The sequence below is a fragment of the Hypanus sabinus genome, chromosome 7, assembly GCF_030144855.1.
Source record: "Hypanus sabinus isolate sHypSab1 chromosome 7, sHypSab1.hap1, whole genome shotgun sequence".
Lineage (NCBI taxonomy): Eukaryota > Metazoa > Chordata > Chondrichthyes > Myliobatiformes > Dasyatidae > Hypanus > Hypanus sabinus.
The window spans coordinates 164,883,413-164,993,475 of NC_082712.1; the positions used below are offsets into that span (position 1 = coordinate 164,883,413).

Sequence of the window (110,063 nt, forward strand, 5' to 3'; positions counted from 1 at the left end):
GTGGAGTAAAGGAAATTACAGTGGTATGAGAGAGGAGTTGGCCAAAGTAAACTGGAAGGAGATACTGGTAGAGATGACAGCAGAGTTTCTGGGAAAAATGAGGAAGGTGCAGGACAGATGTATTCCAGAGACAAAGAAATACTCAAATGGCAGAAAGAGTACAAGGGCAGTCAAAGCTATTGTAAAAGGAATAGAAGGGCATATAACAAAGCAAAAATTAGTGGGAAGGTGGAGGATTGGGAAACTTTTAAAAACCTACAGAAATCAACTAATAGAATCATTAGGAGAGAAAAAATGAAATATGAAAGCAAGCTAGCAAACAATATAAAGGTTGATAGAAGAATCTTTTTCAAGTAAATAAGGGAGATGAGAGTGAATATAGGACTACTAGAAAATGAGGCTGGAGAAATAATAATGGGGGTGGGGCGAGGAGATGGCAGAGGAATTAAATGAGCATTTTGCATCAGTCTTCATTGTGGAAAACACTAGCAGTGTGGCAGGTATAAAGAGTTGGAGGGAAGAGAAGTGAGTACAGTTACTAGTACAAAGGAGAAAATGTTCAAAAAGCTGAAAGACCAGATGAACTGCCCCCTAGGGTTCTGAAAGAGGTAGCAGTAGAGATTGTGGAAGCTTTAGTAATAATCTTTCAAGAATCATTGGACTCTGGCATGGTTCTGGAGGACTGGAAAATTGCAAATGTCTCTCCAGTCTTTTAGGAAGGAGGGTGGCAGCAGAAAGGAAATGGCAATTCCGGACTAATCTTGAATCAATGAAGGATGTTCTACAGTTGTGGCAGGGCTTAAATACTATCACCTCTTATAGAGTTAAGTCGAGCGACATAGGTGACAACAAGGCTTCGCTTCCAGATGAATTTAATGACTTCTATGCTCACTTTGACTGTCAAAACATGGAGGAACTATCATATACTCCCACAGCTCCCAATGATCCTGGGATTTCAATCTCTGAGGCTGATGTGCAAGCAGCCTTCATGAGCATGAAGCCATGAAAAGCATCTGGTCCAGACGGGGTGCTTGTCCACGAACTAAAGTACTGAAGACCTGTTCTTATCAACTGGCTGGAGACATTGAGATCTTTAACATTATGCTTCGGAAATCTGAGGTACCCACCTACTTCAAGCAGGTTTCAGTTACACTGGTACCTAAGAAGAGTGTGGTGTCCTGTCTCAATGACTATTGTCCAGTTGCACTTACATCCACAGTGAAGAAGAGTTTTGAGAGGTTGGTGATGAAACACATCAACTTCTGCCTGAGAAGCGACACACATCTGCTCTAATTTGCCTCGCGGAACAAAAGGTCCACAGTAGATGCCATTTCATTGGTTTTTCACTCAACTCTGGATCATCTGGACAGCAAAGGTGCATACATCAGGACGCTCTTTATTGATTACAGTTACCGCGGTATTCAATACTATCATCCCCTCAAAACCAACCAGTAATTTGTAAGACCTTGGCCTCAATACCTTCTTGTACAATTGGTTCCTCGATTTCCTTACTTGCAGACCCCAGTCAGTTCAGATTGGGCAATAACATCTCTTCCATGATCTCCACCAGCACAGGTGCATCCACAAGGCTGAGTGCTAAGCCCCTGCTTAATGCTTACGACTGTGCGGCTAAGCCCAGCTCCAATGCCATATTCAAATTTGCTGATGGCACTACTGTTGTCGGCTGAATCAAAAGTGGTGATGAATCAGCATATAGGAGAAGATTGAAAATCTGGTGTCATAACAACAATCTCTTACCGAATGTCGGCAGGACCAAGGAGCTGATTAGTGACTCCAGGAGGAGGAAACCAAAAGTCCATGAGCCAGTCCTCATCAGAGGATCTGAGGCAGAGAGGGTCAGCAACTTTAAATTCCTTTGTGCTATTATTTCCGAGGACCTGTACTGGGCTGAGCAGGGTTGTATATGGTGACATATATGTACTAATATAATAAATTCATTTTAAACTTTGAAGTAAGATTGTACATGGCTTGGAAGAAAACACAGGTGGTTTCATTACCACATATGGGATTGCTTGTAAACAGATTGAATAATGATGGGCAATAGCACTTATGCTTTGTTTGAAAGTTTGAAATATATACCCAAGATATTAGAGTGTATGATAAAGGGTTGTTTTATTTGACATCAGAATCATGTTTATTATCACTGATACATGTCACTTTGCAGCAGCAGTACAGTGTAATACATTAAAAATTACTAAATTACAATAAGAAATATAAAAAATAAATAATGCAGAAAGAGAGCATGATAGCAAGGTACTGTACATGGATTCATGGACCATCTGGAAACCTGATGATAGAGAGGAAGAAATTGTTCCTAAAACATTGAGCATGGGTCTTCAGTCTTCTATATCCCTCCCTGATGGTAGTGATAGGAGGGCATGTCCTGGATGGTGAGGGTATTTAATGAGTGATGTCCCCTTCTTGAGGCATCATCCTTTGAAGATGTCCTTGATGGTGAGGAGGCTAGTGCCCATGATGGATTTGGCTTTTTCACAGCCTGCGTATTGGAGGCTCCAAACTAGGTGGCAATGCAACTGGTAATGAGATTCTCTATGGCATATCTGCAGAAACATGCAAGTCTTTAATGAGATAGATTCTGGCAAATTTCTACAGATATACTTTTATGAGCTAAATTAACTTCGTTTCATTCCTCATAAAATGAGAAGTCAGTTGTCCTGAGAGAGATCATAAATGAATCACGTACCACTGTAATTTTTCATTCAAAAGTCGATATAATCAGCATTATTACTGAGTGCAATAAGAAAGGTAAATTTTGCTTTTTCACTGGAACCTTGCACTTTAATTAAGTTTTATTCACTGTGAATTTCACTTAGTCTGTAAATTAAATTGCTATGCAACTCCAGCAAGATAAACTGTAAATTGAATTTCCAGTTGCCGTGGAGATAGTATTGTTCTGGTGTGCCTGCCAGTGACAAGGCCAACAGGACACATCACTTCAGTTAGACTTTGTCTTTGTATCTACAATAGCAGGAGCTGATATGTCTGGTTGATCAAGAGATTCTGTGGATGCTCAAAATCCAGAGCAATTCCCACAAAATGCTGGAGAATCTCAGCAGGTCAGGCAGCACCTATGGAGAGGAGTAAACAGTCAACGTTTCCAGCTGAAACCCTTCATCGGGACAGGAAAGGCAGAGGGCAGAATCCAGAATAGGAAGGTGGGGGGGGGGGAGGGAATGAATATGAGTTGGCAGATGATAGATGAGACCAGGTGAGGGGGAAGGTGGGGGAAGGGAGTTGAGTCAGAAGCTGGGAGGTGATAGGTGGAAGAGGTAAAGGGCTGAAGAAGAAGGAATCTGATAGGAGAGGACAGTGGACCATGGAAGAAAGAGGAGGAAGAGGGTCACCTGAGGGAGATGATGGGCAGGTGAGGAGAAGAGAAGGGGTGGCAGAGGAACCAGAATGGGGAATGGAAGAAAGAGAGAAAGAGGAAGGGGCAGAAATTACTGGAAGTAAGAGAAATCAATGTCCATGCTGCCTACTCTCTAACCTGAACCATATTGCATTCAATCATTGGCTCTGTGCTTGTTTCTCTACCCTGACCAACGTTGCTTTTAAAATTCTCAACCTTCTTTTCACATTCTTCAAAGCTTCATCGATCACTACCTCTAAGCCCGTACTGCATAATTTGCCATCCTTGTAGCCCTGTTCCTGTCCCTTATGTCTGCTCCCCACAAGGTACTGGTCCTTGCTGGAGAGTTGCCTACAGTCCCAGGAGATCCCCAGCCCAGTTCCCTGAAAGGAGTGGCCGCTGACATCATCACACAGGAGCTGCCCTCTTCTCATTGCTACCATCAGGGAGGAGGTAGAGGAGCCTCAGGACACACACTCAGTGATTCAGGATCAGCTTCTTTCCCTCTGCCATCCGATTTCTGAAAGGATATTGAACCCATGAGCACTACCTCATTACTTGTTCAATTTTTATTTTTGCACTACTTACTTAATTTAACTAAGACGACACAGTTCACAAGGTGGCCGATGATATTAAATCTGAGTGGGGGCTGCATGCGGGGACCAGGAGGACGGATGAAGAGGCTGCAGCTGAGGACTCAAGATAGGACAATTTGGTGCTGTCACCCGGCTGTGGGACTGTACAGAACCTGACTGGATCTTCGGGGTCCAGTTTCATGTCATATCAATCAGTGATAATAAATATGATGCTGATTGAAGCACAGATCCAGCTTTAGACTAGATGTAGTGCATTGATTTGGATGGGTCTGTCACCATAAGACAGGCACTATACTCGTGGGTACGCTGAGGTGTTATACTGAAGGGTACATGCCAGTCATTGTGGCGTACAGCACAGGTGGGCACAGGTCTATTACTATTACACCGGGCTGCAGTACTGAACGGAGTACGTCATTTACTATCGCCGGAGTGAGTGAAGGACCTGGGAGTAGACAGGAGCTTTTAACTGTAGGTTCCAATGAAGCAAACAAGAAATATGACTAATGTTGACGATCTGAAAGTATAACAGAAATCAGTAACTTTAAGTATATTTGCAGCAATTACTTGGGGACCTTCTAGCTACTTTGAAAGATTTGCACCATAAGTTTATATCAGAATCAGGTTTAATATCACCAGCGTATGTCATGAAATTTGTTGTTATGCCGATTTAATTTAACTATTTTATATATATTCAGAATGGACATTGGACTCATGACGTCATGGCTTCTTTTTACTGCTTATTTAAGTTAACTACAGTTAAATGAAGTAAGTAGTGCAAAAAAGGTAGTGAGGTAGTGTTCATGGGTTCATGAACCGTTCAGGATCGGATGTCAGAGGGGAAGAAGCTGTTCCTGAATCATTGAGTGTGTGCCTTCAGGCTCCAGTACTTCCTCCCTGATGGTAGCAATGAGACGAGGACATGTCCTGGGTGCCAGGGGTCCTTAATGGCGTCTGCCGCGTTTCTGAGGCACCGCTCCCTGGCGATGGATTGGACGCTGCGGGAGCTCGTGCCCAGAATGGGGCTGACTGAGTTCACAACTTTCTGCAGCTTCTTTCGATCCTGTGCAGTGCCCCCTACCCCACAGGTGAAACACTGACTACTGTTTACTCAATCCATGGTCCATCATTTTGGTTAAATTTTGGAACTTTCAATCCACCACAGGCCTGGCATAAGACTTGCTTCCGCTGTGCGCTCTGCGGCAAAAGCCTGGAATCCACCAATGTCACAGACAAAGATGGAGAAATCTATTGTAAAGGTAAGGCCAAGCAAGTATCGGTTGCTGCTTGTAATGGAGGGGAACTGTTGTGCTGGGACTGCTGTACATGGCAGTGTCAATTGTATACAGAGCTGCTCGTTGCATGTTCACTTTCCTGAGCACTGCATATGTGGTGAACTATGTGCCTGTCGGGACACGCCCCTGCTGACTGCTCCTGTGGCTCCTCCCACAGGCCCCTGTATAAAGGAGACCTGCGGCCTGAAGATCGGCCTCAGTCTCCAGGACCTTGTATGATAGACACTCACTCCTGGTTCCTTCTTCCAGTCAATAAAAGCCGATATCTCGCCTACGTCTCAGTGTGAGTTATTGATGGTGCATCAGCATGGCTGAGCCGGTAATCAAAATTCAAGATTGTTTAATGTCATTTCTAATACACAAATGTAAAGGAGAACAAAATAATTGTTACTCAATCTGATGCAGCACCAAAAAAAAACACAAAATGTAAAGAACACGATAATAATTTTTTTAAAAATGTAATAAATAAATAAATACGTAAGGTAGTTTATACACATTGATTGTATATGTGTGATGCTAGCTACAGGAGTGTCTGTACATAAGATGGCTCTGAAGGGAAGTGATCAGGTAGTGGTGGTTGGGGGCTGCAGTGAGGTGAGTTACTAGTTGGAGGTGTTGATCAGCCTTGCTGTTTGGGAAAGTAACTGTTTTTGAGTCTGGGGGTTCTGGTGTGGATGCTACGTAGCCTCCTCCCTGATGGGGGTAGGGCCACAGTCCATGAGTTGGGTGGACGGGATCCTTCATGATGTTACTAGCCCTTATCTGGCACATTTCTGTATATATGTCCTTGGCGGTGGGTAGGTTGGTGGCAGTGATGGATTGGGCAGCTTGGACTACCAGCTGTAGAGCTCTACTGTCCTGATAATCAAGGTGGCAGTCAGTAAGAGTCAGATAATCTACTGTCCGACCATTGTATAATATACTGCCCCAATGGTTCAGTATTCGGTTCACCAGGCAATGTTTGGAGTTCCTCTTGTCCACATTCAATGGACCTGGCACTTGTATGCTCTGTCCACTTCCCACTCCCCACCTCCTCTTTACACTGGCCATCTCCCCCACTCTACCTTCAGTCCTGATGCAGGGTTTGAACCCAAAATGTTGACAATTGCTTCCCCTGTCCCTCCTCCAACACGGACAATGTGCGGTTCCTCCAGCTTCTAATTTCAGCGTCTGCATTCCCTTGTGTAAAATCCACACTAACTTCCCTAGTTCCAAGGAAAATTTATTATAATACTGCTGAACATCTTAAGAAAAGTGTATTACCAATTAACCCACAAATCACCTAGCCACAGGTGCAGTATATGTATACAATCAGTCTATGTATACAAAAGTTACTTGTACATTGTGTTCTATACGTTTTGAAAGATTGCTTTTATATTTACATTTATTGTGTACTTTTGTGTTTTTATTGTGTTCTTTATGCATATGCACTACTTTATGCATAGTAGTTTAATGCTGCGTCAGATCCAGAGTAATAACCATTTTGCCCTCCTTTACACTTGCTTACTGAAGATTGACAATAAACAGTCTTGAATCTTGAAGAGAAATTACAAACCAGAAAATCTGTTGGTCTGGCACTACCAAAGTCCCAATATAACGAGATCTTGGAATTCTATTGTAGTTGAATGACTCAGAATTAGAGCTATTGGTCCTGGAATGTACTGATGGAGAGCCCCATTGTTAGTAATGTTTTTCAGATAAATGCTTTTGGACTGATAAAGCTTCCATTCAATTCAGGTGACTGTGAGAAGTCTTCTTGCTTTCATTTGCAGCCAGAACAGGGAAGTCATCGCCACATTTCTCCCTCTTAATAACCCTTCCAGAAATAGCTCAACTAATCAATCACCTTGCTGTTGTTGGAGAGATTATGCTGAGAGTAAAATGGCAAATGCATTTATCCCTATCTATCCAGTGTCTGCAGTTCAAAGCAAATCATGTGCTGGTGATGTGAGTCAGACCTTTCTTGGAAATGTGGTTAAAGCACGTTACCTGCATGTGCGAGTAATTTCTACATTTCAACACAAGATATCTGCAGAGTAACAGTTATGTCACATGCATTGAAGATGTTAACCCACAACCCGGGCTAAAGTGGATATCTGTGGCATGGCACAGGAGGAGCCCGCTGGCGCAGTGACAAGTGGAGCAGTCGACCGTCAGATCTGTACCAGCTCTTACTAAAGCCAATTCAATTACTTCTGTCTGTTCTTCTTCAGGTTCAGCTTCCTGCTTAAAGACAGAATTTGAACACTTCCCTTATCTAATTTCCTTAGAAGGCCGTAGCTAATTTTGGGTCCATCCTCTTATCAGACACCAAGTTTTAGATCCTAACTTCCCACAGCATCTTTTTCTTAGTTTTGCATTGTCTAGGTCTCTCACCAACAACTTCTGAATGGGGTTTGACTCTTCAGTAACTGGGAACTGGCATTTTGTCTAAACCCTTCATAACTTGAATGACTTCTCAAATATCGAACATACTAGAACATCACACAGCTCACAATGTTGTGCCGACCTTTGAACCTACTCTAAGATCAATGCAACCCTTCCCTCCCACATAGCCCTCCATTTCTTCTCACAGACTGTCGCACAGATAAGAGTCTCTTAAATGTCCCTAACGTATCTACCCCTCAGCCTGCTTTTCACTGAGGAGGACGATCCTGTATTCTCCAATCTATCCTTATGCTGGCTATCCCTCAGCTCTGGCAAGACTCCAGTAAACCTCAAGTCATCAGCCGACCATTAAAATTCCTGGTAAATCAGTAAAGATTCCTGATAAAGTCAGCATTACATCCCACCAGTCTGGCTTCAGACCGTTTTCCGAGATCCAAGAGAAATGATGACAGCAGAATGCAGAACCTTAAAGCCTTCCCTTTTCCCAATAATCCAGCCATATCAGCCGTACAATTATTCCGCCAACTTATTATGATTATACAATACACTAAAACGTTGTCGAATGTTTGAATCATTCAGTGATGAGTCTGGGGGGGGGGGAGCACCTCTGGTGAAGTGGCTTGTCATGTCCGTTCCGGGACAGCTCACTCACACTTGGACACTTATCAGTGGCTCCAAGTCGCTGTTTGCATGCGGCAGTGGCCACAACCCGGTATGTCACTTCGACCAGCGTGTTAAACCAGATGAGGGGAGCCAGATGTCTTCATACTCCGGTGAGGTAGGGACACGCCTGTCCTCGCCTGTGAAATCAGCTCCAGCGGGCTGAGTAGATAAGGTCCACGGTGAGATCCGATGGTGTGGAAGGCAGCTCTGCAACGCTCCATGGAGAGAGGGGGGGCATGACAAGGCGCAGGAGACATCATGGTCATCCATGGCAAGCAAGGAAGACCCCAGTTTGTGACGTTTGTTTGTACTACTGGACCCGGTCAACAGAGTGGAGCTGCTCTAGTGCAATGGTCTTTCCACTCTCCTGCACAGACTTCCCGTCATCGTTAGACACGACAGATGATCACCAGCACCTCCAGCCACAAGAAGCACACTGACTGGGTCTAACTTGTGTTGTATTACAGACTGTAGCCAATAACCTGATGGTAAATGTGTTTTTTTTTTCCATTTTAGTGGAAGAGAATACAGACAACCATACAATATCCATTGTAGAAAGCTATCACATTCCATCTAATCCAGAAGCAAAGAGTTATTGAGAGGGACGGCACAGAAATAAGCTCTTCAGTCTATCGAGTCCATGCTAACCGTCAAACACCTATTCAGAACAATCCCACATTTATCCCATTTTTAGAAATTCTCTTTAACTCCCTCCAGGTTCTTCCAGTCATCAGCATAGTTAACATCATGCACAGCATTCAGTTAAACTACCAGGATGTACATCCTTGTGCAATGGAAAGAAACTGGAGCACACGGAGGGAAGCTGTTCTGTTTTGTAACTTCAAAACATTAAACTAATTCAACGGGAGACACGGGAGTCTGAAAAGCCGGTCTAACTTCGAGTTTACTCCAAGCGAGGCATGCCCATATCACATGGTAGTGTGATGATGTATGCAATTCACATAATTATACATACAACCTGTCATTAAGTATTTAAGCGAACTAGAGTGCTTAATCAACCAATATATATGCAAGATTACTCAAATCTTTCTTCAACAGAACCCACACAGTTACAGAGAGGACATATGAATTCCACACAGATAGATTATGGCTGAACCTGGGTACCTGGTGCTGTGAGACCGCAGTGCTAGCAGCTGTGCCGATGTGCCACTCAAATCATTATTATTTCTTTTTCCAATTGCAGCTTGTTACGCAAGGAACTTTGGACCAAAAGGAGTTGGCCATGGACAATGTGCTGGGGCATTACCCACTGCAGATTAAGAAGCATCTTTTCATGGTGGATGTGCTTTCACCCTTTAGTATGTACCCAATTCCCTCACAACCACTGAGCTATCAGTTACAGCCACTCCCTCAGATCATTGTAATGCTGGATAAACATATGTAATGTGCCTATATTTCCTTAATATTTTAATTTTCCAAACATCAGCTATGTTTGCCATTATTTCAACACAGATTGTCCTGGATGGAAAGAAAGCTACAAACAATATGTACCAGGCAAGCAGTAGCCAGATCTATTTTTAGAAGCGCTGTTGTAACCCAGTGATAAATTATTTAGAGGGTTATTTTGACACCAAATGGAATTGAGTGTTGTATGATAAAATGCCTCACCAAGCTTATTCTGTTACCGTTGCAAGCTTGTTGAAGTACCTATTAATCAATGCTCTGTAGCCTTAAATAAAGAGTTATTGGCATCTAAAAGAATTGGTGATCAGGACACTGATTATTTGACACAGCAACTCATCCACTTTTCCTGAGGATTCATTCTCTCTGCAGGGTTTTTGGACAAATAAGCATTTGATGGCTTTGGGATCAGAGGAAGGGTGTGCCGGCATTGGAGTGTGTCCAGTGGAGGTTCACAAAAATGACTCAGGGTATGAAAGGGTTAACAAATGAGGAGCGTTTAATGGCTCTGAGCCTGTACTCGCTGGAGTTTAGAAGAATCGGGGGAAATCTCATTGAAATCTGTCTAATATTGAAAGGCCTAGATCAGGGGTTCCCAACCTGGGGTCCATGGCATAAAAAAGGTTGGGAACCCCAAGTCTAGATATAGTAGATGAGGAGAGGATGTTTCCAATAGTGGGGAATTCTAGAACCAGAGGGCATAGCCTCGGAATACAAGGACATTCCTTTAAAACAGAGATGAGGAGGAACCTCTGTAGCCAGTTTATCTGTGGAAATCATTGCCACAGGTGGCGGTGGAGGCCAGGTCATTACGTATATTTAAAATGGAAGTTGATAGGTTCTTGGTTAGTAAAGGAAGGCAGGGTAATGGGTTGAGATGGAAAATAAATTAGCCATTATTAAATGGCTTGATAGGCCAAATAGCCTAATTCTACTTTTATGTGTCATGATCTTCTGGATTAGCAATCCAAGTTGGGAAAGGAATCTTTGGGATGTAAGTGAATGCATATTTTTGGGGAAGATTTGGGAAGGTGGGGCAGCATTTGTGATTGGGGACAGGGGAGGAACTTGTCTGGGCCTGGGTGGGAGAGGCTGTGGTTGGTGATGCAAAGCTGGGCATCCAGTAAGTAGGTTGATACTGAGCCAAGATTGGGAAGATCAGAGAGGATATGTTTTGGCAGCAGGTGGGTGGTGAGTTTAAAGAAGTAAATAAACATCAGAAGCAGGGATAGCACATCTGGTTTCTCGTGCCTACTGCTCAGTAAGGTCAAGGATGACCTTTCACCTCAGCATCACTTTCCTGAACAGACTCTTGTTTCTCTTAACATCCAACATCTGTTTAGAGTATACTCAGTGACTGAATCATCTCAGCTCTCCTAAATAAGGAATTCCATCAATTCATCATAGGTGAAGACATTTCATCTTAACTCATTCTTAATTGCCTGACCCTTTATTCTGAGATTGAGTTTAGAGATCGAAGTGAGGTGCTATAACTGGCAAGTCCTGGGTCAATTCCCAAAGGTCAGCAAAGTCCAGAGGTCAAAGTCTGAAAGTCTAGACTTCTAGGTCATCATGTCTGGGGGCCACAGATTTATGATTCAGTGCCAGGGATTGGAGTTGGAGGCCCAATGTCTGTGAGGCTGAGAGAATGGGGCCAAGGCCCGGACGCTGCTTGGCCTAGGGTTGGAGGGCTGTCTGTGTCTGTGGGTGGGTGAGAATGGGCTTGCTTTATCATTTTGACATGTTGTTGTTGATTGAAAATTTGGCTGAGTAATGCCATAACAACAACCTCTCACTGAGTGTCAGCAAGCCCAAGGAGATGATTATCAAGAAGAGGAAACTGGAGGTCCATGGCCCAGTCCTCACTGGGAGAATCAGAGGTGGAGAGGGACAGCAACTTAAAATTCCTTGGTGTTATCATTTTAGAGGATTTGTCCTGGGCCCAGCTCATGAGTGCAATTTCAAAGAAAGCATGCCTGCACCTCTAACTTCTTAGAAGTTTGCAAAGATTCTGCATGTCATCTAAAACTTTGACCAACTTCTATAGATGTATTGTGGAGAGTATATTGACTAGCTGCATCATGGCCTGGTATGAAAACTCCAATGCCCTTCAATGGAAAAACCTATAAAAGTAGAGGATATGGCTCAGTCTATCACGACTAAAGCCCCCCCGCCCACCAGTGAGCACACCTACACGGAGTGCAGTCACAGGAAAGGAGCATCAAGGACCCCACATGATCCAGGTCATGGTCTCTTCTCATTGCTACTATCAGGAAGAAGATACAAGAGCCTTAAGACCCACACCACCAGGTTCAGGAACAGCTATTACCCCTCAACGAGGTTTATAAACTGGGGGGTATATCTTCACTCAACTTCACTTGTCTCATCACTGAACTGTTCCCACTGAACAGTTTCATTAACTCTTCATCTCACCTTCTCACTATTCATCACTTATTTATTATTATTATTTCCCCTTTTCTCTTTCTTTTTTCATTTGCATAATTTGTTGCTTTTTTTGCAAATTGGTTGTCGTCTATCCTGCTGGGTGCGGACTGTCAATAATTCTACTGTGTTTCTTGTGCTTACTGTGATTGCCTGCAAGAAAATGAATCTCACAGTTCTGTATGGTGACATGTATGTACTTTGATAATAAATTTACTTTGATCTTTGTTCTGCTGAACATTGTGGACGTGTTACGTTGTCACTGGAACGTGTGACGGCCTCGTGGCTGCCCCAAGCTCATCCTCAGACTGTTTTGGTTGTTTTATACAAATGACACATTTCACTTTGTTTTGGTATATCTGTGACAAATAAATGAATGTGAATCTGAATCTGGTTCTTGGTTCCAGGCATCCCAGCCAGTCGATACTGTTATGTCCGCAGCCCCCTCCTTTGTGAGAATCGCAAGAGCACTAGTTGAGGGGGGGCCAGTAGACACAGGAAGTGGGAGAGAGAGAGAGACATGCCGAATACCGCGTTGCAAAATAAGGCGACAGTGACTGTTGTCTCATGGAGACCATGTGTAAAGCCCTTGGGCAAAGTGGGCTGGTTGAGAGAGGGATTGCATCATCCCAACCTGATTGACATCGGAGACCCCATGAGGAAGTATAAAGGAGGGTCTGGGGGGGACAACCCCTTCAGACGCACCAAGAAGACACGATAGCGATCCCGTCGTAGCAGGAAGCCATTTTGAAGGAAGCCACGTGCGTTAGATTCTGGGCCTGGAATCTGTGGCTGGAATCACGGAAAACCGCTTTTAGCTAACAACGGGGAAGCCCGCTCCCCTGATTCAATGGATTTGCTTCATAAAGACCCGGGCAAGTTTTTCTTTTCTCACCAATCTCTCTCTCTCTCCAACAAGTGGAAGCCCAGCGCCCCCCCCCCTCCCCGAAAGCCAGAGGCCTGCAGGAATTTGAGTGACTTTTATATTTCCATCGGACACTATATTATCCCCTAGACAAACGATCGAGCTGTTTCTTATTGATGGTTATTATTAGACCCGTGCTTTTAGATTAAGTAGTGACTACGTATATTATCTGAATGTTTGTATTAATCTTACGTTTGTGCCCCTTTCATAAATAAAGACGTTTAAAAATAGTACCATCAGATTTCAACGGACCTCTCTATCTTTGCTGGTAAGTGATCCAGTTACGGGATTTCATAACAATACACTATCCCTGCATGTACCCTGTCGAGCTCAACAACAAACTTGCCTGTTTGTGTAAGATCATCCCATTACTCTTCCTGGCCCAACTTACTTAATCTCTTCTCATAGACTTGACCTCCATGGCTGGAATCGAACTAGTGATCCCTCTGTCATGAGTAGATGCTTCCTAGGTAAGGAGGGGTGACCTGTGCTCTATATTCCAGGCCTGTGCTTCTCTCAACCACTCGCTCCCAGAAGACGAAGAGCCGATTACTGAATCTCCGGTCGTATGGATGTGCTGGCTGCTGTGAGGCTGTAGGAGTCACCTGTTGTGTAGGAATTCGGTTCACAGCAATTTCTGAATGGTTGAGTCAAACCCCCTGTTACTATTGGTTGCCGTATGTTTTTTATTTAAATATATTGCTGATGGTCGCTATGGCTGCGTAGTGATTCGCACGTCATCACAGCTCAGGGCTTTATAGTTCAATTCTGACACCATCAGTAAGGCATTTGTGCGTTTTCCCCGTGAATGCGTGGGTTTCTTCTGACTGCTGATATGACCATCTGCCACCTGCCTCTGTGGCTTCATGTGACCCTGATCAGGGGGCTAAGCAGATGCTACAACTTGCCGCCCAAGGCAGACCTGCAGGTTAGTGGAGGGAAGTAGCACCTTATACCTCCTTTGGTAGAGATGTACCTCCAATCCGCCACCCACTAAATAAGGGGCTGAATTTAATAACTGCACATGTTCCTGTGATGATTACAAAGTCATTGCTCTGTGGCATAGATTGTTGTGAAATATACTGTTCTCTGAGCAACTTCAATCTTTACCACTAACTAATTTTTCCGAAGGCAGTGCCAACACGATTGCAGTTGTCCAAACTGAGAAAGCAACCTCTCAACACAACCCTCATTGATTTGAATTGACACAAAAGACACATTTCACTGTATGTTCTGATATAGATGTGACAAATTAAGATGACTGCTGGACAATGCTGTATACAGACAGGATTTATAAGGAAATTGGATGTTGCTTACAAGGTACTCCTTTTCCCATGTAGTTCAGTCACCTTATGGCACATACTAATGTGGAGACCTTAGAGCAATCTGTCCTGTAGTCACTCAGGTGTGAGGTTTTGTGACCTTGTCCCTGAATTCAGTTTCAGCAATCCTGTCAGCAGAAACTTCGAGGATTTGCCGGGAGAAACACTTCCAGAGTGGCAGATCACGTGACTGCTGTCATTACCATCATCACCACGAATTACAATCAGGTGTATTATCCTGACTAATGCCGTGAATTTTGTTGTTTAGTGGCAGCAGTACGGCGCAAGATGTAAAACTACTATAAGTTCCAAAACATAAATAAATTACCATGCAAAGGAGGAATAGTGGGGTGGTGTTCACGAGTTCATGGTCCATTCAGAAATCTGATGGTGGTGTGGAAGAAGCTGTTCTTAAAAAAAATGTTTGTCTTCAGGCTCCAGTACCTCCTCCCCAGTGGTAATAATGAGAAGCAGACATGCCCCAGGTGGTTAGGGTCCTTAATGATGAATCCCACCTTCTTGAGGAACCTTGTTTCAAAGATGTCCTTGATGGTGGGGAGTGGGGACGGTTGTGCCCATGATGGAGTTGTCTCTTTTAATCCTGGGCATTGGAGCCTCCAAATCAGAAGGTGACTCAACCAGTCAGTATATCGGTAGAATTTTGTTGGACTTTGGAGATCTTTGAGATATTGTTAAATCTCCTCATACCCCTCTGGTGTGCCTTCTTTGTGATTGTATCAATATGTTAGACCCAAGATAGATCCTCTGAAAAGGTGATGGCCAGGAGCTTAAAGCTGTTCACCCTTTCCACCACTAAACCCCGAATATGGACTAGTGTGTGTTCCCTCGACTTCCCCTTCCTGAAGTCCAGTCATTTCCTTGGTTTTACTGATGTTGAGTGCAAGATCATTGTTGAGACACCACTCAACCAGCTTATCTATCTTGCTCTTGTAAACCTCCAGAAGGAAATCCTTAGGATAGGTACAAAACACGGGTAAATGGACATCTCCTTAAGAAGGGTCTCAGCCTGAAACATCGACTGTTTACTCATTTCCATAGATGCTGCCTGACCTGCTGAGTTCCTCCAGTGTTTTGTGTGTGTTGCTCTAGATTTCCAGCATCTGTAGTGTTTCTCCTGTTTATCAAAATAGACATCTTGGTTGGCATGGATAAGATGGGCCAAAGGACCTGTCTCCATGCTGTAAGACTTTGGCTAGCTGCCCCTTATTTCTTTTGCATAATGTTGGAAGGTTAAGTTCCTTTACCCAGGGAGTGGTGAATCTGTGGAATTTTTTGCCACAGGCAGCTGTGAAGGCCAAGTCTTTATGCATATTTAAGCCAGAGGTTGATAGAGCCTTGATTGGTCAGGGCATGAAGGGATATGGGGGGAAGCCAGGAGATTGGGTCTAAGAGGAAAAATGGATCAGCCATGATGAAATGGCGGAGTGGACTTATTGGGCCAAATGGCCTAATTCTGCTTCTATATCTTATGGTCTCATGGTCTTTTGTATAGTCCCTGAGGTCTACTACTGTTCTAAAGTATCATGTTCATAAAAGTGTGTGAAGAGTGATGCAAATTGCAACTACATGACATCTCAAGCTGATGTGGAACGCACAACATTAGGACTGAAAAAATATAATGTTACTTTCAGGCTACTGCAAGAGGCAGATTCAGGTATCTGGCATCTTTAACAAACAAGGCATGTTGGCTTTCTGTGCTATTAGCTAGCGGTATGGCTTTCTACAATCTCTGCACATAAAATATTTACAGTAACTGTCCTCAGGACATTGAGCTAAAGGATACCTAAAGACCTTTGTGGTCAGGATCATCACTTTAAGTTAAAAGTTGTTTGTATTCTGCATAGTTTCACATCTTTTAAAATTAACCATAGAAAAATATTTTGGGCCACAATGATTCTTTTGATAGTATTCAGTAATTGATTTTGAGTGGATTATTGACAAAGCATTCACTATATTAACATCAGATTCTCAACAAAACCACGACTGATAGCATTCAGACCAGTGAGCAAAACAAACAACACATTGTTTCCATTTGCACTAGAGATGCCACTGACCTCAACAAAATAATCATCTATTACTTTGTGCCTTTCAGTCTAGACCTCTTCTCTTGTATTTTTGTTTAGATATCCTCATATGAGCTGCTCTTAGATATTTTTACACCATGGTGTACTGTACTAAATACACTTCTTCATACAGTCCATCCCTTAAATTTCTCTCCAGCTGCTTGTTGGAGTAGCAACACCTCGTATTCATCTGGGTAGCCTCCAACCCAAAGGCATGAACATCGATTTAGAGTCATAGTCATAGAGTCATCAAACACTACGAACAGCCTATCTAGTCTGTGCTGAACTCGTAATCTCCCTAGTCCCATTGACCTTAGCCTTCCATATCACGCCCATCCATACATCTATCCAAATTTCCCTTAAGTGTTGAAATCGAATTTAGCATTTTGTGTTTGTTGCTTCAGGTTTTGGTTCAGTTCTCTACAAGTCGTCTGCTAGGCAAGGCGTGTTATTTTATATTAAATAGTAAAACTCTGATAGCCCGATACCCTTGGTGAATGCAGAGCAGCAGATTTTCCACATTATTGTATATGAACCCCATCACCCCAACACACTTCAAGTTTACATTTTCTTTTAAACGTTACACAGTAGTAGTTGTGTTGGTTGTTAAAGCAAATGGCACTTTTCATTCTGTGATTCAATGCACATAAACAATCTTAATCTAGTACAGTATAATAAATCTCCCACTGAACCCATCGTTTAAAAGTAATGTTGAAAACCTGTCCCCACAGGAAATTGGTGGATTTCTGGACTGGCTGCAGTGATGCTTGGCGTTGTGAACTTCGGCTCAAAATGATGTTCGCTTGCTTTTATCACTTGCACGTAATGATTTTTTTTTCTCTTTCTGCACACTGGGTCCTTGGACGGCTTCTGCTTTTAATGGGTTCTATTGGGGCACTCTGTTTCGTAGCTGCCTGTAACGAGACAAATCTCAAGGGTTGGATAAAAGTATACACACATTGCCCTTTGAGCCCAGTGTGTATACTGGGTTCAATGGTGAACTTAAAGGGTTTGTCCCACTGGGTTTACTGGGAACACAACAAGTTGAATTGGGTGAGCCTGCTACCAAACCATAGAGATTTCTGAAAAATTTAATACCAGATTAGTGATATTGGATGGAATACACTTCAACATAGGCCCAGCAACATAACATTTGAATTGAGATCAAAGTTCAAAGTAAATTTATTACGAAAGTACGTATATGTCACCATGCACTACCCTGAAATTCATTTTCTTGTGGGCATTTGCAGTAGAACTAAGTAACACAGTACAATAGAACAAGATTGATTTTTTTTATTATCCCTAATTCCTTGCTGGCCTTGCTTCTCATCTCTTCACCAGCACCGAGCCTCCCTCTCCTTTGTTAACTACAGGCACCTGACACTTGGAAGTGATGATAACGCATGCTTTAGTATGACTATCACACACACATGCTTCAAGTTGACCGGGTCAGCGCAGTACCATGGCAACAATCTCCAATGAGTGAACTCCTGGGACTCTTTCTTATAATCTGTGTTCCAGAGATAGAAACTGTGTCGGTGTTGACTGGCTGCAGGAACAGCAGCGTTATGAATCTGAACTCTTCCTGCACTTGTTCTTCAATTATTGTACTGCAGGCAGAAAGCACAATCCAATGAGTCTAATTACAGTATACAAAACTGTAACTTCATCTCTCATTGTGTATTACCATCAGCTCCATTGATAAAAATGTTACTTTGCACTTGATGGTAATTATCAACAAAACAAGCACTATTTTTGAAAAAATAAACCAACCTGCAATACTAGTCTTAATTTTAAAAAAAACACATTTATCATTTCATTTTCCTCCTTGTTAATGACCATCTTTGTGGAACTTGAAATAAGTGAGCGGGGGAGGCAGCCTAAAAATTGGATCAAGAAGCCTCCTTTTTGTTTGGCATCAATCAAGGAAATGATCGATTTTACTTGGGCCAGATTGGACTATTATTTTCAGTCAATCAAAAAACAGGATTGAACTCTTCTGTGGGTGACCCATGCCAACATGCCTGACCTGTGTCCAGCAACTAAAATCAGTGTTCGTTAAAACTCATGTCCACTCTTACCAACAAAAATTGCAACTTGAAGGTGCAATCTAAACTTGTCAAGGAACAAGTTTTAATAAAATTATGAGAACGGTGCTATTTAAAAGGAGAATCTGCAGGTACTGGGAATTCTAACTGGGCATCCCTTAAGATCACTCATGCTCCTACAATTCACAAAATGTGCTTAAATTACCAGGGAGTTCTTCCTCCTGAGGCCAGGCCTAGGGATCCACCAATTCCCAAATGGCTACACCTCTCGGTCAGCAGGTTGGTAGACACAAAACTGGAAATTAGAGCAGGTTTTGCCCACTTGGCAGATAGGATCATTAGCCATGGTTGGCAGCTCATTTAAGGGAAGGAAAACTCAGATCACAAACCTCCGCTGCCCTGTGGCTGTAACAACTCACGGGGAGGGCTTCAGGGGTAAACCCCCTGGATAAAGCTGGAGCTGGAGTCTCCAAGGCAGTCCTACATTGAGTTCAACACTGACTGGCAACTCCTGCAATGCTATTGGTGCCAAACTATCTCGGTCCCTGCCATTTCTATTGATTCATCAGCTGCATGGGGAGGGGGAGCCCATTGCAGGGGCAACAGTTTGCTCTCCATGTTGTAATGGCCTGGTTGGCATTGAGACTGCACCTTGCAACATTGACAATGTAATGTCTTGCAACTTCAAAACATTAAAATAATTCAAAGGAAAACACAGGAGTGCAGGAATGTGGATCTAACTTAGTGTTTACTTTAGGCAAGGTGTGCATGTATCACTTCATAGCGTGATGATGTATGCAATTAATGTATTTATACATATAACCCATAATGAATTATTTAAACAAACAATGCTTAATCAAACAATATATATTCAAGATTACTCAAATATTATTGTAATATTCAATATACAGCAGACACAATTCAGGAGAAGACACTCCTTCATCTCATGGCATTGACATGACATGGGAAGCAGGGGTTACCGATTATAAGCCATTATGTATGATTAACATAGACGGGTTAAGCAGTTGGGACTGATAGCTGTGGTAGTCAGCTCACCTAGGAGATGCTTCTGGCTGCAGAAGAGATTCTTGGATCTCACTAGACAACTACTGCTAGCAATAAGGTGGACAGCCCCAAGTCAAAAGGTGCTGTTCACCGCAGTCTGTTTTCCTCATTGGGTGCTTGAGGATGGGGCATTATCTGAACTGCAGACCAAAGACACTGCATCAAGCAAGACAACACAATGAAAGAGACCAACTCTAATACCAGCACGTTGCAACATTTGGACAATGATGACTGGCCTCGCTGTTAACCTTCAAGACATCAGTGATGTCAGGAAGACAGCTGTAATAAATGAGAAGCTCAAGAGACTTCATGGAAACATGGCTGTCCTCATCTGGCTGACTTGGACACACTAGGGGAGAAAGACTACACCTTTTTCATTGAAGGGTAGGACACTGATGAGCCCAGAGAGCCTGGAGCAGGCTTTGCATTGAGGAACACAGTGTTGAAACCAGGCAACGATGGATCTGAGCGACTTCATACTCTCAGCTTCAACACCACTGAAGGTTCATTTACTCTTGCAGTGTGTACACATCTGAGGGAAAGGATGAGTTTTATGGGAACCTTGCAGCCACCATCAAGAAAGCCATCAGCAAGGAACATCTTGTTTTCCCGAGTGACTTCAGTGCCAGAGTGGGTGCAGATCGTGACTCATGGCCCTATTGCCTTGCTCACTTTAGTGTGGGCAAGATGAATGAGAGCAGTGATTGCTGGAGGTCTGCCTCGGTCATAATCTATGTATCAGAAACTCATACTTCCAGACCACATTTCAACACAAGGCTTCCTGGAGACACCTTTATTGCAGACACTGGCTCCAGCTGGACTTGACCCTGGTCAGGCGCTCTATCCTCAGCAGTGTGCTTTACACACATTCCTACTATCGTGCGGACTGTGGCACAGACCACCCGCTGGTGTGCTGCAAGATCAGAGTGCAGTCAAAGAAATTCCACCGCGCTAAACAAAAAGGGAACCCTTGCATTAATGTCAGCAAGATGTCTCACCCAGACCTTCTGAAGCATTCTGCGGAGTCCTTCGAGAAAGAACTGAACACCCAGCAGCTTGAAAACTCTGTCACAGAGAAATGGGAACTTTGTCGCAATACCATCTACAGCACAGCCTTAGACACCTTTGGGAAGAAGATCTTGAAAACAAATGACTGGTTTGAAGTCAAACCCAATGAGTTGACCCCCGTTAATGAAACCAAGTGTGCTGCCCTACCTGAGTATAAGTGCTTGCCAATTGAGAGGACCTGACAGGCAGTATTAGGGGTAGATATTCTCAGATCAAATTGGCTCCTTTCAGATCCATCAATGGGGAAGTGTTCACAGACGGGGGCAAACAAATGGAGGGATGGGTAGTACATTACTCTGACCTCTACTCCAGAGTCAACACTGTCACCACCTGTGGTGAACTACATATACCTGTCTGGACACGCCCCCTGCTGACTGCTCCTGTGGCTCCTCTCACAGACCCCTGTATAAAGGCGATTGAGGCCGGAGCCTGGCCTCTCAGTCTCCAGGATGTAGTATGATGGTCACTCAATGCTTGTTCCTTCTTCCAGTCAATAAAAGCCAATATCTCGCCTTTACGTCTCAGAGTGAGTTATTGATGGTGCATCACCACCTTGGCCTTGGACTCCATTGAGTGCCTGCTGACAATGGAAGAACTGGATGCAGAGCAGACCCTAGAGGAGCTCAGCTAAGCCATTGGCAGCTTTGCCTTAGAAAAGGCACTGGGTAACGATGGGATTCCCCCATTTCTGATTGTGACTACCCTTCTGCACCCGCTGCATGAAGTGCACTGTCAGTGCCGGCAGGAAGGATCTGTACCGTGGGGTATGAGGGACACCAAGATCATTACCTTCTACAAAAACAAAGGTGAGAGAAGTGACTGTAACAACAACAGGGGTGTCTCCCTTGTGAACATTGTTGGCAAAGTCTTTACCTGAGTCTTCTTGGGTCTGCCTACAGGAGTCATCTACCCAGAGTCATAGGATGGTTTCCGTGCTGAAAGGTCAACTGTGGCCATGACTTTCTCTCTCTGTTGACTCCAGGAGAAGGGCAGAGAACATAAGAAGCCTCTCTATGGTGTATTTATTAATCTCACCAAGGCTTTTGACTCAGTCAGCAGAGATGGGCTCTTGTAGATTCTCTCTAAGGGACGCTGCCCACCAACACTACAGAGCATGATCAACTCCTTCCACAACAGCATGAAAGGCACTGAGCACTAAAATGGCAGCTCTTTGGAGCCCGTTGACATTTGCAGCAGCATCAAGCAAGGCTGAGTTCTCACCCCAAATCTCCTTGGGGCCTTTTAATTTGCCCTTCTCCTGAGGTACACATTCAGCACTGCAACACACTAGATCAGATGGCAGGCTTTTTAACCTCACCCGCCTAAGAGCCAAAATCAAACTGTGCAAGGCTATGATCACAGACATGCTGTTTGCTGTGATGCAACAGTCACAACCCACACTCCGAAGCTCCTCCAGAACTTAATGGACGCTCTTCCCAGGCCTGCAAGGAATTTGGTCTGACTATCAGCCTGAAAAAGACAAATGCCTTGGGACAAGACATGGAGTTGCCACCAGTCATTACCATTGATAGCTATAAAGTAGATGTTGTTCATCAGTTTCTTCAATGACAACCTCCCCTTGGATGCAGAAATCGACAAGTGCATCGGGAAGGCCTCAACAACTCTTGCCTGCTTCACCACACGAGTTTGGGAGAACTCCAGACTTTCAGTCAAAACAAAAAGGCATTTCACAGCACTTGTGTCAGCGAGACATAGACATGTACACTAAGCTGGAGAAAAGGCTCAGCATTTTCCATCTTGGGCATCTCCTGGAGAGACAGAGTACTGAATGCTACAGTTCTCTCTCGTGCTGGCCTCCCAAGCATGTACAGGTGTCCCCACTTTACAAAGGTAGAGCGTTCCTATGAAATATTTCTGAAGCCGAAATGGCGTAAAGCGAAGAACCATTCATTCATGTGGGAAAAATTTTTGTAAAAGCAAAAATCCTCCTTGTAATGCGAAAACAGGTTGCTAATGTAGGTCTTTTGTAAAAGCGAAGTGGCGTAAAGCAAACATTCGTAAAGTGGGGGACATCTGTATACCCTGCTCAGGTAGCTGTCTGGGCCATGTCTGCCATGGACAGGATGGCCTCATCCCAAAAGATATCGTCCATGGTGAACACACACAAAATGCTGGAGGAAATCGGCAGGACAGGCAGCAACTATAGAAAAGAACAACCAACCTGGCCTGCTGAGCTCTTCCAGCATTTTGTGTGTGCTGCTTGGATTTCCAGCATCTGCAGATTTTCCCTTGCCTGTGGTCCCCTATGGAGAGCTGGCTTTGGGCGAGAGAACTGCTGGCTGCCCACAACTGCGCTACAGGAGATGTCTGCAAGAGGGACATGAAGGCATTGGATATCACCATTGAGTCCTGGGAGTAACTTACAGCCAAATGCCCCAGATGGAGAAGCACCCTGAAACAACACCTTACCCTAGGTGAAGCCAAATTCCTGAGAGCAACAGAAGACAAACTGGCCCTTAGCAAGGAATGCGCATCTCCAGTAGAGCTGAGACCACTTATAGAAGTGACCTTTTCAACAGAGACTGCTACTCACATTGGTCTCTTTGACCACAGACAATACTGCACCGAGTAGACAGATAGGATGCAACATCTATGGCTCACCTTGACCAACAGAGGGCCAAGGAGCTTCCTCCTGAATTTAACTACTCATATACTCATTCAGTGATTACTGCAGTGGCATCCATTCTGCTAGCAATGAGATATGAGGCCATGACGGGCCACATTGGGTGACTCAGTGCCCTCAATACAGAAGACCCACCCTTCTGTAAAAGGTCTTCAGAGATGTTGCATCTTCCCTGTTATCCCTCTGACAATACGGTTTGGAGCTTCAGCTATGATCTAATTAACTGCTCCTTCTATCAATGTGAAGGTCACATTAACTTTCAACACCTTTACCAGATCTTCTGATTCCCTGCTCTTTGTTGTATTAAAAGGTTCATCCAGGCACAGCATGCATGGGGATTAAGTTGAGAAAATCTTCAGATGCTTGAATTCCAAGCAACACACAAAAAATGCTGGAAGAACTCAGGACATCAGGCAGCATCTATGGAAAAGAGTAAACAGTCGACGCTTCAGGCCAAGACCCTTTATCAAGTCTAGAAAAACTTTTGAAGGGTCTTGGTCTGAAATGTCGACTGTTTACTCTTTTCCATAGGTGCTGCCTGATCTTCTGAGTTCCTCCAGCATTTTATGCATGGAGATTATTTCAGTTAGTTTGACTTCATTGATAACTAATTTGCAGTATTTTTGGGCAGTAGAATTTGTTAGAATATCCACTCAGAGGCCATTTTATTTGGTACACCTGTTCACCTGCTCGATAATGGAAATATCTAATCAGCCAATCAAGTGCAGCAACTCAATGCATAAAAGCATGCAGAATTGGACATGGTCTGATGTTTTCAGACCAAACATCAGAATGGGGAAGAAATGTAAGCTAAGAGACTTTAGCATGATAATTATTTTGTTCTCCTTCCAGGAAATGACATTAAGTGAGCTTGAAATCTTGAAATGATTGTTGGTGCCAGATGGAGTGGTTTGAGTATTGCAGAAACTGCTGATCACCTGGGATTTTCACGCACTGAAGTCTCTAGAGTTTACGGAGAATGACAAGAGAAACAAAAAGCGTCCAGTGAATGGCAATTCAGTGGTGTTGTTAATGAGAGGGGTCGGAGGAGAGTGGCCAGACTGGTTCAAGCTGACAGGAAGGCAACAGTAACTCAAATAACCACACATTACAACAGAGCTGTGCAGAATTGCATCTCTGAACAGACACAAGACTTTGAAATAAATGGCTACAGCAGCAGAACAGCACATAGAGAAATACTCAGTGGCCTTTTTATTATGTACCTCCTGACCCTAATAAAGTGGCCACTGAGTGTAGAATACTACAGAAAAGTTCCAGCTCTTCAGCCCACAATGCTGTACTGATCTTTTTCCTTATTCCAAAATTAATTGAAAGCTTCCTTACCTCATAGCCCTCTATTTTTCTCCAATTTATGTGCCTAGCTAAGTCTCTTAAATCTCCCTAAAGTATCTGTCTCTACCATTGTCCTTGGCAGTGTGTTCCATACACCCACTAATCTCTGTGTTTAAAAAAAAGCTTACCATTGACACTGCCCCCCATGTACTTTCTTTCAATCATCTTAAAATTATTAAATTAGCTATTTTGCGCTGGAATTGCTGGATTCCATGAAAGCTGGTATTAATTGTACTCTCATGCTCATAAGGGATCTGAGCAAAGTCCTAGCCCTTCTCACAGGAAACATTTCCAGTTCTGCAGAGTGCAGGTGGTGCACAATTTCAAGTTCAATGCCGTATTAACTGGCAACACATATAACATCATCAATCATATGGTTACCAGACTGTTGGATATTTTCAGTGGCCATAGGATTGAATCCTGTGGAACAACGGCTGCTCTCTATCTTCCTGCCTCTCAAACATTTTTGGCTCCTACTACAGCTTAATGAACAAAAGCCACACAAGTAATGAACCCTAATGAAAAATACCAATCTTCTTTTCAGAGCAAGGTTGCATTGGTTCCACGAATCTGGTCCTGCAGTTCACAGCATCAGAGTGTAGAGGTTTCTTCACAGTGGGAAGCACAGTTAACTGAAGTTAGCGGGTCGTTCCAAAGAAAGATAGCAAGGATACTCAGAAGTTGAGGGCCATGTTCAAAGGCAAGAATAGGAGATGGCCATACAGGATCCCCATCCTACAGCTGAGTAGATGGGATAAAAGACTCTTTGACAAAGAGATGCTTCTCACAGGAGCAAACTGGGGCTTTTTTTTTCTTAGGAGTGAAGAGACTTTTTGATAGAGGTAGATACAATTATAAGAGGCATAGATAGTATGGACAGCCAGTGCCTTTTCCCCAGGGCAGCAATGGCTAATACCAGCAGAGAAAAGCTTAGGGAGATGTCAGAGGTAGTTTTTTGTTTACAGGGAGTGGCAAGTGCCTGGAATAGCCTACCAAGCAAGGTGGTTGAATCTGATACATTCAGGATATTTAACAGGCTCTTGGATGAATGAATGAAATTTGGAGTGTTATGGGGTGTACGGGAGGGAGAGATTGGATTGATCACTGAGCATTTATACAGTATATGTTGACAGATAATGGCTGAAGGGCCTACACTGTGCTATACCGTTCTGTTTTCAAAAGTAGATTGCAAGACAATAGGCAGAACAAGTGGCCCTCGCTGCACCTTGACTGCTGCTACCTACACAGTGCATCGACAATCAGGAGGGGGTAGTGGGGAAAATTAATGATCAATTATTGTGATCAACTAATTATGCAGTTACTGAAAATGGGAAGCAAATATTTTCCGTGACCTGTGCAATATCCAATTAAGTGAAGGAGACAATTGTGTGTCTTAGTCAACACAGATGGATCATGAAGTGAATGGTGCGAAGGCTGCCTAAGCATTATCCAAGGGTTGTAGATACTGGTCCTGGCCAACAAAACTCTTGAAGCAAGATCAGTTTCACACACCTGGGCTATTATAAACATGGCATCAAATAATCAAATCTAAAGGTGTTACAGTACAAGTGCATCAGGATATTCATGTTTCCTGACAGCTTGTCTTTGTTAGACCTCTTTGCCTATCTGACCCATATCTGCATCCAGATACAGGGTACAAATAAAGACTAAATACTTGGCTGCTCCTAAACCTCATTAATTATCTGCAACTTGTGTTGCTGAGTTAATGATGGGGACTATTTCAGAATTGAAGCTTCATTTTCATTGCTTCCAGCTCATAATAACCTACACCTTCTAGCAGCATGTTTGCTCGCATTAGATTCTTGAATCCTGTCAAGACAGGGGAAAAATACATTGGAGTATAACTCATTATTTAGCTCTGCCAGCTCCAAGTACTGATCCATGCTCTAAGCTCATCTGCTTTGTTCATGATGCTTCTTGCATTAAAATAGACACATCTCAAACCACCGGTCTGAGTGCATCCCTTCTCTACCACCTGCCTATCCTCCCTCTTGCACTGTCTACAAGCTTTCTCTATTTGTGAGCCAACCACCCCTTCCTCCATCTCTTCAGTTCGGTTCCCACACCCCAGCAATTCTAGTTTAAACTCTACCCAAGATCCTTATCAAACCTTCCACCTTGCCATACCTCCCCCTCAGATTCATGTGCAACCCGTCCTTTTTGTACAGGTCGCGCTTGCCCCAAAAGAGGTCCCAAAGATCCAGAAATCTGAGTCTCTGCCCCCTGCTTCAGGATATCGTGGACGTGATCAGAAACATCCTGGACCCTGGTACCTGGGAGGCAAACTACCATCTGTGTTTCTTCCCTACGTACACAGAATCACCTGTCTGATCACCTAAGTATAGAGTCCCCTATTACTGCTGCCTTCTTCCTTTCCCTACCCTTCAGAGCCACAGGGCCGGACTCTGTGCCAGATGCACGGTCACTGTTGCTTCCCCCCCCCCCACCCCAGCAGTACTCAAACAGGTGTACTAATTGTTAAGGGGGACAGCCACAGGGGTACTCTCTGGTATCTGACTCTTGTCCTTCCCTCTCCTGACTGTTAACCATTTACCAGTCTCCCGAGGCCCTGGTGTGACTACTTGCCTATAGCTCCTCTCTATCACCTCCTCACTTTCCCTAACCAGACGAAGATCATCAAGCTGCAGCTCCAGTTCCCTAAACCAGTCCCTAAGGAGCTGCAGCTCGATGCACCTGGTGCTGATGTGGCTGTCTGGGAGTCTGGAAGGCTCCCGGACTTCCCACATCTAACAACAGGACAGAACACCAGCCGCACAGACGTACTTCCTATTTCTGTTCCTCAATTTCAATGAATTATGGACCTGTATTCCCAGATCCCTTTGTTCTACTGCATTCCTCCATGCCCTACCATTCCCTGTGTAAGAGCTACCTTGGTTGGTCCCACCGAAGTGCATTTTTCAGGTTGGAAAGGATGTGTCCAATAGTGGGAGTGTCTGGGACAGCAGTGCACAGCCTCATAACAGGACACCTCTTTAGAATGGAGATGAGGAGGGTTCGGCACTACAGTAGCATAGAGGTTAGCACCGCACTATTAGAGCTTGGGGTGGTTGGAGTTTAGAGTTCAATTCCAGTGCTATCTCAGATTCAGATTCAGATTATTGTAATTTAGAAACCGCAAATGCAATGCAGTTAAAAAATGAGACAATGTTCCTCCAGAATGATATCACAAAAGCATATGACAAAACAAACTACACCAGAAAATCCACATAATGTTTGGCAATCCCCAATTCAGAGTCTGGAGAGTCTGCTGCGTATTAATATCGCGCTACCGTCCTAGCGTGTTCCCCAGAAAGGAGCTCCAAATCCACCAGACATACAAGACCAAAAACTAAAGCTACAAGAACTGTACAAAATCACATAGTTACAACAGTGCAAATAATAGCATAATTGATAAAAAAAAACCATGGGTACAGTAAAAATAGTCCAAAGATGTTAAAGGACTATAAGTTTCAAAGAAATCACCACACAGTTTCCACAAGACCCCAGGGTCCCAACAGACTCGCCATCCCACGCCGGCGGCAGAAGGGAATACCCCCACTATGGACTTCCAAGGCGCCGCCCGACTCAGCCTCGCAGACGCAGCACACAACAAAAGCGACCTGACAGCAGCGGACTCCGAGTCCATCGAACCTCCGAGCCAACGACCATCCCCTCCGGCACAGCTTCTCCGAGCACCATCCTCTGCTGAGCGTATTAAGACAGCCCCGCCAACGGCCATCGGCAATGTGACCCCGAGGACTGGGGGCCTGTTCTTCCCAGCAGAGTCCTGGACCTCACAGCAGCAGCAGCAATGAAGAAGGTCTTCCTGGAGATGTTCCGATGTTCCTCCGTGCTCCCACGTCCATTTTCAATCAATTATGATTGTGCATGGCACCCAACTTCACAAATTACAGATAATTAGCTTTGGAGTGGCCGCTGCAAGCTGCGTCCCGCCGCCATCTTGGATTTAAACGATATCTGTCAGGATGTTCTCCATGTGAGACTGCATGGGTTTCCTTTGGGTGTTCAGATTTCCTCCCAGAGTCCAAATATGTACTGTTTGGAAAGATGGTGGTGTGCTCGGACTTGGCGGCCACTCTGGGTCCAAACAAAGGTGTATTTATACATGTTGTACATCTTTTTTTATGATCGCAGGTCACTGAGAACATTAAGTACTGTAGGTCTATCTCATCAGTGAGTTGCTCAATAGCAATAGAGCTGCACTTATTGTGTACCATTACGTCGTTGCCCAGACTTATCATTTACCATTGTGCCAAGATGGTGCATGGTCTAACAAATGGAGCAAGTGATTGTCATGGATGTTTTTGTGATCGCAAGTACCTGTTGTACTGTAGAGTACTTACTGCAAGTCCAGTTCACTGGTTCATTGGTGAGACTGACAGTGGAAGAGCTGCTTTGCCTTGGTTGTGGCGAGGTCTAGGCCCAAGCTGCAGGCTCGCTTGCGGCAGCTGACCAGGAGAGAAGATGGCGTGGCGGTGTGGGAGAGCTTCTGTGGGATGTGTTGGAATCTGTACTTGGGTTAGGTGCTGGCCTCTACTGTTTGCATGGTGGAAGAAGAAACTGGACCAGGGAAACTTAACTATCAATCCTGGCCACACCACACAAGGACTTCGGTCTATACTATTTTTTTCTTTATGACTGTATGTTCTTCTGAAATCATAACCATATGTGCCATGTGTAGTGTGCTATGTGTAAGGTGTTTTGCTCCTTGGCCCTGGAGAAACAGTTTTGTTTGGCTATATTCATGGATGGTTGAATAATACGTAATTAAACTTGAACTTGGTTAGTAGGTTACCCGGTCATTGTAAATTGTCTTGTGATTGGGTTAGAGATAAATAGCTGGGCTGCTAGGCTGTGTGCCACTTATGCCAGAAGAGCATAGGTGTGCTGTATTTCTGAGTAAAAATAAAATAAATTTCTTGAGCTGGAGAGAAGTGAATCTATGGAAACCATTGCCACAGACAGCTGTAGAGGCCAAGTCATTGGGTATATTTAAAGCCGAAGTTGATAGGTTCCTTGAGTAGTGAGGACATCAAAGCTTACAAGGAGAAGGCAAGAGAATGGAGTTAAGAGGGATAATAAATCAGCCATGATGGAATGGAGGAGCAGAGTTGATAGGCCAAATAGCCTAATTCTGCATCTATGTTTTTGTCTTATAGTACAGGATGATTGGAAAAACATTTAATTCAGCTGTTCAAATTGGTGCAAATAAACCTCCAGTAATATATTGAAGAACATAATCTTCTTCATCAAAGTTCAAAGTAAATTTATTATCAAAGTACATGTCACCATGCAGGCACACATCAACATTAATCCCTCCAAATTTGTCCATTTTGTGAGACCCTGATGTCTACAAATTGACTACATAACAAAGGAATTTATTGAGTGCAAAACACTAATTAATGTGAAAGCCTCAGGGTAAATACAAATATTCTCTCTCGTACAGCTGATGCCACAAAATCTGGATTGTGGAGCAGAAGTGAAGATCGGCATTATTGGTGAACTGCTTGAGATTTATCCTTCGTCTCTAAGGGAAACCTCTAATGTGCTTCACTGTTTAATCATTTTCCAGTTCTTGTTTAATGAGTGTGGATGTCTGTGGCTTGCGATGTATACAACTGTGGATAGTTGTCCAGGATTGAGGCCCAATTGAAAACATACTGGTGCAGAATTTCCATGATCCTTCAGTTTCGGAGGTACTGTTCCTTACAAGTTTCAGACTCTCCAGTAGCAGCTGGATTTATGCTTTAACAAAGATTAATTTGTTTTCACTTTAGGTAGTCTAGAAATGTGTGACAGATGCATGAGGCAAATGTGCCAATTATAAATTAAAAGCTTTATTCATTTCTTTGATTGCTTGTAAATGTCACATCACAGCTTTTAGAGTTAACTGTATTATCTGAGTAACTGAGCACTCTGTAAGAGATATCTGGGCAACATATATATGACAAAATAAATCAATACTGCAATGACTGACCTTTCACAAGTTGTGCCCTTTAATTTAATCAGAAACTGCATTTTTACTCATATTTTCTATGGTGTCTAACCAGAATGATAAACTGCACAGGCTAAGCGTTTAGCAATCTTCTGTCCAAAAGGGCTTCTGTATTTAGTCTCTTGAAAGTCTATTAAAACAAGCCATCATTTTGTAAACCTAATTATTTATCACCACTGCCAGAAAATTAAAGTTATACTGTTCATTAATTCAAGGGCATTGACTTAATCTTTTTTTTATGTAATTACACTCCTACAATAGTGTAGCAGGTGTGATCTTGCGGCAGTTAAAAGCATAAGTAGATAATCTTCTTTTGGCTTTTCTTGGTTCAGAAATAATTCTTTTCAACACCAGCGTGGATAACTTCATTCACCTCAGCACAGAACTGATTTCGCAAGTTATGGACTCACCTTCAAGGACTGTACAGCTCATGTTCTCAGTATTATTCATTTACTTACTTATTATTATTATTATTAACATTTACACTATTTGTCTTCTTTTGCACAGTGTTTGCTTGTCAGCCTTTGTATGTAGGTTTTCATTGATTCTATTTTATTTCTTTGTTCTACTATAAATGCCTGCAAGAAAACAAATCTATGGGTAGTATATGGAAATGTATACAGTATATACTTTGATAATAACTTTACTTTGAACTTTGAAAACCTTCAACGACATCCTGAGATACATCACTAACCAGAAACTACTTAAATCACTCACTAAACTACTGTAGGTAGCTACTACAACTGGTTAGAGTTCTTAATATTTCATTGGGTGAGTGTCTGGTCCATTTTGCAAATCTCTTCTATCTCCAACAGGATAAAGACTATTCAAACATACATTTCTGAGATGAGTGTAGCTCCAACAACACTCACGCAGTTTGATACCATCACGAACAAAACAGCTTGTTTGATTGGGATTCCATCCACTACCTTGTAGCTTCCCTTTCCTACTAGCATTGGTTCCAATACCATCTCCAAGGTACACCACAGCATCTTTGCTAAGTCACTTCCCAAATATGGAACCTCTACTTCCCACAAGAAATCTAGTGCACGAGCTGCATTACAAGTAAGGTTCTCTCCTAGTCATGCAGTAATCTTATTTGGAAAGGTATCACTGATTTTTCATCACTATTGCATCTGAATCTTAACAGCACAATGTGGGTATCTCTGCTGTACGGAATACAACAGTTAAAGAAGGCAGCTCACAAACAGACATAGACATAAAATGGTCTTCCTGACAAAACACACATTCTACAATTTTATAAACCGACCCCAGTTCATCTGCCCCTTCGACAGCTACCAAACCCAAAGACTATTTAGAAATGCTTCAAAACTGGCACAAAGTTTTGTAATCAACCACAATCTATTTTAGTTACTACCATCTGGGAAATGGTACCACAGTATAAAAGCCAGGACCAACAGGCTCCGGGGACAGCTTCTTCCACCGGGCCCTCAGACTGATTTGCATGCTGATTTGAGTGTATTTCTATGTTATATTGACTGCTCTATTTATTATAAATTACTGATTGCACATTTAGACGGAAACATAATGTAAAGACTTTTACTCCTCGTGTATGTGAAGGATGTAAGAAATAAAGTCAATTCAATTCAAAGTGTCTAAATGGTAAAGCAGATATTCTCATGAAGCAGTAGACAAGCAATTGAATCATCAAGGGCATGGTTGACTACAGACGGAGCTGGTAAATGGGATTAGTATAGACAGGGCTTGATGATCAACAGGAATTTGGCTACTATCAAGTTGTATCTAATTCAGTGTTGTATATAACAAATATATGCAATGCTCATAGATTTTCAATTAAAACTCTGCGGTACTGTGCAGAAGTCTTAGGCACACATATCTGTAATTGTCAGCATGGAGCGGAGAGCAGGTTTGTAAATTTGGTGGGATCAAAGGATGTTGGGAATGGCAAAGGCGGAGTGGTGAAGGAGGAGTGAGGGACAGATGGTAGAGGAGTGCCAGTGGGGGGGGGGGGAGTGGGTGCAGACATACTCAGCTCTGAAACACCAGGCAAGGTAATTTGATTCCAAACAATGGTTAATTGATCATTACAGAATGTCTCTGGTGCTTCCTGCTCTCTCCCTCTCCTTTCCTCTTTTCCCAACCATTATTCCCCTCTCCCTACCCTCTTCCTGCTTCAGTCCACAATTGGGGGCCCAAATCAGAATCAGGTTTAACATTGCTCACATATGTCATGAAATTACATTTTTTTGTGGTAGCAGTATAGAGCAAAACATAAAATTACTACAGTACTATGCAGAAGTCTTAGGCACCCTAGCTATATGTATGTATCTAAAACTTCTGCATAGTATTCTCTATATGTAAAATAACACCAAGATAATTTGAAGTTCTATTTCTGATCCAAATAATCACAATTGTTAGACTACTTAAAATAAAAACATAGTGACAATAGACAATAGGTGCAGAAGTAGACCATTCGGCCCCTCGAGTCTGCACCACCATTCTGAGATCATGGTTGATCATTCAGTATCAATACCCAGTCCCTGCCTTGTCCCCATATCCCTTGATTCCCCTATCCATCAGATATCTATCTAGCTCCTTCTTGAAAGCATCCAGAGAATTGGCCTCCACCGTCTTCCGAGGCAGTGCATTCCACACCTTCACAACTCTCTGGGAGAAGAAGCTCTTCCTCAACTCTGTTTTAAATAACTGACCTCTTATTCTCAATCCATGCCCTCTGGTACTGGACTCTCCCAACATCTGGAACATATTTCCTGCCTCAATCCTATCAAATCCTTTAATTATCTTAAACGTTTCAATCAGATCCCCTCTCAATCTCCTCAATTCCAGCGTGTACAAGCCCAGTCTCTCCAATCTCTCTGCGTAAGACAGCTCTGCCATCCCAGGAATCAACCTAGTGAATCTACGCTGCACTTCCTCAATTGCCAGAATGTCCTTCCTTAAACCTGGAGACCAAAACTGTACACAATATTCCAGGTGTGGTCTCACCAGGGCCCTGTACAAATGCAAAAGGACATCCTTGCTCTTGTACTCAATTCCCCTTGTAATAAAGGCCAACATTCCATTTGCCTTCTTCACTGCCTGTTGCACTTGCTCATTCACCTTCATTGACTGATGAACTAGGACTCCGAGGTCTCTTTGCATTTCTCCCTTACCTAACTCTACACCGTTCAGACAATACTCTGCCCTCTTGTTCCTGCTTCCAAAGCGGATAACTTCACATTTATTCACATTGAATGACATCTGCCAAGTATCTGCCCACTCACCCAGCCTATCCAAGTCTCCCTGTATTCTCCTAACGTCCTCTTTGCATGTCACACTGCCACCCAGTTTAGTATCGTCAGTAAACTTGCTGATATAGTTTTCAATGCCCTCATCTAAATCATTGACATAAATCGTAAAGAGCTGTGGTCCCAATACAGAGCCCTGTGGTACCCCACTCGTCACCTCCAGCCAGTCCGAGAAACACCCATTCACTGCTACCCTTTGCTTTTTATCTGCCAACCAGTTTTCTATCCATGTTGAAACCCTGCCCCCAATGCCATGAATCCATGCTGGCTCGGCCTAATCCTATTACTGCCACTAAGATGTGCCACTATTTCGTCCTTAATAATGGACTCAAGCATTTTCCCCACGACTGACGTTAGGCTAACAGGGCGATAGTTCTCCGTTTTCTCCTTCCCTCCCTTCTTGAAAAGTGGGATAACATTAGCCACTCTCCAATCTTCAGGAACTGATCCTGAATCTAAGGAACATTGGAAAATGATCACCAATGCATCCGCAATTTCCTGTACAACCTCCTTTAGAACACTCGGATGCAGACCATCCGGACCCGGGGATTTATTAGCCTTCAGTCCTACCAGTCTACTCATCACAGTTTCTTTACTAATGTCAATCTGTCTCAATTCCTCTGATATCTTATGACCCTGGCCCATCCATACATCTGGGAGATTGCTTGTGTCCTCCCTGGTGAAGACAGATCTAAAGTACGCATTAAATTCTGTGGCCATTTCCCTGTTTCCCATAACAATTTCTCCCAATTCATTCTTCAAGGGGCCAACATTGTTCTTAACTATCTTCTTTCTCTTCACATAGCTAAAAAAGCTTTTGCTATCCCCTTTTATATTCCTGGCTAGACTGAGCTCATACCTGATTTTTTTCTCTCCGTATTGCTTTTTTAGTTAAGATCTGCTGTTCCTTAAAACTTTCCCAATCATCTGTATTCCCACTCATCTTAGCCCTATCATACTTCTTTTTCTTTAATGCTATACAATCTCTGACTTCCTTTGTCAACCACTGTGGCCCCTTCCACCTCTTTGAATCCTTCCTTCTCATTGGAATGAACTGCTTTTGCATCTTTTGTATTATGCCCAAGAATATCTGCCACTGCTGATCCACTGTCTTTCCTGCCAGGGCATCCGCCCATTTAACTTTGGCCAGCTCTTCCCTCATGGCTCCGTAGTCTCCTTTATTTAATTGCAACACTGACACCTCTGATCTGCCCCTATCCCTCTCAAATTGTAGATAAAAACTTATCATGTTATGATCACTACTTCCTAATGGCTCCTTTACTTCAAGATCACTTATCAATTCCTGTTCATTACACATCACCAAGTCCAAAATAGCCTCGTTCCTGGTTGGCTCAAGCACAAGCTGTTCCAAAAATACATCCCTTAGACACTCCACAAACTCCCTATCCTGGGGTCCAGCACCTACCTGATTCTCCCAGTTCACCTGCATGTTGAAATCTTCCATAACGACTGCATTGCCTTTAGCACATGCCAATGTTAACTCCCTAATCAACTTGTACCCAATATCCACGCTACTGTTTGGGGGCCTGTACACAACACCCATTAGGGTTTTTTTACCTTCACTGTTCCTCAGCTCAATCCACACAGACTCTACTTCCCCTGTTCCCAAGTCATCTCTTGCTATGGACTGAATCTCATTCCTCACCAACAGGGCCACCCCACCCCCTCTTCCCATATTTCTGTCTCTACGATAGCATGTATACCCTAGTACACTCAATTCCCAGGCCTGATCCCCTTGCAGCCATGTCTCCGTTATCCCAACAATATCGTAGTTCCCCATTTTCATGAGCTTCAAGCTCATCTGTCTTATTTCTGACACTACGCGCATTCAAGTATAGAATTCTTAGCCCATTCCTCCTCTCTTTGCTTAAAACACTGTCTATTGTACCTAACCCAGCTCCTTGAACTTCCATCGGGCTAATTGCACCTCGAATTTTGATGACCTTCTCAAGATCACCCAAACCTTCTACACATTTAACCCCATGCTCCTTCTGACCAACCCTCTGTACATGTAACTTTTCCAACACATGTTCTGTCTCACCTTTCTCCTTTACACAATTAATATTTGGGAAACGAGTATTCCCCACCTGTCCCTCATCCTTCACCATATCATCTTCTCTCGTAATCTGGATCCCTGCCCCCTGCACATCTAGTTTAACCCCCCCCCCCCCCGAGCAGCACTGGCAAACATTCCTGCAAGAATGTTAGTACCCCTCCAGTTCAGATGTAGACCGTCCCTTCGAAACAGATCCCAACATCCCTGGAACAAAGACCAATTATCCAAAAACCTGAACCCTTCCTTCCCTGCACCATGCTCTCAGCCTCATATTAATGTGCATAATCATTCTATTCTTCGCCTCACTCGCACGTGGCACAGGTAGCAATCCCGAGATTGTCACCCTGGAGGTCCTGCCTTTCAGCTTCACTCCTAACCTCCTGAACTCTCTAAGCAGGACCCCCTCACTCACCTTACCTACATCTTTGGTCCCTACATGGACCACTACATCTGGGTTCATGCCCTCGTTCTCAAGAATAGCCTGCAACTGATCTGAGATGTCCCGGACCCTGGCACCAGGGAGGCAACATACCATCCGAGACTCCCGATCTGCCCCACAAAATCTCCTATCTGCCCCCCGACTATAGAATCCCCTAAAACTATCGCTCTCTTCTCTTTATAGTGTATATAGTTTATAGTCTCTTTATAGTTTATAGTGTATAAACTTCAGCCTCTGGTAAGTTTCCATCACTTGACTCACAAGAATGCACTGCTTCCACCTTGTGTCCAATCTGGGAATTGAGTAAAACTACAGATGCTGGGATCTGAAGTAAAACAGAAATACTTGAAGAATTGAGCCAGTCAAGCAGAACCTGAGAAAAGAGAAATCAATGTTTCAGGACAATAACCTTTCCTCGGAATTGAGGCAGGTGAGGAGGCTTCACTGTTTGCTGTGGTGACCCCGAGCGTCCTGTTGCATGCCACTTTAATTCTCAATCACCCTTTTTCAACCTGTATGTTTTTTTTAAAATTTCCTTATTCAAGGGATGTGGGCTTTGCAGGTTGAGCCAGCATTTAATTATCATCTCTAGTTGTGTTTGAGAAGGTGGGAGTGAGCTGCTTTCTTGAACTGGTGCAGTCCTTGAATTGGAAGAACACCCCATGTCTGTTACACACATTTAACATTTTACGGTCTTGCTTCTTCTCCTCCACTTTAAGATTTTTGAACGCTCCATGAACCCTACCTCACTACTTTGGTCTCTTGTAACTTATAGTAATTTTTAAATTATACAAGGCACTCTATTACTGCTGCAAAACAACAACTTTCATGAAATAATACAATAATAAACCTGATTCTGATGTTAGTCACCTCACCCACTTTCATAGTGAAGACCAATGTAAACTAGCACGTCTTGTCTTCTGTCTAGAAACTTTGCAACCTTCCGAAATGAACACTGAATTTCCCATCGGAAAGTACACTACTTGAGGAACTCAGCAGGTCAGGTAGCAACTGTGGTGGCAAATGTTCAGTTGATATTCTGAGTTGTGATCCTGCATTAGTACAGAGTGTACAGGGGTCAAGATAAAGAGGCAAGATGGAGGGGTGAGGTCGAAGCTGGGAAGTGATATGTGGTGTTACGAAATTCCTGTAACTGGATCACTTACCAGCAAAGATAGAGAGGTCCATTGAAGTCTGATGGTACTATTTTTAACAGTATTTATTTATAAAGGGGCACAAAAATAAGATTAATACAGACATTCAGATAATATACGTCGTCAATACGCAATCTGAAAACACGGGTATAATAATCATCAATTAAGCAATAGCTCTATCGTTTGTCTAGGCTAGGGGATATTGTATTGTCCGATGGAAAGATAAAAGTCACTGTCCTTTCAAGCTGCAGCTCTTTGGGTTTAAGAGAGATGGTTTTAAACTTGCCAGGGTCTTTTATGAGGCCACTCCGTTGAGTCGGGGGAGTTGGTTCCCCGTTGTTAGTTCCAAGTCGTTTTCCGTGGTACCAGCCACCAGTACCCAGGCAAGGGAACCGAACACACGTGGCTTCCCGCTATTACGGATCGCTAGCGTTTCTTCTGGTGCATCTTAACTCGCAGGACAGTAGATGTCAATCAGGTTGGGGTGATGCAATTTCTCTCTCAACCAGCCCACTTTGCCCGAGGGCTTGCACGTAGCATAGTCCCCAATCCACAAACGTTGTCTCCAGGAGACAATGGCCAGGTCTCTCTCTCATTTCCTGGGTCCTCTGACCAACCCAATAATGCTCTTGCGATTCTCACAAAGGAGGGGGCTACCCCGCACCCTTCGGCCCCCTCAGAGCTGTGGTACATTCATAACAGTGGAACCAGATGAGGAAGGATAGAGCCAGTGGGATTGTAAGAGGTGAAGACAGCAGCAGAAGCTGGGAGGTGATTACTAAAGACAGAAATCTGTAGATTATGGAATTTGATAAAGGAACATTGTGAGGGAAATGAGATAAGGCATGGATACTTGGAGGTGAGAACAGTTAGGGAGGTGACAGGATAAGGGATCGGGTTGGTAGAGTTCACCATCTTCAGGTAAAGTGCTCACACATAATTTCATATGCTTATGTCTCTTTCTCACACTGTTTCTTTAAAATAGCTTGTTAACTTATCAGGTGATGAGGAGTGTGATAAGGAGTATCTTAAACTATCTCTGTATAGTCTTTCAGACATCTATTCACCCTCTAGCTCTGCTTTGAGAGCTACAGACCCCTCCACACTCCGCATCCCTCATTTCTAAGGACCATCGACCCAAAATGTTTACTAATTTCTCTTTCTACAAATATTGGTATAGAATGGTATATTGTTCATCCCTGACAAACCTGACTGAACACATTTTGAAATGGTGATTAAAGTAGCAAACAGGGAATATCTGCAGATGTCATTTATGAAATGACATATGTAAATTCATATACAGTCTCTAATTAGGGACCATGAGGTAAATATGTAGTTTGTTTAATTAAAGGCAAATTATTGACCTGATTAGGAAATTGACAAAGCAATAGCAGATCAATATGGCACTAAACATTTGAAAGAGATGTAAGAAAAACAATCACTAGTCAACAGAATACCTGGGCAGGATAATACAAGATTAATGTAAAAAAAAAACGATTTAAAAATATTAAAATTATTTCAGCTGGTTGGAAGGGCTCGGAAAAAAATAGTCCTAAAATCAGAGACTGACTTTCAGGAAGGTTCAGGAAACACACTTTAACAAACTATTTTCTCAATGCTGGGTCTAATACTTCCATTGACGGTATTATAGGATATTGTGCTATAAGGGACTTGGATCACACAACTTGATGCCATTGAAAGATGGAATAAATCTGATGAGATATCTTCCTTCATTTTGCAGCAAAATCAAATCAGTATGTCTTTTGAATAAATGTGGACATAGTCACCATTAATTAAATAGAGGTAAACAGCATGGAAACAGGCCCTTTGGACCATTAGATCCTCAATCACGAACCACACAATTACATCAATCAACTTTTCATTCTGCGCACATTCGAATAAACTTTCCTCAGATTCTCCCACTCTGCCAAAAATAAGAGCAATTTCCAATTGCCAGTTAGCCCATTAACTCGCATCTTTGGGAAAGTACAGCATATGTAGGGAACCTGGTCTGAGGGAGAAGGTGCAAATTCCACACAGGCAGTACCAGAAGTCAGATTGAACCTGGTTCTCTGGAGATGCAGGTTGCGATTCTCTGAGGTGAACTACTGTGTGGTTCAAGGTTTCCTATTTCAATTTATTAAGTGACGTAGAAGTTAACAAAAAAATCATGTTTTAGAATGATAAATAACGTTTACACCTACTTTGAGGGAACAAGGTTGATGGCAAGGAGATGACAAACATACTGTTACTCAAAACTGAGCATCTGCAGTCCTCTATTCCCCCCCCCCCCCCCACCCACCTGCCCTCACTGCATCTCTTAACTCTTTCCATTTCTTCCTGATCTTCACAATCCTGCCTCAGCTGATTTGTTCACTTCATTGGACCAGCTTGGGTCTGAGAGCCTAACACATTGCTTCTCTGCTTGTGTGATTACTTCATGAATCAGAAGTTTAATTTGTTGCCTTCTTGTTTTAGGAATTTGCTCAAAAGCAGTGCAATTGTACGCTCAGGCCAACAGTGCAAATGAAGGTTCAGGCCACCACTGTAGTTTCAACCCTTGATTAGCAAAGGTTACATCACTGCAGCCAATTAACATTTTTGTTTCAAAGTTTTACTGTTTTGAGGCCTGTTGCATAAAAATACAAATTATGAAGCATTCTAAAGTCAACTATATATACATGTCACTCATTTTAATTGACAAAACTTTTTGTATGACTTAAAAGTTCATGAGGACTCATTTCACAGCATCTCAGATTTTCAGCAAATGTATAAAATTGCTGAGAATAGCTTTTGTATCCTTGAAATGCAGTCAGTAGCTGGCTGTATTAAGTCTTTGTAGACAGCAATTCATTGATCATCTACAAGTTTATGATGCCCCATGCTTGATTATACCAATGGACTTTGTTAACTGCTCTGTTATACTAGAAAAGCCACTTTCAGACATTTCATCTCAGACATTTCCTTTCTTCATCTTCCCATGTTAAGTTTGACTTCTGCAGAATTTGAGCCTTTAGGAGTTTACTGTTCCTCTTGGTCTGAATTCTTGTACAGCTGTCAGTTCAATCACTCATGCCTCCAAATGTCTAGATCCCAAGGACGAGAATTACCAAAAGTTATCAAACCTCTCTCCGTGATTTAAGGAATTTCTTAAAAACACTGTTTTTGTTCAAGCTTTTAGCCATTTAGCCTTAACATGGCAAATGCTATCTCATCTCATGATGTTAGGTTTTGCTCTATTACCCAGGTCTGTTAAAAATGAAACCTCTATCACAATATATGGGGGAAATTGAAATTGTTTAACTGAACTTTAATGACCATATTTCTTTATTGTCTTTAGTATTCCCCCTTAAAGTTTATTAAAATAAATAAGCTTTAGGATGAGAAACACAAATGCTTGGTGTTATATATATCCATATGCTTGATATTATAAATAGCCAAATGCCTATACTTCATCTTCTTTCTATGGTTGATTATGTAAAAGATGAAGCAAAATAGAGTTCCAAGCAAATTTAAATGTGGTACTTTGAAGCAAATATAATGACGTCTGTAAATTTACAGTTCCTTTGTCTAAATAAATGAGACAGGAACCAATACTGTGTAAGTAACTTCATGATGTGGATTAGCTTACTTTAGATGTTAGGATTTTCCATGCACACCTCTAGATTAAAGCTCCATCTGTGAGAAACAAAGAGTTAATGTTTCAGGTCAACTACTTTTTCCTGTCTTAGGACATGGGTCTGGAAAGCAAAATTCATTGTCTTCTCAGAAACTTCCTACTTTTAGAACTGAACACTTTGTTTTTAATTTCAGATTTCCAGAATCAACTGTGCTATAAGAGGTTTACTTGCTGAAAGCAAGTCTGGATAAAGACAAGGGAACAGCATTTTCCTCAGTTTTTGGTTACAATAAATATCCCTATACAACCAAATGAGATTGTGCAAGTGTTGGTACAGTTGGAGACAAGAGAGAATGTAACAAAAAGTCCAGAGCTAACTTATAGACAACAATGGATTTTTGAAATAAAAACAATTATTTTTTTAAACAAGTAACCATTGTAAAAATACATATTTTGTTAAAAAGTGTACAATTTAATATAATTTATAATATCAATTTGATTTTAATCTTATTTCACAAATATTTTACTGCATTTTGTCTCCAAAATATTACTTTCTTTGGACTAGTACCCCATTACTTAATGAAGTTGAACATGACTTAAACAATTTAAAACAAAAGTCACAATTTAAATTACTGAAATCACATCAACTGAGATGCACATGAATTATACAACCAATAAGAACCACCTGCCAATTCTTTAATCTTCTGTCACAAACGAGAAATCTATACATAAAAAATTATTACAATTGCCCCCCATACACTTCTCATACAAACTGAAACTCATTTGTCCTTGGTTGGTCAAAGCCCATCGTGTACTGCTGACTCCAGTCAATTTTGCTTGGCTTGAGCAGACCAAAACAACGGCATTGGAAGAAGTCCACTAAGTTCTGGAAACAGCCATGACTGCAATAAATACATAACATAATTTTCAATTACAAACTAAGATTTGATAAGAAGCATAATATATCCCCTCATATGTTCCACAAACAACATGGCTCTACTGAAGCAATAGTAGATGTATCAGCAACAGAACCTCATCACAAAACACACACATATTTCATGAAGTCATGCCCTCACCTGCAGCTGAACACTGGAACAGGCTAAGCAAGTGGCACTAGCAAAGAGGTCTCTCTATCTGTCACAATATCAGTGGTTGCCTGGTGCCCAATGATGAGGCTTGACAGTGGAAGATGGTGTCCCTGCAACCTCAATACCAGGCACCTCCTTTCACAGCTAATCTTGATCATTGGATACCCTCTGAGGACTAAGCCAATCCACCAGGCTGAAAGCCCATAGGAACAGTTAAAACAATTTTCTAAATGTTGGTTTTTGATTAACATGCCAAACAATTTAACATAATAAGCAGTTGTTACACTAATCATATTTTTGAAATAAATAATTGACAGCCCTAACTTAACAGCTTATTCTGTACCCTTTTCAGCATATGCTGCACTGGACTGAGAGCAACAACTTTGCTGCAATAATAACATTTTATTATCCTCATGCACAATGCATAATTCTCTGGTGTAGCTGCTATTGTCTTTTATTTTGGCTGTGGTGGTGCACGTTTTTGATTACAATAATTGCTGGTCAGAGATAAAAATGATGGATTACTCTTTGTGCAGAAATCCTGGGACTCTGTCACTTCAAGGGCAGTTTCTGTAGATTTTATGGCAACTCTATCGATTTTCTAAGGCCAATATTAAGAGGTGTAAACATCCCGTATTCTTGAAACAAGTGATAAGCAAGCAAATTGATTTGACATTGGAAAGTTGATATAATGAGCATATTCATGGAAGTATTTTGTTCTCTATCACAAGCTATTAAACCTCAGTTCCAAGACTTACACAAGTAGCCAAAGCTAGTTGCAATATATCCTAAATCCTGGGTGAGTAAGCTATTCCACAGGTTCCTATTAAATCTCTCTCCTCTCACTGTAAAGCTATGTCCTCTAATTTTTGATTTCCCTAATGCTGGGAAAAAAACTATACACCTTCACCCAATCTCTACCTCTCATGATTTTATACACCTCTATTTCCTCTTTCATTCTCCTAAGCTCCAATAAATAAAGTCCCACCCTCCTTAACTTCTCTCCACAACTCAGGTCCATGAATCCTACCAACAACATTGTTGTAAATCTTTTTTGCACTCCTCTCAGCTGAATGGTATCTTTCCTATAGCTGTGTGGCCAAAATTGAACAAACTATTTCAAATGTGCTCTCATAAATGTCTTCTTGTGCAACTCTAACTTAACATCCCAATATTTGTACTCAATGCCTTGAATGATGATGACCAACATGCCAAAAGTCCTTGCCACTACTGCTTACCTGTGATGCCACTTTTAACGAACCATATACTTTTATCCCTAGATCTCTCTGTTCTACAAAAAGTCCCAGGGCCCTGCTGTTCACTGTGAAAGTTCTACCCTTATTACTCTTCCCAAAATGCAACACTTCATTCTTATCCAAATTAAACTTCTCTTTCCATTCCTCTGCCCAACTACCCAGCTATCAAGATCTCTCAGTAGTGTCTGATAACCATCATCACCATCCACACGACCACCTACTTTAGGTGTCATCTGCATACCTTGTACATTCTCATCCAAATCACTGATATACTTACTTGAATGGATTTTGCTGAACTCCAAGAATATGTCCAGAATGCGCACGTTTGGTCAAATTGAGCCGTTCATTGGTTGTTAGACCCAAATACAAAGTCTAAATTTAAAAAAAGTTTTAAACTGTCACAAAATTTATTTTCCCCATCTGCATCCCCATTTTTTAAAGTATATCAAAATAATAATTGACCATGAAATGTCTAAGTTTTGTGATTCAGCAGCTCATGCTGTCACATTGCATAATACGATGCTTTATACAGTGAACCAAATCTTAATCCTGCTACTTAATTGTCTTGCCAGCCAAAGGTCATGCACTAATACTGCCAAAAGAGCCAGATCACAAGAATTATGTCAAGATTTAGTGAGCTTTGGCAGAATCCTACACACTTAACTCACTCAAAGCATGTGCTTACTTTAAAAAGCTACTTTTCAAAGGGGGCTTCCCTGACGTAGTTGCACGATAACTCAGCAGACTAGAGTGCACAAAAATTAAATACACACAAAATGTATAAACGATACAGAATATTCTATGAAAGAGAGGATAAATTTTAAAAATGTTCTGCCATTTCAACTATTAAGCTAAAAGCATAATATCTTCCCCTTGTTACTTTCAGGATGCTTTTGTGAATGTGATTACACTTTGTAAGTGCAGATTTGTTTAAGTTAACAAAAGCCTCAATCTGCAGTTACACCATTTCAACAAAATATACTTGAAGCAGACTGCGATTACTGTAAAAACAATGTTTACATTTCAGAATTTTTTATGCTAGATCCAAATTAAGATTACAAATGAAACTGAAGTACATGTTTGGAGTACTAGCTGCGTGAGAAAATACCAGGATAGTGAAGTGTGAAATTGTATTTCAATCTATTTTAGAATTTTATAAAATACTGTGCAAGAAGCTTTTTGGGTGAGAAGTAGTGTCAATTCACTGCACTGCTCCAATCGCTGAAATGAGAATTTCAACAGCTAGAAACTGAGTTAAGGTTTGGTTTTTAATATGTGCCTCTTCATCTCTGACCAGATACAAGTTAGAGTTCATGCCTTCAGATTTTGAATTCAAGAATAGTTTGACAAACCCTATCTACTGCATAAGACCAATGCAATTGGGCTGGGGAAAATAAGTTTAAATGCTCATTTAAATACAGTAAGCTGATTTGTACAGGAACAGTGTACTTTACTCATGATTGCAAGAAGTCATGCTGAAAATCTGCTATTAATTTTTCTAGGTTTTAAATTTGACAAACCAAGCTTATGGCTAATAATGCACAACAGTGGATAAATAAATTGATACTTTTATTTTTCTATTCAAACTTAATGCACAGGCTAATTCCTAGAAAGCAGAGATGACAAGAAAATCAAAGTGAATTGTTACGAATTGTTAACTGTATTAATCAAGGAATCTAAGTGTTCCTAATAAACAAACTGACATGGGATGTTTATCTTCACATGATATCCTATGCCAATATTTATTGGACATTGAAAGGTGAAATTTCGGATAAATAGAATTTCAAAATGTTCTTATGCTTAAAAGACAAACTGAAGCTACTGGCAACCACCAACCTCTTCCTAGAGTTGATACTCTGCCAAACGTTTTAGGCTTGCTGACTTTGACCACCCTTGAAGACTCATTCTGCACTTCTCACTGCCTCAGTAAAGCAGCCAATATAATCAAAGACTCCACCTAGCCCAGACATTCTCTCTTTTCCCTCTCTCACCAGACAAAAGAAGATACAAAAGCCTGAAAACAGGTATCGCTAGGCTTAAGGTAAACTTCTCTCCCACGGTTGGTTATCAACTCTTGAACGGACAAAAGATGGACTCTTTGGCGTCACAATCTGTATCATTATGATATTGATCTTGTTTACCTGCACTGCACTTTTTTGGTAATTTTACACTTTATTTTAGCTCAATGCATTTTGGAATGATTTGATCTGTATGAAAAGCTTGCAAGAAAAGCTTTGCCATTCGGGATCTGCATCTTGATATATGTAACAATAATAAACCAATACCAAATATGAATTTTCATACCAGCTATATACCCTACTGCCTGTAGCTATCAGTTAAGTCACTAACTGCACAAATTATTTGTCGCACTTGACCTTCTGTTATAATTACTGCATAAATGCTTAACCTACTATCAACCTCATTAAATTGTATTCGTGCAACGAACAAAGGTGTTTCGGGAGCTCAAGTATTAAACACACAAGTACCAACTTTGTGTGTTGCTCCAGATTTCCAGCACGTGTAGTCTTGTGTCACCTTATTACATTTAGCTGCCACGTAGCAGTAACTGAGGGTGATTCATGACACAATTGCAGTTTAAGGGTCCTTTAAGAAAAACAAAAGGTAGCAATGGGCTACTTTCATAAATATGTAAAATGTATATTAGTGCTAAAATGTTAAGAATTCTCAAATTTCAACAGAGTATATAAACTGGGCAACTTTCCTCATTTTTACCAGGTGTCTCAGTAAAGTGTGCCACAATTTTGTATTGTGACAAGGGGCAGGTTATTGCATCTTTGGCACAGCACTAATTAAATTCCACAGATAATTGGTAATTATTGTTTACCTGATAGAGCTGGTTAAATAGCAGAAATATAACCCATGAGGAATGGAATATCACTAGCAGAAAAATCCAAACTATCCATGGAGAACATGAAATAATTTGGATCAGAAGTATCCATAATCCATCCTTTTCATAGCTGGTTACACAATGTGAGGACCAATCTGTAATCATGTGAAATAACAGGGTTACTTTCTAGAATGCTTGCAATACATGCACTCATCATACCCAACATTCCTGAATGCAATAATGCAAATCGAATGACTTGTTCACCAGACTAATCACTATACTGACTGTGCTTAAATTTAAATTGTGCTTTATTGTTGTGATGGAAAATAACTGGTTCTTTGAGTCTCAACAGCAGAGGCCTGGACACACACAGTTTTAATAATAAGGAATTTATTTACAAGGGGAAGTCAGGTCAACACAAGCAACTACAATATGCTAACAAAAAACACTTAGGGTTAACACGTGTGGGGAAGGTCCACATACACAGGAAGCGGTGTGGGGACAGGGTACAGTTACACATACAAAGAACAAGGGAAAAGCACTACAACAGCTATCCCCTTAACCTTGGATAGCTGCGGCTCCCTTACCAGGACCAACAATAAACCTTCCCAAACATAAATCAATGCACTTACCTTCAATGAGGTGGTCTGTAAGAGAGACCGAGCCAGGCACATGTCTCACCTTTTATAGCATGGGGCTGGGTGAAATAATCCAATTAAGGTGACCAATAATTTAGGTGTGCATTGATTAGTTGGGAGGGACCAAATGTTGATTGGCATGTGGTGTGTCCTCCAACCAGCCAGGTGGCAGTGCGTCTGTCATGTGGCTGGTATCTCTAGATACAATTATTTATTTGAAACTTTTTTTTGAAAACTTACTAGCAGTTAGGATCTCAAAATCTAGTTGGATAGCTTACAGTACTAATGCTATTGAAGCAAACAACATGATGAGCCACCAATCCCTCTTACTGGAGAACCCAGGACTGGGGTTAAGGAAAAAGGAAAAATTTCACTCGAGGGTTGTGAATTATTGGAATTCTCCAACCGTCAATATTTGTGAAAGAAAGGAAAAGAAGTCATATGTGAAAAGCATAGTATATTGGCAATGAATTTGATATTCAACCATAACCCTAAATGACAAAGCAGATTTGAGAAACCTTATGGCAGCTGTACCATATACTCTCACTTTCAGATATTCTTTTGATCAGATAATCTCATGTAATTATTTATTTTATTTAGATAAGACTTTTGAGCTCTTTGAGCTGCACTGGGCAGCATCCCCCAACAATTCCAATTTAATCCTAACCTAATCATGGGACAATTTATAATGACTAATTAACCTATTAACTGGTATGTCTTTTGACTCTGGGAGGAAACTGGAGGACCCAGAGAAACCCTGTGCATTCCACAGGGAGGATTTCCAGAGACTCCTTATAGAGGATGCCGAGACTGAATTTGGAAGCCTTGAGCTGTAATAGCAACAAGCTAACCACTATGCTACCACGGCACCCAAAAACTGACCAAATATTCAACTGATTAATAATCTTACAGTTAACTTAAAGCAGTGAAATACAATAAGAAATCATACTAAGCAGTTGTGCCACTGCAGTAACTTCTCCACATTGTACTTCTTTATTTCACAGGAGGTAGCCATTTAGTCTATTAATTCTAGTTTTCAAAGCACATCCATCAATTTAATACACGCACTTATCTCCCATTCCCTCACATGCTCATCAGTTCTCTCCTAATTTCCTACACCCACTTACACTAGAGGCAATTTACAAGAGCCAAGTAACCTAAGAGGTTCTTTATAAGCCACCTTTAGAAAATAAATTAATTAAAAATGTACTCAAAGAATTATTATTAAGGTTCCTACAGATAAAAAGGTGTCCAATAGATATCCACTCCAATATTATTAACTTTACTATTCATTCTCTGAAGAATATGCATCCAATTAGCCCTCAAAAGCCATTGCAAATCTTGTAGACAGAAGGTGCCAATGTAGGACAAGGGAAATATGCTCTTCTTGAATTGGATCAAAAAACATTTCAGAGGAACACATACAAAATGGTGGAGGAACTCAGCAGATCAGGCCACATCTACAGAGAAGAATAAACAGTCAACATTTCCAGGCGAACCCCTTCATCAGAACTGGAAAGGAAGGGGGAAGAAACCAAAATATGAAGGTGGGGGGGGGGGGGGGGGAGGATGGGAGAAGAGTGAATTGTTGGGACGTGATAGGTGGATAAAATTAAAAGGCTGAAGGAGGAATTTGATAGGAGAGGAGAGTGAACCATAGGAAAAAGGGAGAGGTGATTGGCAGGTGAGGAGAATAGATAAGAACAGAGCCAGAATGTGGATTGGAAAAAGAGGTGGAGAGAGGAGAAATTACTGAAAGTTTGAGAAATTAACATCATCAGGTTGCAGGCTACCCAGACGGAATATGAGGTGTTGCTCCTCCAACCTGAGAGTGGCCTCATTGAGGTAATAGAGAAGGCCATGGACTGACATGTCAGAATAGAAATAGGAAGCAGAACTAAAACAGGCGGCCACTGGTAAATCCTACCTGTTGCTGCAGAGTTAATGTGCTAGACAAAGCATTCCCCAATTGACATTGGGTCTCACCGATACAGAAGAGCTCTGGATGTATTTGACCATCACAAAGCCTTAAGGTAAAGCGTTGCCTCAACCTGTTTGGAGCCTTGAATAGTGGTGAGGGAGCACTTGTCTCATTTGTAGAGATAATGCCCAGACCATACTGCAGACAGTTTACTATCACCCAAGTATTGAAAAAGAATACAGTGCTTTCCCGGTGTATATGACATATAAACTCTTCTCGGGCTTCCATCCGAGTCCAGGTATCGATTTTAACCACTGTTTCAATGACAAACTCCACCATCTTCATCAGGGATGATGCCTAAGCCCATCTAGTCCGGTGGTATATATGCTCAACTCTTGTCATCCATCCCTCCTGATTGGTTAGTCCTCAATGAATCAGGTTTTCACTGTCCTGCCTTGTTTAAAATCATATTCCAGTTCTTTGTTGTAATTTTTATTCTCTAGTCTTATTTCAATGGCTTCCTTCACTGGGCAGTCCCAAAAACCACTGGCACAGCACAGCAGTTTTGTGCCGAAGTCAATCCTGTGGTCATTGTGTATGCAATGTTCTACAACAACCAATTTCTCCAGGTAACCCAAATGGATAAAACTCTGACCCTTGAAATAAGATTAGAGTTTAAGAATTTCAACAGACGTCTCACTCTACGTAACTGGAATCCAATTTTAAACAAGGCAGGACAGCTGAAACCTGACTGGTTGAGGACCTACCAATTAGGAGGGACAGACGACCGGAGCTGAGTATATACACACCGGACTATACATGCCTAGACATCATCCCTGATGAAGATGGCGGAGTTTGTCATCGAAACGTTCGCTAAGATCGATATCTGGACCTGGCTGGAAGCCCGAGAAGGGTTTATAGCTGACACTGTTTCAATAAGAAGAAAATCAACCTTGCACAAATTATATCATTAAGATTTGTGCTTCAAGCAACTGACATGTTCATTTGAAAGGGAATATAATTCAATTTTATTTAAAATAACAGGTGTGCTTTTGAAAGGCAATTAATAAGACGCTGGAAAAAGGCCACTTACACACAATCGTTCCATAGCTCATCCAGAGAAGTACTGTGAACATGAAAAACAGGAAGCTAACAAAATATCGCTGATTCCAAGCACCTGTTTTCAAAATAAAAACATGTGACAAAGGAAATGGTTGTTAAGATTTGGTATTATTTCTCACTAGATTCTTTTCCTTTGAGACTGTGGTTAAATATATCTTAACAATTACAATGTTTTTTTATTTTACAAACTTTAATATTGTGTGTAGAAATATTATATACTGTTATTATGAGGCAAAACATCGGCTCCAAAATGGCAAAAAATAAAATTAAAAATAAATGCTACAATTATCAAAATAAACAGATTCACGTTACTAATTAAATTGCAAAAAACCTTTATTAACCTGTATTAAAGAAAAAAATAAAATGGTCAAAAACAGAAAATTGAACTACTCCACAACCGAAAGGACCATATGGCCTTGATAGTATTGAAGTTAGTTCTATTTTACTGTAAGACTTTAGATAAACCTTGACCAGGGAAAGTGAGTAAGCAGATGGAATTTTACTTTATAACAGTACAGCTATCATTCTACAACTAAAAAGCTCCTGGACCAATAATAGTGGGAAGCATATAAGATGGTTGCAATACAATAGTTGTAAATAAAAGAAATCCAAAGAGTAAATATCAAACAATACATAGTAATCTTGATTACTCTTAATAAAATCTCTCTAACATTTAAAATACATTGCAATCAAACTACACTTGGTGGTCATTTTGTTCGGTACAGAAGTGGAACTCAATGTGGTCTTCTATTGTGTAGCCCAGCCACTTCAAGTTTCAATGTGTTGTGCATTCAGAGATGCTCTTCTGCACTCCACTGTTGTAATGCATGATTATTTGCATTAGTATCTCCTGTCAGTTTCAACCAATCCGACCATTCTGCAATGACCACTCTCATTTTCTTCCACACAGCTACCACTCTGATTTTTTTTTGTTTTTTTCCCCCTATTCTCTGTAAATTCTAGAAAATGTTGTGTGCAAGAATCCCAGATCAGCAATTTCTAAGGTACTTAAACAATCCCATCCAGCACCAACAATTATTCCATGATCAAAGTCACTAAGATCACAGTTATTCCTCATTCTGATGTTTGGCCTGAACAACGAATGAACCTCTTCACCACGTCTACATACTTTTAAGCATTGAGTTGCTGCCACATGATTGGCTGATTAAATATTTGTACTAAGCAGTAGGTGTACAGGTGAACCTAACAAAATGGCCACCGAGTATATGTTACAAGGCTCCATCCGCAAGACAATGGACAATCTTTGTTGATTTTTGTAGGAACCAACAAGAAACCTAGCTATAGGGTAGTCTTGGCCTTGATTTATGCTGATAAAAAAAGCTTCAGCGGTGCTACATACAATATCAGCATTGTATCCACTCAAACCCTCTACTGAAGATTACAAAAGGAAGGAGTGAAATTGGCATTATCAGTGAGAAGAAAAAAAATAGCCTCAAGAAACACACCCATATTCGATATCATATAAACCACACAACATAAAACCATTACTCATGCTTTACAAAGAGTAGAATAAAGGTAAACACTCTGGCAAATGATTTTGCCAACCATGCATTCTTATACAGAAGTAGCACTTCATTATAAAATCACATCAAATTATCAAAAACAAAGAAAGCAGACCATTTGGAGATACCTGTAGAAGTGCAATAGTTACCATTAAGCAGCCCTCATACAGGAATAAGAGCAGCTAGAGAAACAAGATTGATCTGACCCAACCTTAATATTACTAGCATTAATACAAGACCACTTCATGGAAACATCATCTTGTAAGAATAACTTTATTTATTCATTCACAGACAATGAAATTTGCAGTACCTCAATACTGATTTCTTGTTGAGAGCTAATTTGGCAGGTTTAGTTTAAACTAGTTCCAAAGCTACCACAATTCAGAAGTCTGATTGTTTATACATTGAGACTGCCTTGCAACAAAAGATGACTTACCAATACAACGTGAAATCCATACACAATGATGATCAAACTTGGCTACACAACGGTCACAAACAGGACAGTGTTTAGATCGCAGAGGTTTGCGCACCTGGAATATTGTAATTAATTTGAAAAAATTATCCATATTCAGAATGTTCAACAGCCATCATAAATGGCTTCAATGGAGACAAGAGGATCACAGCTGCAACAAAGTAATACATTTACATATATATTTTTAAAGAATTGAGAACTAGAAAAACGCTACGACAATCAATATTTAATCCCGTAGACACAAGAGACTGCAGATATTGGAACCTGGAGCAACAAAACTCAGTGGATCAGGCAGCATCTGTGGAGGGAAATGAATAGTCGATATTTTGCATTATCTACTGCTGTAGTTGTCACAAAGCTCTCTCACATAAATTTCTCAAAGATCAATAATCAATTTACATTGTGTGTAATTGAAGACTAGCTTCTTTGTGAGCAAGGTAAAAACTACAGCAGCTGTGGAATTTTGAAGATAATCATAGAAGAATGCTATTAGAACCATTTGTGGGTTATTAGTTGAGTCCTACATTTGAAAATTACGATTTGTTCTCACAGCAGTAGTTGCTGTTGACCAAGCATGTCAGCAATTCAACTGAATATCTCTGAAGACATACTGATACTTCAGCTGGCAAGAGTTTTTTTAAAGAAAGAAAATTACTCTTAGCTTTAAAGTTAACTTGGTAACTAGCCATATACTCAGTCGGTAGTGATTCTGAGGATTAAGCAAATCAATATTGCATTTTTCTTCATGTGTCTGAATATAAAAGGAATCAAAGGGTAAGGCTTAGTTCAGGGAAGTGGCACGTGGTGAAAGATGAGTTATGACAAAGGCTGATTGGGATACTCCTGCAATGAGTATGTACTATAAATTATTTAATCATTATTTGGCTTATCTTTGTTCCTTGAAAGAGATTTACCTTACACTAACACTTAATTTCCACTTTCAATAACTTAAACTTAGTTTATGGATACAGAGATTATTTTGTTTTCTGAAGATGATGAAATTTCAATAAAACATTGTCTTTTACTATGTTTCAATATGGTGAAAAATGTACCTATTAAACTTTGAGCCAATATGACCATATCAGATAGTCATATTGTAACAGCTCTATTTATTTTTGCAGGAATGTTCACCAATGAATTACCTTTAGCAGTGATCATGGGAGGAATAACAATGGGTGGTCAAATAAATGTTTTGACAAGTAAGACACTGCTTCAAAATTTTAAAAGTGCTTGTGAGATGCAGCCATGCAAGCAGAAAGGGAATGGGTCTAGGTCAGGGAAGAGAAGGTTGGAATAAAAGAAAAATCCAGTGGGAGAGGTGGGTGGGGGGAAGAAAAGCAACTCAACTGTAAACTAATATAGTATAAAGCAAAAATAACAAAATATTTGATGTACAATTAGTTAATTAGTAAAAACAAAGCATTTGTCACACAATATTAGTATTTCAGCTATAATTATAAAATTGCCATTAAGCTTGGCAAGTTAATTCTATTGAAGAATGGTCAGTGTTTCAACAGTATAAACAATAATATTCACTTACAAGACACATAGTGCAGAAGATCCTTGGGTCCAAGCAATCAGCTTCTGCAAGTGATATAACAGTCTGGAAAATAGATTTAATAGATTTCAAAGATCATAGTCATACAATTAACCTCCAAGTTATTTTAATTTGGATTGCTTCACCTGACATAGCATACCAAAAAGATGAAGAACACTTTCAAGCAGAATAATTGAGATATACAGGTTAGCATCTTTCATATCACTTTCAGGATATCATACAATCTGAGGTACTTTCTGAAATTTTATAATGCAGCAAAATGCAATGGACAATTAACTCATAACAAGGTGTCATACAGCATCATGCTAATGATTGGATGGTATGATTTTATGTTGATGCCCTATCAAAATTACAAAAAATAAATGCTTACGGTGTAGGTTGCAACAAATTGGATGGATCAAAGACATTATAGCCAAAATGACACAGAATGAGCATAAATAAGTCATCTTCTGTTGACAACATGTAAAGTGTGCCTTAGGATTTCTGAGGGACCTAAACTCCTTAGGAATTGCATAAATTCTTTTGACAAAGTCAAAAATATTGATGCAGTACTTGCTGGTGACATGAAAAATTGCAAGTTGTGTAGAGAATAAAGAAACTACACAGAACAGGACATAGATAGGCTAAACAAGTGGTCAAAGATCTGGTAAATTCCAGGAAATGTTAAACTGTCCATTGGACAAGAAAAACATAATAAACATAATAAAAAAAGTATATTATTTAACTGATGGAAGATTGCAGAGCTCTGAAATGCAAAGGTATCTGTATGTGGAACTGCCTAAACCTAAAAGACCAGTATTCAGATACAGCAGGTAATAAAGAAAATGCACATTGCACGACCGTGCAAAAATGATGAATCAGCTCACAGAGAGGAGGTGCAGTGGCTAACAGACTGGTGCAGAGCCAACAACCTGTCTCTGAATGTGAACAAGACAAAAGAGATGGTGTGGACATCAGGAGAGCATGGAGCCACCACTCTCCGCTGAACATCGAAGGCTCCTCAGTAGAGATCGTTAAGAGCACCAAATTTCTTGGTGTTCACCTGGCAGAGAATCTCACCTAGTCCCTCAACACCAGCTCCATAGCAAAGAAAGCCCAGCAGAGTCTCTACTTTCTGCGAAGGCTGAGGAAAGACCATCTCCCACCCCCACCCCTCCATCCTCACCACTTTCTACAGAGGTTGTGTTGAGAACATCCCGAGCAGCTGCATCACTGCCTGGTTCGGAAACTGCACCATCCCGGATAGCAAGACCCTGCAGTGGATAGTGAGGTCAGCTGAGATCATCGGGGTCTCTCTTCCTGCCATTACAGACATTTACACCACACGTTGCATCCGCAAAGCAAACAGCATTATGAAGGACCTTGTACACCCCTCATACAATCTCTTCTCCCTCCTGCCATCTGGGAAAAGGCACTGAAGCATTCAGACTCTTACAACCAGACTATGTAACAGTTTCTTCCCCCAAGCCATCAGATTCCTCAATACCCAGAGTCCGGACTGACATCAACTTACTGCTCTCTACTGTGCCTATTGTCTTGTTTATTAACTATTGTAATGCTTGCACTGTTTTGTGCACTTTATGCAGTCCTGGGTAGGTCTTTTTGTGTTGTTTTATGTAGTTCAGTGTAGTTTTTGTACTGTGTCATGTAACACCATGGTCCTGAAAAACGATGTCTTGTTTTTACTGTGTACTGTGCCAGCAGGTATGGTCAAAATGACAACAAAAAGTGACTTGAACTTGAACTTATTGCTAAGTGAATGAAATGTGAAAGTAGAGAGATGATGTCTTGTAGTATTATTGTTATTTAAGGATGGTTCTGAATAAGTTGTAAGCAGATCAGAGAGTGTTTCCAAGATTAATACCTGAAAAGGACATGGTGACTTGTGAGAACATTATAGACCAGGTTTCCACTGGTGGTCAGAAAGTGAAAGACAACTTGACTGAAATAGAAAATGAGCTTTAAAATCTTGACAATGTACTCTAGGAAAGGAGCTTCATCTTGTAGGAAAGTCTAGAAAGAGGGCTGAAATGCTTAAAAATAAAAGCTTATTCATTTAAGACGATGAGGCAAAATACTCTGAGTTGTCAATTCTCAGAAGATTTCTACAACTCTTTGAGGAAGAGTACATACATGGGCAGAAGTAGATGCATTCTTGATAACCATAAGGTGAAGAGTTACTGCAGTAGATGAGAATGTAGAGATCAGTTTGCAAGCATCAATGAATGATCTCATTAGCAGACTCTGAGGAGCTGAGTAGTCTGCTTGTACTCTGAACTTCAATGTTCATATATTCAATTAATTAATAAAATCTGGACAGAACACAAGGCATAATTCACCTGCTTTTCTCTGAAATGACATCACTGCAATTCTGGCATCCAAATGAACAAATAGATGGCCTTCAGTACAGCATCTCATCCAAATAAAGCCATAATTGACATTGAAGGATTTCAATCATACTCTGCTGAAATGTTAGTTTAGTCTCTGTGCCAATATGTGAAACGAGAACTTCCTGACTCATATGAATGTGGTAATCAATGGAGTCCAGCTGACACTGATGGAAACATTGCTTATGCCCAGTATGGTTTAAGTCTAACAGCTTTACTGCACTAATATATGCGCTTTATTGTTGTAATATCACCACAACTCTGTAGCCTGTTTTCAGTTCTATACTTATTTCACAACATTAGCAGGTTATCTGGTGTACCCCCATCACCTAAAGCATGTACCACTGTAACAAGTTTTTCCCCATCTGCAATTTAGCAATTCCTTTAGTTTTATAGCAAATTACACATTAATAAAGCAGCTGTGATTTTCATATTTGAATTTAGGTTACTAACATTTTCTGTGGAGTTAAGGCGAGAAAGAAAGCAAAAAGCAAGTCAGCTAAAATATGCAAGAATGAAAATTGTGAAAGCACAATTAAAAGCTTAAAATCTTACTGAGGAACAACTTCTAATATAAGATAATTAAGTATCATTACCTTTTTCTTATCTTCCTCTGAAGCTCTGATGTATCCAGGGTCTGCTGTCCAGGTTTTATAGAAATAATAGATACAACCTGTTATGCTGAGAGCAAATGGAATCTGAAATACTGAATCCGGAAAATGTAAGTTCTTGGTTAAGGAAATTTCAAAATACATTTTACATGCCATATAAAATCAGAAAACAATGACTGTAAAACCCTCCACTGGGGAAGATGACATATGGTAAACTGAGGATTTCATTTACTTGGGATTTTTAAAATTGATAAAAGGACATTTCAAACCCCACACAACATGCAAATACATACCAGAGAGAGCAGATAGAAAATTATCGAGATAATATAAATCAAATTCTTCTAACAGAAACATGACTGTGGAAAATAGTTAAGAAAGTAAAATCCCTTTGGAATAAAACTAAATTTAGTTTAAGTGTAATTCAGAGTCAAATCCATGATAGCATTACAAACAAGTATATTTAATACAAACCAAATATTTAAGGGTAGTGATCAGTTATTATTGTTCCTTACCTATATCAACATGTCCAAAATTAAACCAGTAGTGGGGTGGATCTTCAAGGTGAAAGCTGACAGTTCTCTGACCCAGCAAGTCCATGTAGGGTAGCACATGGCTATTTATTTATTGAGATACAGTGCAGAATAGGCCCTTCTGGCCATTCGAGCCACTTTGCCCAGCAATCCCCCCGATTTAATCCAAGCCTAATCATGAGACAATTTACACTGACAAATTAACCTAATAACTGGCATGTTTTTAGACTGTGGGAGGAAACTGGAGCATCCTGAAGAAACTCACGCAGTCACGGGGAGAAAAACTTACAAACAGTGGTGCGAGTTGAACCCAGGTCACCAGTATTGTAAAGCATGGGGTAACCACTGTGCTACTGTGCCACCCTGATAAATTCCAATTAATTACAGAACAGAACCCAAGATCCTGTCTGACCGTCAGTCATCTTATTAGATTAATCCTACTTCTGGTCAAGCAAAACCTTATTTTAAGGTTGTGAAATGCACTGTATGGGAATACTAAGGTAAGTTTGTTAATAGAGACATGAGAGATTGCAGATGTAGGAAATCATAAAGAATATTATTTCCATACCCAGATTAATAAAAGGATATCAGGCAAGAACCGGATGAACCACGTGATGATCATCCAAAAAAGTGATGCTGACAAAAATGCTAAAGGAATGTAGCCAAAAGTCTGCACACTCAAAAATCTCCTATGGAAGTAAAAGAATAACAAACAGTGAGTTACTGAACAGCAACTTCCCTCAATTTTTATTCCATTAGTCTTTTACTCTGTCCTTAAGAAGGTATCAAGACTTATGTTACAGCCCAGCGTGCCCAGCCTCAGCAGGTCTTTATAGCTATGCCTAAAGAGACTTTAGGAAAATTAGCTTATTTTCCTTTCCTAACTTGAGGATATGTATTACTACTCTTGCAGAAAAAAACTGCATAGTTAACATAGATTTAGGTTTCCACTCTGTGTGGTTCATCTGAATTGCCAAAGCAGTAAAGGTTTTGCACATGCACTCATTATTTTAGTTTGAAAAGACTTTCAAGAAAGACTTTTCTTTCTTATTAACTTTGGAAAGAAAAGCTATAGTCGACCATTTAGCCCTTCAAGTCTGCTCTACTATTCATCAAGATTATGGCTGATCATGCATTATTTCCACATCCCTTTTAATATCAAGAAATCTATATGTTTTGAATCAACCTTCAACAGGGTAACTACAGCCCTCCAGGGCATGTAATTCCAAAGAATCACCATTCTTTGTGAGAAAAAAATTCTCATTTCAGTTCTAAACAATTTATTTCTTATTCTGACACTCCAGCCCATGGAAACATCCTCCCTTACCCTGTGAAACCACAGAGTTCCAAACTCCAGAGAATACAGGCTGAGCCTACTGTGTATGGAAAAACGTCCAACCCTAGATGTAGGTAGATATTTATTGGATCATATGAAAGTCTAGAAAATGTTCTATAATCTGCATTGATATTCTACTGCTCTTTATTCTACTGTCAGTAGCTACAGTGAAAATATTCTGAAAGAAAATTCTGAAGGTTGCCCGATTCTGTAATCAAAATCGGGATCAGGTTTAATATCACTGGCATATGTCATGAAATTTGTTGTTATGCACCAGTAATACACAATAAAACTTTAAATTTATACACACACACACACACACACACATATATATGTTAAAGTGAAGTAGTGCAAAAAGAGAGGGAAAAAAAGTAGTGAGGTAGTGCTCATGGTTCAATGCCCAATCTGAAATTTGATGGAAATAGTGAAGTAAACACTGCCCTCTCCTGGTTACATGAGAGAAATGAGTAACAAATTGTTCAAAGAGAACCCTTTTTAAGCCCTATAAGGCTGAGATTTATATTTATTATCACTGACATGTCATAAAGCCTGTTGTTAAGCGATAGCAGTACAGCACAAGACTTTAAACATTACAATTAGTTAAAATAAAAAAATATATAATAAATTAAATAACTAGTGCAAAAGAGGAATAGATTTTAGGAAAAGATTTATTGACCTTTCAAAAATCTGATGGTAGAGGGAAAACTTTGAATATGGGTCTTCAGGCTACTGTACCTCCTGTGTGACGGTAGGAATGAAAGGAGAGCATGTCCCAGACGTTGAGGGTCCTTAATGATGGATGCCATCTTCCTGAAGCACAGCCTTTCCAAAATGTCCTCACTGGTGGGGAGACCTGTGTCCATGATGGAGCTGGCTCAGCCTGACTCTCTGCAGCCTTTTCTGATTCTGTGCATTGGAGCCTTTATACTAGTGATGTAACCTGTCAGAATGTTCTCCACAGCACATCTGTAGAAATGTGTGAATCTTTGGTGAATGTATCAATGTATTAGGCCAAGAACATTCTTGAGATGTTGATGCCCAGGAACCTGAAGCTGCTCACTCTTTCTACTCCTCAATGAGGACTGGCGTGTCGCTTTCCAAAATTCCCCTTCCTGAAGTCCATAATCAATTCCTTGGTCTTGCTCACTTTGAGTGCAACATTCTTATTGCGATACCAAACAGCTGATCTATATCAGTCATGTATGCACCCTTATCACCATCAGAAATTCCACTAACAACAGTGAGTAATTTATAGATGCCGTTTGAACTGCACTTAGCTACATGGTCATGAATGTAGAGACAGTAGAGCAGTGGCTAAGCACACATCCTTGATGTGTGCCTGTGTTGATAGTCTGCGAGGAAGAGATATTATTACTGATCCACACTGACTGTGATCTCTCAATAAGGAAGTCAAGAAACCAGTTGCAGAGGGAGGTACAGAAGCCCAAGCTTTGAAGCTTGCTGATCAGTACTGATGGTGTTGAGTGCTGATCTGTAATCGATAAACAACAGTCTGAGGTATGTCATGCTGTTGTCCAGGTGCTCCAAATCTGAGTGGCAAGCCAGTGAGATTGCATTAGCTCTTGACCTGTTGTGGCAGTAGAAAAAAAGCAGTGGAGCCAGGTCTTTGCTTAAGCATCAGTTAATTCTAGCCATGACCAACCTCTCAAAACAATTCTTCACAGTAAACTCAGTTCTACCAGCCCAGCAAGGCTTTGAGACAACCCACCCTGCTCTTCTTAGGCACCAGTAAGATTGAACAGGTGAGAGCCTCTGAATGCAGCAGTCAAAATTACCAGCTCCCAAAATACAATTTTAGTCATTATTTCTCACTGTATTAGTTATTGGACTTCAGAGATTACTTTCTTTGATCATTCTCAATGTATTATTTTGTTATTTCAAGCTCCGTGCAATTCCAGCTATTAGTAAGACATGACAGTAAGAACATGTCAACTTTTACTGAAATTTCTCAGCTGGACATCTTCCAATTTAGCAAGCGTAAATGAAGAACGGTAATTTTATGTTGCTAAGTCCCTAGAGAGCCCTGAAAAAAATGAGTACCCTAACCACAAGATTCGCTCTTCAATATATAAACTGAGAATATTAGGTTGATTAAAATTGTTTTGTGAAAGATTACTTTTTAATTTTTAGATTCCATGATTAATTTTTCAAGCTGCCCAATATAAAAATCTTGTTGCAATAAGTTTACAGATCATTTACCTCATACGAATTCAAGTAAATGTGCTTTTCAAAGTTGAATGACCAGCACTATATTCCATTAAAAAAAAGACAGTTAACTAACATGTGCAAACAAAGGTGCATACCTTATTATAAGCTGTATTATGAGCCAAGTGGAGACAAACAATATGCCTTTCAGAAGCCAGGAGTCAGATTCCAAGTCTGCTATGTAGCCTGTCATCCATATTACTCCCACTGACATCAAAAACAACAGGAGAAGCTGCCGATCAAAAGACAGAATCATTATTTTTAGTTTATATTTCTTACTCCAATATTTGATTAGACCAGGAACATGAAAGTGTGAAAGGCAAAGGGAAAGGAAGGGATTCTCTTAAGGATTGAAGAGAATTTTCTTGAGCAGTAAACTTCCTACTCAGAGGAAGATGTAGCACTGGATCTAATTCTGACAAACTGATTTAGGGGAAGTAGGAAGGATTGGGAAACAATGATTTTTCTTTTATTTATTCACAGGATTTTGAGCATCAAGGACCAGACTTATTATCTATCTTTAACTACCCTTTAACTCAATAACCCATAGGTAATTTCATTTAGAGAAATTAAAAGTCAACCACGTTGATGAATCTAGAGTCACATATAGACTCAGTGGCCACGTTATTAGGTACCTCTCGTACTTAATATAGTGGCCACCGAATGTATGTCCACAGTCTTCTCCTGTTGTAGCCATCCACTTCAAAGTTCAATATGTTGTGCATTCAGAGATACACTTCTATACACCACGGTTGTAATGAATGGTTATTTGAGTTACTGAAACCTTCCTGTCAGCTTGATTCTCCTTTGACCATTTTCACCCACAGAACTGCCACTCACTGAATGTTTACTTTTTTTTGTACCAGTCTCTGCAACTTCTAGAGGCTATTGTGTGTGAAAATAGCAAGAGATCAGCGGTTTCTAAGAAACTCAAGCCACCATGTCTGGCACTAAAAATCATTCCAAAGTCAGTCATTTAGATCATACTTCTGCTCCATTCCGATGTTTGGTTTGTGGTCTGAACAGTAACTCAACCAGTTGACCATGTCTGCATGCTTATGATATATTGAATTGCTGCCAAATTATTGGCTGATTAGATGCTTGCATTAATGAGCAGCTATAACTAATAAAGGGGCGACAATGCGTCTTGAAAGAATGGTTAAACTCGAAGGGATATTAACAATTACCAAAGATTAAATGGTAAAACATGAAGACAATGAGAGGTCTCCAAAGGAAAACAGCATAGGCAGTTTTGGTTCAAGTCAATTCTCTGAAATGTTAATTTTGTCGGTACTTGATTCACTCAGTGCTTACTGTGAAACAGGAGGTGGCACTTAGCCCGTCAGGTTTATGTCAACTCTTAGAAGAACCGTTGAATAAGCCCAAGTCCCCCTTTCGCTACCCTGCTTCAGGTTTCCAAATCATTCTTTTGCAACTTATCTACACTAAGGGGAATTTGCAGGTCGAAATGGGAGCACTCAGCAGAAACACGAGTAGTCATGGGAGAAATGTGCAAACTCTGCACATACAGCACTTGATGTTAAGATTGAACGTGGATTCCTGGAGTGGAGTCTGCCTACTACACTACAGTATTTCCAGCATATTTTTCTTTATTGCATATTTTAGCCTTGTACAATATTTTGCTTGGACAACGCTGGATAAATTCTAAGAGAAGGATTCTCATCCAAAGGAAGAGAAATATGCATATGAAATTTGAAAATGTTTATGATTAGCAAAAAAAATCATCAAAATTGAAGACCATTGTTATGGGATAATGGACATATGGATACAAAATCCTTGAAGATAAAAGAGGTCTGTTAAAGATATACAGGATCTATCACTTTGAAAATAATAGCAGAGACAAAGGTGGTGCAATGCTAAACCTTAATTAAATATTGATCAGTGGATGCTCTGTAGACAATTTTGGCCAGCTTGTTTTAGGAAAGCATCAGGGCCCTGAAGTTGGTGAAAAGATCAACAGAAATGGAATCGGTGATTTTAAAAAACTTGTGACATGCAAAAAGTGGACAAAAAAAAAGAATTGGGGTGAGATTTAATAAGGTGTTCAAAATAATCTTTCTGAAAGATTAGATAAGAAACTGTTTCCAGTGAAAAAGAATAATAGAAAATACCAAATCAACCTATTCAGACTGAAGAGGTCTAGAATTCAGCAGCACAGAAACTAAATTTGGGACCAAGATGAGATTTCCTTTTCTGCAACTCCCTGTGAAACTCTGCAGTTTCTTGGGGTCACGTGCAGAGCAATTGCTATATCTAGCTGTTATACATTCATATACTTTCTATAAGGCGTCAATAAAAATTGGTCAAGGTGGAGGGGTTCATGCCAAATTCTTTTGCCTACTCAGGAAAGTAGAGGCATTGGTAAGTTGTTTTGCTGTGGCTTCTGAAGCTGCTGACTCCTGGGAACTTGAAAGCTCTACACCGCAATACAACTGATGTACACTGCTCCTTCCTGACATCAATGACCAGTTATTTTGCCATTAAGGGAAAGATTGTTGTCAACTCACCATGTTACTAGGCTACCTCCTTCCTGTATCATGACTCATTGTTATTTGAGATACAGCCCACTACAGTGGTATCATTTGCAAACTTGTAGATGGAGTTACAGCAGAATCTTACCATGCTTTCTGGCCATTTCCTACTTGTATAGGAAGAACAAAAGCTTAGAAAAGCAATTAAAAGATAGCAGCTGGATCTCCAGTTTGTAGTACATCCAAAACAATACATCACTGTCATCAATTAGACCATAAAACAAATATATTCACAATCTATTACGATCTTACACCTTTAGGTTTAGCTACACTGCACTATTTTCAATAGCTTTTATACTTAATTGTGCAATATTATTGTTTTACCATATTCTAGCTCAATTTGGTATTATTATATGATCTGTATAAACAGAAGCCAAAACAAGCTTTTCACTATACTTTGGTACATGAGACAATAATAAACCAATTCCAATTCAATAAAAATATTCAAATGTAAGTATTCTCAGTAACTTACCTTGTATTTTTCAAAACACTTAAAAAGCTTCAGCACAAAAGGGCTTCTACTTCTAAAAGCATTTGTGTCAATCAAACTATGGATTATCCAAGGATTTCTGTTTTGCTGAGCCAGCTCCAGAGGAGTTTCACCCTGGGAACAATTTAGTACATTTTAGTTCACCAGCAAGTGAACAGTTTAAAAAAAATTAAACTGTTAAAAAATTGAAACATTAAACTCAGAAATACAACATGCAGTAACACATACTTGCAGACTGGAAAGTTAGACTATTGTAATGTAAAATTACCAAAGTTGCAGTCAGTGCAGTGGTACCGGTCTAAATGAAAACCACCCTCCCTTCAGTTCCACAGTGGACACTTGATGATAAAACTTTTAAACTGCAAGTAAACTGCAATACATGATGTGGAACAATACCTCCCTGCTCTCTCACCTAAACAACTGGGCATGGATATTTCACAGGAGAGTTAGCCCCAGCATTCTGATCCAATACTTAGCTCTCATTTATTATTACTATAAAAGATGATGCATCATTATTGTAAACATGTAAACCCCAAGTAATCTGCCAGTATCTCATACATCACAATAACAGCTAGACTTCATAAATATTTACATTTACTATGACATACTGTGCGAAGTCTGGAAAAGGAATGGAAAATTTTATTTGCTTCTCTAATAAGCAATACACCCCAGACCAAAGTCCCTTTTCCCTTCCCAGTCATTATAGTCATTATAAGAGGCCTTTTACATTTAGGAAGGAGGGTTTTGCAATCTCTGGAATAAAAACAACTATCTTGTTGGGCTACAGTGGTGTGATAGTTATGTTATCGAACTGTGCTTCAAATTCAGAAAAGCTGAAAATTCAACACAGACAGGAGACCAGAAGTGGGAAATTAGAGGCCCATTAGCCTAATAACTGTTATTGGGTAAATGCAGAAATCCATTGGGGTGATAGAGAACATAATGAAACATAAGGCAATCAAGCAGAATTAATTTGGTTTTATTTCAAGGAAATAGTGTTTGATAAATTTGCTTAAATTTGTATTTTGAGGATATAAAGATGGACATGGTGTTGAGTTCTGTTCATTTGGACTACGTAATTATATAGTATGCATGCACACTCTCCCTATTGTGCGGGTGAGCACGGAAGATAGTGCTTGTTGTTTGGGTGTTAACAGTGGTAGCAGAGGATGGTTCTCAATTATAGGATCCCACTGGCATTTGACAAGAGCAAACCTTACAAAAGCTGGTAAAATGAAACTGCAATTTGGACTCGTGTCACGGAACTGGAAAAAATAAAGCAAGCCTTGGCTGTTGCATTGTCACTTTCAGGAAGAGAGAGAAAGACCACAAAGAGAATTTGGTAGAAGACTTGAACAAAGATGACAGTATGAATACACTAATAAATACATTTGACTGTTTTTTTTTGAAGGAAGAAAGGATTGAATTTATGAGCCATTTTCAGACTTTGACAAAATTTACAGAGACAATTCTAAAAATATGGGTGATTACATTATTGATTTTGAACAAAAGTACAGTCTCAAGTGTGAATGTACGGTCTCAAAATGGAATTTCTGGATGCTGTATTGGCTTTTAAGCTGTTGGATATCGTGTATCTAGACGTAAAGGACAGACAACTAGTTCTCCATCCACAGAACTTACATTTGCATTTATGAAATCAACGGTGAAAAGGATTTTTGAAGAAAAGGTTGTGAAGACAACAGCCGGAATTAGTTTGAGTCAGGAAGCAGCATAATTCACCGAGCAGAAACAAGTGTAGATCCCATAGGGATCAGACAATGGTACCATTACTGGCACAAATCCAATAAACAAGTACAGTAAGAAATCGAAATGTACAGTATAGAAACATAGAAAACCTACAGCACAATACAGGCCTTTCGGCCCACAAAGTTGTGCCAAACATGTCCCTACCTTGGAAATTACTAGGCTTACCTATAGCCCTCTATTTTACTAAGCTCCATGTAGCTATCTAAAAGTCTCTTAAAAGACCCTATCGTATCTGCCTTAAAAGACCCTATTGTATGTCAAAATATTTACCACCAGGCAAGAAATTTAGCAGATAATTAACAGCTGTAAGACATGCCAAAGGTTTGGAAAGCCCAAGCCCTAGTCTGTGGTTGGTCTGCCACTAACAATGAAACAGTAACCATAGACTGGAGCAAGGAGTATGGTATCTCCACATCATTGATGAGTTCTGTGCTAGTAGCATTGCAAATACAAAGAGAGCCTCAGAGATAGTAAAAAAAAACTTCATCCATTCCTAGGCAACACGAGTGAATCTGCAGATGATGGAAATAAATAAAAACACAAAATGCTGGCAGAACTCAGCAGGCCAGACAGCATCTATGGGAGGAGGTAGTGACGACATTTCGGGCCGAAACCCTTCATCAGGAGAATGAATCCCCTGATCCATTCCTTCATTCATTCCCAGATAAGTGTGCATGGCCCACCTTGGAAAGTATTCAGTGATAATGGTGGTGAATTTAATAATGATGAATTCAGAGATAGGGCAGAGAACTTTAACAATGAAACAAAGACAACAGTGGCATATCATCCCTGGAGTAATGGGCTTCCAGAGTGACACAATTTGCCAACGACAATTTGTACACAGATTGGCCTTTTCTCAAACAATAATGAGGTGGCCTACAGGAAGAAGACATCTCTCTGACAGAGTGGTGTCAAGAAAACAACCCCTCCCTCAATGTCACAAAACAAAGGAGCTGGTTGTGGATTACAGGAGGAATGGAGACAGGCTAATGCCAATTCACATCAATGGATCTGGGGTTGAGAGGGTAAACAGCTTCAAGTTTCTCAGCATCCACATCACTGAGGACCTCATGTGGTCTGTACATACCAGCTTTGTGGTGAAAAAGGCACAATGGTGCCTCTTTCACCTCAGACGGTTGAGGAAGTTTGGTATGTGCCCCCAAATCCTAAGAAACTTTCTACAGGGGTACAATTGAGAGCATCCTGACTGGTTGCATCACTGCCTGGTATGGAAATGAACCTCCCTTAATCACAGGACTCTGCAGAGAGTGGTGCGGACAGCCCAGTACATCTGTAGTTGTGAACTCCTCATGATTCAGGACATTTACGAGGACAGGTGTATAAAAAGGGCCTGTAGGATCATTGGGGACCCAAACCATCCCAACCACAATCTATTCCAGCTGCTACCATCCGGGAAATGGTACCGCAGCATAAAAGCCAGGACCAACAGGCTCCAGGACAGCTTCTTCCACCAGGCCATCAGACTGATGAACTCACACTGATTTGAGTGTACTCTATATTACATTGACTGTTCTATTTATTATAAATTATTATAAATTACTATGACTGCATATTGCACATTTAGATGGAGTCGTAACGTAAAGATTTTCACTCCTCATATATGTGAGGGATGGAAGAAATAAAGTCAATTTAATTTAATTCAATTCAATCAAATGCCTACTGAAATAATGCTGAATGTAAAGAAAAGCAATGGCTGTGATTGGAGCACACCCCTGGACTAAGCACTTATAGTGAAGAATACCATGCACAATATATATGGCTATAGCTATTGGTGTTTGGCCAGGATCCAAACCTTCCCTCTGTACTGATTGATAGTTCACCTGCTCTAGAGAGCACTATGAGGAGAGAATGGGTTGGGAAACATATTTCGGCACTGCACGCAGCAAGGAAGGCTTTCACTGAATCAGGGTGTCCATAGAGAATCTGAAGAGCACTGAGGGCACAGGTCTGTCCTACAAATGACAAAAATGACATAGGGGACTGTACAGAATGGAGAGGTCCAGGAGTTGTCATTGGTCAGGATGGAGTTGTGGTATCTGTGAGACATGGAGGTACGGATGAAAGAGTACATCATTTCAGACTACGGAAATCACAAACTGAAGACCAACAGAACTCCATGGAGAATGACACATAAAATGAAAAGCACCTACCTGGCACACAGCCACATCACACAGACAGGGATGAGGAGAGTGCAGCTAAAGACCCAACAAAGTTGCTCAACGGTGACATAGACAGTGTAACAGAGTGCATTTGGGAACTTCTTTGTTGCTGGGGGGTGGTCATCACTTTACTGTTGCTTATGCGTGGGAGGAGGGAGCTCGGGGCTGCTTTAGGGTTCTAACATTTAACTGTCATTCATTATTTGGGGCGCTCCTCAGTTTTCGTGGATGTTTGCAAAGAAAAAGAATTTTAGGATGTATATTGTATACGTTCTCTGAAATTAAATGTACCTATTGATCTATTGCACAGTCTACAAATAACTTGTATCACAGACAACCACTATTTGGTTGATGCCATCAAATCACCAAGTCAGAGAAGAGGCTTCATCTAGAGATAAGCAGCATCAAAGAACTTCTTCGAGCACAGAAAGTTCATCAAATGGTATGGTCAACTACAAAGGAACAACTGGCAGACTGGCTCACCAAGAAGACAGCTCCAGCTCTTATGCTCTTAAAGGCACTTAGTACTTTAAGAATTGTATTAACTTCAAGGGTTAGAACTAATTCTCATATCTAATGGACATGTGAATTGTTAGGACATTCGAATGGTCTTTAATTTTTTTCAAATTTCATTTTTTAAATATATACATAAGAAGAATGAGATTGTTGAGTTCTGTTAACTTGGACTATGTAAGTATTTAGTATGCATACACACTCTCCGTTATGCGAGTACACACAGGAGAAGGGGGGAATTGTGGGATATGAAGGTGGTGGCCCTCAGGTATTGAATGAAGATGTTGAAAGTAAGTTGTTTGAAACAAAAACGTGTCCTTTTTTAGCACATGGGAAAACAATCAGACAAGCATGTTTAGATTTTCAGAAGACATAAAAGCACACGGATCTAGGGGAAATACACATGGACTGGAAAATAGCAAATTTAAAAAAATTAGAATTAAAGAGTCATTTTTGGATTATCAGGTTTCTTCCCCTGAAACATCAAATTTCTGAATGGTCCTTGAACACCACCTAGTTATTTGTCTTTTGCACTATTTATCTCGGTAATTTATAATGCAGGTGGAGGGATGGAGATACATCTCTCCCAAAAGAGGTCTAAGTCGCTCCTTCCCTCTGCTACCCTGCAGGTCACCCCCTCAGCAAGATGTAACACCTGCTTAGCCCCCCACCTCCTGATCAGGTCACGTGAAGCCATGGGAGCAGGTGGTGGATTGTCATATGTGCAGCTGGAGCATATCACAAGTCCTGATTATGCGACCACTGACGCTGGCTGACAATCTCTGAAGTGTATTGATACTGGGTGGAGTCACCCTTCTTGTAAAGTCACTGTCCAGAAGGCAGCAATGGAAAACCACTTCTGCAGAAAATTTGCCATGGTCATGGCATGATGGTATGATGTCGTATGATCACCAACGTCATATGACATGACACATGATGAGGATGATGAATAGTAAGTTTTTTTTGTCTTCCTCTGTACTGCCACTGCAAAATAACATATCTCATTATATATGTAAGTGATAATAAGCCTCACTCTGATCAGTGCTGGGGCCAGAACAACTTATAATTCATATTAATCACTTAGATGAATGGACTAACTGTAGCACTGCCAAATTTGCAAATAATGGAAAATTAACAAATTGGAAGAATAAAAGAGAACAAAAAGGGATTTGGGTGAAGCAATTGGGCGTGAAGTTAGTACATGGAATGAAGTGTGGGAAAATTAGGTTATTCACAAAAAGCCTGTTTTGATAATTGCCTCCAGTATTTTGTTTTTATTTCAGATTCAAAGATGAATTGAAGTGGAGGTGGTAAGGATGTTTCTCCAGAATAGGCAGATCTAGAACTAAGAGCGACAGTCTCAGAATAAAATACATCTAATTAAGGAAGAAATTAGGAAGAATTTCATGTCTCAGAGATTAGTGAATCTTCACAATTCTCTACTTCAGAGGCAGAATCATTGAATATATTCAAGGGAAAGACTGCAAGACATTTAAACTACAAAAAAAGACAATGGGTAGTGGGAAGAGAGTGGTCAAATTGTGTTGAATACCAGATTTGATCAGCCATGATCTTACTGAATGGCAGAGCAACGTTTATTGACGTACCTTTGATTCTACTTCTTATGTTCTAATATGAAAACATTTTTGCCTGGCACTGATGCACTGAAACTGCTTTCTGAGCTATCTTAATACTGCTCCAAGGATAGTCCTGATGACTTACTTTTGAAGGGTCTTCAAAGCACACCATTACATCACAGAATTGTTCAGGTAGATATCAGCTAATTCAGCCAATTCTGCTACACACAGCTGAATGTACTTGATAAAGTGATTATGGATTCACATTCCATACATTGCTTAATTTCACCCATACTGATACTACTATCACCACAACTATATAGCCAGTTGTGGAGTTATTTCATCAAAATAGAACTCAACTGAATCTGAAAACAATTCAAATCTCCTGACAAAAATTATACAGAACAGAGATATGCACTTACCATTGCATTTTTAACTTCAACATTTGCACCAGCAGCTAGCAGTACATTTAGTGCTGCCACATTTCCTGATAGTACTGCCCAGTGCAGAGGTGTGTTCTTCTGCAATTTATCAACAGCATTTATCGAAGCATTTAATTTTATGAGGAATCTTGTAGGCTCAGGCCTAAATGAATGAGAAAGAAACAAAAGGAAAGTGAAATGCTGGTTAAATATGTACCATCACATTTATATAAAGCCTTGCATAAACATTTTGCACTTACCCTATTATTCGGGAAGCTGCAAGCATTAATGGTGTTTGTCCATTCATATCAGCAGCATCTATATTCTTAAACAATGGAAAACATCATGTTTAATTAAAACATGAAATATTTTATTTTATGGAGATCAAGAAATAGTTCATCTGTTTACTTGACTGAGTCCCGCCCTAGCCTATATATGTTAAAAATGAGTCATTTTACAGAAAAGTAGAGGAAGACTATGCTGTCCACAATGAAATAAAAGTTTCGCAGTGAAATTCTGAACCCCTTTACCAATTCACCAGGAAGTGATGAATGGATAGTAACCTAGCAGAAAAAAATTCAGAGAAAAACCATCTCATTACAGTACTTTCAGTTCTCATGTCTTATACTTTCATACCTCAGAATAGATGCCTAAGTTGACAGTGGGTGGGACCAGTCCATATTTTGCAATTGCGTAATAGGTAACCTATTATATTGAAGTAGGGCATAATCAAGACAAAGTAAGAAAAAACTGAACATACCTGACCTTTTGCTACAAGGTAAGCAATGATTGGCATTTGCTGGAATTGAACTGCAAGATGAAGACAAGTGAATCCTTCCCTATCGACTAACAAGGGATCTGCTCCATACTTAATCAGCAGCACCACCATAGACAAGTGGCCTTGTCTGAAATTAAAAAAAGGCTTTTGTATTGTTTATAAAATTCCATTAGATTATCTTACCTACCACATCAACTTTGGCATTTCTACCTATAACTTGCAGAGTTAGCAAACAGATCAATTCTTTGTTAAATGGAGATTACATTTCATCCCATTATTACATACCCTCTGACACATTTCATAATTCTGTCATTTTAACTGGAATATGAATGCAACTTCTTGCTTCAGTTCAAGCTGCAACAAAAACAACAGGTCCTTGGTTTTTCTTCCTGCCTAAAGTTTCACTTCACTCTCACCATCTTAAACTGAACCACGCATTCAATCAGAATCAGGTTTATTATCACTAGCTTTACATGACATTAAATTTATTGTTTTGTAGCATTATAGTGCAAATATGCAAAAGCAGATTTATTATCAAAGTATATATGTAAGATATAGGCATACAATTGGGCCACTTGGCCCATTAAGTCTACTCAGCCATGTCATCATGGCTGATCCAATATTCCTCTCAGCCCGGTCTCTTGCCTTCGACCTGTATCCCTTCATGCCCTGACCAATCAAGAGTCTATCAGCCTTAAATATACATAAAGACTTGGCCTCCACAGCTGCCTGTGGCAAAGAATTCCACAGATTTACCTTTCTGGCTAGAGAAATTCTTCATCTCTGTTCTAAAAGAATGCCCCTCTATTCTAAGGCTGTGTCCTCTAGTCTTCAACTCTCCCACCATAGGAAACATCCTTTCCACATCCACCCTATCAAGGCCTTTCACCATTCAATAGGTATCAATGAGGTCACCCCTCATTTTTCTGTATTCTAGCGAATACAGGCCCAGGCCCATCAGATGCTCTTCATATGACGAGCTATTCAATCTTGGAATCATTTTCATAAAATTCCTTTGAACTCTCTGAAGCTTCAGCACATCCTTTCTAAGATAAGGAGCCCAAAACTGCTCACAATACTTCAAGTGAGGCCTCACCAGTGCTTTAAAAAGTCTCATAATTACATTCTTGTTTTTATTTTCTAGTAGTCTTGAAATGAATGCTAACATCTCATTCACCTTCCTCACCAGATTCAACCTGCAATTTAACCTTTAGGGAATCCTGCACAAGGACTCCCAAGTTCCTTTCTGTATTTTCTCTCCATTTAGAAAACAGTCAACCCTTTCATTTCTTCTACCAAAGTGCATGACCATATACTTCCCAAAACTGCATTCAATCGGCTACTTCTTTGCTCATTCTTCTAATCTGTCTTAAGTCCTTCTCAAGCCTATGTCCTCTAAACGACCTGTCCCTCCACCCACCTTTATTTCATTTGAAAACTTTGCAACAAAGCCATCAATTCCATCATCCAAATCACTGACAGAGAACGTTAAAAGTATCAGTCCCAACACAGAAAATAATAATAATAATAATAAATAAACAACAAATATCGAGAACATGAGATGAAGAGTTTTTGAAAGTGAACTATAGGTTGTGGGAACATTTCAGTGACTGGCCAATTGAAGTTGAGTGAAGTTATCTCCTTTGGTTTAAGAACCTGGCAGTTGAGGGGTAATATCTGTTTCTGAACCTGGTGGTGTGAGTCATGAGGCTCCTGTACCTTCTTCCTGATGGCAGCATTGAGAAAAGTGCACGTCATGGGTGACGAGTGCCCCTGATTGATGGATGCTGCTTTCCTGCAACAGCATTTGGTGTAGATATGCTCAGTAATGGGGAGGGCTTTACTGGTGATGCACTGTTCCATATGTTCTACTTATTGTAGGATTTTCTATTCAAGGGCATTGGTGTTTCCTTACCAGGCTGTAATGCAATATCAACCGAGTCTGCATCCCTTATGACTTTCGGTATTTAGTTCCAGTTTTGGAGCATCCTTCAAAAGTTGTTTCTGAATCATATACTCACCTTTGATTCAGTTTTTTTTTTGTCAAAGCTTGGTTTGCTTATTTATCTCATGGGTTAATGATGTCAAAAGTGATTCTGGTTTATAACATTCATTTGTTGGAGTACTGCACACAAAAGAGATAGGCAAATCCTTCCATTGTTCATTAATGAAGCGGACAAAGATATATCTCGAAATTACATTAAAACACTGCTTGGGGATTCCAAAACCAATCCTGCAAAGCTTACTAGGTAGTGAACACTTCAAATTTACAGCAGTAAGATTTACAATCAAATATAATTTTCTATTTAAATTATTTAATAAAATTAAATTTAATTGGTAATAACCATTTTGAAATGAAAAAGAAATGCAATCCAGTCATTTATTATTTGTAACTCAGTGGAGATATGTAAACAAACCATATTTAATTAACAAAATGAATCACCTCTCCAGTTCTCGCATAACTACCATGAGAGTGGAAATATATTTAATGCATATAATTAATTTCGACAACCCATTTAATCAAAGTAATGTTGATTAGGCTGAGAAATTATTTTGAATATAAGCCGTTCAAATTTAAGAGATTTTCAGCAAGAGTTTACTAATGAAAGATTGGTATTTGTATCAACAAATAGTTACGGCAGAGGAAGAGGCTAGTTGCCCCACCAGGTCCACAGTGGCTTTCACAAAACAACTCGCTCAATACAGCAATTTTATTTTTCTTCTTTTCTTTTTCTTTTTCAATCTTTTTATTGAGTTTCATATAAATATAAAAAAAAATAACATAATAATGTATAGGTTATGAATACAATAGACTTGAGATTACATTGATAATAGGATAATAATATCCTATTAAACATCAACAAAAAAAAGTACATTAATCAATCGAGTCTATATAATTATATATGAAAAAAAACAAAAATAATCATCAAAAGAAAAAGAAAAAAAAAATTATAAATGTGTGAAAGAAAATATATATATGAAACAAACACTAAACTAAAACTAACATGGGCAATAATAACAGTTTATAAGTATATGATAGTGTCAAAGAACTCCGGAACTCCATACCTGAACAAGAATAAACAGAGAGAAGGTCTGGGAAAGGCCAAATTAATTCATATGAAAATGTCGAATGAACGGTCCCCAAGTTTCTTCAAATTTAATTGACGAGTCAAAAATAGTGCTTCTAATTTTTTCCAAACTCAGATAAGAAATAGTTTGAAAAAGCCACTGAGACGTGGTAGGAGGATTTACTTCTTTCCAATTTTGTAATATAGACCTTCTGGCCATTAATGTTACAAAAGCAATCATTCGTCTGATTGAAGGAGAAAACTGATTACCATCCTCATTTGGTATACCAAAAATTGCAGTAATAAAGTGAGGTTGTAAATCGATGTTCCAAATTGAGGAAATGGTAACGAATATGTCCTTCCAATAGTTATGTAAAGTGGGACATCAAAACATGTGGGTCAGTGAAGCCACTTCTGAATGACATCTGTCACATTGAGGGTTAATATGAGAATAAAATCGAGCAAGTTTATCTTTAGACATATAAGCTCTATGTACAATTTTAAATTGTATTAAAGCATGTTTAGCACATATAAAAGAAGAATTAACCATTTGTAAAATTTTTTCCCATTTATCTGTTGGTATATTGTACCGAAGTTCTTTTTCCCATTGTTGTTTAATTCTATCAGACATCTCTGGTTGTATCTTCATAATCATGTTGTAAATAAAAGCAACTAATCCCTTCTGACAAGGATTTAAGGTAAAAATCAAATCTGAGAAATCCGTTGAAGTTGAGTTGGGAAAAGATGGTAAAACTTTATGTAAAAAATTTCTGATTTGTAAATATCTGAAGAAATTAGATTTAGGTAATTTAAATTTATTGGAAAGTTGGTCAAAAGACATCAAAGTACCTTCAAAAAAAAGGTCACGAAAACATTTTATACCTTTCCTTTTCCATATGCTAAAGGCTTGATCTGTCAAGGAAGGTTTAAAGAAAAAATTAAATAAAATAGGGCTATCAAGAACAAAGTTTTTCAAAGTAAAAAATTTCCCAAATTCGTAATGTGTGTTTAATAACAGGATTAGATATCTGTTTATTGAATTTAACTAAATCAGCAGGAAGAGAAGAACCAAGAACAGAGAATAAAGAATATCCCTTTACCTCATTGCATTCCAAATTTACCCACTGCGGACATAATAATGAGTCCAAATCTAATTTCCAATACGTTAGGTTACGGATATTATTCGCCCAATAATAAAATCTAAAGTTAGGTAAAGCTAAACCACCATCTTTTTTAGATTTTTGTAATTGCCTTTTACTTAACCTGGCGTTTTTATTTTGCCACACAAATGAGGAAATTTTTGAATCAATGTTGTCAAAAAAGGATTTAGGAATAAAAATTGGTAAGGCTTGAAATAAATATAAAAATTTCGGTAAAATCATCATTTTAATAGCATTAATCCGACCAACTAATGATAGGAATAAGGGAGACCATCTTGTAGTAAGGTGTTGTATTTGAAGAAGCATAGGTAAAAAATTCAGTCTAAATAAATCTTTATATTTCTTGGTAATTTTTATACCTAAATAGATAAAATTATCAGTAACAACTTTAAATGGAATCCTGTCATTCAATAAAGTTTGCGCGTTTAAAGGGAATAATTCACTCTTATCTAAGTTTAATTTATAACCAGAAAAACTACCAAATTGAGCCAACAAGGATAAAATAGTGGGAATAGATCTATCAAGATCAGAAATATATAACAGCAAATCATCAGCATAAAGTGATAATTTATATGATTTCTCATTACGGGTAATACCAAAAATATTAGGAGATTCACGAATAGCAATGGCTAAAGGTTCTAATGCAATATTAAATAATAAAGGACTTAAAGGACAACCTTGTCTCGTACCACGAGATAATTGAAAAAAGGAGGATCTATAATTATTTGTAAGAACAGAAGCAACAGGTTTATAGTATATTAGTTTAATCCATGATATAAAATTAGGACTAAAATTAAAATTTCTCAATGCATTAAATAAATATGTCCATTCAACTCTATCAAAGGCTTTTTCAGCATCTAATGAGATAACACATTCTGGGACTGTGGGTGATGAAGTATGAATTATATTAATCAATTTTCTAACATTAAAAAAAGAATACCGATTCTTAATGAAACCAGTTTGATCTTCTGAAATAATCTGTGGTAGTATCTTTTCTAATCTAGTGGCTAAAATTTTCGTAAGAATCTTAGAATCTACATTTAATAATGATATAAGGCGATAAGATGTACATAAAGTAGGATCTTTATCTTTTTTAAGAATTAGAGAAATAGTAGCTTCATAAAAAGATTGAGGTAATCTCTTCTTAGCAAATGCATCGTTAAAGATTTCACATAACCAAGGGGAAAGCAAAGAAGAAAAAGTTTTGAAAAATTCTACAATATAACCATCAGGGCCAGGAGCTTTCCCTGAATTCATTGATGAGACAGCCTCACCTATTTCAGCCATAGAGATAGGAGCATCAGACAAGCTACGATCTTCACCAATCAGTTTAGGAATATTCAAATTGTTAAAAAAATTATCCATCATGGACTGGTCACCATCAAATTCTGATTGATATAAAGATTTATAAAAATCTTGAAAAGTATTATTGATTTCTTTATGATCAGTAGTTAAATTACCGTCTGGTTTACGAATTTTAATAATTTGTCGCTTGGTCGAAATAGCTTTTAATTGATTAGCAAACAGTTTACCAGTTTGATCACTGTGAATATAGAATTGAGCCCTGGTCCTAATTAATTGATTTTCAATTGAAGAAGATAATAATAAGCTATATTCCATTTGAAGCTCAACTCTCTTCTTATAAAGTTCTATGGTAGAAGTCACGGAATAAATCTTATCAATTTCCTTAATTTTATCCATTAATAAAGCAATATCTAAATATCTTTGTTTCCTTTTACCAGCGGAATATGAAATAATTTGTCCACGGATAAAAGCCTTGAAAGAGTCCCAAAGTATTCCTCTGTCAATTTCTTCAGTATAGTTTGTTGAGAAAAACAAATCAATTTGCTGTTTTATATAGGTGACAAATTCTGGGTCTTGAAGCAGAGTAGCATTAAGTCTCCAAGATCTAACATTATTGGAAAAGTCCGGAATCTTAATAGATAACTTCAAAGGTTCATGATCCGAAATAGTAATAGAATCATATTTACAATCAATAACATCCGTTAATAACCGATGATCAATAAGAAAGTAATCAATTCTAGAATAACTATGATATACATGTGAAAAAAATGAAAATTCTTTATCTTTAGGGTTCAAAAACCGCCATATTTCTGTAATTTCCGAATCAACCATAAAAGAATTAATAAGTAAGGCTGATCTATTCGGAAGAGTTCGAATAGGTTTAGATCTATCCATCAAAGGATTCAAACAACAATTAAAATCTCCACCCATTAACAACATATATTCATTCAGATTAGGAAGGGAAGTAAATAAACGTTTAAAAAATTCAGGGCAGTCAAAATTTGGAGCATAAATATTAACTAGAACCACTTTCCGTTTGAAAAGTGAACCAGTTATCAACAAAAATCTGCCCTGTGGATCAGAAATAATTTCGTGATGTGTAAACAAAATTGAGGGGTCTATAAAAATAGACACACCCCTAATTTTAGCGGTTACAATTCGAATGAAATTGTTGATCCTTCCAGAACCTAAAAAAACGTTGATTATCCTCCCTCCTAATATGGGTCTCCTGTGCAAAAATAATATTAGCGTTCAATCTATGGAATACCTTAAATATTTTTTTACGTTTAATCGGATGATTTAAACCATTAGTATTCCAAGAGATAAAATTAATAGATTTATCCATCATGCCAATATTAGGTGTGTATATCATAATAGGTTAAAAAGACACATAACCCATAATTCAGGAAAAAGGAAAATAGATTCAGGAGCAACCGGAGAACATGACACCTCAACAATATTAGTAATTTAAAGTCGGCCCATAAACTAAAAGCAGAAAAAAACGCAAAAGCGTGAAAAAAGATCCCCACCCCCTCCCCCCACCCTTCGAAGAAAAGCCAAGCGGCAAGCACATAATCTAACACTAACCTTACCCCCATTTCAAGATGGCAGCTCCATAAAAAGATTTTTAAAAAACTATGTAACACCCAGATTTAAATATAGGGTTGCAAAAAGAAAATATATATCAATCAGAATGAAAAAAACTAATATAATAAAACAAACAATCTTTAACAAAAAAGAATAAACATTAAAAAATTTAAGAGTGTAATATACCTTTAAAAAAATTTCAAATATAAATGCAAGAAAGATGACGTTTCAAAAGCAAAGACTTATGGGAAGAAGAAACAACATTTTGAAAAAGCCATCTTACAAAATATAGCTGTAAATTCAACAATCTATTAAAAAAGTTTAATAATAAAGAAAAAAAATACCAAAATAGGATTAAAAGAGATTCAATAAACACTACAATATATATTAAAAAAAACTAAAAAATTTCAAAGCATTCGTCCCATTTCTAAGTACAGGCAAACAAATAAATGTTTATAAAAAGCAGAGTCTTATGGGAAGAAGAAACGACATCTTGAAAAAAAATAAATCATTATTACAAGATATAGATGTATATATCTGAAACAGAAAAAATAAAAAAAATATTGTAAAAGTTAAGAAAGCATCCGTAAAACAGTGATAATAGTAAAAAATAAGAACCAGACCCGTAGAACGGGATAGAAAATTATAACCCAACTTCGTAGGTTACTTAAAATGAGATGGCACCCGCTCTCCGAGAAATCTTCAACATGACACATAGTTCAAGTTGCACTAGAAGATCTATATTCTTCAACAAATTTCTTCGCTTCTTCCGGGGTTTTGAAAAATTGCTGACTGTTGTCGTTCAACGTAATTCTGAGCTTCGCTGGATACACTAAAGCTTGTTTAAGTCCAATCGAGTAAATCTCTGCCATCACTGGTTTAAAAGCGATTCTTGATCTCATTACATCGTATGAATAATCTTCAACAATTCGAAATGAATTGGTGTTATAAGAAATCATACCTTTTTTACGAGCTAATCGAATTAAAAGCTCTTTCTCCCGAGGATAATGAAGGCGAACAATCACCGCTCGTGGTTTATCAGACAGAATCGAAAATCTCATAACTCTGTGAGCACGATCGATAACAGGTTTAGATTGCAAACCTTCAGCACTGAAAGTTTCCCATAGTAATTTAGAGAAAAATTCAGTTAAATCACCGGACTCAACTTTTTCGGGAAACCCGATGATACGCAAATTCTGTCTGCGAGATCGATTTTCGAGATCAGTAATTTTAAACTTATACTGATCCATAGTTTTAGCATTCGACTCTACCTTCTTCTCCAGCGCTTCAATTGTACGTACTTTTTCACAAATGGATTTTTCAAGAGTCGCGATCTTATCTTCATGCCGCTGAATGTCCGATGCCTGCGATTGAAGATTTTTCTTCACCACATATTTATCCAATTGTGGTTTGCAAACTGAAACAGAGTCTGTCTCCACTATATGCTAAATGATTATTTGAATTTGCAATTCAAATCATACAATGGTTGCACAGCAAAAGACAACATGCAACCTTTCAGGAATCTATCAGTTTGCTACCCAAGCAGCTTACCAGCAACTGCCTATCCCCAGGCACAGCACATACTTATTTGAAATTTGAATATATTTTGTTATGCAAGGGCCTGGGCCCAGTGCAATTTGCCTATCGCCACAATAAGTCAAAGGGAGATGCAATGTCAATGGCTCTTCACACAGCCTTAGACCACCTGCTCAATACAAACACCTATGTCAGGATCCACACAAAATGCTGGTGGAACACAACATGTCCTGACGAAGGGTCTCGGCTCAAAACGTCAACAGTGCTTCTCCCTAAAGATGCTGCCTGGCCTGCTGCGTTCCACCAGCATTTTGTGTGTGTTGCTTGAATTTCCAGCATCTGCAGATTTCCTCGTGTTTGCCGATCTATCTCAGGATGCTGTTCATCGATTATAGCTTAGCATTTAACACCATCATTCCCTCAATCCTGATTAATAAGTTACAGAACCAGGGGCTCTGTTCCTCCCTCTGCAATTAGATCCTTGACTTCCTAACCAGAAGACTACAACTGTACAGATTGGTAACAATATCTCCTCCTCTCTGACGATCAACACTGGTGCACCTCAGGGGTGTGTGCTTAGTTCACTGCTCTACTCTCTCCATACCCATGACTGTTTGGCGAGGCATAGCTCAAATACCATCTATAGATTTGTTGATGATACAACCATTACTGGTAGAATCCCAGATGGAGATGAGAGGACGTACAGGAATGAGATATACCAACTAGTGGAGTGGTGTTGCAGCAACAACCTTGCACTCATAAGATGAAAGACAAAGGAACACATACCAATCCTTATAGAGGGATCAGAAGTGGAGAGAGTGAGCAGTTTCAAGTTCCTGGGTGTCAAGATCTCTGAGGACTTAATTTGGTCCCAATATATTGATGCAGCTATAAAGGTGGCAAGACAGTGACTGTACTTCATTAGTTTAAAGAAATTTGGTACTGTATGCCAACAAAAACACTCAACAACTTCTACAGATGTACTGTGGAGAGCATTCTGACATGTTGCATCACTGTCTGGTATGTGGAGGCTACTGCATAGGACCAAAAGAAGCTACAGAAGGCTGTAAATTTAGTCAGCAACAACTTAGGTACTAGCCTACAAATACCCAGGACATCTTCAAGGAGTGGTGTCTCAGAAAGGCAGCATCCATTATTAAGGACCCCCAGCACCCAGGGCATGCCCTTTTCTCACTGTTACCATCAGGTAGGAGGTACAGAAGCCTGAAGGCATACACTCAGCGATTCAGAAACAGCTTCTGCTTTCCGATTCCTAAATGGACCTTGAATCCATGAACACTACCTCACTTTTGTTTTAAATTCTAAGTGAGAATGGGCAAACTTTACACAGACTGCACTGGAGGTCAGGATTATAACTTGTTTAGCTGTAACGACACTTTATTAGGTACACCTGCTCATTAATGCAAATATCAAATCAGCCAATCATGTGGCAGCAACTCAATCCATAAAAGCATGCAAACATGGTTGAGAGGCCAAGTTGCTGTTCATAAGAATAGGGAAGAAATGTTATCTCAGTAAGCACAACCGTGGAATGATTGTTGGTTTAAGCATCTCGGAAACTGCTGACCTAGGATTTTCACACACAACAGTCTCTAGAGCAGGGTTTTCCAGCTTCATTATGCCACAGACCAATACCATTAAGCAAGGGATCTGCGGACCCTGGATCAGGAACCCCTGCCCTCGAGTTTACAGAGAATAGTGCAAGAAAACAAAAAATATACAGTGAGCAGCAGCTCTGTAGGCAAAAATGTCTTGTTAATGAGAAAGGTCAGAAGAGAATGGCCAGACTGGTTCAAATTGACAAGAAACTCAAATAACCACACGTTACCACAGTGGTGTGCTGGAAAGCATCTCTGAATGCACAACAGCGAACTTTGAAATGGATGGGCTACAGCAGAAGACAACACCTGGTTCCACTCCTTTGCCTAATAAATGGCCACTGAGTTTGTGCTTCTATTAGCAAAAGCCAAAACTGCGTATGCTCATACATTTGGAGGATTCCTTAGATTTACAGTGGTTTTCATTCAAAATGGTGAGGTGAGAGATCAAAAGGTTACAAAAAATAATGCATGCAATCGTCCATTCTAAGTACTTGGAACGTATGGCAATCTTACAATATATACTTCTAAAATTGACAAAAGGTAGAACATAGAAAAGCAGAGCAGAGGAACAGGCTCTTTCGCCCACAAAGTTGTGCCAAACTAATTACAAAGATATTAAAATATTTCTGGAATGGTACCTGGTTGCCCAATGAAGAGCTGTTGAATTTAAATCTCCACCCAGCTGATCCACAATCGCACCTTTTGAAATGTAGTACCTGTAGACAGAATTTGTTGAATTTAATACAGTATGAAAAGTATAAATTTATAAATTTAAATAGAATGCAAGGAGGATAATACCATCCCCAGAACAGATCTTACTTCACAAGCTCTGTTCGGTTATTGATAGCTGCCCAGTGAAGTAAGGTCACATTTTCTTTGTCAGGCTGTCGGACATCGTAACCAGCTTCAATCAGTTCTTTACATCGGTCGATTATTCCATATCTGTAAGTGTAAAATGCACTTAAACAACAGAGATAAACATGAACTTCATCCAAAGTGATGAAAAAAAAATGCTTTGTGGTCTCTGCTGCAAGGTTAGAATACAGGTAACTCTGCTATAACGTGTTTGTATTAAGTGAATTGCATATGACACATTTGATGAATTTCGGAACACTATATTACATGGACCGAATTGGTTGTACCACAATTTAGATTGGGAACTGAAGAACCATTTAAAAATTACTTTGGAAGCTGACAAGCAGAAAAAGGCTATCTTGGAAGATAAAGTCTTGGGGGAGGGGAGGGGGGGGAGGTTAGGGCTTACTGTTTATATGTTACCTTATTGCAGTAATTTGACAATGTTGTTTCTTTAGAACACAGGCTGCTAGTTTCACCATGGGTGGCCACAGGAAATTGACTGTCACTTCTATTGATACTTGTGCATTGGTACTTTATTAATGTAACATACAGCCTTTAATATTTTCAGTTTGCAGAAACAAAATTATAGTGATTAAAAATCTTGACTTTTGAATATCCTACATGATAAATAACCTTGTTATTGTGAGTCTGAAACTGACTTGCCCCTAACTCTCTGTTCCCATTGACAACATTGTTTTTATAGGGCAATAAGCAATCTGCTTGAGGAATTCAGCAGGTTGAGCAGCTTCTGTGGCAAGAAAAGAATTGTTGACAGTTTGGGTTGAAACTCTGCATCAGCTCTGATTCAACAATTCCTGCTCGATGCTGCTGGACTTGCTAGAGTTCCTCGAGCAGATTGTTTGTTGCACAGGATTCCAGCATCTGCAATCACTTGTGTGTCCTCCTTCCTGTTTGTATAATTACATTTTCCACAAACCAAGGTTTCTTTGGAACTCAACTTCCACATTATAGCAGAACTGCCTGTACATGACTGCTGGTTTGGACAGACAGGGTCCCAACCCAACTATATACAAAAGCAGAAAAACATAGCCACAAAAAATAATATAGCCTAATTCCCTGAGCGTCATGGCCTGTAGATTGATGGTGCATGGAATGTTGTCCTATAGCTATGTTTCTGCTGGTAAAGACTTTGGTGTTAATGAATAGGAAATGCCAGGAATATTCATTTTATCTATATTTATACAATACTATATTAAGTACAAGTGGCCCCCGTTCTTCGAACATTTGCTTTACGACAGCTCACTGTTTCGAAAGATCTACATTAGTACCTGTTTTCACTAACCAAAGAGGATTTGCTTTTACAAAAAAAATACGTCAGCTTTATACGTGTGTTACCCCAAGAAAGACTACCATGACCATGAAGCCTTGTGCGGGCAGTTGTGTGTGCATGCGTGTACGTCCTGATTTTTTCTCCACATCGATTTTGGCTCGCTGTCTTCCCAATTTTGATAAGTGAAACTACACCGTACATACAATATTTCTATTTTATATAGGCTGTACATTTATCATATCATTCCTGCTTTTGTTATATGTTCATGTTATTTTAGCTTTTATGTGTTATTTGGTTTGATTTGATGGGTTATTTTTTGGGTCTGGGAATGTTCAAAAATTTTCCACGTAAATTAATGGTAATTGCTTCTTTGCATTACGACATTTCGGCTTACAAACCATTTCATAGGAACGCTCTATGTTTGGATAGTGGAGGAAACCTGTAAACAATACTACATTATGCAAAAAAATTCCATATTATATTCAGAAAGTAAAATGAATAATAAATCAAAGGAAATACAGTGGATTTCAGTTAATTGGGACAATTCTTAAGTAACAGAAACTAATTGAGAACATAGACAGGAGGCCCTTCATTTATTTTGGACACTGCTCCTTAATTGGGACAGACTATTGCTGAACAGTTTCTAACTAGCATCAGTCGCATGTACTTGTGTGGCTGTTAGACACTATACCGTGTTTAGCGCAAACAATTTTTAAATAACGTCTGCTGCATATGCTGATATTGTTACCCATTTCCATCACCGAATACCAATTCAAAAAGCAGTCATGCTTGATAATCTTGTTTTTTTTAATATATTTTAACTTCTAAAAATTTCAGACCTTGGCCAAGATACCTTCAAAAGATTGGACACTTGTTGAAAAATTAGTGACTACAAAGGATACCAGGAAATTTATTGTTGGATTATGATACTATTTCATACTATGTTCATTTAAAGTCAATCAAAAGAACATGGCAGAGTACACGGAATGAATTCCTCCACCGATAACTATTAGGAACTAATCCACAGTTTTATAGTACTGTAGTTACATTAGTAGAGTTCCAATTTGTAATGTATTTCATTTAAATACATAATTTGGTACTCAGTTAAACAGTAGTTTATCTTTTCTATAACTTTTCAACTATTTCCATGAAATATGGTTAAAGGGCCAGCTGCTTAATTGGGCCAAAATGTACTGGTCCTAATGTGTCCATTTAACTGGAATCCACTATATTTAAAAGGAATACAGAAACAAAATACTCTGGATGCTGGAAATACCCAGCTGATCATGCAGAGTCACAAATTACATAAAATTACATAAAATTCTGCTATTTCACATTTCATTTATATCTTCACCTTAATCACCCCTCTCTACAATAGCATATTATCCAGTTTCAACCTTGATTCAACAAAGATGGAATATTCAAAGAACGTCTTTATTTGTTACTGCTTAATTAAGCTAAGACATGCAAAATCATTTGAAGCTTCAGTTTTTGTTTTGCTGCAAAAGGCAAAAAATTTTCAGCACCATTGCAGCCCAGACAACTCATAAATTGATACATAACGGACAAAAGCAATTCCCATTAAACTTACTGTGTGGCTCTTACAATATCCCAGTTACTATAGTCATCCATGAAGGCAAGATCAGCGCGATGTTTATCAGGGCTCTTGTTTTGACTTGAATTGTTATATTCCTCCTGGTGTTTTTGAGTTCCATGATATCCATGAGGACAATTGACTTGACACTGCAGAAAAATGTAACAGTTCAATTATGCAAAATTAGGTCATTCAACCCATTGAGTCTGCTCTGCCATTTCATCATGGCTGATTTCTTATCCCTCTCTACCTCTCTATCCTGCCGTCTCCCCATAATGTTTGATGCCTTTACTAATCAAGAACCAATGAACTTCCATTTTAAATAAATACAATGACTTAGCCTCCATGGCCATCTGTGGTGATAGACACCAAAGATTCACCAAAGAAATTCCTGCTTATTTCTGCTCTAAAGGAACGTCCTTCTAGTCAAGTCAAGTCACTTTTATTGTCATTTTGACTATAACTGCTGGTACAGTACATAGTAAAAATGAGACAATGTTTTTCAGGACCATGGTGTTACATGACACAGTACAAAAACTAGACTGAACTACATAAAAAAAAGAGAAAGCTACACTAGACTACAGACCTACACAGGACTGCATAAAGTGCACAAAAACAGTGCAGGCATTACAATAAATAACAAGACAATAGGGCAAGGTGCCAGTCCAGGCTCTGGGTACTGAGGAGTCTGATAGCTTGGGGGAAGAAACTGTTAAATAGTCTGGTCAAGAGAGCCCGAATGCTTCGGAGCCTTTTCCCAGACGGCAGGAGGGAGAAGAGATTGGATGAGGGGTGCATGGGGTCCTTCATAAAGCTGTTTCCTTTGCGGATGCAGCATGTAGTGTAAATGTCCGTGGTGGCGGGAAGAGAGACCCCGATGATCTTCTCAGCTGACCTCACTATTCGTTGCAGGGTTTTGCAATCCCAGATGATGCAATTTCTGAACCAGGCAGTGATGCAGCTGCTCAGGATGCTCTCAATACAACCCCTGTAGAATGTGATGAGGATGGGGGGTGGGAGATGGACTTTCCTCAGCCTTCGCAGAAAGTAGAGATGTTGCTGGGCTTTCTTTGCTATGGAGCTGGTGTTGAGGGACCACGTGAGATTCTCTGCCAGGTGTACACCAAGAAATTTGGTGCTCTTAACGATCTCTACCGAGGAGCCGTCAATGTTCAGCGGGGAGTGGTCACTCTGTGCCCTCCTGAAGTCAACAACCATCTCTTTTGTTTTTTGCTGATGTACACTCTGTTCCTACTCTTGCACTACTGGAAACATCCTCTTCACATTCACTCTACCTTGACCTTTCAATATTCAATAGGTTTCAATTAGATTCCCCCTCATTCTTCAAAAATGCAGTGAGTACAGACCCAGAGCAATTAAACACTCCTCATACTTTAATCCTTTCATACCCGGGATCATTCTTGTGAACCTCCTCTGGACCCTCTCCAATGCCAGCATATGCCTTTATTCCTTTGACCAAAGTGCATGACCATATACTTCCCTGCATGCTATTTCATCTACTGCTTGGCCCATTCTCCTAATCCAAGATTTTTCCTGCAGATTCCCTGCTTCCTCAATGTTTCTCCAAACTTATGTCAAGATTAGACAAACATTTTAACACAGCAGTGTAATAACCTGGTACTGTTGGATGCAATATTGCATTTGTAGGGAACCAACGTATTATTTGCCTCTGCCAGGCTATTATTTGTTGAAAAAAGAAAGAAAATCTTTCTATGCCAAGTAATTTACACTGGCTAAAAACTACAAAAGATTGTCAAATTGTCCTATTCTATCTTCCAGGAATATTCATGTAATTTGCTTCCAAAACCAAAAACTGAAAAACTCTAGAAATACTTGCAGGTTTAAGAAACAGCTGTGGAGAGAGAGTGAACACTTAAGGTCAGTGACATTTCATCAGACCTCCGTTATATTTGTTCTGAGACTCAGCACAGATGCAGATCTAAATTCAGGAAATAACAAAAATGCACAAGCATATAAATGCATATTTTTTGTGAAAGTATTAATAAATACTGAATAAGGAGCCCACCTTTGCGAGCCCCGTTTGTCCTAATTTGACTCATATTCCTTTCCAATCCCTGTAGTTATCCAAATGTCATAAATTTTATCATTGTACCTGCCTAAATGACTGTCTCTCTCATGTGAAAATTTTCCTCTCCTATCTCCCCTAAACCTTACCCTCTTACCTTAAACCTATACCATCTAGTTTTTGGTTTTCTTTCCAAAGTCAATGTTAAGTTTTTGTCATGTGCACAAGTGCATGTATGTACAGCTGCAATAGAAAACATACTTACAACACCATCAAGGCACATAACATAACTGGCACAACATTCACAAGAAAGATATGAATTATTCAAAATATAACATTTCACCCTCTCACTGGGGTTGTATGCAAACTTAGCTCGATAGCTAATTAGGCTAACAGCCACAGTACCAAGTGACGAGAAAGCCACCTTTATAAACAGCATGCATCTAGGGTTGGTGTGATTTGGGGTTTAATCAAACAAAAAAGTTGGGATGTTCCGATTAACGAACTTCGATTTGAACGAATGCTGTTTAAATTTGGTCCATACACAATTATACGTTGGCAAAAAATAGCATGTTGTAGGAGTGTCGATAAAGATCGACACAGGTTTAATTACTTATAACGTACACTTTATTGAAACCGCCAACAAATGACGATGTCGTGTGTGTGTGCACGCACGCACATATAAAAGAAAAAAACCACCCCCAAAATACATACACGGAGAACTTAACCCTTAACAGTCTGGGTGAAGTGTCTAATGAGATTAAGGAGTCCCTACGAAGTCGTACATTGCATAAAATTATAAAGAAAATATACTTGCCAATTTCAGCTTTATCGAAAGTTAATAAGAAAAAGAAAACAAAAGGGCCCATAACAGTTAAACCTGTCCAAAGTGCACAAAACCATTGAGGTATTCAGGGGTGCATCTCTTACTCGTGCGCTGGACACATGGTCTGTGTGAAAACACCTGCCATATTTTCGAACTCTCTTTGAAAACCATCTCAAGCAAACTGGCTCTCTCTCTGTCTCAGGAGTGTTGCCTTTCCTGCTCAGAGCCATTCATCTACACAAAGCACTTCCTGCAACAGGGACTCTCTTTCCAACAGCATTCTGCAGCATCTTCCCTTCTGTAGCTGCAGCTCCTGCCAGAAGACCCCAAACCAGGCCACTGTCCTTCAGAAAACTCTCTCTGCCTCGCTTTCTCTAGAATGGTCTCAGATCCCAACATCCTGATCGGCTGAGACAACATTCCGAAGTTAAACAACAGGTTTCTTACCTTTAGCCGAAACCAAAACATTCTACCAGTAGGACACACTGCTTTTGCAGAAACCTACTAAAATAAAATACCTTCAGCATAGCAGTAGAACTCTGAACCAGGGCATTACAAACACAATTAGAACAAAGAAAACAAAGCCTCCCTGGGCAAAGGACTGTCTGCATTCACCCTTTCTATGCCCCTCATGATTTTATACACCTCAATACAGTCACTGGGTTGGTGGTGGAGCTATGTTTCTACCAAAGGAGGTGTAAGGTACTCCTTCCCTCCACTGGTCTTGGGCAAGGTGTACCACCTGCTTAGCAGTACATTCCCCCCCCCACCAAACGATCAGGATCATGTGAAGCCATGGGAGCAGGTGGTAGATGGTTGAATGAGCAACTCTCTGAAGTGTATTGATAATGGCTAGGGTCACCCATCTTGTGAAGAAACTGTCCAGAAGAAGGCAATGGTAAACACTTCTGTAGAAAAATTTGCTAAGAACAATTGTGGTCATGGAAAGACCATGATTGCTTATGTCATACGACACAGCACATAATGAACAAACAAATAAAGCATACGTATTATAATTAAATTTAAAGGGATTGAGCTAAAATTACGAAGTAACTAAAATACCCCAGTTTTGTACCACTTGACTGTCCTACGCTTATTCATTGTTACAAACATAACAAAAAGAGTAACTAATCTGGGACCATTATTGGAGGACTGGCCTCCCATACAGAGTTCAAACATTTGAATATAAATACACAAATGATACTCAAAACAATCCAATCTACTAGTTTCCGTAGGAAATATGTTTAAATCTAAAAATTAATTCGCAAGGCAGAAAACAGAAAATACTGGTCAGGCAGCATTTGTTGAGAGAAAGTGAGTTAACATTCCAGGTCAATGACTCTTTGTCACAACAGGGGAATGGGACGGAGACCAGGAAGAGGAGGTGACAAAGCGATGCCAGAGTTGCCATAGGGATAAACTATGAGGTGAAAGGACATGATTTGACTATACCTCTATTCTTGTGGACTACATTCAGTCTCTTCTAAGATGAAAACATATGCAGATTGGGTGACTGATTACCTGAACATATAACAAACAAGAGAAAATCTGCAGATGGTAGAAATCCAAGCAGGCCAGGCAGTATCTATGGGAAAGAGTAAAGAGTCGGCATTTGGGTCGAGACCAACATTGACTGTTTACTCTTTTCCATAGATGCTGCCTGGCCTGCTGATTTCCTCCAGCATTTTGTGTGTGCTGTTCCGAACATATGAATTAAGTTCACAGTACAACCACAGGCTTTTGGCACCTGAACTTTAATTCTCTTTCCCACACCGACTTTTGATATCCTGACTTGCACGACATTTCCATCTCATTTTACACCTTTTATGTTCTTGCTATTTGTCTCTTCAATTTTCCTTCTTAACCTATCAACCATGTAGTTTAAACAATTGCCCAACTCCAGTAGAATCCATAATTCACTCAAAGATGTATCTTTTGTCTTATCAACCTTTCCCTCACGCTCTCTGTAACATGATGAAGGATATGTGACAGTTGAACCAGTGCTTGAATGCTATCAACTCTTATAAAGTTAAATCAAGTGACGTAGGCAACAGCAGGGCTTCACTTGCAGATGACCTGAGTGCCTTCTTGCTCATTTAGAGCATCAAAATACAGAGGAACTATCACTATCTCCCAGAGTCATGGATACAGCCCAGTCCATCACAGCTAAATTCCTCCCCACCTTCGAGCACACCGACAATGATTGTTGTCACAGGAAAATAGCATCCATCATCAGGGACTCCCACTGAGGACATGCACTTTTCTTGTTGCTCATCCCTCAACCATCAGGCACTTGAACCAAGGAGGATAACTTCACTTGCCCAATCATTGAAATATTCCTGCATCCTATGGACTCACTTTCAGGCACTCTTTATCTCATACTCTCAATAGTTATTGCTTATTTATTTAATATTATTTCTTTCTTTTTGTATTTGCACAGTTTGTTGCCTTTTGCAAACTGTTGAACACTCAAATTGGTGTGATCACTCATTGATTCTATTATGGTTATTATTCTAATCAGGATTTATTGAGTATGCCCACAAGAAAACGAATCTCAAGGTTGTAAATGGTGAAATACATGTACTTTTAAACTTTAAAATAAATCTAACATCCCCTCTAACTGGACCAAGTGTCATCAATCAGAAACATTAACCTTTTTCTCGTGGTCTGTTGAATGATGAGTAAGTCCTGCTTTGGTCTCAGACTTTGTGCCTGTCAGTTAACTTCTAACAGTTCCTTTTATTTAATCAGATTCTAAATCTGTTACCCAAAAACATGCACTTGTGAATGTAGAAGAAGCTACATACTATTCAAATCAAAAAAAATAATTGGCTGGTTATTGCTAATTGCCAGTAATTTGAGAATTAGGACAAAGGACACCTGTGGGGGAAGTGAGTGCAGGAAGTACATTGGTCGCCAACTTCAATGTTACAAACGGCCTTTGAGAAACGGTAAACCACCACTTTCAATTTCTCATACTTAATTTCTGACCTGAAATTACCAAACCCACCGACACCCATCCTAAAAGTCAGTGCTCTTCCAAAGGTGCTCCCTCCATAATGCCGGTTCCCTCCCCTAATAGTCCATTCAAAATAACCCCCCTCAACAGCACTTCTAACCCTACATACCAACCGCTATTCCCCCGCCCCCTTCCTCTACTCCCCTGATCGCCCCAAACCCTTTCCTATGTCCATTTCCTCCCAACCCAGCCCAGCCCTTTCTCGCCTCAGTCAGGCCTTCCACGCTCCATCCCTGCAGATCTTCAGCCCGCCACAACTCCCGACCCTCGGCCGCGGGTCTAACTTCATTTACCACCACCCTCGCTGTTCGGCGAGTGCCTCGTCACCCCGGAAGGGTCCGTCGCTCCTCGCCTACTCTTCCACCCACTTGCCCCTTCTCCCCTACCCCCCCTCCCGGTCTCCATGGTGCAGGGAGTGCGGGTTCGGGGCGACCGGTATCTACCTGACGGCCCCGATCGGGCCACTCCTCCATCGCCAGCCCCTCCGATTCCCCTCCACGCGCCAGCCAGCCGCCCCGCGTCCGTGCGTCAGCGCGCACCGCCCGCGTCTCCACGGCGACGGATAGCGAGCGTGCCTCCGACCAGGGCCGTGCGCCGGCCCCGGAACCTGTATGCCTCAACGCCACGGCGTCGGCTAAAATCGCGCCTCTCGTTGCAAAGCGCGGGGGGGGGGGAGTTTATCAGCTTTATTTTTTTTTTGTTTGGAGGGCCAGCAACAAACCTGAGGAGAAGACTCCAGACAAATGGGAAACCCGCCCCCATCAGCTAGTAAACACGAGGAGATCTGCAGATGCTGGAACTTCAAACAACACACACAAGATGCTGGTGGAACTCAGCAGGCCAGGCAGCATCTATAGGGAGAAGTACAGTCGACGTTTCGGGCCGAGACCCTTCGTCAGAGTGTTCCACCAGCATTTTGTATGTGTTGACTATCAGCTAACTTGATAACAGATATCAGATAACTTGATTTACAACATAAATGTCTTCCCTCTTCCTTTCCAGTCCTGAATCGTCTGTTTATAATCATTTCCATAGATGCTGCTGAAATTGCCCAGCATTTTGTATGTGTTGCTTTGAATTTACACCAGCTGCAGACTTTCTCTTGTTTAATAATTGTGCAATGTACCTCTGCTGACCATTGGTATTAATCCCCTTTGCCAGAAATTAGTCCATAGAATGCCTTGGTGAGTCAAGTACTCATCGAGACGTTTGGAATCATGGCACAGAAAATAGCCCAGCCTAACTAACATCCAAGCTGACTAAGGTGCCTTTACGAGCGAGTCCTTTTTACTCCTGTGTGGACCATAGCCCTCCAAACCTTCCCTACCCTTCAATCTGCCCCAATCTCTTTTAAGTGTTGTTACTGTTTTAAAAAGGAGGGAAATTTTCAATGGTCTCTTTTCAACCAGAGCAAGAGGCTGAGAGTGAAGGAATAAGGAATCTTGGAGAGAAGCCATTTTTTTTACCCGCTCGGGGAAAAGAGGCTAGACTGCGCAGGCGCCAAAGATTTAAATAGGTGACCACCATATCTAGCAGGCAGCAGAGTGAGAAAGCTTTGGCTCAACAGGCTTCGACGTGAACAGGCAGAGGTGAGGGTAGGTTCTGGTAAGTTTTGTTTTGTTCGTTTAGAGTAGAGAGAATGCCAGGCAGGATGTTGGAATGCTCCTCTTGCAGGATGTGGGAAGTCAGGGAGACCTCCGGTGTTCCTGACAACACCTGCAAGAAGTGCATCCAGCTGCAGCTCCTAACAAACCATGTTAGGGAACTGGAGCAGGAGCTGGATGACCTCCGGATCATTCGGGAGAATGAGGAGTTTATAGGTAGTAGCTTCAGGGAGGTAGTTACGCCAAAGAAGCAGCGCACAGGTAATTGGATTACCGTCAGGTGAGGGAAGGGGAAAGGGCAGGTAGAGCAGGGTTCCCCGTGGCCATTTCTCTCAACAGCAAGTATACCGATTTGGATACGGTTGGGGGGATGACTTAACTGGGACAAACTGCGGCATCTGGATCTCTGGCACTTATTCTGGTTCTGCAGTGCAGAAGGGAGGGTGGAAGAAGAGGAGAGCGGTAGTGATAGGGGACTCGATAGTTAGAGGTACAGACAGGAGGTTCTGTGGTCGTGACAGAGCCTCCCAGATGGTTTGTTGCCTCCCGGGTGCCAGGGTCAGGGATGTCTCTGATCGCGTGCACAGCATTCTGAGGTGGGAGGGTGAGCAGCCAGATGTCATGGTACACATCGGTACCAATGACATAGGTAGAAAGAGTGAGGAGGTCCTGAAGAGTGAGTATAGAGAGCTTAGTAGGAAGTTAAAAAGCAGGACCTTGAGGGTGGTAATCTCAGGATTGCTACCTGTGCCACATGCCAGTGAGGGTAAGAATAGGATGCTCTGGAGGATGAACACATGGCTGAGGAAGTGGTGTAGGGGGCAGGGTTTCAGATTTCACGATCATTGGGACCTCTTCTGGGGCAGGTAGGACCTGTACAAGAGACGGGTTACACCTGAACTACAGGGGGACCAATATCCTTGCAGGGAGGTTTCTTAGTGCTATGGCGGTGGGGGGGGGGGGTTTAAACTAGATTTGCAGGGGGTTGGGAACCAGAGTGACAGAGCAGATAGTGGTGCAGGGGTGAAAATAAATGATGTTAAAAGTTCACACAAAGTCACAAATAGAAGGTTTGTGGTGATAATAATAATCTTCTGAGGTTTGTCTATTTCAATGCGAGTATTGTGGGGAAGGCAGGCGAGCTGAGGGCGTGAATTAACACATGCAATTACAACATTTTAGCCATTAGTGAAACTTGGCTACAGGAGGGGCAGGACTGGCAGTTTAATCTTCCGGGATTCCGATGTTTCAGACATGATAGAGGCAGAGGGATGAAGGGTGGGATGGTGGCACTGCTAGTCAGGGAAAATGTTACAGCAGTGCTCAGGCAGGACAGATTAGAGAGCTTGTCTACCGAGGCTATATGGGTGGAGCTGAGAAACAGGAACGGTATGACCACATTAATGGGGTTATATTATAGACCAGCCAATAGTCAGCGAGAATTGGAGGAGGAAATCTGCAGAGTGATAGCAGACAAATGCAGGAAACATAAAGTTGTGATAGTAGGAGATTCTAATTTTCCACATATTGATTGGGACTCCCATACAGTTAAAGGTCTAGACAGGTTAGAGTTTGTAAAATGTGTTCAGGAAAGTTTTCTAAATCAATATATAGAAGTACCAACTAGAGAGGATGCAATATTAGATTTCCTTTTAGGAAACGAGTTAGGACAGGTGACGGAAGTGTGTGTCCACTTTGGTTCCAGTGATCATAATACCATTAGTTTCAACTTGATCATGGATAAAGATAGATCTGGTCCTCAGGTTGAGGTTCTAAACTGGAAAAAGGCCAAATTTGAAGAAATGAGAAAGGATCTAAAAAGCGTGGATTGGGACAGGTTGTTATCTGGCAAGCATGTGATTGGTAAGTGGGAGGCCTTCAAAGGAGAAATTTTGAGAATGCAGAGTTTGTATGTTCCTGTCAGGATTAAAGGCAAAGTGATTAAGAACAAGGAACCCTGGTTCTCGAGGGATGTTGGAACTCTTATAAAGAAGAAGAGAGCGATGTATAACATGTATAGGCGACAGGGAGCAAATAAGGTGCTTGAGGAGTAGAAAAAGTGCAAAAAAATACTTAAGAACGTAATCAGGAGGGCTAAAGGAAGACATGAGGTTGCTTTGGCAGTAAAGGTAAAGAATAATCCTAAGAGCTTCTATAGGTGTATTAAGAGCAAAAGGATAGTAAGGGATAAAATTGGTCCTCTTGAAGATTAGAGTGGTTGACTATGTATGGGACCAAAAGAAACGGGGGAGATCTTAAATGGGTTTTTTGCATCTGTATTTACTAAGGAAACTGGTATGGAGTCTATGGCAATAGGGCAAACAGGTAGTGAGGTCATGGAACCTATACAGTTTGAAGAGGAGGAGGTGCTTGCTGTCTTGAGGCAAATCAGAGCAGATAAATCCCCAGGACCTGGCAGGGTATTCCCTCGGACCTTGAAGGATCCTAGTGTTGAAATTGCAGGGGCCGTGGCAGATATATTTAAAATTTCGGTATCTACGGGTAAGGTGCCAGAGGATTGGAGGATAGCTCATGTTGTACCATTGTTTAAAAAAGGCTCTAAGAGCAATCCAGGAAATTATAGGCCGGTAAGTTTGACGTTGGTAGTAGATAAATTATTGGAAGGAGTACTCAGAGGTAGGATCTACAAGTATTTGGATAGACAGGGATTTATCAGGGAGAGTCAACAAGGCTTTGTGCTTAGTAGGTCATGTTTAACAAATCTATTAGAGTTTTTTGAGAAGGTTACCAGGAAAGTGAATGAAGGGAAGGCAGTGGATGTTGTCTACATGGACTTCAGTAAGGCCTTTGACAAGGTCTCGCGTGGGAGATTAGTTAGGAAGATTCAGTCGCTAGGTATATATGGAGAGGTAGTAAATTGTATTAAACATTTGCTCAATGGGAGAAGCCAGAGATTGATAGTGGAGGATTGCTTCTCTGAATGGAGGCCTGTGACTAATGGCGTGCCACAGGGATCAGTGCTGGGACCATTGTTATTTGTCATCTATATCAATGATCTGGATGATAACGTGGTAAATTGGATCAGCACATTTCCTGATGATACAAAGATTGGAGGTGAAGTGGACAGTGAGAAAGGTTTTAAAAGCTTGCAGAGGGATTTGGGCCAGCTGGAAAAATGGGCTGAAAAATGGCAGATAGAGTTTAATACAGACAAGTGTGAGGTATTGCACTTTGGAAGGAAAAACCAAGGTAGGACATACAATGTAAATGGTAGGACACTGAGGAGTGCAGTAGAACAGAGGGATCTGGGAATACTGATACAAAATTCCCTAGAAGTGGCATCACAGGTAGCTAGGGTAGTAAAGAGAGCTTTTGGTACATTGGCCTTTATAAATCAAAGTATTGAGTATAAGAGTTGGAATGTTATGGCAAGGTTGTATAAGGCATTAGTGAGGCTGAATTTGAAGTATTGTGTGCAGTTTTGGTCACCGAATTACAGGAAGGATATTAATAAGTTTGAAAGAGTGCAAAGAAGGTTTAAAAGGATGTTTCTGGGACTTGAGAAACTGAGTTACAGAGAAAGGTTGAATAGGTTAGGACTTTATTCCCTGGAATGTAGAAGAATGAGGGGAGATTTGGTAGAGGTATATAAGTGTAAAGGGGGTTTCTTCTTTTTCTTTGTTACTGCGTATGTTAACCAAAATGGCTTCTTTGTTTTGTTAAATGTAGGACTGCTTCTCTGTTGCGAGAGAGTGCTGGAAGCTTGTTTGGGTTAAAATTTACTGATAACAAGAATTGTATTCCTTTGTTAACTAATTGAGATTAATGTTGTTCTTTCTTCTGAGTCTGTAAGCTATTGTTGGCGGGCTTTTGGTGAGATCGGCGTGAGGGGGTGAGAGAGAGAGGACGCGATGCTGTAAATTGGGCGAAGAACGGACCCCAAACGGGTGTCCAAGGCCAGGAGGTACCCCGAGGAGAGGAGACGAAGATAGATGTGCTTGGTTGACCACTTCGGGTGGTCCTGAGCTGCGAGTCGAGGAGTTTGGAGTGGATTGACTGGTGGCCAGAAGACTTCAGTAATTGAGCTCCAACGGTTGTGCACGAAATGGTTTGGACTTTGATAAGTTTGGTGCCTTTTCTTTATTTTCTTTTCCTTCATATATACTGTATGGTTATTAATCACTTAGTTATAGTAATCTTTATAAATTGTAATCATTTAATCGTATATGGTGTCCTGTCTGTTTTTTGGTGAGGTGGGGACATCACACAGCATCCACACAAGCTGATTACCCAGTTTGCCAGGGCCAAAGGCTGCTCCCCCTAGACGAGAATGAGCTGAGCAAGCCTGAGGCGACCCGGGGGTTACATTGTGGGGGCTCGTCCGGGATTGCTTTCAGTGGAAGCTGTGTGATCACCCTCTTTAAAGTATGTTTGTGGTGAAGAGCTGGTGTGCCTTTGCGGGTGTGCGATTTCTGGTTATCGCTGCATGTGTGTTGGATGGGGTGGCTGCTGTTGGTAGCCCGGAGGTCATTGTTCGAGTTCAGACTAGCGCTAATGAAATGGTGGTGGGGCCATGGGTTGTCCATACTGTTAGGAGAGTGAGGAGTGACAGGTTGGGATGTTTCAGCAGTGTTAGGCTCCGTCCGGTTGTGGGAATAATGTCCAGCCCTAAAGAGGCGGAGGCTTGGGCGGAGCGGACCTCTCAGTTGTTGGGTAAGTGGCAGTGCTTGGCTGAGGGAAAGCGACAGGGATTGTTTGAAAGTTTGAGTAGGCGGGCTGGTGGCATTGTTGGAACTGTCTGGTACAATTACCTCGGTGTGTCAGCTGCCAGTTATGTGAAAGTGTGGGAAAATGCATGTGGTTCGACTGGAAGTCAAATGCCACAGTTGGGGGGCTTACCATATCTGTGGCAGGAGATTGGTGGAAAGTTTCTAGGGTATCTTTTTTGGTTAGGGGGGCAGATAACTTACTTTCAGTGCCAGGGGGATCTGTTAAGGGGATCAGCTCCTCCCTCAGTAGTTCAGTTGATTTGAGAGGTGTTGGGAAACTTAGAGGAGGCCCAGTGGGGGAACGGCTTGGGGTCTCTGGGGGAGCAGGTTTCCAGCAATGTACCAAGGAACTTCTGAAAGGAACAGACCCTATTCCTGAGGGACTATGTACTCGGGTATCGTTACGGATGGATGGAAGCCACATTAAAGCCCTCCTCGACATTGGGGTGCAGGTCAAGTTGCTGTACAGTTTGTTTTACAACCGTTATTGGAAGTATTTACCCTTGATGACATTAAGGGCATTGGAGATTTGGGGTACCAGTGCCGGTGGTTATTCAGACAACGGTTGTTGTTCAGTGAAAATGGAGTTCTCAGAGGCCAATGTGGGGGTGCCTGAGGTTCGTGAATCGTTAATGCTGACGTGTCCGGACACTGTTGAGATGGGAAGCGTTTCGGTTCTGGAGAGGACCAATACCCTGCTGATGCGCTTGGGGGCCTGCCCGGAGGAGGCGGGTGAGCGCTGTTTGGAGGCATTGTCGATGTACCCAGAGTTTCGAGCTGCTTGTGCGGATGTGTGTAGCAGCATTGGGCTGGTACTGAACTTAAACAAGAGCCGGTGGTGGTACGGCCTGGGGGAAGTATCTGAGGGTGAGACCCTCTTAGTGGACGCTGCGAAATACCACGAGGGAGAGGAGTTGACCGCTGAAGACACCTTGGTGAGAGAGAGGTTGCGGCGACTGGCCCCTACAGCCTTGGGAGACGTAGGCAGCGTATGTGTAGATTATATTGCGCTGAAGAGGCGCACTGTCAGTGACCAGAATATGGCCCTGAGGGCCGAAGAGGCAATGGCCTGTCTGAGTGGTGCGAAGTGGTTTAAGGTGCTGGATCTGAGGAGTGGATGTTGCCAGATCCCGATGAGTGGGGCCGACGAGGAGAAGACGGCCATTATAAGTTCCCTAGGATTCTTCCGGTCCGAAAAGATGCCACAGGGAATATCCGGAACCCTTGCAACCTTCCCGTGGGGCATGTGGAAAACCATGGGGGATGTGGAGGTGTTTGGAGTTTTGGCGAATGTGGATGATCTCCAGGTATTTGGATTTGCCTCAGGAGAATATGAAGTGAGGTTGTTGCAGGAGCGGCTGAGAACTACAGAGTTAAATTATGATGGGCATAGACAGAGTGAATGCAAGTAGGCTCTTTCCACTGAAGCTAGGGGAGAAAAAAACCAGAGGACATGGGTTAAGTGTGAAGGGGGAAAAGTTTAAAGGGAACATGGGGGGGGGGGGCTTCTTCACACAGAGAGTGGTGGGAGTGTGGAATGAGCTGCCAGATGAAGTGGTAAATGAGGGCTCACTTTTAACATTTAAGAAAAACTTGGACAGGTACATGGTTGAGAGGTGTATGCAGGGATACGGTCCAGGTGCAGGTCAGCGGGACTAGGCAGAAAAATGGTTCGGCAAAGCCAAGAAGGGCCAAAAGGCCTGTTTCTGTGCTGTAATGTTCTATGGTTCAATTGTACCTGCCTACATCACATTGTGGTAAGGAAACACCAATGCCTTTGAATGGAAAATCGTACAAAAAGTAGTGGATACAGCCCAGTCCATCATGGGTAAAGCCCTCCCCACCATTGAGCACATCTGCATGAAGCATTGTTGCAGGAAAGCAGCATCTATCATCAGGGACCTCACCACCCAGGACATGCTCTCTTCTCACTGCTACCATCAGGAAGAAGGTACAGAAGTCCCAGAACTCACACCACCAGGTTCAGGAACAGTTATTACACCTCAGCCATCAGGCTCTTGAACCATAGGGGATAACTGCACTCAACTTCACTTGCCTCATCCCTGAAATGTTCCCGCAACCTTAGGATTCAATTTCAAGGACTCTTCATCTCATGTTCTTGATATTTATAGCTTATTTATTTTTATTATTTCTTTCTTTTCATATTTGCACAGTTTGTTCTCTTTTGCACATTGGTTGAACGCCCAGTTGGTGCAGTTTTTCATCGATTCTATTACAGTTATTATTCTATTTTGGATTTATTAGGTATGCCTGCAAGAAAATGCTCAGTACAAGAGGACGTGGCTTTAAGGTAAGGGGAGGGAAGTTCAAAGGGGATATTAGAGGAAGGTTTTTCACTCAGAGAGTGGTTGGTGCATGGAATGCACTGCCTGAGTCAGTGGTGGAGGCAGATACACTAGTGAAGTTTAAGAGACTACTAGACAGGTATATGGAGGAATTTAAGATAGGAGGTTATATGGGAGGCAGGGTTTGAGGGTCGGCACAACATTGTGGGCTGAAGGGCCTGTACTGTGCTGTACTGTTCTATGTTAAAGTGCATCTCATGGTTGTATATGGTGACATATATGTACTTGGATAATAAATTTACTTTGAACTTTGAATTTTGCCTCAACCATTTCCTCTGGCAATTTGTTCCATATATGCACTACTTTCTGTGTGAAGAAGTTGCCCCTCAGATCTCTTATCAACCGTTCTCCTCTCAGCTTAATCTTATGCCCTCTTAATGACATTTCTCCTATAACATGGTAACCAATACTTCAGACTTTCTTAAACCTTGTGTGACTCTCTGCTTTACCCACATAGGCAATATATTCCAGATTCCAATGACTCTCTTGGTGATAATGTTCTTCCTCAAAATCCCACTAAACTTCTTACCCCCTTGCCATAAACCTTTCCCCTTTAGTTGAAGATACCTTCATTATGGCAAAAGTTTCCTTCTATCTACTTCTTTTACACCCCTGACAAATTTGTAGAACTTTATTAGGACCCTCCTCAGATTTTTCATCTCCTCAGGAATGAAGTACTCCATTCCTGGAGAATCTCCTGTGCAATGTCTCTTGTGCTATCATGTCCTTCCAAAAGTTCATCCCTGAAATAAATTAATCTAAACATTTTCCTTGAAGGATATGTCTCTTTAAAGAAGATGAAATTTTACATCTGCCAGGGCATTAGCTAGAAATGTGATTGCATTATGCACTATGGATCTCCAGTCGGCAAGGCCTTTCTTTGTCAGAAGTCCTAACTACTAAGCATTATATGTACTTCCCTATCTTTTTCCATCCTATCTTTCAGCATCTGATGGTGCTATTAATCTGCACTTACCTATTAACATGGTGCTCACTGGTGTCCAGTGTGTTTCATCAGGGCCACTCAGCTTTATACTTCCACAAAACCTTGTGTAATGAGTTCTTCAGTCCTGTGCCCAAAGGGTCCAGAGGGTGTTGGGATCCAAGTTTTTTAGAGCACCTGAATTGGTTAATTGCTGTTTATCATTTGGAGTTCCTTGTGTTTTTCTCAACAATCCAATCTTTGTAATGCAGTCTCCTGGTATTTTCTGTTTAAGCTTGTTATGTTTATTTTTAATAGGCTTGGGGATTTCATGTTACTTGTAGTACTCAAATGGATATCTGATTAGCACTAATTGTGGGGTCCTAGTTTTGAAGGTATTATTTCTCATGTTGTTGCTCAGCTGAGCCACCGAAGTTCCTTTGGAATTATTATGAATAAACAATATTTACATCAGGGTCTGTCTTTCCTCTGCATATTGTGACACCTTGTCCCAAACATGGGTGAAAGAATACATGGATGCTGCCTGACCTGCTGAATTCATCCAGCATTTTGTGTGTGTTAAAAGAACCAAATTCCAGGCAGGAAACAAGTGTGACAATCCATGATATCAAAGCAACATGTAACCAAATGTGACATCAAGAAATCCCTGTTTAACTCACTGGCTATCAAGAGGAATACACTCCAATGGTTAGAGTCATACCTTGTACAAAGGAAGGTCATTATCATTGTTGAAGGTCAATCATCCCATTCCCAGAACATCACTGCAGGAATTGTTCTGTATCCAATCATCTTGAACTGCTTCATAGATTAATATAGCATGGAAACAGGCCCTTCAAAAGTAGGCTCGCTGCGTATGGGGGACCTATGACATAATCCTATCAAAGCGACCTTTTTGTTTCTAATATGCTCCTTTTGGAATAACACCTCTAATGACCTTTTCTACACACTCTTTCATCAGGAAGACAACGCCAACTTTTTTTCTTACCTGCACCTCTGTCACTCCTATGGCATCTGCCAGCTGGAACATTGAGCTGCCAGTTCTGCCCTTCCCTCAGCCATGTTTCTATTAACGTTTTGATATCCCAGTACGCAGAGCTAGTCCACACACTGAGGAAACCGTTTTACCTCTTGCATTGTAGTAACTACAATTCAAACCTTTACTCTCCTTTTATTGTACATGGTTGAGAACTTTGTCATCCATGCCATTGTTCTACATTTTCACATCCTGACTAGCGTCATTTTACATTCTGACCATCGTCTACTAAAGTCCTAGATTGGTGTAATCATACATGGACATAGGCACTTCGGCCCACCGTATTTACACTGATAGTTACCAGCCATTTTCCAGCACCTGACTTGTTGATGTTTGTCCCACAGCATTTCAGGGTGTTTGTCTATCTACAGTGGATTCTCATTAATTGGGACACAGGATCAGTACATTTTAGCCCAATTAAGTGACTGCCCCAATTAGCTGAAGTTTCATAGAAATTGTTTAAAAAGTATAAAAGAGACAACCTAACACTTAACTGAGGAATAAATGAAATACAGTACAAATTTAAACACTACCAAAACTATTACAATACTACAAAACTGAATATTAGTTCCTAATCTGTAGTTATTGATGGAGGAATTTATTCAGTGTACACTGACAAGTTCTTCGGATTGACTGTAAATGAACAAAACCAGCACAGACAGGCACAGACACCTAATGAAAATAATGGACTGCCTTCAAACAGTGCTTTGGTTGATTGCATCCACCAAATCCTCATCTTAATTGTAACATTCAAGATGATTGTCAATACCTTTGAATTCTTCATAGTTCCTAACTTGTGAAAGTAGTGAAATAATTTTATTATCATTCTTGGCCATTTCTGGCATCGCCAAGCCTAAATGCATGAAACCACAGTGAGCAAAATAATTCTGAATTGTCTTACAGTTTACTACCTGCCAACTATCAGTGACAAACATCACTGCTTTTTGAACACAAACTCACAAGTGATGCTATTTAAAACCTATTTTCTCTAAGCCTCAAAGCATGGTCTAATGTCTTAATGGCTACATGACATTCATACAACTGACACTAGTTAGAAAATGTTTGGCAACAGTCTCCTGACCAATTATGTTGCATAGTATCCCAAATAAACAAAGGGAATCCAGGCTACTTTCTTAATTTGTTTTTGTTCTTTAAGAGTTGTCCCAAATAGGCGGCTGCCCCGATTAACCGATGGCCCAATAATGTTTCTTAAATGCTGTGGGTCCTGTTTTCACCGTTTCCTTTAGCAGTGCATTCGAGATTTCAATAATCCTGTGGTCATCACTTTTTCCCTCAAATGTGCTGTAAATTTTCCACCCCTCATGTAAAACCAATGCCCGATTCCATAATAAAGCTACTTCTAGTCTGACTCTCACAGCTACTTGGACTATTCCTCTTCCCACCTTGTCTCTTGCAAAAATGCCATCCCCTTCTCACAATTCCTCCGTCTCTGCCACATCTGCTCTCAAGATGAGGGTTTTCTTTCCAGGACGAAGGAGATGTCTTCCTTTTTTAAACAAAGGGGCTTCCCTTCGTCCACCATCAACTCTGCTCTCAAACACATCTCTCCCATTTCACACACATCTGCTCTCACCCCATCCTTCCACTACCCCACTAGGGATAGGGTTCTCCTTGTCCTCATCTACCGATGCACCAGCCTCCAGGTCCAACATATAATTCTCCGTAACTTCTGCCACCTTCAATGGGATCCCACCACCAAGCACATCTTTCCCTCCCCCCCCACTTTCTGCTTTCCACAGGGATTGCTCCCTACGTGACTCCCTTGTCCATTCATCCCCCCACCCATCCCTTCCCACCAATCTCCCTCCCAGCACTTATCCTTGTAAGGGGAACAGGTGCTACACCTGCCCTTACACTTCCTCCCTCACCACCATTCAGGGCCCCAGACAGTCCTTCCAGGTGAGGTAACTCTTCACCTGTGAGTCAGCTGGTGTGATATATGCATCTGGTGCTCCCAGTGCAGCCTTCTATATATTGGTGAGACTCAACGCAGACTGGGAGACCATTTCGCTGAACACCTATGCCTGTCAGCCAGAGAAAGCAGGATCTCCAAGTGGCCACACATTTTAATTCCACGTACAATTCCCATTTTGATATGTCTATCCATGGCTGCCTCTACTGTAAAGATGAAGCCACACTTATGTTGGAGGAACAACACCTTATATTCGGTCTAGGGAGCCTCCAACCTGATGGCATGAACATTGATTTCTCTAACTTCTGTTAATGCCCCCTCTCCTTCTTACCCCATCCTTTATTTATTTATCTATCTATTTATTTATTTCCCTTTTTTGTCTTTTTTTCTCTCTCTGTCCCTCTCATAATAACTCCTTGCCTGCTCTCCATCTTCCTCTGGTGTTCTCCTCCCCCTTTCTTTCTCCCTAGGCCTCCCATCCCATGATCCTCTCCCTCTCCAGCTCTGTATCCCTTTTGCCAATCAACTTTTCAGCTCTTAGCTTCATTCCTCCCCCTCCTGTCTTCTCCCATCATTTCGGATCTCCCCCTCCCCCTCCCACTTTCAAATCTCTTGACTATCTCTTCTTTCAGTTCATCCTGACGAAGGGTCTCGGCCCGAAACGTCGACCGTACTTCTTCCTATACATGCTGCCTGGCCTGCTGCGTTCCACCAGCATCTTGTGTGTATTGCTTCAGTCTGAATGACTGAAATGGCACAGCCAGGAAAGAAAGTGACTTTATCCCTTGTCTTGTAATGAACATCAGTGAAAATGGAAAATGGTTAACATCAATATAGACCAGGAGTCCATGGACCCTTTGCTTAATGATATTGGTCCATGACAGAAAAAAGATTAGGAACCCCTGGTGCAGATGATTGGACATTACAAGTATGGACAGTGCAAATCTTGAAGACTTTAGTCAGGTCACATATGTAGACTCTATCAAACTCTGGTTTGACCACACGTGGATATTGAGTTCAGTTCTGGTTGCCTTATTATAGGAAGGATGCGGAATCTTTAGAGAGCTCGCGACCTCCAACCTCCAGCATTCTGTGTATGCCTAAGAATTGTGAATCATAATTTTGGCAACAATGTGGCAAATAATGATCACCATTCATAAGCCCAAAAATGTCCGAGAGTGCCTAACTGTATCATAAAGCTTTAACAACTGAACAAATGATGTTACTGCTCATGATTTGTACTGTTTGTTGCATTGAGGCTTGGTTAAGAGTGAACACGGCAGACACAACAATCTGAACAGAAGGTTTTACGATTTTCAGAATGGATTGAACCTTGAACTCTGGTAAGGAAAAAGTTGGCAGTGTGTGCTCTTTAGTCAATTCTCTTTGGTGTTCGGACAGGGGGGATTATGTCAACTTCTTGTTCCCCTGACTTAAGGCGCCTAACGATCAAATGCAGACCATTCTATTTGCGTTGTGAGTTCTCATCCGTGATCCTGATGCAGCTTATATACCACCAGTGCTGATTATAAGCAAGCACTTGTGAAACTGCACGATATCGGCTGCAGGTAAGAAACAGTCCATCCCGACACATTTCAAATTATAGTCAGATACTTCAACCAGGCCTGTTTGAAGGTCACCAGTTTGTAACCTGTTCTAACCTGTCTCAACACACTAGACTACTGCTACACTACAATAAGGAATGCCTATCGTTTCTTTCCTGGACTGCATTTTGGCAAGTTGGATCATTTCGCTGTATTCCTACTACCTGCATACAGACAGAGCCTAAAAACAAGGCTCCAGAGATCAAGACAGCTAAAAAGAGGTCATGGGAGGTAGAAGGATTGTTTCAGGTTTGCCTTGAGTCATTGGATTAGCCATGTTCAAACACTCATCTGAGGATCTGAATGACTACACCAGGGTTCTAATAGACTTCATTAAAACAGCTGTAGATGAGTGTGCCCCACAAAATCGTTCAGCATCTACCCTATCTAGAAGCCCTGGATGAATCATGAAATCCAGAATTTGCTGAGGGCCAGATCAGAGGCATTCAAGTCTGGAGGGAATGCTACAAGAAGTACAGGTATGATCTCCAGAAAGCCATTTCACGGGTGAAGTGGATATTCTGGATTAGACTGGAGGGATACTTGACAGCTGTAGCAGGGTTTGAACGCTGTAACCTTCTACAAAATTAAATCTAGCGACATGGTGGACAGCAGAGGTCAATGGGGGACAGATGAGCTCAATGCCTTCTCTGATCACTTCGACCACCAGAACAGGGGAGAACCAACGCATACACCCATGCCTTCAGTGATCCTTTGGTCTCAGTATCAGAAGATGACATGCAGGCTGCCTTCAAGTCAGTGAATCAAAGGAAAGCATCCAGCCTAGATGGAGTACCTGGCCAAGTACTGAAGACCCGTGCTGACCAACTGGCTGGTGTGTTCACAGATATCTTTAACTTTATGCTCCAGCAGTGTGTGTTACCCACCTGCTTCAAGCAAGCTTCAATCATACTGGTGCTCAAGAGGAGCATAGTAACCTAACTGCAATGACTGTCGCCCAGTGGTAGTTACATCCACAGTGTTGAAGTGTTTTCTGAGGCTAATGTTGAAACATATCAGCTCCTGTTTGAGTGGCAGCTTGGATCTGCTCTAGTATGCCTACTGAAGCAACAGGTCCACAGTAGATGCCAACACAGGCTCTTCACACAACCCTGGAACATCTGGACAGCAAAGGTGCATGCATCAGGATGCTCTTTATTGATTACAGCTCAGCATTTAAAACCATTATCTCCTCAAAACTAATCAGTAAACTCCAAGACCTGAGTATCAGTACCCCCTTATGCAATTGAATCCTGGATTTCCTCACTTGTCGACCCCAGTCAATTGGGATTGGCAAAAACATCTCCTCCACAATCTTCATCAGCACAGGTGCACCACAGGGTCATGTGCTTAACCCCCTGTCCTACTTGCTTTACACCTGTGTAAAATAAAATATATAAAATTATGATGGATATAGATAGAGTGAATGCAAGCAGGCTTTTTCCACTGAGCTTAGGGGAGAAAAAAACCAGAGGACATGGGTTAAGGGTGAACGGGGAAAAGTTTAAAGGGAACGTGGGGAGGGGGGGGGGCTTCTTCACACAGAGAGCGGTGGGAGTGTGGAATGAGCTGCCAGATGAAGTGGTAAATGCGAGCTCACTTTTAACATTTAAGAAAAACTTGGACAAGTACATGGATGAGAGGTGTATGGAGGGATATGGTCCAGGTGCAGGTCAGTGGGACTAGGCGGAAAAATGGTTCTGCACAACCAAGAAGGGGCAAAAGGCTTGTTTCTGTGCTGTAATGTTCTATGGTTCTATGCCTGTATGGCTAAATACAGCTCCAATACCATATGCAAGTTTGCTGATGACACTACTGTTGTGGGCCATATCAAAGGTGGTGAAGAATCAGAATACATGAATTGAAAATTTGACTGAGTGGTGTAATAACAGCAACCCATCAATGTCAATAAGACCAATGAACTGATTGTTGACTTCAGGAGAGGGAAACCAGAGGCCCATGAGCCAGTAATCAATGGAGGATCAGTGAAGAGGGTTAGTAACATTAAATTCCTGGGTGTTACTATCTCAGAGGACCTGTCCTGGACACATAAGTTGCAAAGAAAGCACAATAGCCTCTATTTACATAGGAGTCTGTGGAGATTCAGCATGTCATCGAAAAACATGATAAACTTCTATGGATATGCAGTGGAAAGTGTGCTGGCTGGCTGCATTACAGCCTGGTGTGTGAACACCAGTGCCTTTGAGAACAAAAGGTAGTGGATTTGGTCCAGTACGTCACAAGTAAAGCCCTCCCAACCATTGAGCACACCTACATGAAACATTGCCATAGAAAAGCAGCATCCATCATCAAAGATGCTCACCACTCTTTTCTCGCTGCTGCCATCAGGTAGAAAGTACAGGTGCCTCAGGACTCACAACACCAGGTTCAAGAACAGTTACTACTCCTCAACCATCAGGCTCTTGAACAAAAGGGGATAGCTACACTCATTCTATTTCTGGTGTTCCCACAATTGATGGCCTCATTCTCAGGACTCTTCATCTTGTTATTTCATATTCTCATTATTTATTGCTACTTATTTATATTTGCACTTGCACTGTGTGTTCACTGATCCTGTTTACAGTTACTGTTCTATAGTGTGCCTGCAGGCAAAGTACCTCAGGGTTGTACGTGGTGACTCTGATAATAAATTTTACATTGAACTTTACTCTTTAATAAGCGGACAAGACACACATGATCAAAGTCAAAATTGAATTTATTGTCATTTGAACAAGTACATGTGTATTCACATGTGCAGGTCCAGTTTAATATGGTGCTGGTGCTGGTAGCAAAAACAACAACTTTACTAATCACACTTTTTCTCAGAAATGATCACTGCAATCAGTAGCCTGTAACTTCCCTTTCAGAGTTTAGCTTTTGAGCTGCCTGTACAACCTGGTATTTTTCCAGAGTGAACTGAAATCTCAAAGATACAGGATAGTTGTGACAGGGCTTGGACCTGAGAGCGGGGAGCAAGCCAGTGTTTGGCTGCTGGAAAAGACTTGGAGGCAAGGTAGCAGCAGGGCCTAGGCCTGAGGCTGAGGAACAAGTTGAGGTTTGAATGATCAAAGCACTGGGCTGATTTGAAAGGGTTAGGTATGGGCCGAATCGAGGTGGTGGGTCCTGGGCCCAAAATCGTATTGAAGTGGCAGGGCCCGGGTCCAAGAGCGAGGATCAACCTGCTGTTTGACCAATTTAAGCACAGGGCCAGATTGAAAAGGTCAGAGTGTCAGGGCTGGAGGTGAGGGATAGGCTGGTGCTTAGCTTACTATTCCATGATTTTTACTCATCTCTGTGCTGAACTGAGGCTGTGGCCTGCAACTAATGTGCTCCTGAATCAGCTGCAGTGATGACTGGCTTCATGGCTGGGGACTCATTTTTGTGAATTTCAGTTTAGAGTGTTATTTGTTTACTTTTATTGTTTTGGTGATTTTTTTTCTCTTCACACTGTGTATTTGATGTTTTTAAAAATGGGTTCTGTCGGGTTTCTTTGATTTTGTGGCTGCCTGTAAGGAGATGCATCTCAAGGTTCTATATAGTATGTATACTCTGATAATAAATGTACTTTGAACTTTGAATTGCAGCAGCATCACAGGCATAAAGCACCGTACAAGCAGCGTTCATAAGAAAAATAAAAATCAAACAAATTTTACAAGAAAGAATAAAATTAGAACACACAAAAACGGTGAAAGAAATCAGCAGGTTACGTAGCATTTATACAGGGAAATAAACACTCAATGTTTCAGCCTGAAATACTTAACTGTTTATTCTCCTCCATAGATGCTTTCTTTTTCAATCTTTTTATTGAGTTTCATATATAAAAAAAACATAACATAATAATGAATAGGTTATAAGTGCAATAGACTTGAAATTGCATTAATAATAAGATAACAATATCCTATTAAATATCAACAAAAAAATAGTACATTAATCAATCAAGCCTATAATAATTATATATGAAAAAAATAAAAATAATCATCAAAAGAAAAAAAATTTAAAAATACAAGGAAAAATATATATTGAGAGGAAAAAAACACTAAACTAAACTAACATGGGCAATAATAACAGTTTATTTGTATATGATAGTGTCAAAAACTCCGGAACTCCATACCTGAACAAGAATAAGCAGAGAGAAGGTCTGGAAGAGGCCAAATTAATTCATATGAAAATGTCGAATGAACGGTCCCCAAGTTTCTTCAAATTTAATTGATGAGTCAAAAATAGTGCTTCTAATTTTTTCCAAGCTCAGATAAGAAATAGTTTGAGAGAACCACTGAAACGTGGTAGGAAGATTTACTTCTTTCCAATTTTGTAATATAGACCTTCTGGCCATTAATGTTACAAAAGCAATCATTCGTCTAATTGAAGGGGAAAACTGATTACCATCCTCATTTGGTATACCAAAAATTGCAGTAATAAAATGAGGTTGTAAATCGATATTCCAAATTGAGGAAATGGTAGCAAATATGTCCTTCCAATAGTTATGTAAAGTGGGACATGACCAAAACATGTGGGTCAATGAAGCCACATCTGAATGACATCTGTCACATTGAGGGTTAATATGAGAATAGAATCGAGCAAGCTTATCTTTAGACATATGAGCTCTATGTAGAATTTTAAATTGTATTAAAGCATGTTTAGCACACATAGAAGAAGAATTAACCATTTGTAAAATTTTTTCCCATTTTTTTGTTGATATATTATATTGAAGTTCTTTTTCCCATTCTTGTTTAATTCTACCTGATATTTCTGGTTGTATCTTCATAATCATATTATAAATAAAAGCCACTAATCCCTTCTGATAAGGATTTAAGGTAAAAATC

At 40.6% G+C, this 110,063-nt stretch overlaps 2 protein-coding genes across 4 annotated transcripts in view; one reads left to right on the top strand and one right to left on the bottom strand.

The window, feature by feature from the left end:
- The window catches only part of csrp3 (cysteine and glycine-rich protein 3 (cardiac LIM protein)), a 22,420-nt gene extending 12,548 nt beyond the window's left edge, over nt 1-9,872 (top strand). For 2 of the 3 annotated variants that reach the window (XM_059973980.1, XM_059973981.1), the window contains exons 4-5: nt 5,150-5,243; nt 9,535-9,872. In XM_059973980.1, the coding sequence (XP_059829963.1) occupies nt 5,150-5,243; nt 9,535-9,611 (171 nt within the window). In that variant the 3' untranslated portion in view covers nt 9,612-9,872. The remainder of the gene's footprint in view (nt 1-5,149; nt 5,244-9,534) is intronic. The other variant, XM_059973982.1, reaches the window with a different exon arrangement.
- A 31,825-nt stretch (nt 9,873-41,697) lies between these two features.
- Nucleotides 41,698-91,613, bottom strand: zdhhc13 (zinc finger DHHC-type palmitoyltransferase 13). The gene is made up of 17 exons (XM_059976040.1): nt 91,471-91,613; nt 85,133-85,284; nt 82,212-82,334; nt 82,031-82,108; nt 71,097-71,241; nt 70,597-70,661; nt 70,337-70,499; nt 63,860-63,991; nt 60,934-61,067; nt 57,860-57,962; nt 56,729-56,851; nt 53,728-53,790; nt 52,152-52,245; nt 50,164-50,247; nt 46,509-46,666; nt 43,941-44,035; nt 41,698-42,221 (listed from the first exon to the last, which is right to left on the bottom strand). Exons 1-17 carry the CDS (start codon nt 91,498-91,500, stop codon nt 42,083-42,085), a joined length of 1,881 nt encoding a protein of 626 aa, XP_059832023.1. The 5' UTR covers nt 91,501-91,613; the 3' UTR covers nt 41,698-42,082.
- Nucleotides 91,614-110,063: the final 18,450 nt, after the last annotated feature.

What these genes read in the sequence shown, in the direction of transcription:
- zdhhc13 (XM_059976040.1), bottom strand. Translation starts at nt 91,500, where the DNA reads ATGGAGGAGTGGCCCGATCGGGGCCGTCAG. An exon ending in TCTTCTGCACTATGTGTCTT is followed by an intron (nt 52,246 to 53,727) that starts GTAAGTGAATAT and finishes ACAATATTCCAG; the next exon opens with GTGCGCAAACCTCTGCGATC. An exon ending in GTTCAGCAAAATCCATTCAA is followed by an intron (nt 42,222 to 43,940) that starts GTAAGTATATCA and finishes TATTTATTGCAG; the next exon opens with TCATGGCTGTTTCCAGAACT.